At 42.3% G+C, this 144,179-nt stretch overlaps 1 protein-coding gene, 1 long non-coding RNA gene and 1 pseudogene across 7 annotated transcripts; 1 reads left to right on the forward strand and 2 right to left on the reverse strand.

Moving 5' to 3' along the window:
* Positions 1 to 5,895: 5,895 nt before the first annotated feature.
* LOC141584554 (uncharacterized) lies at positions 5,896 to 9,044 on the reverse strand. The gene is made up of 2 exons (XR_012517636.1): positions 8,766 to 9,044; positions 5,896 to 8,611 (listed from the first exon to the last, which is right to left on the reverse strand). It is a non-coding gene; the product is annotated as an uncharacterized LOC141584554 (long non-coding RNA).
* Positions 8,579 to 96,308, forward strand: INO80D (INO80 complex subunit D). 6 transcript variants are annotated; one of them, XM_010336408.2, is made up of 11 exons: positions 8,580 to 8,668; positions 32,022 to 32,115; positions 32,221 to 32,467; positions 39,534 to 40,279; positions 50,482 to 50,590; positions 66,986 to 67,210; positions 71,462 to 71,571; positions 73,518 to 73,651; positions 79,194 to 79,411; positions 81,550 to 81,707; positions 83,756 to 96,308. In XM_010336408.2, exons 3-11 carry the CDS (start codon positions 32,250 to 32,252, stop codon positions 84,919 to 84,921), a joined length of 3,084 nt encoding a protein of 1,027 aa, XP_010334710.1. In that variant the 5' UTR covers positions 8,580 to 8,668; positions 32,022 to 32,115; positions 32,221 to 32,249; the 3' UTR covers positions 84,922 to 96,308. The 6 variants fall into 6 exon arrangements, with proteins under 6 accessions (XP_074255289.1, XP_010334710.1, XP_074255287.1 ...); XM_074399186.1 differs by lacking the exon at positions 8,580 to 8,668 and adding an exon at positions 8,733 to 8,818; XM_074399185.1 differs by lacking the exon at positions 8,580 to 8,668 and adding an exon at positions 9,157 to 9,242.
* On the reverse strand, positions 56,640 to 57,138 carry LOC120364314 (large ribosomal subunit protein eL27-like; annotated as a pseudogene).
* Positions 96,309 to 144,179: the final 47,871 nt, after the last annotated feature.

Below are 144,179 nucleotides of genomic sequence, written 5' to 3' on the forward strand. Positions count from 1 at the left end.
TTTGTGGAGACATAGTCTCACTATGTTGGCCAAGCTACTCTCGAACTCCTGGCCTTAAGAGATCCTCCCACTTCAGCCTCCCAAAGTGCTGGGACTGCAACTGTGAGCCACTGTGCCTGGCTTGTGGTGTATTCTCTATATACTCTTTCTGTACCCCCTTTTATATTTTAAGACCTTGATTGAGTCTGAAGGTCACCAAAATCTCAGCTAAACTTAAAATTCTATAAATTAGCTGGATATTTAAGAATATCTGGGCTGGACGTGGTGGCTCATGCCTGTAATCCCAGGACTTTGGGAGGCTGAGGTGGGTGGATCACGTGAGGTCAAGAGTTTGAGACCATCCTGGCCAACCTGGCGAAACCCCATCTCTACTAAAAAAATGTGAAAATTAACCGGGTATGGTGGTGGGTGCCTGTAATCTCAGCTACTTGGGAGCCTGAAGCAGAAGAATCACTTGAACCCGGGAGGCAATTGCACCACTGCACTCCAGCCTGGGAGACAGAGTAAGACGCCATCTCAAAAAAACAAAAACAAAAACAAAATAAAACCAACACAGTACTTCCTGACCTTGAGTGGTGGTGTAGGTGTTTGTTGGCAAACAACCGAAAGGAGCAACTGACCTTTACTTAGCACTTATTATGTGCTGGAGTCTTGTGCTTTACCCACTATGCCATTTAATCCTCAGAACACCCCAGTGAGACAGATGCTATTATTATCTCTAGATTTACAAACAAGGAAATTGAGAGGGCAAGAAGTGCTGTTGTGTGAATGTGTCTCCCAAAGTTCATATGTTGGAAACTTAATCCCCAAAGCAACAAGGGTGAGAGGTGGGATCTTTATGAGGTGATCAGGTCATAAGAGTTCTGCTCTACTGAATGTATTCATGCTGTTATCACAGAAGTAGGTTAGTTTTTGTAGGAGTGGGTTCCTGATAAAAGGATGAGTTCTGCCCCCTTCCTCCCCGATATCCCCCCTCACACATGTGCTCTCTTGACCTTCTACCTTCTGCCACGGGATAACGCAACAAAACAACCTCATCAGATGTCAGTGCCATGCTCTTGGACCTCATCTCCAGAAGTGTAAGAAATAAATTTCTTTATAAATTTCTCTGTCTGTGGTATTCTGTTATAGCAGCATAAAACAAACTAGACAAGGAGCTTGCCCAGGGTTACACAGTAGGAAAATGGTAGAGCCAGCTTTCCAAATCATATGGCCTTGACTCCAGAGTTCAAACTATTAATGATTACAGCTCCTGTTGTGCATATAGAAAAAAACCCCAAAACTAAGAAAAGCTAGAAAACAACTCAAGGTATTAAAGGAATGTTAAGGTCACTATAGACTCAGCTTGGCATCAGAAGGCTTCAGGGACAAGAATGTGAGCAAGTCATCAAAGCAGAGTGGGATTTAATTGGCAGAGCTGAGAACAGAGCATCAAAACAAGAATAGAGAGGTCAGAACAAGAATGGCTATGGCTTGCTCCGTGGTGCAAAAAGGGCATTAGCCTAGTAGAAGGATGACATCTAGTAATTTTCAGTAGAATCTTACCTATTTTTTCTTTAATAGAACAAAATGCAAATACTAGGCTGGGCGTGGTGGCTCACACCTGTAATCCTAGCATTTTGGGAGGCCGAGATGGGAGGATCACTTGAGGTCAGGAGTTCAAAACCAGCCTGGCCAACATGGTGAAACCTGCCTCAAAAAAAAAAACAAAGAAAAAAGAAAAAATCCAAATACCTGTAATACTATCATATGGCACCCAGGTCTGCGTAAAACAAACTTCAATGTATACAGAGTAAATAGTACAATTTTCAGTTACTGAGGTTGTTTTTTTCCTTCCTGGTGTATTAGAACTGGCTTTACTATTTAATATCTTTGATAATCTTTCCCACCGGAGTTTAAGTCAAACTATTGCCGGGCACGGTGGCTCACGCCTGTAATCCTAGCACTTTGGAAGGCTGAGGTGGGTGGATCACCTGAGGTCAGGAGTTCAAGACCAGCCTGGCCATCATGGTGAAACCCCACCTTTGTAAATAAATAAATAAATAAATAAATAAATAAATAAAGGTCAAATTATTTAAGTTGTGTTCATAGTTACTCCATTTTTGTCTGACTGAGAGGATTTTCCCTGTATTTTCCCATTCTTACCATCGAACTCTGGCAGTCTATAACAACTACATGGCGAAGATGTTATAGCACAGGAAGTCCAAGCTTAATGGGCTGAGTTCCCCTGAATATCACTGTAAATTTGTTGTTTGGAACCTGGAATTTATTTTCCCATGGAAATAGTGGTAAATTCCCAGCAGGTCTACAAAAGCTTGCTTAGCCAGGAATGTAGCAGAAACGAACACGGTCACCTTTGTGTTAACCTCTACCTATTATTCTGAGGTCTCAATGGATTTCTCTCCTTACTTCAATGTTTTAGCTAACCACCACTTTTGGGACAGTTTTTTTCATTATATGGAAAAGGCTATTACTTCTGATTCCACCACCCAATTGTTCATACTGCTTTGGGGTGTTTCTTTTTACTAATAATTCCTGAAAACATGACTTAAGTTGGAGCGTTGTTTTCTTTTTTCCAAAATTAGGGATCAGTAAAATAGCCCAAGAACGCTATGGTAAACAGTGTCTACAGTGTCACATTTTCTGCCTGGAGCATGATGAAAAGGCAGCACAACACTGACTATCTGGTTCCTGGAAGGTATCTTCTGGCCCTTGTGGGAATTTGAAAACAACCAAAAACCCACTTCTTGGCTTCTGGTATGTAATCAAAGGTCTGACTGCCCCTGGTTAGATGTTAGCATTAGGGAGATTACCTGATCAACACAGTGTGTTTGTGTGTGTGTGTGTGTGTGTGTGTGTGTGTGTGTGTGTATATATATATATATATTTTTTTTTTTTTTTTTTTTTTTTTTCAGACGGGCTCACTTTGTTGCCCAGGCTGGAGTGCAGTAGTGTGATCACAGCTCATTGCGGCCTCCAACTCCTGGGCTCAAGTGATCCTCCCTCCTCAGCCTCCTAAAGTTTTGGGATTACAGGTGTGAGCCACCACACCCAGCCTTGAATCTTTATTACAGAAATTTCATAGTCAGTCTAAAACTATGATGTGTATGCCTGCCAAATATATTGTTTATCTCAGAAACACTTTCTTGTAACCACAATAAAACCAAAATCTTTGTTTAAGGTAGAAACATTACCAACAAATGTTTTCAAAACAGAAATGCTTTAAAGTGAAAAAAATTTGTGTCTATGGCCATCATAATAGTGTGGCTTTGAAAACTTTCAGGCTATGTACATACCCCGTTTCTACTCCCTCACCTCCCTTGGAGTTATTTTTTATTTTATTTTATTTTTTTAGACAGTCTTGCTCTGTTGCCTAGGCTAGAGTGCAGTGGCTTGGTCTTGGCTCACTGCAACTTCTGCCTCCCGGGTTCAAGCAATTCTCCTGCCTCAGCCTCCCTGTAGCTGGAAGGCTAATTTTTGCATTTTTAATAGAGATGGGGTTTCACCATGTTGGCCAGGCTGGTCTCAAACTCCTGATCTCAGGTGATCCACCCACCTTGGCCTCCCAAAGTGCTCAGATTACAGGCATGAGGCACTGTGTCCAGCTCATGCTTTCTTAATAACTTCTCTTTAGTATACATAGTAATGTGGTCAATTTTTAGAAAACTAAAATAATTAATACCAAAAGGCAGATCAATTAAATATTCTAATGATATTAAAGTTATTAAGGCTGTCAGGCGAAGTGGCTCACACCTGTAATCTCAGCATTTTGGGGAGGCTGAGGCAGGAGGATCACCTGAGCTCAGGAGTTTCAGACTAGCTTGGGCAAAAGAGCAAGACCCCATCTCTTTGTTAAAAACAACAACAATAATTTTTTTTTTTCTTTTTAAATATTGGCCAGGTGTGGTGGCTCACACCTGTAATCCCAGCACTTTGGGAGGCCGAGGTGGGCGGATCACCTGAGATCAGGAGTTTGAGACCAGCCTGGCCAACATGGTGAAACCCTGTCTCTATTAAAAATACAAAACTTAGCTGGGTGTGGTGGTGGGCGCCTGTAATCCCAGCACTTTGGGAGGCGGCAGGAGAATAGCTTGAACCTGGGAGGTGGAGGTTGCAGTGAGTTGAGATTGCACCACTGCATTCCAGCCTGGGCAGAGTAAGACTCTGTCTCAAAAAAAAAAAAAAAAAAAAAATTAAGGCAAGCATTTCCTACTTTAACTAAAGGCCAAACAGCTATTTGTGAAATTAAGGCATAACAGAATAAGTAAGTTCGTGCTTTATACCATATATTGCTCGTTTTCAGGATCAGGAACAAAGTCTTAATCATAATGCACTTATTACTTATTTATTTGTATTCCTCAAAACAACTGAGATTTAGATGCTAGACTTCACAAAAGTGAAATAAGCCACTAGTTGCCACCAATGAATGAAGGGGGCTCCAACAGCTGGCTACTCAAAGTTTGTTTTTAGCAAACAGCATAGAGCGGGAACCTAGTACTTCAGACATAGTGCACAGAATTGTGACAGGCACCTTGGACACTCTAAACAGAGGAGAATTGAGAATCTTATTGTAGAGCTTTTGGGCCAAGGTGGTATACGCTCCCTGACAGGAAAGGCAATTATCCCATCTGTTTTTTTCTTTTTTTTTTTTTTTTTAAGAGAAAAGAAAAATGTAATACTTTTGGAGCTAAAGGAATTAAATGAGAAAACATAGATAGGCCGGGCGCGGTGGCTCGAGCCTGTAATCCCAGCACTTTGGGAGGCCGAGGTGGGTGGATCACGAGGTCAAGAGATCGAGACCATCCTGGTCAACATGGTGAAACCCTGTCTCTACTAAAAATACAAAAAATTAGCTGGGCATGGTGGTGCATGCCTGTAATCCCAGCTACTCAGAAGGCTGAGGCAGGAGAATTGCCTGAACTCAGGAGGCAGAGGTTGCAATGAGCCGAGATCACGCCATTGCAGTCCAGCCTGGGTAACAAGAGCGAAACTCCGTCTCAAAAAAAAAAAAAAAAAAAGAGAAAACATAGATAAAAGTGTCCAGGCCAGGCGCGGTGGCTCAAGCCTGTAATCCCAGCACTTTGGGAGGCTGAGGCGGGTAGATCACAAGGTCAAGAGATCGAGACCATCCTGGTCAACATGGTGAAACCCCATCTCTACTAAAAATACAAAACATTAGCTGGGCATGGTGGTGTGTGCCTGTAATCCCAGCTACTCAGGAGGTTGAGGCAGGAGAATTGCCTGAACCCAGGAGGCAGAGGTTGCGGTGAGCCAAGATCGCACCATTGCACTCCAGCCTGGGTAACAAGACTGAAACTCCGTCTCAAAAAAAAAAAAAAAAAAAGGTTATCAAGATGCATTAAGTGCTCAATAACGTAGCCAAATTTGAGCAGCGGAAATTTTATTGGGAAAAAATAAGCTTCCTCAAATTATATCAGCAGTTTTAGGCCGCACGCAGTGGCTCACACCTGTAATCTCAGCACTTTGGAAGTCCCAGATGGATGAATCACCAAGTCAGGAGTTCAAGACCAGCCTGGCCAACATGGCAAAACCACATCTCTACTAAAATACAAGAATTAGCTGGGCATGGTGGCCCATGCCTGTAATCCCAGCTACTCCGGAGAATGAGACAAGAGAATCGCTTGAACCCGGGAGGTGAAGGTGGCAGTGAGCCGAGATCGTGCCTCTGCACGCCAGCTTGGGCAACAGAACAAGATTCCGTCTCAAAAAAAATTAATAAAAAATAAAATTATATCAGTAGTTTTGTTAGCATTTGCAGATTCTACAAATCAGACATAGCACTTTATTTTGAGACGGAATTCAACTGAAATAAACCGTCATCAATATCACAAATTTAGGAGATTTCCTTATTGACAGCTGTAATCCTCCAACTCGTTTTCTTTTTTTTTTTTGGAGTTTCACTCGTGTCGCCCAGGTTGGAGTACAAGGGCTCAATCTTGGCTCACTGCAATCTGCCTCCTAGTTCAAGTGATTCTCCTGCCTCAGCCTCCTAAGTAGCAGGGATTACAGGCACCCGCCACCATGGCCAGCTAATTTTTGTATTTTTAGTAAAGACAGGGTTTCATTATGTTGGCCACACTGGTCTCGAACCCCTGACCTCAGGTGATCCACCTGCCTGGGCCTCCCAAAGTGCTTGAATTACAGCCACCATGCCCAGCCTCAAGTCTTGAATATTTTGCTCAGTTGATGGATAAACATCATAGATTACAAGTCTGCACAAGTCAAACTTTATAAAGAGAAAAGCACTGAAATACTAAGCTGATGCAGCATAGCCCTATCCAGTGACAGACATCATGCAAACAAGTTTCTTTGGTCACAGGGGGCATTACAAAAAAGGATGCTGCCAGCTTAATGCAAAGAATTACATTTTATTTTACATTATTTTTATTTTTAGAGACGGTTTGCTATGTTGCCTAGGTTGGTCTCAAGTTCCTGGGCTTAAACAATACTCTCACCTAGGCCTTCCAAATTGCTGGGATTACAGGCATGAGCCATGGAATCTGGCCAAATACATTTTCATTTCTTGAAAAATTCAGAACAAATCCATAAAGTCATGTCATATATAAAGAAAAATCAGTTGTTAGAAAACATGTTTTTCAATTCCAGTAGAGGTCTAGTTAAGGGAAGTAATTTCCTTGTGGTAACTAATGTGTTTGATGTCCAAATGTTGAAAAAAAAGTATTGTAAATAGAACATAACATCACAACTGAGGTTTCCAAGATGATAAGAATTAGTTAATTTTACTTTACATAACTTTTTCCACCAAACAGAGAGGGAAAAAAAACCACAAAAGAGAATCCAGAATAGGAAAGTACTATATTCAAAGTTATATGATAAAGATGGGGTTCATCTAGAAACTAATAAATATCTGATACATGCATTACATGAACTCACTTTTTTTTTTGAACTCACTTTTAAGTTAGGACAATTTCTAAATTTGGAAGTTATTTCTAAATGCTTTATAATAAACTTTACAAAGAAATTAAATATTCTACAGATTCAGGACACTAATATAACAAATTCATTCCTGCGGGGTTAGCTAACGTGTCAGAAAAATAACTTTTAGTACAAGATTTAAATCATCATCCCCTTTGAACATACAAAGATAGTCGGTTCGTTTTCTGTTATTTTTCTTTTCACAAAAATAGAAAAATGTCTCTGGAATTCAATAAGAACTCCAGTCAGAGTTCTCTTTCAATTGATGCAAGTGAGTACCCTTCCTCCCTCTCACCACTGTGCTAACTCGGCATTGTTTAACACTGATCCCATTTATCTACTAAACTTTGCTCATTTAAAAAAGTAAATTCATGACATCCACTGCAATACACAAAAAGTCACTCATACAGGCTGGCAGCACGTTGGAAGTTCTGAACTAACATCACTCTAACAAAAATAACCACATTTCTCAATTCTGTGACACAAGAAGCAGACAGCAACCTGTGTAATGTACCAAAGATCTAGGTAGAGTTTAAATAATCTAAATAAATAAAAAATAAATGCCTGGATATAATTCTTAATAAACTATTTACTTAAAGCAAAATCTAAGGCTGTCTTCAAAATCTCTTTCCAGTTTTACTGTAATCTTTCTTCATGGGCAGATCATAACAGAATTTCCAGAAACGGGCTGTTTTTAAATCCCCAGTGATATCTGCCTTTATTTGCACTGTGGAAAATGACACACTGTATCATGACTTTCTGGACAGTCCATAGGTTTTATTTACATTGCTTTGAGAAAGAGACGAAAGACATCTTTTTTATAATCGTCTTACAGCAATCTGTTTTGAGAGTAACATATGACACAAATTTTTGTATGTAATATACGTAACATAAATATTTATATATACAATAACATAGCTAGACAAATAAATGAAGTCAGTATTAAGTCTCTTTAAGTATAAATTTATAAACTGACCACCAACCACAGAACTTAGCCCTGTAACGGAGAAAAATTATTATTGGCCTGAAAAAATATTAAAATATCACTGTCACTAACATGAAAAAAATTAAAAGTAGAAAATAGAAAATAATAATCACCGGAAAACCTGTGTCTTGTAAAGATTTCTTTCCATCAGAAGATGCAGAAACATTTTCCCCCCTGGAGCAAATGAAAACGTTTCTCATGCACCCCCAGTTTCTTCCCTGCTTTCTCCCCCAGGCGCCGGTGTGGACGGCCGGTGTGGACTTTCTTCCAGAGATGAGAAGTAAAAATTTGTACTTTATCGGGAGCGGGTGCACTTTTCCCCCTGGCCCCCCTTTGCTCTGCCTCCAAGATGGTAGGAAAGTTGTCGTTTCGGAGGGCAGAGGAGCAGCTCTCTGGTGTTATGTCCTCGCAGTGCCTGTAGTGGTGCTGTAGGAGGCTGCTGCCTCTTCTTGCACAGCCCCGGCAGCCCTGCCTTCTTGGCTGGAGAGTATATTCAGGGATTTCCCCTTAATAATCACCGACCCTGGGAGCACTTTTTAGTTTCCAAAATAAAAATATGATCCTCACCCCTCTTGCTTGACAGGGAAAGGCTCTCGCCGGAGCCCAGGGGGGAGCAGTAGCAGCGGCGGCCGAGCTTCCTAGTCCATTGCCAGCGCCTCTCACTCTGATCTGTCAGCCCAGCCGAGGGAAAAGGGGGGAAGGAGAAAAAAAAAAAGCAGCTGAAAGGTAAGCAGAGGCGGCCCCAGGCCCGGCCCACATCCCCGGGCTCCCGTAGGGCGGCGGGCTGGGCCGCGCGGGCTGGGCGGGCGGCGAGCGCGCTTACGTGAGGCCGGGGATTCGCCGGCCCACGCCAGGCCCCGGGCGGAGAATGAAAGGGTGAGTGGGGCCGGCGCCCGGGTGGTGGAGGCCGGGGGCCTGAGGGCCTCCGGGGCGCCCGCGGGCGGGGACGGCGGGTGGGCAGGGGTCCAGCCCGAGCCGGAGCGGGGCGAGCGGCGCGGCCTGCGCGGGCAGGGTGGGGGTGTGCGGCGGGAGGGGGAGCGCCGGTAGGCCTCGGGCCGGTAGGCCCCACAGCGGCCGCGCCCTGCCCCCGCGCCCCGGGCCTCCGCTCGCCCCCTCGAGTCCCCCGGGGCCTCCGGGCGGGACGGCGGCGCTGCGGGGCCGAATCCCGCGCCGGCCCGGAGGCTCTCCCGCGGGGCGGCAGGCCCGAGCGGCCGGGACAGGGGCGTCAGGGCCTAGGAGTGGGGAATGGGCGCCCGACCCCACTTCCCCCGGGTCTCTAGCAGACGCCCCCCGGATTCCGGTAAGAGTTGAATTTATTTATCCCCCTCCTCCGCGCTCCGGGCGGCCTGGCCGGGGCGGGGCGGGGCGGGCGGCCTGGCGGGCGTGGGGTCGGGTGGAGGGGCGGTGAGGAGTCAGGTGCAGCCGCGGCCCGGAAAGTTTCCTTTTAGGCCCGAATTGGGGGCCGCCGTTTCTCCGGGGAGCCTTGGTCCTAGCGCCTGGGACCCCCAGGGCGTGGGGGAGCGCACTCGGCTATTTTGAAACTCTTTGCCAGTTCCTGTCCATTGAAGAAGGTACTCCGCCCCTGCACCCCTCGCACGCGCCCCACCCAACTCCCCGCGAGCCCTTTCGGGGCTGCTAACTCCAGCCCGTTCCCCCCGGAGCCCCCCAGGTTGGGGAGAGGGCCTTCTCTTCCGGTTTGGAAAAGTTTGCAAGGGGCTTTCCTTAGCTTTATTAGTTAGTGACTGGGCTTTTTGGGGTGGGAAGGAGGTAAACTCAGGTGGTGTTCTGCCGGACTGTCTTTCCCTATTGCCTTTTTTAGCCCTTACCCTACCAACTGGGGGTGTTATTTTCAGCTTGAGTACCCACCCCCTTTCATCCCGACTCCTTTGGGTCCACAATCCCCCTTCTGGACAGCTCCGGCGCAGAGGAAGATGTAGGGAACACCGAGGAGACTGTCAAGAGGGGCAGGACCAGGCGGGGTTTCTGGAGCAGTCCCCAGATGTAGGAGTTTCCCCTCTTTTTTGGTAGCTGTCCGGTAAAACCAACACCGGAACAGATCCCAAGGGGGAGAAGTGGTTGTCAGATAGCTTGGAAGCCTCCGGGATTGGGAGGAGGGAGAGGAAGTGGGCAGGGCAACTCCTGAAACAAGGTCTACAGTTTCAGGATCAGTAGTTCGTTTATTCTGATCATCACTGTTTAGATTTGTGTGATATTCTTATATTCGATACTAGAAACAGAATAATGGAGATTTAAAGGAAACCTAAACTTGTTATTGCCACAACTCAGAAGGGTCTGTGGAAGAGCCCTGGGAAAACTACACTTTGGTTTTGGGGTATGTGTGTGTGTGTGTCTATAACATTTAAACCGGAAAAAAATATATATATATATGCGTATGTGTATATTTTATATGTATTTATACACACATATATATTCACACACACACACACGCACCCCTATGTTTTCTGTTTAAATGGATTCAATTTTAGCTATATTTTGGTGCCCTGAGCTCTGAACGCTAAAAAAGAGTGATAAACACAAATTTCCAAACTCGATTTCCCGCTTTTCAGGGACAGGATGTTTCCCGTGGCTGTTCTCACCTCCTTGTCGTTGTTCTTGAGTGTTGAAATTGAAATGTTAATGGACCCTGCCCCCACTGCCAACCCCCACTGTGGGTGTGTTTGGAGAGGTTATTTTCCGTCATTTATTTGTTGGGTTTTTTCCTTCTCTTTTTGGTGAGATTAGGGCAGAGTGTTGTGTGTCTGTGCGGTATCCTGCTTGGTAGCAGGCTGGAGTTTGCTGGCAGGAGATGTCCCACATTCTGCCCATTCAGTGCCCCCGGCACTGTTGGTGAAAAGCTGCCACTTGCAGAGCAATGGGTAACCTACGACTTTCAGTGCTGACTTCTGTGAGGCTTCTAAGTGAGACTCAAGTGATTCTTCTAGGTGTATGCCTTTCTTTTCCTTTGGTCTGCTTAACATCAAACTGTTTCTCCACAATGATAGATATCCGGTCATTCAGCACTGAGCTTAAGAAAGTCTTGATATTTGAGATTGTATGGATCTGATACAAAAATGCAAATTACATTTAGTGGTTGTTTTAACTTTATTAATTAATTGAAATTGCTTATTGACTTGGACATTTTCATAAATGTGTACCAAAAATCATTACTTCTATTATAGTTCTTATTTTTAGAGCATACTGGATGGAAAAAAATCATTCTTAGTCTTTTTTCTTAGACTTTTAAAGTTTGAAAAAAATTGTTATTGCCTCATAATTTGGTATTTTAAAGGTATATTCTTGACTTCACATTCCTAAGCTTTCCAAAACTGTATGTACAAATACTAAAAAAGTTTTGTGCTTTTTCCCACCCTATCTCAAATATACGTAAATTTCCTAAGTTAATCACCTAATGGGCTACTTTACTTCCTGGAGTAATGACAGGTTTGATGTTTTTAAAAGTTAGATTCCATTTGAAACTAATAAAAGATTTTCAGGGCAAATACTGAATTAACGTTAAATTACTAAGGGAATATGCTTTTTTAAAAATTATTAAATGCTAGTTTAAAATGTTTAGTATAATTACAAGTCTGAAGTAAGTTTTCTTTCCTCTGGAAGATTTTTAGGAGGAAATTTGTATACTTCATTCCAACTTTTTCTCAGCAAATCATGTTGCTACTGTTTTTAGAAAAATGAAAATTTTAGTTTAGGAGGAATTAAACATTTCTGAGAGCACTCAAAATTAATGTCATTTCAAGAAAAATGCTGAACTATTTATTCTACCTGAGATGTTCTCCAAGGGTTACCAGCTCTCACTATCTAGGTTTGGTACAATGGTTATGGCTAATGAAAGGTCACTTACGTTTGAATACAGTTAGAGCAGTATTCTCAGACACTTCTCTTTCCCCCTCCCCCACACCCGATAACTGGTAAAACAGTGGCTGAATAGGTGAAACTGGGTTGGAGGCAGCAAATTGTCCCCAAGGTTAAGTCAGTGTTAACACACACATGCAGTTCTGTGCTAGGCAAAACAAACAGCAGAAGAGTTTCCTTACTCTTTCATGCAAGAGTTTGTCCCAGAGGTCCTGACTGTAAAGGCTGATTTTTGACTCCTGGCTAGTTTGAGATACTGCAGAGATACTCAATTTAAAACCATAAGCCTCCCACTTTTCCCTCCTTGCACGTAAGGTGACAGACTACTTGGTTCTCATCCTTTCGCAGAATGTGATTTTTAAAAAATTTTGAGATGCAGTGTTGCTCTTGTCGTCCAGGCTGGAGTGCAGTAGCACGATCTCGGCTCACTGCAACCTCCACCTCCTGGGTTCAAGCAATCCTGCCTCAGCTTCCGGAGTAGCTGGGATTACAGGCACCTGCCACCATACCCGGCTAATTTTTGTATTTTTAGTAGAGACGGGGTTTTGCCATGTTGGCCAGGCTGGTCTCGAACTCCTGGCCTCATGATCTACCTGCCTCGGCCTCCCAAAGTGCTGGGATTATAGGCACGAGCCACTGTCCCCGGCTGTGATTTGTTTTGGTGCAATTTTATTTGTAGCAGCAGTGACACCTTTGGACTGGGCTTTGCGTTCTGATCCCAGTCCTTCTGCTGGGCAAGTTACTTAATCTGGTTTCTTTAACTGAAAATGGGAATAAAATTCTTTGATAGAAGGTTTAGATGAGATACCCATGTCTTGGGCCCATAATAGGTACTCATTAAATGTTAATTCCACTAGCTCACTTTTCTTTTCTTTTTTTTTTTTTTTTTTTTTTGTAACAGGGTCTCACTCTGTTGTCTAGCTTGGAGTACAGTGGCATGATTACAGCTCACTGCGGCCTCAACCTCCTGGGCACCAGTGATCCTCTCACCTCAGGTGTGCCTGTAGTCAGCCAGGACTACACGTGCGCACCACCATGGCCCAGCTAATTTTTGTATTTTTTGTAGAGATGGGGTTTTGCCATGTTACCCAGGCTGGTCTCAAACTCCTGGATGCAAGGGATCTGCTCACCTCAGTCTCCTCAAGTGCTGGGAGTACACGTGTGAGCCACCACGCCTGGCCTCCGCCTTTCTTTTCTAGGAGCAACATCTAAATACTATTTCTCTTGTTTGCTTTTTTAAATAATTGAAAGTAATACTGTGCTATATAGTAGTACTACTACTATATAGTAGGCTCGTACTATATTTGGAGAGTAGACTTGTTTTTCCCACTCCAGGGATGACCACTGTTAACGTTTTAGTGTGCTTTTTCTCTGTATGTGTCTGCATACAGCAGAAACAGAAAAAACCTAAGTGTAGGATTATCCACCTAACAGTAGTTGTATAGTTTTGTACTGATTAAAAGCTTGGGCTCTGGAGCAAATAGTCTTTGCATCCTAAATGTGTGACCTTGGATAATGAAAATTACTTAATCTGATTAAGTCTCAATTTTCTTCATCTGTAAAAGGGGTAATAATAGCACCTACTTCGTAGGGTTACTGTGAAGACTAAATGAGGAGTTGAACGTAAAGCTTTTAGAATGGATCCGAGTGCATAACCTTTTTATTTTTTTGGTGCATAACTTTTCCTGGTGCATAACTTTTCTATTTTTTTCTAAAGATTTTTAATATTCTTGATGTGAATTTTTAATGAGTTCTTGCCTCAGTATATATTAATAATATTAATAAGTATTTGAGTACAGAGACTATTATAATTACTTTAATGGGGCAAATAAATGTATTTTTGCCAGTAAAAAATTATGCAGTATATTCAGTTTCAGCAGTTTCATGTTAGTGTAGTCTCCACTGTTTGAATTTGGAACTGGCTAATATAAAGGTATGGTAAGTACGCCGAGGGCAAAGGAGTACAGGGTGGGCTCGCTTTACTCCTGGTTCCCCTCTCAGATTTTGAAGTGTTTTTGAGAGTCCCCAAGCACGGTAGTGTGTGGTTTTGAAGGCACTGAATAGTTTGTGGCCTTGGTAGGCTCACTTTAAGAGTCCTGAGGATGTTTACCTGACTTGATTGGTAGGAGTTGCTGCCAGCTCATTCATTTAACAGATTAGCTTCTTTGTTATAGCTCAGAGCTTTGCAATACAAAGACACATTCTCTGCCCTTGAGGAGGTTTTAGTCTATTGGAGAAGAGAAATAAGCCGACATTTACAATGTCAATGTGAATGTTAAGTGAAAGCTTAGTCTGGAGGAATATTATTCTGTTCTGGCCTAAGGGGCAAGCTTGGTTTTAAAGTTAGGGTTTTGCACGGGAGGTTTCTTTCCTAAGCAAATGGGAGGACTTAGGCATTCCAGAAGGTAGGACCTGTAAGTACAAATCAAAGTTTAGGGACAAAAGAGTATCTTGTGTTGCAGATGGTGGTACTGTTACTGCCGAGAAGTCGGAGGAGGAGGGGAATAAATAGTGAAAGGGAAAGGTCAGTCTGGCCGAGTCCTAAGGAGTTTCCGTGTTGGTTAAGGAGTTCGGATTTCTTTTACATTACAAGCAGACCCTGAAGGCCTTTGGCCAAATAAATTCTTTGAGATTTAAAGGATTTGAGTTGTACTGAGTAGCAAAAAGAAGGGCAGGACTGTGTAATTAGACCAGTGAGGCAGCTCCTGACAAGAGATTTGAAGAGGATTTGAACTAAGGCGTAGTGTCAATGGCAGTTGAGAAGAGGAGGTGGCAGTGGCAGAGGTGAGGTGATCGCATTAGTTGACCGGATGTAAATGTGGGACTCATCCTTACAGATGGCAGCGGAAATGGTAGGAGTAGATACATATGGGCTAGTCAGTGACTCTTAGTCTTGGATACTTCTCCAGAAAAATGCACATATGCATTTCTGTGCATTTGGTTTGAATCCTGGGGTAGGCTTGGCACCATTACTCGCAACTAGTCCCAGCACTTTGGGAGGCTGAGTTGTGGAGATCACTTGAGCTCAGGAGCTTGAGACTAGGCAACATGGTAAAACCCTGTTTCTACAAAAAGTACAAAAATTAGCCAGGTGTGGCAGTGCATTCCTGTAGTCCCAGCCACTCAAGAGGCAGAGGGTGGGAGGATCGCTTGAGCTCAGGAGGTCAAGGCTGCAGTGAACCTTGATCGCACAACTGCTCTTGAGCCTGGAAGAACTTGTCTCAAAAAAATTTTAAAAAGCCAGATAAAAGCAAGCCTATAGAAATGTTTTGTTTGACTCTCACTTTTTGTAATAGTCTGTGACTTTTCATTGGTGCTTTTTCATAGATGAGGAAAGAGATTTATAAAATAACTTGGTCAGGGTTACACTTCCCTCCCTCCCTCCTTTTCTCTTTCTCTCTCACTTTTTTTTTCTCTCTGTCTCTCTCTCTCTTTCTTTCCCTCCCTCCCTCCCTTCCTTCCTTTCTTTTCTTTCTTGTCTGTCAGTCTTGATCTGTTGCCCAGGCTGGAGTACAGTGGCATGGTCTTGGCTTACTGCAGCCTCCACCTCCCAGGTTCAAACAGTTCTCTGCCTCAGCCTCCCGAGTAGCTGGGATTACAGGAACCTGCCACCACACCCAGGTAATTTTTCTATTTTTAGTTGAGACAGGGTTTCACCGTCTTGGCCATGCTGGCCTTGAACTCCTGACCTTGTGATCCACCTACCTTGGCCTCCAAAAGTGATGGGATTACAGGTGTGAGCCACCACGCTCGGCCGTCTTTTTCGTTTTTTTTTTAATAAAATGGAGATAGGGTCTCACTATGTTGCCCAGGCAGGGCTCAAACTCACGGGCTCAAGTGATCCTTCTGCCTCAGCCTCCCATAATGTTGAGATTACAAGTGTGAGTCACTACCCCCGGCCTTCATATGTTCAAAGTTTAAAGGAGCTGCTAACATGGAAAAAGGAGATTTTGTGGTGAAATTTGGATTTTAATCTTCATTTATTGATTTATTGAGATGGAATCTTGCTCTGTTGCCCAGGCTGCAGTGCAGTGGCAGGATCTCTGCTCACTGCAGCCTCCACTTCCTGTGTTAAAGCAATTCTCCTGCCTCAGCCTCCCAAGTAGCTGGGATTACAGGCATTTGCCACCACACCTGGCTAATTTTATATTTTTAGTAGAGACAGGGTTTCACCATATTGGCCAGGCTGGTCTCGAACTCCTGATCTTGTGATCCGCCCGTGTTAGCCTCCCAAAGTACTGGGATTACAGGCGTGAGCCACTGCACTGGGTCTTCTTTTTTTTTTTTTTTTTGAGACAGAGTTTCGCTCTTGTTACCCAGGCTGGAGTGCAATGGCGCGATCTCGGCTCACCGCAACCTCCGCCTCCTGGGTTCAGGCAGTTCTCCTGCCTCAGCCTCCTGAGTAGCTGGGATTACAGGCACGCGCCACCATGCCCAGCTAATGTTTTTTTGTATTTTTAGTAGAGACGGGGTTTCACCATGTTGACCAGGATGGTCTCGATCTCTTGACCTCGTGATCCACCCGCCTCGGCCTCCCAAAGTGCTGGGATTACAGGTTTGAGCCACCGCGCCCGGCCTTGGGTCTTCTTTTAAAAACATGGAAGAGTTGGAAGTTCTGGGTCTACCTTAAATAAAAAAAAAAAAAAGGAAAAACAAAATACATTGCAACAACTTGCAGGAAATAATTGGAGCAAAGTGTGCCAAAGAATGCCCCTGGCCTACTCTTATGGCTCATATAGGCATTTCATCTTGCACCCCTGTAAAGTAAGATTAAGGGATATTGGCATGGAAGCAAGGGGGCCAGGAGAAAGGAAGCCACTCACTAGCCAGAAAGGAGAGAGTTTCAAGAAAGAGAAAGTGGTCAACAGTGTCACATGCTGCAGAGAGGTCAAGTTAGCTGAAGACAGAAAAGTATATGTGGAATTCAGTAACAAAGAGGCCATTAGTTTCAGATTTTTAGAACAAAAGAACTTTGAGGAGTAGAGCTACAACTTAGTTTTTCTTCTTTCCTCTTGTCCTGCAATGCAAGGTTTCTGTAACAACAGAGAGTGACTGTGACATGGATAGGAACTCAGAAAGCATTTGTTGTGAAGGATTATTAACTGGAGCTAATAAATACTGGACCCAAATCAGTCAAACAGAGCTCTTTCTGCTAGTGTTTTCTGTCACAAGAATATTAGTATATAAGTGCTCTATAGAATGTAGGGAATATTTTTGACACTAGATTTTTTTTTTTTTTTTTAAAGATGGGGTTTCACCATCTTGGTCAGGCTGGTCTTGAACTCCCGACCTCAGGTGATCCACCCACCTTGGCCTCCAAAGTGCTTGGATTACAGGCGTGAGCCACCGTGCTGGCCAACACTAGATTTTTAATGTGGATCATAGGAAACAATTCTCAGTGGATTCTGTAACCTACCTCTCAAGAAGGTGGGAGGACCTGAATGAATGGAGTATTACACTGTGCTATTCAGAAAACCACTAATAGCTCGAGAATGTATTTTAGTCCTACATATTCTAGATCAAAATGATAATACAAATAAACCCCCACTTACTGCTTCTAATGGTAGTTAATATTAAGTGATTACTATATGCTGGGGTTACAGTTCATGAAATACCTAATTTAATTATCCTAAGCAGCTCAATGAGGTACATACAATTATAATCTTCCCTTTACGGATATGAAAACTGAAGCCTAAATAACTTCCCCAAGGTCTTACACTTAGTAATTAGCAAAACCAGATGTGAGTCCCCTCTCTGATACCTACCAGAGCCAATTAATGATCTCTTCTGCTGCATAAACTATCCTTACCCTTCTAATATATCAGAGAAGGAACTAGTGTAAAGTTCTTTGAAATTCCTAATGCAAACTTATTTGTACAGTGCTGTCTGAGTACAGTATATGGCACATACTAGACAGTCAATAAGCATTATTTTAAAATATTCTGGTTTGAACGTGATTATAACAAATGTTTATATTTTTCAGTGATAAGCAGTTTTCTCACTGCTTCTTTCTCTTCCAGTCACATCAGCTGATAGATTTTCATCATTCCTCAGTCTGATTTTACTATTTTTACACTGATAATATGGATGTTAGATTCTTAAAATCAATATAGTCATCTGTTTAGTATCTTACGACTTTTTTTTTTTTTTTTGAGATGGAGTTTCGCTCTTGTTACCCAGGCTGGAGTGCAATGGCGCGATCTCGGCTCACCACAACCTCCACCTCCTGGATTCAGGCAATTCTCCTGCATCAGCCTCCTGAGTAGCTGGGATTACAGGCATGTGCCACCATGCCCGGCTAATTTTTTGTATTTTTAGTAGAGACGGGGTTTCACCATGTTGACCAGGATGGTCTCGGTCTCTCGATCTCGTGATCCACCCGCCTCGGCTTCCCAAAGTGCTGGAATTAAAGGCTTGAGCCACCGTGCCCGGCCTCTTATTACATTTTTATTCATCAAGTTGAATTAAAACTCATTTAAGAAAGATATAACATGGAAAAATGTTTTTAAGACTTTATGATACTCTGTGATTTTAACAGTAGCCACTCTTTCTTGGATAAGTAAATATTCTTTTCATTTGCATTAAGTATATGGGAAAACAATCATTCTGAGAATTTAGTAGGCTTATGTTAGTTTTATTTATTTTAGTTTATTCTTTTTTTTTTTTTTTTTTTTTTTTTTTTGAGACAGAGTTTCACTCTTGTTACCCAGGCTGGAGTGCAATGGCGCCATCTCGGCTCACTGCAACCTCTGCCTTCTGGATTCAAGTGATTTTCCTGCCTCAGCCTCCTGAGTAGCTGGGATTACAGGCACGCGCCACCATGCCCAGCTAATTTTTTGTATTTTTAGTAGAGACGGGGTTTCACTATGTTGACCAGGATGGTCTCGATCTCTTGACCTCGTGATCCACCCACCTCGGCCTCCCAAAGTGCTGGGATTACAGGCGTGAGCCACTGCGCCCGGCCTTATTCTTTGTAGAGACAAGGGTTTCATGATATTGCCCAGCTTGGTCTTGAACACCTGGGCTCAAGTAATCCTGCCTTGGCCTCCCAATGTGCTGGGATTGTGGTGTGATCCACTGTGCCCAGCCTCACACTAGGTTTTGTTTTTGTTTTTGTTTTACCTTTTTTAAAAAAAAATTATTTTTTGTTTCTTTCCGTATTCAAAACAATGTTTTTGTTTTTTTAGATGGAGTCTCACTCTTTCGCCCAGGCTGGAGTACAGTGGTGCAATCTTGGCTCACTTCAACCTCCACCTCCCAGGTTCAAGCAATTCTCCTGTCTCAGCCTCCAGAGTAGCTGGGATTACAGGTGTGTACCACCATGCCCAACTAATTTTTGTATTTTGTAGAGACGTGATTTCACTATGTTAGCCAGGCTGGTCTCAAACTCCTGACCTCGTGATCCGCCTGTCTTGGTCTCCCAAAGTGCTGAGATTACAGGCATGAGCCACAACACCTGGCATCTCACGCTAGTTTAAAAAAAAAATTGGCCAGGCGCGGTGGCTCAAGCCTGTAATCCCAGCACTTTGGGAGGCTGAGGCGGGTGGATCACGAGATCGAGAGATCGAGACCATCCTGGTCAACATGGTGAAACCCCGTCTCTACTAAAAATACAAAAAACTAGCTGGGCATGGTGGCGCATGCCTGTAATCCCAGCTACTCAGGAGGCTGAGGCAGGAGAATTGCCTGAGCCCAGGAGGCGGAGGTTGCAGTGAGCCGAGATCGCGCCATTGCACTCCAGCCTGGGTAACAAGAGCGAAACTCCATCTCAAAAAAAAAAAAAAAAAAAAAATTTATAAGATATGGACTGGGCACAGTGGTTCACGCCTGTAATCCTAGCACTTGGGGAGGCTGAGGTGGGCAGATCACTTGAGGTCAGGAGTTTGAGACCAGTCTGGCCATCATGGTAAAACCCTTGTATCTGCTAAGAATACAAAAGTTAGCCAGGCATGGTGCCACATGCCTGTAATCCCAGCTACTTGGGAGGCTGAGGCAGGAGAATTGCTTGAACATGGGCAGCAGAGGTTGCAGTGAGCCAAGATCATGCCACTCTAGCCTGGGCAACAGAGTGAGACTGTGTCTTAAAAAAAAAAAAAAATAGATATGTTGTAGATCTAGGCTCTTTAAAACTGGTAGGATATAAAATTACAGATGGCAATTAGAGAAAAATGGTGTGGCAGTGAAATGAACGTGCTTCTGAAACAGGAGATTCAAAAGAACAGCAGTGACATAGAAATTCCACATGGAGATGATAAACTGATAGTCCCAAAGAGAATAATGTTCATATTTTTGTTAAATTGTTTTGTGGTTGTCATTGGAAGACTGAAAGGGCTTCTGGCTGCTTTTGTTAAAAGTGTATTTTCCGGCCAGGCGCGGTGGCTCCAGCCTGTAATCCCAGCACTTTAGGAGGCCGAGGCGGGTGGATCACGAGGTCAAGAGATCGAGACCATCCTGGTCAACATGGTGAAACCCCGTCTCTACTAAAAATACAAAAAAACATTAGCTGGGCATGGTGGCATGTGCCTGTAATCCCAGCTACTCAGGAGGCTGAGGCAGGAGAATTGCCTGAACCCAGGAGGCGGAGGTTGCAGTGAGCTGAGATCGTGCCATTGCACTCCAGCCTGGGTAACAAGAGTGAAACTCCACCTCAAAAAAAAAAAAAAAAGGTCGGGCGCGGTGGCTCAAGCCTGTAATCCCAGCACTTTGGGAGGCCGAGGTGGGTGGATCACGAGGTCAAGAGATCGAGACCATCCTGGTCAGCATGGTGAAACCCCGTCTCTACTAAAAATACAAAAAATTAGCTGGGCATGGTGGCACGTGCCTGTAATCCCAGCTACTCAGGAGGCTGAGGCAGGAGAATTGCCTGAACCCAGGAGGCGGAGGTTGCGGTGAGCCGAGATCGCGCCATTGCACTCCAGCCTGGGTAACAAGAGCGGAACTCCGTCTCAAAAAAAAAAAAAAAAGAAACTATGGAAATGAATTGTTCAATTTTCCTGTTAAATTCAGTGTATAATATCAAGGAGGATTTTTTAAAAACCTAACTGTATTTTCTACTCTTGAACTCTCATATATGGATATGTTGGCTGTTGAAATATTTTTTTGTTTTGAGACAGAGTCTTGCTCTGTCACCAAGCTGGAGTGCAGTGGTGCAATCTCAGCTCACTGCAACCTCTACCTCACGGGTTCAAGTGATTCTCCTGTTTCAGCCTTCTGAATAGCTGAGACTACAGGTGCACACCACCATACCCAGCTAATTTTTGTATTTTCAGTAGAGATAGAGTTTTACCATGTTAGCCAGAATGTTCTCAATCTCTTGACCTTGTGATCTGCCCACCTCGGCCTCCCAAAGTGCTGAGATTACAGGTGTGAGCCACTGGGCCCTGAAATATTTTTTCTGTAAGACTTGAATATTGTCTATTCTCAGTAATGGTTATTTCCGTTTTTTGGTGTGTATATTCTGCTGCTGCTCTAAAGTGCTTAATTACCTGCATTCTCTCCTTTAAGGGAGCAAAGTTCTGCTTATATGCTAAGCAAGTTGTCTCCACAGCTGAAGATGATATTTGCTAGAACTGTTAAACTATTAATAAATTTAGTTTAGCTACCGTGTTTTTCCTTCCTTTTTAAAGTGATATTCATTATACATTAAAATGTAGAGTTTGGTTGGGCATGGTGGTTCATGCCTGTAATCCCAGCAGTTTGAGAGGCTGAGGCAGGAGCTCACTGAGGCCCAGAGTTTAAGACCAACCTGGGCAACATGGTGAAATTATCCCCCATTTCTAAAAACAAAAACAAAAACAGATAGTGCTTAATTTTAGCCTTTTGTTTGTCTGGATTAGGAAATGTGGTTTAGGCCTATAATCCCAGCAATTTGGGAGGCCGATGCTGGTGGATGGCTTGAGCCTAGAGGTTCGAGACCAGCCTGGACAACATGGTCTACTATAAATATGAAAAATTAGCTGGGTGTGGTGGTGTATGCCTATGGCCCCAGCTCCTTGGGAGGTTGAGGTGGGGGGATCACTTGAGCCTGGGAAGTCAAGGCTTCAGTGAGCCATAATCATACTGTACTCCAGCCTGGGTGACAGAGCAAGACCCTGTCTCAGAAAGAAGGAAAGGAAGAAAGAAAATGTGATAATATTTACATATTAGAGTCTAAAAGACATTTGATTAAGATTATGTGGGCTTTATATGTTGTATGTTTCCTTTCTTCTTTATATCTTGCACTGAATGCCAAAGAGTGAAAGTGATGTGAACTTCACCTTTAGTGAAATCGGGGTAAAAAATGCCAGCTCCGGAAGGCTATGGGTAAAGAGTGAAAAATATGTAGGCTTTTTTCTGAGAACTGCCTCAGTGCATTTGTCATAACTTCTTCTTTATTTAAAAAGGAGAAGCTTATTAATGTAGAGAAGACCAGATATTCATGTATTTCCAGTTTACGGAGAAGTGATTTTTTATTTTTTAAAATTATTTTCTTTTTTTTTTTTTATTTTATTTTTTATTTTTTATTTTTTGAGACGGAGTTTCGCTCTTGTTACCCAGGCTGGAGTGCAATGGCGCGATCTTAGCTCACCACAACCTCCGCCTCCTGGGTTCAGGCAATTCTCCTGCCTCAGCCTCCTGAGGAGCTGGGATTACAGGCACGCGCCACCACGCCCAGCTAGTTTTTTGTATTTTTAGTAGAGACGGGGTTTCACCATGTTGACCAGGATGGTCTCGATCTCTCGACCTCGTGATCCACCCGCCTCGGCCTCCCAAAGTGCTGGGATTACAGGCTTGAGCCACCGCGCCCGGCTTTTTTTTTTTTTAAATAAGATGGGGTTTCACCATGTTGTTCAGGCTGGTCTTGAACTCCTAACTTCAGGTGATCTGCCCACCTTGGCCTCCAAAGTGCTTGGATTACAGGCATGAACCACCACACCCGGCCACAGAGAAGTGATTTTGATACTGCAATAATACTCAATTAGAAGAAATTTAGGCTGGTTGTGGTGGCTCACGCCTGTAATACCAATACTTTGGGAAGTGAAGCAGGAGGATCACTTGAGGATCACTATGAGATCAGCCTGGGCAATGTAGTGAGACTTCATCTCTACAATAAATTTAAAAATTAGCTGGGCACAGTGATGCATACCTGTAGTCCTAGCTACTTGTGAGGCTAAGGTAAGAGAATCACTTGAGCCTAGGAGTTTGAGGTTGCAATTAGCTGTGATTGTGCCACTGCATACTCTGGCCTTGACAAGAGAACAAGAGTCTGTCTCTTTAAAAAAAAAAAAAAAAAAAAAAAAGCCAGGCGTGGTGGTTCATGCCTGTAATCCCAGCACTTTTGGAGGCTGAGGTGGGTGGATTACCTGAACGTCAGGAATTCAAGACCAGCCTGATCAACATGGAGAAACCCTGTCTCTACTAAAAATACAAAATTAGCCAGGCATGGTGTTGCATGCTTGTAATCCCAGCTACTCAGGAGGGTGAGGCAGGAGAATTGCTTCAACCTGAGAGGTGGAGGTTGCGGTGAGCCGTGATTACACCATTGCACTCCAACCTGGGCAACAAGAGCGAAACTCTCTCTCAAAAAAAAAAAAAAAAAAAAAAGAAGAAGAAAGTTAGATTTCAAAATTATTACAAAAATAATGCATTTGTTGTTAAAAAAAAAATTCTATAGTATATTTCCATAGTAAATTGCTTTATGGTTCTGTTATGATTATGGAGTATTTTACTATTCAAAATTTAAAAAGATATTTGTGGTTAATGATTGCAAGTACTGGCATCTCTATTCTTCCTTCCCCAAACCAACTTTAAAAATAGGGAGAATTAGAAACAAAATAAACGGAAAATTTGACAATTACTATAACCTTATAATCAAAATATATGTATTATGGTCAGTCGTGATAGCTCACACCTGTAATCCCAATACTTTGGGAGGCCGAGGTGGGTGGATCACCTGAGGTTAGGAGTTCAAGACCAGCCTGGACAACATGGCAAAACCCCATCTCTACTAAATATACAAAAAAGGTAGCCATGCGTGGTAGTGGGCGCCTATAATCCCAGCTACTTGGGAGGCTGAGGCAGGAGAATCGCTTGAACCCAGGAGGTGGTGGTTGCAGTGAGCCTAGATTGTGCCACTTCACTCTAGCCTGGGTGACAGAGCAAAACTCTGTCTCAAAAAAAAAAACAAACCCAACAATATAGGAATTAGTGCTGTTGAGTGCAGGGCAAGAGATGATGCCAAGAGAGGATGATTTCCTCTATAGAACCAGGCAAAGCAAAGGAAGCAGCTTTCTCCCAAGAAAGTGACATACCTGGAGGCCAAAACTGTTAACCCCCATGCATGGATGGCAAATTGGGTATGTATGTTGGGCTCCCTGAGTGGCAGGAGAGGTGGGGCTGAGTTACAAACTGTGCAGTCCCACCAATTTTGTAGGAAGTTCAGACGGGAGGAGAAACTGGCAGCAAGCAGCCTTTCAGCTGCTGATCTTGGTCATCTGAAGAGAAATAAAGACTGAATTATCATTCCATCTCCAGATCGATGGCATGTGGACTCCTGTGAGTTAAGGAATGTAGTTCAGCACTGGAGTCAAGCCTCAAGGGAAAGTGAAAAAATAGTTCCTGTCGTGGATGGTGGGGGTGAGACATAGCTCCCCTGAAACTAGAGTTTAAAGATGAGATATAAAAGCCCAAGAAATAGGACAACAGAAGGATCTAAGAGTGAGCTGATAGAATCAGGATACAAAATAAGAGAAAAGTAACATTGCAGAAACATTCAAAGCAGCAAATATCAACTGTAGCTGGGGGTAATGGAGGCAAGCTTGAGAAATTTGAGCTACCCAAAATGGAGCAAATAAAACTGAAGAAAGACTAGAGAGAGAGTGATAAATAGGGAATACAGCAAATCTAGCATGCCAATAATTGATATCCCTGAAGCTGTTGGCAGGATAAATCAAGCAGAAAGAAATGTCAACACATTAAGGAAGAGTTTCCCACAAAAAAAGAAGATTTGAAGGCATTAGAACTTTTGACTACTCAAGAACTTAACTGATAGCCTGCTGTTAACTAGAAGCCTTGCTGAAAACATAAAGATTGATTAACACATATTTGTTTATGTGTTGTCTATTATATTGTTACAATACAGTAAGCTACAGAAAAATTGTTATTAAGAAAATCATAAGGAGGAGAAAATATATTTAGTACTAAGTGGAAGTGGATCATCATAAAAGTCTTTACATTGAGTAGATGGAGGAAGAAGAGAAGGGATTGGTCTTACTGTCTCAGGGTAACAGGAGGAAAAAAAATCCATGTATAAGCGGAGCTACATGGTTCAAACTTCTCTACTGAATATAGTGAAATGTGTAATAAAAAGACAATTAAAGGCTAAAAGCAATACAAACTATAATAGGATTAAGATGAAATATTTCATAAAATTATAAATTAGATAAACTCATTTATTAAAAGAAAATGACTTGGGCCGGGCAGGATGACTCACCTCTGTAATCTCAGCACTTTGGGAGGCCCAGGCAGGAGGATCACTTGAGATCAGGAGTTCAAGACCAGCCTGAGCAACATAGTGAAACCTTGTCTCTACAAAAAAAATACAGAAAATTAGCTGTGTGTAGTGGTATGTGCCTGTAGTCCCAGCTACCCAGGAGGCTGAGGTGGGAGGATTGCTTGAGCCCTGAAAGTTGAGACTGCAGTGAGCGGTGATCATGCCCCTGGACTCCAGCCTGGGTGGCAGAGTGAGACACTGTCTGACTCAAAAAAAGAAAAGAAAAGAAAAAAAATTACTCAAAAGTAAAATGATTCAGATTGGAGCAAAAAGTCAACCCAACAAAAGTTGCATCTAAAAGGGATCAGCAAATAACATGTTAATAAGTATTTTTATCTTTGTGGCCATATAATATCTGTTGCGACTACTAAATTTTACCATTATAGGCCGGGCGCAGTGGCTCACACCTGTAAGCCCAGCACTTTCGGAGACTGAGGTGGGTGGATCACCTGAGGTTGGGAGTTCGAGACCAGCCTGACAAACATGGAGAAACACCGTCTCTAGTAAAAATACAAAATTAGTTGGGCATGGTGGCACATGCCTGTAATCCCAGCTACTCGGGAGGCTGAGGGAGGAGAATCACTTGAGCTTGGGAGGCGGAGGTTAAGGTAAGCTGAGATCATGCCATTGCACTCCAGCCTGGGCAATAAGAGTGAAACTCCCGTCTCAGAAAAAAAAAATATTACCATTATAGCACAAAAGCCATGGACAGTATGTAAATGAATGAGCACAGCTATGTTATTTACAAAAAACAAACAGTAGGCCACATTTGTCCTTTAAGAAATAGTTTAGTTAACTGACCTGTGATCTAAAACAGTGTAGCCAGGCACAGTGGCTCACGCTTGTAATCCTAGCGCTTTGGAAAGCCAATGTGGGAGGATCTCTTTCTCTCTCTCTCTCTCTTTTTTTGAGATGGAGTCTCACTCTCCCCAGGCTGGAGTGAAGTAGAATGATCTTGGGTCACTGCAACTTCCGCCTCCTGGGTTTAAGAAATTCACCTGCCTCAGCCTCCTGAGTAGCTGGGATTACAGGCCCCTGCCACCATGCCTGGCTAGTTTTTGTATTTTTAGTAGAGACGAGGTTTCACCATGTTGGTCAGGCTGGTCTCGAACTCCTGACCTTGTCATCCACCTGCCTCAGCCTCTCAAAGTGCTGGGATTACAGGTGTGAACCATTGTGCCCGGCCGAGGGAGGATCTCTTGAGCATAGGAGTTTGAGACTAACCTGGGCAAGCATGGTGAGACCCAGTCTCTACAAAAAATTTAAAAAATTAGCCAGATACGGTAGCAAGCACCTATAGTCCTAGCTATTTGGGAGGCTGAGGTGGGAGGATCTCTTGAGCCCAGAAGTTTGAGGTTGCAGTGAGTTATGACCATGCCACTGCAATTCCTTCTGGCAACAAAGTGAGACCCTGTCCTCAAAATATAAAATAAATAAAAATAGGCTGGGTGTGGTGGCTTATGCCTATAATCCCAACACTTTGGGAGACTGAGGCAAGCGGATCACCTGAGGTCGGGAGTTTGAGACCGGCCTGACCAACATGGAGAAACCCTGTCTCTACTAAAAATACAAAATTAGTTGGGTATGGTGGTGCGTGCCTGTAATCCCAGCTACTTGGGAGGCTGAGGCAGGAGAACTGCTTGAACCCAGGATGTGGAGGTTGCAGTGAGGCAAGATAGCCCCATTGCACTCCAGCCTGGGCAACAAGAGCAAAACTCCATCTCAAAATAAATAAATAAAATAATACATAAAATAAGATAAAACACAACACATGCCTCAAAAGTTGAGAACAAAAGTACGGGCAAAGACTCAGTTGATATTCAAACCAAAAAAGCATTAGTTCAGATATTTGTGTCAGACAAGCTTGAATTCATCACAGAATGCATCAATTGAGTTGCATTTGGTTACTTTTGTGTGTGTATGTGAAACAGATTTTCCTCTGTCACTCAGGCTGAAGTGTAGTGGCACAATCTCGGCGCACTTCAACCTCATATCCTTCCATCCCTGCCCTCAGACTTCTTTCTATGATTTGTGAAATACTCTCTTACATACAGACATGTAAATTTCATTTTTTTCTTGAAGTTCATATAGGTTTCCTTGAAATAATTTGTGAAAGATCCATGTGTGCGTTTGGCTGGTGGGTGAATAAAAATTCATCTTTGGTGAATTTTTCACCAAAGATGGTGAAAAATGAAAAATGGCATAGATTTGTTTTGAAACATCCAGGGGAAACATTTCCTGGATATTTCCAAACATCCAGGGAAACGAAATTTAAATGTTTATGTTTTATAATTTTTAAATCAGAAAATTTTAATGGACCCAAAATAATTGTACATATTTATGGGATATATAGTAATGTTTTGATTCATATAATATATAGTGATCAGCAGGATCATTAGCATATTCATCTCAAGCATTATTTTTTTGTGCATATTGGAAATGTTCAATATCCTCCTTCTAGCTAGTTGAAACTGTGTAATAATTATTGTTAACTATAGCCATCCTATAGTGCTATAGAACACTAGGGCTTATTCCTCCCTTCTAGCCATAATTTTGTGTCCTTTAGGAGATGTCTCCCTATTCACTTTTTCTCTCCCCCACCATTCCCAGTCCTTGCCTTTTAGCCTCTGTTCTACTTTTTACTTCCTTTTTTTTTTTTTTTTTTTTTTTTTTTGTGAGATGGAGTCTTGCTCTGTTTCCCAGTTGGAATGCAGTGGCATGATTTCAGTTCACTGCAGCCTCTTTCTTAGCCTCTCGAGTAGCTGAGATTACAGGCGCCTGCCACCACGTCTGGCTACTTTTTGTATTTTTAGTAGCAACGGGATTTCATCATGTTGGCCAGGCAGGTCTCGAACTCCTGACCTCAAATGATCCACCTGCTTGGCCTCCCAAAGTGTTGGGATTACAGGCGTGAGCCACCACACCCAGCCTACTTTTTACTTCTATGAAATCAATTTCTTTAGGGTCGACATGAGTGAGAACATGTGTGTTTAATTTTCCATAAATAAGTTTAATTTATTTCACTTAAGATAATGTCCTCTAGTTCTATCCATATTGCTGTGAATAAGGGAATTTCATCCGTGTGTGTGTGTGTGTGTGTGTGTGTGTGAGACGGAGTCTTGCTTTGTTGCCCAGGCTGGAGTGCAGTGGCACGATCTCAGCTCACTGCAACTGCCACCTCCCAGGTTCAAGCGATTCTCCTTCCTTAGTCTTCCAAGTAGGTGGTATTACAGGCGCCCACCAACACACCTGGCTACTTTTTATAATTTTAGCAGAGACGGGGTTTGGCCATGTTGGCCAGCTGGTCTTGAACTCCTGACCTCAGGTGATCCACTCACCTCGACTTCCCAGAGTGCTGGGATTACAGGTGTGAGCCACCACATCCAGCCCCCAAGAATTTCATTCTTTTTAATGACTGAATAATATTCCATTATGTATACACTCCACATTTTCTTTATCCATTCATCTGTTGTGAGACACCAAGTTTGATTCCATGTCTTGGCTGTTGTCAGTAGTGCTGCAGTAAACATGGGAGTGCAGATATCTCTTTGATGTATTGTTTCCTTTTCTTTGGATAAATGCCTAGTAGTGGATAGTTTTATTTGTAGTTCTTTGAAGAACCTTTATACTGTTCAGTTTTGTTTTTGTTTTTGTTTTTGTTTTTTAAATTTAATTTAATTTAATTTAATTTAATTTTTTTTGAGACGGAGTTTCGCTCTTGTTGCCCAGGCTGGAGTGCGATGGTGCGATCTCAGCTCACCGCAACCTCTGCCTCCTGTGTTCAGGCAATTCTCCTGCCTCAGCCTCCTGAGTAGCCGGGACTACAGGCATGCACCACCATGCCCAGCTAATTTTTTGTATTTTTAGTAGAGACGGGGTTTCACCATGTTGACCAGGATGGTCTCGATCTCTTGACCTCGTGATCCACCTGCCTCGACCTCCCAAAGTGCTGGGATTACAGGCTTGAGCCACCGCGCCCATCCTGTTTTGTTTTTTGTTTTGAGATAGTTTCGCTCTGTTACCCAAGGTGGAGTGCAGTGGCATGATCTTGGCTCACTGCAGTCTTGACCTCCTGGGTTCAGGCGATCCTCCTGCCTCAGCCATCTGAGTAGCTGGGACTTAAAGGCACATGCCACCATACCCAGCTAATTTTTGTAATTTTAGCAGAAACAGGGTTTCGCCATGTTGACCAGGCTAGTCTTGAACTCCTGACCTCAAGTGATCCACCAGCCTTGGCCTCCCAAAGTGCTGGGATTACGAGAGTGAGCCACTGCACCTGGCCCATACTGTTCTTTGTAGTGGCTGTACTGGTTCACATTTCCAAACAACATACAAGAGATCCCTTTTTGCTGCATCCTCGCCAGCATTTGTCATTTTTTGTCTGTTTGATAATAGCCATCTGAAGTGGGGTAGGAGGATACCTCACCCCAATTCTGATTTGCATTTCCTTGATGATTAGTGATGTTCAGCATCTTTTCATACGTTTGTTATCCATTTGTGTGTTGTCTTTTGAGAAATATCTGTTCAGATCATTTGCCCATTTTAAAATTGAATTGTTTGAATTTTTCTCTGTTGAGATGTTTGTTTCTTATATATTCTAGATGTTAATTCCTTGTTGGTTGAATAGTTTGCAGATACTTTCTCCCATTCCGTAGGTTGTATTTTTGTGCTCTTGGTTGTTCCTTTGCTGTGCAGAAGCTTTTTTGATATAATCCCATTTGTTTGTTAATTTTTACTTGTATTGTCTGTACTTTTCAGATCTTAACTCATAAAATCTTTCCCCACATTAGTGTCCCCTGTGTTTTCTTCTAGTAGTTTTATAGTTTCCAGTCTTAACAATTAGGTCTTTGATCTATTTTAAGTTAATTTTGTATGGGGTGAAAGGTAGGGATCTAGTTTCATTCTTCTGCCTGTGGATATCCAGTTTCTTAGCACCTAAACTGAAATTTCTAGTCCAACTTTTTTTCTTACATTTTCATAAGGTGAAAAGAGAAAGCTTTATTTTTTACATTAGTGTGTGATTAGATTTACTTAGTAATGAATGTGATTTTTTTCCTTCCAGAAGAGAGTATGATTTTTATTAACTAAGTTAATATTTCGAGTGTTTTTTTTTTTTTCTTCCTACAGTAAGTGAAGTATTTCTGGAGAAGAATACAAAATCTCTACTTTTATTACTGGCAGGTGGAATGTAGTCATGTATCATAATCATGTATTATAAAAATGAACACTTAGGAATAATAATTTGTTTCTCCAGTGCTTACCATATACTAAGAATGATACTTAGTATGTTGCATGCTTTGTATCATTTGATCCTTCCAGCATCCTGATGATAACATAGCTACTCTTATTATCCCTATTTTACAGACGAGAAAACTGAGATTCAAATAGGTTAAATGATTTGTTCAAGGTAACACATTAAGTGGCAGATTTTGGACTTGAACAACGTCTGACACCTCCAGCATTTATGTATCTTGTCATTCACTGGTAAAGGAGAGAGTATTTCTGGACTTTTTCAGTAGCTGATATCTGAGCTGTTCAGTCAGCCATCTTGGTTGCCGAAAGTGAGGAGGATGGGCGAGACTCCATCAGCTCGCTAGGATCCTCACTTGGCAAAATAGATTCAGTTTCATAATAGACTAGATGGTGTTGTAATGTATAAATCCTACCATTGGGCCTTTTGTTTATAGACTGTGAGTGAGTATTGTATAATTCCCTCCTTCCATTTTCTCACTGACTCTGAAAAGACCTGTAAGCCATAATTATTATAGTATTTAGTATGATTGGAAGCACCACGTCGTACAGAACACTGAACTGAATGATGTAAGTGTGGTCAGGTGACTAGTCTTTGTGTCTGAGAAGTTTATAAAGATTGGGATGGGATAGGTGTGGGGAAATATTATAACGGAAAGAACATTTTTAATGGCAGAAATTTGCTTTATTTTGTGTTTCATAGAAACATTTATAAATTGCCAAATATTTTACTATCATATAAAAAAAGAATTTCTGAGAGAAGCTTTAGGTCTACCATTCTGTTGGCATTGTAAAGGGATGTGGGTTCTGAAAATGAGTATAGCATGCAAACACCAGTAATGAAAAAGAGACCTGCTACCTGTGACATTCATTTGGTGGAAGAGTTCTGCTGCTTTGAGGTATTTATAAGACTTAACCAGAGCAAATGTTATTTAGTTCAATTTTGGGGGATAAGATAATTTAATTTAATTTTTCACAGAGTCTTGATCTCTCACTCAGGCTGGAGTGCAGGGGTGTGATCTTGGCTCACGGCAACCTCCGCCTCCTGGGTTCAAGTGATTCTCCTGCCTCAACCTCCCAAGTAGCTGGAATTACAGACGCCTGCCACCATGCCTGGCTAATTTTTGTATTTTTAGTAGAGACGGGGTTTCGGCATGCTGGCCAGGCTGGTCTCGAACTCCTGACCTTAGGTGATCCACCTGCCTTGACCTCCCAAAGTGTTGGGATTACAAGCATGACCCACAGTGCCCAGCCAACTTAATGTTTTATAATGTCTCTTATTTTCTTATTTAACCTCATTATCGGAATGTTGATTTACAGTGAAGAATCCATCGCATTAGGAAGGGTGATATTATAGTATTTTGCTTCCTGGGTGAACTAGCTTTGCTTATTTATGTTTGTTAACTAGGCCTTTTAATATTTTTATAGACAATCTGCTTCATCTTGATTCTGCGGCATTCCAAACTGTGGTATCCTTGGGGGTTCTCTTAACATTGCTATGGTGCAGAAGATTTAAAATCAGGTATGGCTGTGGGGCCAGAAGTCCCTCAGTGAAATTCTCAACCTAAATCTGCATTATACTCTCTGATTTATCATTTGGGTTTCTTTTTTTGTGGTGGCCTTTTAGCTGATGTTCACAAGGAATAGAGTCACGTGATGTATGAAGGGAAACATATACACTTCTCTGAGGTTGACAATAAGCCCTTGTGCTCATATAGCCCCAAACTGTGCAAGCAGAGGCGACTCAACGGCTACGCCTTCTGTATCAGACACGTTCTGGAGGACAAGACTGCCCCCTTCAAGCAATGTGAATATGTGGCCAAGTATAACAGCCAACGCTGCACCAACCCCATCCCCAAATCAGAGGATCGTAGGTAAGGGCTAATCATGAGAATCAATCCTTGATGTAATTAAGAGGCTTGGAATTTTTTCTTTTCTTGTTTTTTCTTCTCTTTTCTTCTCTCTTTTTCTCCTTCATTTCTCCCTCCCTCCCTCCCTCTCCATATTTAAATGTTGAATTCTGGGGGTAATCTAAGTAAACTATGGCATACTTTTAAAGATGAAATATGGCAATTTAAAAAAATAGAGTAGTAAATTGGGGGAGTTACTTGAAAAGTATGTTTGAGTATCTTCTTCTTTTTAGTTGATTTCATGAACTTCTAGAATTACTAAAAAACATTTGTTTCCCCTCAAAGTTGCTGCTTAAAGTCTTGAAATGGATTTCTTTGGTTTGTGGCCTTATAAAGAATTCCTGACTTTTCTACTTAGTTTTCTTATTTGCCTAAATGAGAGAAATTATAAGAACTAATTAGGTGTTGTAATTATGATAGTAATTTTGGAGTTTAAAATCTATGCCTACAAGTTAGTAAAGGATATGTACTTATTGAAAAAAAAAATACTACTTGAATCTTTTAGATATACTTTCTGTCACACTGCTCACCAGTGTTTGGTATGTTTTATAACCTTGCCTTTTTTGGTTAAAAAGTGTTCCAAACAGAATATGTTTACCATAATTTGGAAACAGTATTTCACATTAAGGATTGGTTTTACCACTGGAATGATGAATATATGCTTTGCTGAATTAAAAGAAAATGGAATTTTTTTTTTTTTTTGAGACGGATTTTCGCTCTTGTTACCCAGGCTGGAGTGCAATGGCACGATCTCGGCTCACCGCAACCTCCGCCTCCTGGGTTCAGGCAATTCTCCTGCCTCAGCCTCCTGAGTAGCTGGGATTACAGGCACGTGCCACCATGCCCAGCTAATTTTTTGTATTTTTAGTAGAGACGGGGTTTCACCATGTTGACCAGGATGGTCTCGATCTCTTGACCTTGTGATCCACCCGCCTCGGCCTCCCAAAGTGCTGGGATTACAGGCTTGAGCCACTGCGCCCGGCCTAAATGGAATTGTTTTTAAAGGAGTCTTACACTGGCTATTTGTCTTCCATATTGTTTGGAAAATTCACACTACTTTTCATATATGATCTTTTCTCCAGTTTCTTTTTCTTCTGTTCTCCAGAAACCATACAGATCATTGCGGGCCTTCATGGAGAGATACATGCTTGTTTTCTAAAAGTTTCTAGATAACTTGTTATCTCTAGGTAGAAAATTTGAACCTTTTACTTCTATCTTAAAACACACACACACAACTTTCATCCATGTTTCTATACGTTAGCAAATGTCACTTGCATAAATTGGTTGGAAAGAAATCAGATATTTTATGTGTTGAATACTTTTTATGCTTGTAGTATGAAATAAATAATTTGTATTGGTGGAGATCTCATCAAAATGAGTACAAATAGTTTAATGGGGATTTAGGAATACTCTCTTAGAATTTCTAATGAGCGCCTAAGTCTTCAAATTACAATACCTGAAAGTTAGTAACAGCTGCTTAGTGAGGCAAGGAATAAAATTTTAATCTCAGGTGAGAAAGGGACCTATGTATTAGGCTAAATATATCTGTCTGGTTTTTAGCAGACTGAAAATGATAATTTCTTGCCCTTTTTTAATTTGAAGAATGGATGTGCTTGGATTAGTATTTTTTACATCAAGCTCCATCATAAACACATTTCTAAAATTTTGTGTTAAATCAGTTTATTGTAGTTACAGTTGTCAGAACTGGATTTGTTTTCAGTTGAGCCAAAGCAAGAGTTATCTTAATAGTTAACTTTTTGGAGGTTGAGGCAGTGGATTGCTTGAGCCTAGGAGTTCAAGACCAGCCTGAACACCATGGCGAAAACCCATCTGTACAAAAAATACAAAAATGAGTCAGATGTGGTGGTGTGCACCTGGAGTCTCAGGTACTCTGGAGGCTGAGATGGGATCATGCCACTGTACTCCAGCTTGGGCAACTGAACAAGACCCACCTCTCATAAGTGAGAGTCCTTATGAATTTCTTTCTTTCTTTTTTTTTTGAGACGGAGTTTCGCTCTTGTTACCCAGACTGGAGTGCAATGGTGCAATCTCAGCTCACCGCAACCTCCGCCTCCTGGGTTCAAGCAATTCTCCTGCCTCAGCCTCCCGAGTAGCTGGAACTACAGGCGTGCGCCACCATGCCCAGCTAATTTTTGTATTTTTAGTAGAGACAGGGTTTCACCATGTTGACCAGAATGGTCTCGATCTCTTGACCTCATGATCCACCCGCCTCGGTCTCCCAAAGTGCTGGGATTACAGGCGTGAGCCACCACACCCAGCCTTGAATTTCTTTAAAATATTCTCTGAAGCATCTGTATTCAGTTTTATCTTTCAAATAGTTTGCTCTTCTGAGAACAAGATAAAGGAAAGGACTTTCATGTTATTATCTCTAGAGAAGCTGTGCTTAATAAGTACCTTTTTTTTTTTTTTTTTTTTTTTTTTTTTTTTTTTTTTTTTTAACAGAGTCTTGTTCTGTTGCCCAGGCTAGAGTGCAGTGGCACGATCTTGGTTCACTGCAACCTCTGGCTCCTAGGTATAAGTGATTCTCCTGCTGCAGCCTCTTCAGTAGCTGGGACTACAGGTGCACACTACCACACCTGGCTAATTTTTGTATTTTAGTAGAGATGGGGTTTCACCATGTTGGCCAGGCTGGTCTCGAACTTCTGACCTCAAGTAATTCGCCCACCTCTGCTTCCCAAAGTGCTGAGATTACAGGCGTGAGCCACTGCACCCAGCCATAAAAACTGAGTTATACATTGGTTTTTCTTTTCTTTTTTTCCCTTCAGATGGGGTCTTATTCTTTTGCCCAGGCTGGAGTGCAGTGGCATGATTGTAGCTCACGACAGCCTCGAACTTCTGGCCTCAAATGATCCTCTTGCCTCAGCCTCCCAAGTAGCTAGAACTACAGGCATGTGTCGTGTAGCTGGCTGATTTTTTAAAAAGTTTTTGTGGATATGGAGCTTTCATCTCCTTGCTGGGTTGCCCAGGCTTGTTTCGAATTCCTGGCTTCAAGCAATCCCTCTACCTTGGCCTCCCAAAATGTTGGGATTATAGACATGAGTCACCACACCAGGCCAAATTTATTCATTATTAAATTTTTTCATGCTCTTGAGAAACTTCTTGGTTAGTGCAGTTATCCTAGATGCCTCCTCTTTCTTTGCTGGCCATTGCTTTGTGAATCTGTTCTGTTTCAGATGTATATATGGTACCTAGCTCAAACCTGCTAGGCATTCACATGTGCATGCACACAGACACACACACACACTGTGTACATTCTCTTTGCTGGCTACAAAGCTTTTTCTTTTTTTCAGTGGCTGTACATGACAAAGAAAGCTTTTTCTTAAGAGGCCTATCTTAAATAAAAGAGGGCCTCTGATAGATTTATTTCCAAGACAATGCAACAAAACACACACACATACTCTGCGTATGAGATTTTCTGATTATTTGGTGAATCTGTATTTTTTTTTTTTTTTTTGGAGATGGGGTTTCACCGTGTTGGCCAGGCTGGTCTTGAAATCCTGGCTCCAAGTGATTCATCCACCTTGGCCTCTCAAAGTGCTGGGATTACAGGCATGAGCCACTACACCCAGCCAAGGATTGACATTTTTTACTTTAGTGTTTTTTTCCCCAAACTATGTTTTGTGGAGCTATTATCTATATGCTACAATAAAAATAGGTTCTCTTTTTTTTGTTTTTGTTTGTTTGTTTGTTTGTTTGTTTTTGAGGCGGAGTTTCACTCTTGTTACCCAGGCTGGAGTGCAGTGGCGTGATCTTGGCTCACCACAACCTCCGCCTCCTGGGTTCAGGCAATTCTCCTGCCTCAGCCTCCTGAGTAGCTGGGAGTACAGGCACGTGCCACCATGCCCAGCTAATTTTGTTGTTGTTGTATTTTTAGTAGAGACGGGATTTCACTATGTTGACCAGGATGGTCTCGATCTCTTGACCTTGTGATCCACCCGCCTCAGCCTCCCCAAGTGCTGGGATTACAGGTTTGAGCCACCGTGCCCGGCCCTGTTTGTTTTATTTTGTTTTGAGGCTGAATCTTGTTCTCTCACCCAGGCTGGAGTGTAGTGGCATAATCTCAGCTCACTGCAGCCTCAACCTCATGAGTTCAAGGGATTTTCCTGCCTCAGCCTCCCAAGTAGCTGGAATGACAGGCGCCCGCCACCACGCCTGGCTAATTTTTGTATTTTTAGTAGAGATGGGGTTTTACCATGTTGGCCAGGGTGGTCTCAAACTATTGACCTCAAGTGAACCACCTGCATTTCTCCAAAAGTGCTGGGATTACAAGCATGAGTCACTTGCCTGGCTGGTTCTGTTTTCATTGTTTTGTTGTTGTTTTTTTTTAATTGAGACAGGCTCTTGCTATGTTACTCAGGCTGATGTTGAACTCCTGGCCTCAAGGGGTCTCCTGCCTCAGCCTCCTGAAATGCTGGGATTACAGACATGAGCCACCACATTTGGCCCTGGGTTTCATTTTCAAATAACTTTGGGAAACACTCCCAGATGGGTACATTTTCCTCTTGGAACTTCATGACGCACATTGTACAAAATGCTTTGAGTAATTGCACAGTAGTAACAGAATAAACAACAAAGTCATTCTTTAATTGCGTTTAATCCAGCATTTTCCAAATTTATTTATTTATTTGTTTTTTGAGGTGGAAACTCACTCTCTTCGATGCTGGAGTGCAGTGGTATGATCTTGGCTTGCTGCAACCTCTGTCCCCTGGGTTCAAGCAATTCTTGTACCTCAGCCTCCCAAGTAGCTGGGATTACAGGCACCTACCCCACATCTGGCTGATTTTTGTATTTTTTAGTAGATACGGGGTTTTGCTGTGTTGGCCAGGCTGTTCTCGAACTTCTGGCTTCAGGTGATCCACCTGCCTTGACTTCCCAAAGTGCTGGGATTACAGGTGTGAGCCACCCCGCCTCACTGGAGTACAGTTCTTACATGAAGAATATCAGCTTAAAAACACTGTTCTTTTGGTTAAAAGCCTTCATAGGTTTTCAGTGTGGTTAATTGGCATGACATGTGTTCTGTTTTCTCATTATGTGAAGGGACTTTATTCTTTTATAGGCTTTTGTTTTTAAGAACATCTCACTTTTTCACCCAGTCTGGAGTGTAGTGGCATGATCTTGGCTCACTGCAGCCTCAACCTCTGGCGCTCAAGTGATCCTCCTACTTCAGCCCCCCAAGTAACTGGGACTACAGGTGGGCGCCACTACAGGTGGGCGCCACCCCACCTGGTTGATTTTTGTATTTTATTTTTGTAGATTTGGGGTTTTGCCATGTTGCCCAGGCTGGTCTGGAACTCCTGAGCTCAAGCTATTTGCAGGCCTCGGCCTTTTAAAGTCCTGGGATTACAGCCGTGAGCCACCACGACCAGACCTTTTATAGGTTTTTAAAATAGCATTTTAATTACAGAAGTAACTTGCTCTTTTTATTTATTTATTTATTTAAACTTTCCACAGGAAAAGTCCATGTCAAGATGTCATCACTGGTGAATTCTATCAAGCATTTTTTTTTTTTTTTTTTTTGAGACGGAGTTTTTGCTCTTGTTACCCAGGCTGGAGTGCAATGGCGCGATCTCAGCTCACCACAACCTCCGCCTCCTGGGTTCAGGCAATTCTCCTGCCTCAGCCTCCTGAGTAGCTGGGATTATAGGCACGTGCCACCATTCCCAGCTAATTTTTTGTATTTTTTTTTAGTAGAGACAGGGTTTCACCATGTTGACCAGGTTGGTCTCGATCTCTTGACCTCGTGATCCACCCGCCTCGGCCTCCCAAAGTGCTGGGATTACAGGCTTGAGCCACCGTACCCAGCTCTATCAAGCATTTTTTTAAGTTATTATTTTATTTTTCCATAAGTTATTGGGGTACAGGTGGTATTTGGTTACATGAGTAACATGAGTAAGTTCTTTAGTGGTGATTTGTGAGATTCTGGTGCACCCATCACCCAAGCAGTATACTTGTTCATTGTTGAAGACTAATGAGAGTCTTCCTGAGCTGTGATTTTAGTTGGTCTTAACTCTTGACTCTTTCCAGCTGGAAAGAGTCTCAGGCAAGTTAATCAGTTTCTGTAAAGCTTAGTTTCCTTGTCTACATTAAGGGCATGATTTTAGTGCCTATTGCAGCTAGGTACTATAGGAATAATTCATGTACGTAACATCTAGCTATTGAAAAAGGCATTTCAGGCCAGGCGCGGTGGCTCAAGCCTGTAATCCCAGCACTTTGGGAGGCTGAGGCGGGTGGATCACGAGGTCAAGAAATCGAGACCATCCTGGTAAACATGGTGAAACCCCGTCTCTACTAAAGATACAAAAAAAAAAATTAGCTGGGCATGGTGGCACGTGCCTGTAATCCCAGCTACTCAGGAGGCTGAGGCAGGAGAATTGCCTGAACCCAGGAGGCGGAGGTTGCGGTGAGCCGAGATCGTGCCATTGCACTCCAGCCTGGGTAACAAGAGCGAAACTCCGTCTCAAAAAAAAAAAAAGAAGGCATTTCACCTATAACCCCACTAGCCATCTTTTACTTTCTCGTTCCATTCTCTCTCTCTCTCTCTCTCTCTCTTTCTCTGTGTGTGTGTGTGTGTGTGTGTGTGTGTGTGTCTTGAGGGTTTTGTGTCATACGTGCTTTGTGAATCTCCAAATACTTTAATGCATTAGAAAATATATTTTTTTCTCTATAAAAGAATTTTAAGTAATCTTTCAGACTCCAGATGAGTTACTTTATATGTTATGAATAGAGAAGCAGTAGATGAGCAGTTATCCAGGGCCACGCAGTAACTGAATAACTTGCTTCTGTCTGGCCACCTCTGTGCATGTACAGTTCACATATTTGCCTCATCAAAATTCCACTGACTTTGAGGATGGCTTGAAAGTAGTAGCGGTTTGCATGTTAAGGCACCGACTTTCAAGACTCACTAGAGTGATGCAGTTTTTAACATGTTAGGATTCACATGTAGTTTTTTGTTCTACTTTAAAAAATATGTATCATGAATATTTTCTCATGTATGTGTGTGTTTTTAAAGGTACTGCAACAGCCACTTGCAGGTACTTGGCTTTATCCCGAAAAAAGAGAGGAAGAAAAAGAATGATCCGATAGATGAGGTGAAGGTCAGGCACCAGATGGATACCATGGCCTTTAGCCTGACGGTGCCCACGCTGGCCTTGAAGATGCCCAACGGACTGGATGGAATGTCCCTCTCTCCACCTGGGGCAAGGGTCCCTCTCCACTACCTGGAAACTGAGTTGGAAGACCCATTTGCTTTCAACGAGGAAGATGACGACCTAAAGAAAGGGGCAACTGTGAGAAAGAAGTTACAGAGCAAGTTGGCCCAGAATCGGCAGCGCCAGAGAGAGACAGAGATTTTAAAAGTTCGACAAGAGCACTTTAGCCCCCCTCCTGCACCTCCACAGCAGCAGCCTCCACAGCAGCACTCCCACCTGTCACCTTTATCCACTTCTTTAAAACCTCCAGCGCCACCGCAGGGTTCAGTCTGCAAGTCACCTCAACCTCAGAACACCAGCCTACCAATGCAGGGAGTGGCACCCACCACACACGCTATAGCACAAGCACGGCAGTTGTCTCACAAGAGGCCTCTGCCCCTCCTGCCATCCAGTAGGGCTCCCCCCGTGGACCCACCCAGGACTGACCGGATCCTCATGAAAGCCACAGCCTTCTCTCCACACTTCTCATGCATAAGTCGACTGCAGAGACTGGTGAAACTGTGCACCCAGAAACATCAGTTGGACACTGATCTGTTTCCCCATTTAGGTGAGTTATCTATTTTATCATCTCATAGATACATAATATGACAAAATGTGTTCTGTTGTGTGGGGCTTCCCTTTCATAATTACTCCATATGTGATGGGGGTGGAGTAACAATTGGGCAGAGTGGTACAGTGAAAGATTCTGTATTTAGGTAGATTACCTTAAAGTAAACACAGTCTTCCCTCTACATGTGTGGTGGATTGGTTCCAGGTACCAAAATTTGAGGATGCTCAAACTCCTGATATAAACAGTGTAGTATTTGCACATAACCTATGCACATCCTCTCATATTCTTTAAATCATCTCTAGATTACTTTTTTTTTTTTTTTTGAGACGGAGTTTCACTCTTGTTACCCAGGCTGGAGTACAATGGCGCGATCTCGGCTCACCGCAACCTCCGCCTCCTGGGTTCAGGCAATTCTCCTGCCTCAGCCTCCTGAGTAGCTGGGATTACAGGCATATGCCACCATGCCCAGCTACTTTTTTGTATTTTTAGTAGAGACGGGGTTTCACCATGTTGACCAGGATGGTCTCGATCTCTTGACCTTGTGATCCACCCGCCTCGGCCTCCCAAAGTGCTGGGATTACAGGCTTGAGCCACCGCGCCCGGCCATCTCTAGATTACTTATAATACCTAATAAAATGTAAATGCTATGAAAACAGTTGTTATACTGTATTTAGGGAAAAATGACAAGAAAAAAAGTCTGTGTATGTTCAGTACAAATGTAATCTTTTTTTTTTTTCAGGCTAGTCTAGTCAAGTGAGGCAGTGGGAATGGAGAAGAAACAAAGACATCTGTAACTGGTTGTGATCAATTAGTTGTGAACACCACTGCACTCGGACCAGCCTTTTATTTTTATTATTATTTTTTAATTTATTTTTTTAAAGTAATCTTTTTTCTCAAATATCTTTGTCAGTGAGTAGCTGAATCCACAGATGTGGATCCCATAGATACAGAGGGCCAACACTGGAGGGAGTAATACTTACTGAATAGGATACAGAAATAGGAGTTGGGAATTTAGAATTCCACTCATAGCTTTTATTTGTAGTGATGGCAGCATGAAAAGGCAGTTGTGTTTGGTTGTATGCCTTTATGAGTTTAGCCCCTGTGCATCTAATGAAGTTCTTTGCATGTCTTATTCTAGGAATGATCATACTATTGTTAATTATCTGCTTACAGTTTTATTTTTATTTTATTTTTATTTTTATTTTTATTTTTTTTTGAGACGGAGTTTCGCTCTTGTTACCCAGGCTGGAGTGCAATGGCGCGATCTTGGCTCACCGCCACCTCCGCCTCCTGGGTTCAGGCAATTCTCCTGCCTCAGCCTCCTGAGTAGCTGGGATTACAGGCACGCACCACCATGCCCAGCTAATTTTTTGTATTTTTAGTAGAGACAGGGTTTCACCATGTTGACCAGGATGGTCTCGATCTCTTGACCTTGTGATCCACCCGCCTCGGCCTCCCAAAGTGCTGGGATTACAGGCTTGAGCCACCGCGCCCGGCCTGCTTACAGTTTTAAAACATTTTTTCCTGTTTAAAAAATTCTCAAGGCAATACCTGTTTATGATTTAAAAGTGAGAAAATACATGTAAAGCTTGTAATTTAATGTAGTCACATGTCTGTTTCTCTTTTGTTGCCTCTGAATTTTCTGTTTTGCTTGAGAAAAATTCCTCAATCCCAAGTTTATACAGATATTCTATTTTCTATTAATAGTTTGATTGGTTTTGATCATATAAACCTTTCATTCAGTTGAAGTTTATTCTTGAATTTGATGTGAGTTATGATTCTCACTTCAGGAAAAATTATTTGCGTAGTATGGCAGCAATAGAAATATGAGCAAAGATAGAACATGAAGAGATATGAATAGTCAATAAGCAAATGAATACCTCAGTCTCTCAGCAGGCAGGAAATACAAATTAAAGCAACAGTTAATTACCAGATTGGCAAAATAATAGCCATGGTTGGTCAGGGTCAGGGTATGATATCTCATACATTTCTGGTGAGTGATTTAGCAACATCTAATTAAAGATATATGTATAGCCTGGGCTTAGTGGTTTATGCCTGTAATCCCAGCACTTTGGGAGGCTGATGCAGGAGGATTACTTGAAGCCAAGGGTTTGAGACCAACCTAGGCAACATAGTAAGATCCTGTCTCTAAAAAAAAACAAAATAAGGCCATGCATGGTGACTCATGCCTGTAATCCCAGCACTTTGGAAGGCTGAGGCAGGCGGATCATGAGGTCAGGAGTTCGAGACCAGCCTGACCAACATGGTGAAACCCTGTATCTACTAAAAATACAAAAAAATTAGGTGAGTGTGGTGCTGAGCACCTGTAATCCCAGCTACTCGGGAGGCTGAGGCAGGAGAATCGTTTGAACCCATGAGACAGAGGTTGCGGTGAGCTGAGAGTGCACCATTGCACTCCAGCCTGGGTGACAGAGTGAGACTCCATCTCATTAAATAAATAAATATAAATAAAAAATAAAATATATTTGTAGCCAGTGGACTCACTTTCAAGACACTATCGTGAGGATTTAAAAAATCAAAATGTAAGGGTATATGTGCAAGGATGTTCATTGAAACATTGTTTGTAGCATTAAAAACTTTCAAAGAAACAATTACTGCTAGGAAACATTGACTAAATTATGGTTCATGTATATTTTAAGAAATATTATGTAGCAGGCTGGGTGCAGTGGCTCACACCTGTGATCTTAGCACTCTGGGAGACTGAAATGGGAGGATCACTTGAGCCCAGGAGATCAAGACCAATCTGGGTGACATAGTAAGACCTTGTCTCTATTATTAAAAAACAAAGAAAGAAATACTATATAGCTATTAAAAAGAATGATTGAGGCAAGGTGTGGTGGCCCGTGCCTGTGATCCCAGCATTTTAGGAGGCTGAGGTGGGTGGATCACTTGAGGTCAGGAGTTTGAGACCAGCCTGGCCAGCATGGCGATACCCCATCTCTACTAAAAATACAAAAATTAGCCAGGCATGGTGGTACGCACCTGTAATCCCAGCTCATCAGGAGATTGAGGCAAGAGAATTGCTTGAACCCGGGAGGCGGAGGTTGCAGTGAGCCGAAATCATGCTATTGAACTTCAGTTTGAGTAACAAGAGTGAAACTCCATCTCAAAAAAAAAAAAAGAAATTTTTATCTTTTGATTGGGATGTATCCGTGGTATATTAAAAAGTGGAAAAAAACAAGAGGTAATTATTATTCCATTTTGGCAAAAACAAACAAGGTGAATAAATAGGAGATATCAGTACATTAAGTATATGGCTGTTTGCCTGATTGGTATGAAGATAGGTAAAAGTATAAAAGGATATATACTTCCAGGCTGTTAACATCAGCTACCCTAGGGAGGATGGAATTGGACAGGGTGTATTTTATAAGAGAAGAGAGTGGTGGCTTTTCTTACAGCTTTTTATCGTTTAACCTGTTGTTAAACCACCTTTGACTTTTTTGTGATTAAAAAGCAAAACTTAAAAACTATATAGACAAAAATAATAAATTAAAACACTCCAAGCTATATTAATACCCTTTTGTTAATACCTTGGTATATTCTTTTTTTTTTTTCTGTTTTTTAATTCTTTTTTAAAAATTATTTAACTTGCTTTACCCACATGCCAAATTCTTTCCAATATATAAAATTTGGTTCTTACTATACATACTGTTTTGTAACCTGTTTTTGTTTTGTTTTTTTTTGTGACGGAGGTTCGCTCTTGTTACCCAGGCTGGAGTGCAATGGCGCGATCTCGGCTCACCGCAACCTCCGCCTCCTGGGTTCAGGCAATTCTCCTGCCTCAGCCTCCTGAGTAGCTGGGATTACAGGCACGCACCACCATGCCCAGCTAATTTTTGTATTTTTAATAGAGACAAGGTTTCGCCGTGTTGACCAGGATGGTCTCGATCTCTTGACCTTGTGATCCACCTGCCTCAGCCTCCCAAAGTGCTGGGATTACAGGCTTGCGCCACCGCGCCTGGCCAAAACATGAGCTGCAGAACCTTGCTCTTTTTTTTTTTTTTTTTTTTTTAAAAAAAAGATGGGGTTTCACCATGATGGCCAGGCTGGTCTTGAACCCCTGACCTCAGGTGATCCACCCACCTTGGCCTCCCAAAGTGCTGGGATTACAGGCGTGAGCCACCACGCCTGGCCCTGTAACCTGTTTTAAAATTTTTCATATACAGTATAATTTGTCATGGCTGAATTTTGTCTTCCATTTAAGTCGTATCCAGTTTATGTCTTTATAAACTGTTGTAGATGTATATAGCCTTGCAGTAAAACAATTATTGCCACATCTTTAATTTTGTCTTCGAATAGATTGTTAATTCTGTATCCTAAAAGTGGAATTGCTGATTCTAAGCTTTAGCTTTCCTTTAAAAAAAAAAAAAAAAAAAAGTTTTGATAAATGTTGCCAAATTTTTCTTTGGAATTATTTTGTCAGCTTATCTTCTTTAAGCAATGTGTGAGAATAAGTTTCTCCAAATCTTTATCATCCTGGTTAGTATTATTACTGTTATTACTGCCTTTGCAAATTAGATAGAAAATCTGCTTAAATTTACATAGATTAGTGTTTATCATATATTTGGTTTTAGGATCCTTTACACTTAAAAATTATTAAGGACACCATAGAACCCTTGTGTATGAGTTGGATCTATTTCTAGTGTATTAGAAGCTAAAACTGAGAAATTTAAAATATAATTTTTTTATTTTTTAGACAGGGTCTTGCTCTGTTGCCCAGGCTGGAGTGCAGGGGCATGATCATGACTTGTTGCTGCGTTGACCTGCTGGGCTCAAGTGATCCTCCCACTTCAGCTTCCCCAGTAGCTGGGACCACAGGCACACACCACCACAACTGGCTAATTTTTAAAAAAAATTTTTTTTGATAGAGATGAGGGTCTCACTATGTTGCCCAGGCTGATCTTGAACTCCTGGGCTCAAGTGATCCTCCTGCTTCTGCCTCCCAAAGTGCTGGGATTACAGGCATAAGCCACTGTGCCTGGCCTATCACACACTCTTTCAAATAAAAATGATGAATGAGAAAAAGCAGTTGGTCAGGTTGCCGTTAAAACGGTTGTGCAAGTCCTCTTCCTCAGGGTAACTGGCGTACTGTCTTCCTCTGAAGCAGAGGTGTTTTACGTATGCTTCACATTTACTCAGAATAGTATAAAGAGTATAAAGACATATACTCGGGATGGTTTCATAAAATAAATAATCTTTAATAAACAAAAACAATATTAAATAAAACTTGGAGGCATGGTGTGAGGAATACAGTGACTCTTAGTAAGTTTGATGCCACTGTTTTAATTCATGCTAATTAAGGAGCCTGTTTACCTGTCATTACTTTTATACCATCAGTGTAAGTGTCAACACAGTGAAAAACGCAAATAAGGTCTTAATATTATTTTGTTGGAAATAGTTTTGAGGCCAGGTGAGGTGGCTCATGCTGGTAATCCCAGCACTTCGGAAGGCCAAGACAGGAGGATCACGTGAGTCTAGGAGTTTGCGACCAGCCTGAGCAACATAGTGAGATTCTGTCTGTTTTTTAAAATTTAAATTAAAAAAATAAATAAATAAAACTTAAAAAAAAATAGTGTTGACCTATATACCTTGAGAGTATTTCAAGGACTTCTGGGGATCTGTGGACCATACTTTGAGAACTGCTATTTTGGATTCATAATATAGCTGAGTATTTGTTCATATGATTTTTTGGACATTTTATTTATTTTGCCTTTCACTTCTTCCATCCATCCATTTATTTATTTTCTATTGATTTGTAAGAGCTTTTTATATGTATATTTGTTGCAAAGTCTCTCCCTCCTCTCCTTTGTTTTTTGTTTCCAGGTATCTGTTATAGCCAGGTAAACTGGTACACTTGTAATCTCTCTGCTATTTGGGAGGCTGGGGCCGGAGGATCACTTACGCCCAAGAGTTTACAGCTGCAGTGAGCTAAAATCATGTCACTGTGACAGAGCTGAGACCTTGTCTTTTTTTTTTTTTCCGATAGAGTTTTGCTCTTGTTGCCCAGGCTGGAGTGCAGTGGCACAATCTCAGCTCACTGCAACTTCTGCCTCCCAGGTTCAAGCCATTTTCCTGCCTCAGCCTCCTGAGTAGCTGGGGTTACAGGCATGCGCCACCACACCTGGCTAATTTTGTATTTTTAGTAGAGACAGGGTTTCTCCATGTTGGTCAGGCTGGTCTTGAACTTCTGACCTCAGGTGATTCACCTGCCTGGGCCTCCCAAAGTGTTGGGATTACAGGCGTGAGCCACCATGCCCTTTGATTTTTTTAAAATCATTTTTAAACAGAATGAAAACATACAGAAAAAGTTTTCAGCCTTTACAATTTTTTTTTCTCTTTTTTGAGATGGAATCTTACTCCATTGCCCAGGCTGGAGTACAGTGACATGATCTTGGCTCACATGATCTCAGCTCACATGATCTCGGCTCTGTAACCTCCGCCTCTCAGGTTCAAGCGATTCTTCTTCCTCCTGAGTAGCTGGGATTATAGGCGCATACCACTACATCTGGCTAATTTTTTGTATTTTTAGTAGAAATGGGGTTTCACCAGGTTGGCCAGGCTGGTCTCAAACTTTTTTTTTGAGACGGAGTTTTGCTCTTGTTACCCAGGCTGGAATGCAATGGCACGATCTCGGCTCACCGCAACCTCCGCCTCCTGGGTTCAGGCAATTCTCCTGCCTCAGCCTCCTGAGTAGCTGGGATTACAGGCATGCGCCACCATGCCCAGCTAATGTTTTGTATTTTTTTAGTTGAGACGGGGTTTCACCATGTTGACCAGTATGGTCTCAATCTCTTGACCTTGTGATCCACCCGCCTCGGCCTCCCAAAGTGCTGGGATTACAGGCTTGAGCCACCGTGCCCGGCCTGTCTCGAACTTTTGACCTCGGGTGATCTACCTGCCTTGGCCTCTCAGAGTGCTGGGTTTATAGACATGAGCCAGCACACACAGCGACCCTTTTAAGTTTTTAAAAATGCAAACATTTTAGAAGCTTAAGCTTTCAAAACAGGTTATTTTGGAGAAACCAAAAATTGTAATGCACTTTTAGACAAAGTATTGTCTGTATTCATGTCAGCAAAGAGTACTTAAATAAAAGCTCAGTCTTATTAGCTTTTATAGCCCTGTCTAGGCTAGTTATATCAGTTAATATATCAGTTAGTTACATTAAAACTAGGGATAATGAAGCCAAGATCAAAGGTTTGCTTTATTGGACAGTTAGTTTCACAGCAGGAAAAACACTTCCATCTAGGTTGTGCGTTTTTTTGTTTTTTTTTTTTGGTTTTTTTTGAGACGGAGTTTCGCTCTTGTTACCCAGGCTGGAGTGCAATGGCGCGATCTCGGCTCACCGCAACCTCCGCCTCCTGGGCTCAGGCAATTCTCCTGCCTCAGCCTCCTGAGTAGCTGGGATTACAGGCATGCGCCACCATGCCCAGCTAATTTTTTGTATTTTTAGTAGAGACAGCGTTTCACTATATTGACCAGGATGGTCTGGATCTCTTGACCTCGTGATCCACCCACCTCGGCCTCCCAAAGTGCTGAGATTACAGGTTTGAGCCATCGCGCCCGGCACTAGGCTGTGTGTTTTTTTGTTTTTGTTTTTTTTAGTGAGATGGGGTCTTATTCTGTCACCCAGGTTGGAGTACAGTGGCACAATCTTGGCTCACTACAACCTCTGTGTCCTGGGTTCAAGCTGTTCTCCCATCTCAGCCTCCCGAGTAGCTGGGATTGCAGGTACCCACTTGGCTAATTTTGGTATTTTTGTGGAGATCGGGTTTCACAATGTTGGCCAGGCTGATCTTGAACTCCTGACCTCAGGTGATCCTCCCACCGCGGCCTCCCAAAGTGCTGGGATTATAAGCATGAGCCACCATGCCCAGCCCCATCTTAGTTTTTATAACTTAGATCTTGACTTCCTCAGACAAAGTATAGGTGCCTGAGTAGAAATTATTCTATTGAAACAAATAAAAGATAACTCATGCTCTGTTTTTTAGTGGTGACTTAAATGTCACTTAGAAGGACCTTACCTTTAAACACACTGAAGTTGATGCTGTTGTCATCACTTAATTGCTTTTTTACCTTTCCCCCTACAAATTATTATTTCAGTTGAGAAAAAGTAACTCATTTTTAAAGGTGACCTGACATTTTAGATAGTCATCTTGGAACTAAATTTGAAGTTTCTTTATGCCAATGGCAATGTGTTATTTAATCTTAAACATTTATAATTTGCATTTCAATTAACCTTTTCTTAATTTCCCTATTTGGCACTTATAAACTCATTTAAACTATGGAAGCAATCCGTGAAGTCCTTTTTAATGTAACTGTCTAATACTCTTGATTTTTGAGGTTCTCAAGAAGTAAGACATAAATAAAATAGTTATCAAGATGTCTTGTAAGTTTCATAGAGGTATGAATGTATTAAACTTATATAGTCCCACATACTGTTATACTTTAGGCTGTCTGTGCAACATCAGTCTTTATCAAGACCTCTTCAAGATATAAAACTTTAAAACAATTTTTTTTTTTTTAACTTTTAGACATAGGCTGAAGGGCAGTGGCATGATCATGGCTCACTTCGGCCTCAACCTCCTGGGCTCAAGGGTCAATTGATCCTCCTGCTTCAGTCTCCTGAGTAGTTGGGACTGCAGGCATGTACCGCTCTGGCTGGCTAATTTTTAAGTTTTTTTGTAGAGTCGGGGTCTTGGCTTTGTTACCCAGTCTGATCTCTTAACTCCTTGCCTCAAGCAATTCTCCCGCCTCAGCCTCCCAAACTGCTGGGATTACAAGCATGAGCCAGTGTACCTGGCCAAGATACAAGACTTTTAAAAAGGGTAAAGCTTTTGTGTCAGGAGTTAAAAATTATTTAATCGTTAAAAATTATAGCATTTGACTGAGCACAGTGGCTCATGCCTGTAATTGCAGCACTTTGGGAGGCTAAGGCAGGTAGATCACTTGAGCTCAGGAGTTTGAGAGCAGCCTGGTCAACATGGTGAAACCTCATCTCTACAAAAAACACAAAGTTTAGCTGGGCGTAGTGGTGCTGCCTGTAGTGCCATCTACCCTGAAGGCTGAGGTGGGAGGATCACTTGAGCCCGGGAGGTCAAGGCTGTAGTGAGCCGAGATTGTACCACTACACTCCAACCTGGGCAACAGAGCGAGCCCCTCTAACTGCATTTATCCACTTTTCCTTCTAACTTTGTTTTATATAGTAGAGCACAAAATCTGACAGCTTTTGTTTAAAATAATTGAAAGAAATCCCAAATCTCATTAGTAATAGAACATTACCATCCCACCTTTCTTTAGGTAAGAACTAAAGAATGGTTTGGGAGTGGGGGATGGAGTGTTTCTGCCTTCGATACTTTATCATAGGGCCCTCCTTTGTTGAAATGTAGAGTGACTCTGTCTCCACTTTTTGACCTTTTTCTTTCTTTTTTTTTTTTTATAAAACCATTCAGAAGCAGGTATTGACCTTTTTCTTACCTCAACATATGTTGAGCTGCTTTTTTCACCCTCTTGAATATATTTTATGTTTTTCTGACATCATTTTAGTGTATGAAGTTTTGAAACTTAAAGAAATTCTGGCCCGAAGCAGTGGCTCACACCTGTAATCCCAGCGCTTTGGGAGGCCAAGGCAAGTGGATCATTGAAGGTCAGAAGTTCGAGACCAGCCTGGCCAACATGGAAAAACCCCGTCTCTACTAAAAATACAAAAATTAGCTGGGTATGGTGGCAGACACCTGTAATCCCAGCTACTCGAGAGGATGAGGCAGGAGAATCACTTAAACCCAGGAGGCAGAGGTTGCAGTGAGCTGAGACTGTGCCACTCACTCCAGTCTAGGTAACAGGGCAAAACCCCAGTGAAAAAAAGAAAGAAGTTCTACCGTTTTTGTGACCTGAACTCTCTCTTTGCTTTTATTTCTACCCTATTAGTGAAATGTCTGACAAAAGAAGTTCATCATTAGCCTTTTTGTTGTCATGTCATTTAAAAAACCCTATTGTGCATCATACATTCATTGTTAATATCTTTGTATGAACAGAAATGAGATTTCATCAGGCATTTATTCACACCATGATGGTACTTGCTATAGGTGTGTTGAGTTTATGTCATTTTGTGTAGCTTTTTAATTTAAATTTTGAATAACAGTAAATTTTCTCTAACTTGCAATATCTCCTGTCTACCCCAGGGTTGGACTGGTCTGAAGAGAGCGGAGAGGAACTGGAGGACTCAGAGCAGGCTTCACCCTACCAGGTTGCATGGTCCATCCGGGAAACCCTCAGATACGAAAGACATGCGTAAGTCTTCTGTTCTATTTTTATTCTTTTTTTCTTTTTTTGAGATAGAGTCTCACTCTGTTGCCTAGGCTGGAGTGCAGTGGTGTGATCTCAGCTCACTGCAACCTCTGCCTCCCAGGTTCAAGCAATTCTCCTTTTAAGCTGGGATTACAGGCGCCCACCACCGAGTAGCTGGGATTACAGGCGCCCACCACCGTGCCTGGCTAATATTTTTATATTTTTAGTACAGATCGGGTTTCACCATGTTGGCCAGGCTGGTTTCAAACTCCTGACCTCAAGTGATCTGTCCGCCAAGGCCTCCCAAAAGTGCTGGGATTATAGGCATGAGCTACTACTCCTGGCCCAATTTTTATTCTTGAATGACTGCTGTAGCAGGTTGATATTTCCCCCTATATATGCTGAATTTTTTATGTTATTAGATCTAGTTTTATTGCAAAATAAAGGTTCAAAAAGTTGGAAGTGAAATAGACTTCACTTCAGGAAATTGGAGGTAAAATAGATTCCACTTGGGAAGAAATGTACTATATTGTTTGAGCAAAGCTACTCTTAAAGTTTCTTGGTAAATTTGTTTCTGTGCCTGTCCCATTCATCATTAAAGGAATGAATTATTATAGAACTTAGAATTGAAAAGAACCTTAGAGATTAATTGATCCAATTTCCTCATTTTACAGAAGAGGAAAGCAAGATCCACTAGGTTGAGAAACTTGCACATGGTCTCTTGGAGGGCTGCGTGGAGTCCTACTGTCTTGCTTCTCCGTATCTCCTTGGCTGTGTCTGTACAGTAGCTAAAGTAGTGCTTTTTTGCTTCACCTCTGTCTTCTGCAACATTGATCCATTCTTTGTTTCTACTATGACACAGTGTTTCTTGTTTTTTAAGGATAAATCTCCTGAGGGGCTTTCTTTGTACCTTCCTAATTGGAAATCTATTTGGGTATACTGACAGCTCTCTTTAGTTTTTTTCCACATGTATGTCTTACTAAAAGAAACATTTGTCTAAGATCTGTAGAAGTTGAATGCATATCCCCTTCAACGATAGTAAGAAAACAAACTTTTTTAGGAGACTGCTTTTAGCATTGTACAGATTCACTTCGTGCAGTTTGACCATACCAAGATAGATCCTTGTCTTTGGGGCCAAAAAATGACTCACTGACTCAGCTAATTATTTATTTAAAATGTTGTGGTTTGAATAGATATTCAGCAATATAGAGGGAGACCATCTGTCTGTGATGGTTTTTGAATTTATAGGATTAAAAATGTGATTTGTTAGTATACCCAGAGGTGATTAGGCTTAGGGAACTGATTCCCTAGAGTCTAATCTGTACTCTAAAATGTACATATAATGAGAAGTATAATCATGAAGTAGTACAAATGGTCACTGAACAGAATAACACAGGAAACAAATTATCATCAGAAGCTTATTTGGACATGGAATTAGAGCAAGTAGGTTAGTTGGATTTATTAATGGTCAGTGTCTTAAATTATAACAGCATGATGCATCTCACTCTTGGAATTTATTTCCCATCTAGTTGTTCCTGCCTCAATTACCCCTTAGATAGTATTGGAGAATGTTACACCTTTTTTTCTTACTCTGAGGTTCCATTTTATATGTCATTCAAGACTATTTCCTTACCATTAACAGATTCTTTCAGATACAGTACAATAGAGTCAGTTGAGCTTAAGCTTTTTAGCTATAGATACCATCAGTCATACTTCCTAACGGTAATTCATATCAGCTTAATTTGACTTGTGATATTTTGGGTTAATTTTACAAATCCAGCAAAAACCTGGCACATGGGAAATTATTAATAAAGTGTTATTATCATTTTAAATTTAATTCTCAAGGTAACCTTGACATCAGTATTGAGAGTATATGCTATTGATTGGGAAAATTTTTTTTTTTTTTTTTTTTTTGAGACGGAGTTTCGCTCTTGTTACCCAGGCTGGAGTGCAATGGCGCGATCTTGGCTCACCGCAACCTCCGCCTCCTGGGTTCAGGCAATTCTCCTGCCTCAGCCTCCTGAGTAGCTGGGATTACAGGCAAGCGCCACCATGCCCAGCTACTTTTTTGTGTTTTTAGTAGAGACGGGGTTTCACCATGTTGACCAGGATGGTCTCGATCTCTCGACCTCGTGATCCACCCGCCTCGGCCTCCCAAAGCCCTGGGATTACAGGCTTGAGCCACCGCGCCCGGCCTTGACTGGGAAAAATTTATAGTCTATTCTGCCTTCTATTCTTGCAGAGTTATCAAAATAATTCTTTTGTTGTTTTAGCTTTGCAGCCCTCCTCATTTTTATCTCCGTAGCATGTTACTTTCTTGGCTACTCTTGTAGCTTGCTTCCTCTTTGACTACCACGATAATCCCCTCTCCTGGTTCTTCTCGTTTACTCTGTCTTCCTCCCCCACCCCTCTTTTTTGAAACAGATATTTATCCTTACTTCTTGCCCAGCTGTTGTTGTTTTCATCTTTTCCCCTTCATTCTTTTCCTTCACTTGGTTATTCATTTTTCATACATTTGTCGTTTACTTATTCAGCACATTCTTGTTGGGCTCTTGCAATGCTCCAGTCATGGAGCACTCTATGTTTTTAATGTTGGGTAAAACAGAGATCGAATCGGTTTACCCACCTGTCTGTGCCTATAATTCCACATTTGTATCTGCCACTCTGCCCTCTAAGAGGAATCTCTGTCCTATATTTTAATTAATTAATTAATTAAATTTTTGAAACAGGAGTTTTGCTCTGTTGCCCATGGTAGAGTGCAGTGACTTGATCACAGCTCACTGCAGTCTTGAACTCCCAGGCTCAAGCCATCCTCCCACCATAGCCTCCCAAGTAGCTGGAACTACTATACCACCACGTTTGGCTAATTTGAAATTTTTCGTAGAGATGGACTCTTGCTAGGTTGGTCTTAAACTCCTGGTCTCTAGGGATCCTCCTGCTTAGGCCTCCCAAAATGTTGGGATTATAAGCATGAGCCACCATACCTGATCTGTACTGTATTTTAAACTTCCATCTTTATTCCAATTTCTTGTTGAAGCTACCTGTCATTTATTGTACCTTGCTGTGTTTAAGTGTAGTAGAAAATGGCAAGCTGTAGAAAACTGGCCCTACCTGGCTGGGCGCAGTGGCTCACACCTATCATCTCAGCACTTGGGGAGGCCAAGGCAGGTGGATCACGAGGTAAGGAGTTCGAGACCAGCATGACCAATAAGGTGAAATCCCGCCTCTACTAAAAATACAAAAATTAGCCAGGTGTGGTGGTGGCACACCTATAATTTGAGCTACTCAGGAGGCTGAGGCAGGAGAATTGCCTGAACCCAGGAGGTGGAGGTTGCAATGAGCCGAGATTGCACCACTGCATTCCAGCCTGGGTGACAGAGCAAGACTCCATTTCAAAAAAAAAAAAAAAAGAAGAAGAAAAGAAAAGAAAAAAAGAGAAGAAGAAGAAGAAAAGAAAAGAAAAAAGAGGAAGAAGAAGAAAAGAAGAGAAAAAAAAAAGAAAATTGGCCCTACCTAGGCTATTCATTATATTTTCAAGAGGATATTGCCATTTCAAATGCTTCAATGAGGTCATTGAGTTTTTGAAAGAAAAAGTCACAGTGATCTGGCCACCAAGTTTGTGCCTAAAGAACCTCTTTGTGAGTTTTCTTGCCAATCCAGGATTTTACCTTAAGGAATTTTTTTGTTTGTTTGTTTTGAGTCAGGGTCTTACCCTATCCCCCAGGCTGGAGCACAGTGGCTAGATCATAGCTCACGGCAGCCTCGACTTCCTGGGCTCAAGTGATCCTCTTGCCTCAGCCTTCTGAGTAGCTGGGACTACAAGTGCAGGCCACCATTTTAAAATTTTTATAGAGATAGGGTCTTAACTGTGTTGCCAAGGCTGGTCTCAAACTTCTTGCTTCAAGGAGTCCTCCTGCCTTGACCTTCCAAAGTATAGGGATTACAGGCATGAGCCACTATACCTGTCGCTAAAGGATTTTTTTTTTTTTTTTTTGAAATGGAGTCTCACTCTGTCATCCAGGCTGGAGTGCAATGGCATGATCTTGGCTCACTGCAATCTCCCCTCCCTACCAAGTTCAAGTGATTCCCCTGCCTCAGCCTCCCAAGTAGCTGGGAGTACAGGCACCCACCACCATGCCCAGCTAATTTTTGTATTTTTAGTAGAGATGGGGTTTCACCGTGTTGGCCAGGCTGGTCTTGAACTCCTGACTTCAGGGGATCCACCTGCCTCAGCCTCCCAAAGTGCTAGGATTGCAGATGTGAGCCACCTTTTAATCTTGCTTTTGGTTTCTTTGATTCTCTTTATTTTTATATTTTTAATTTCATTGCTTTGTGTTATAATTTCTGTTATTTCCTTCTGCTTGTTTTGGATTTAATTTGCTTGTCTTTTTGTAGTTTTTTTTTTGAGACGCAGTTTCGCTCTTGTTACCCAGGCTGGAGTGCAATGGCGCGATCTCGGCTCACCGCAACCTCCACCTCCTGGATTCAAGCAATTCTCCTGCCTCAGCCTGTAGCTGGGATTACAGGCACGCGCCACCATGCCCAGCTAATTTTTGTATTTTTAGTAGAGACGGGGTTTCACCATGTTGACGAGGACGGTCTCGATCTCTTGACCTTGTGATCCACTCACCTCGGCCTCCCAAAGTGTTGGGATTATAGGCGTGAGCCACCGCGCCCGGCCGTCTTTTTGTAGTTTTTAAGGTGACAGTTTAAATCAGTTGTCTGAGATCTTTCTTGTTTTCTAAATATTGACTCCTTGTTTTACATTTCCTCTAAGCACTGGTTATAGCTGTGTCCCACAGATTTTGATAAGACATTTTCATTGTTATTCAGTTCAAAATACTTTTTTTTGAGACAAGGTTTCACTCTGTCACCGAGGCTGGAGTTCAGTGGCATGATTATGGCTCACCGCATCCTTGACCTCCTGGCTTAAGAGACCCTCCTGTGTCAGCCTCCTGAGTGACTGAGATCACAGACATGTGCTACCACCCATGGCTGATTTTTTTTTTTTTTTTTTTTTCTTGTCAAGATGAGATCTCAAACTCCTGGGCTCAAGTGATCCTTCCATCTTGACCTCCCTAAATGCTAAGATTACAAGCATGAGCCACTGTGCCCAGCCCCAAAATACTTTGTAATATCCCTTTTGATTTCTTGTTTGACCTATGGGCTATTTGGAACTGATATTTACTTTTTGAGTATTTAGGTCTTTCCCACATACTGATTTCTAGTTCAATTCTGTGATCAGAAACCACATTTGAATATAGTATTCTATAAATGTAAATTAGGTCAAGTTAGTTAATAGTGTTGTTCATGTCTTCTACATCTGTGGTGATGTTTGTCAACTTGTTATATCAATTACTGAGAAAAGGATCTTGAAATCTCTCTTAGTGAATTTGATTATTTCTCCTTCTGGGTCTGTCGTTTATTTCTCACATTATGTATTTCTGTTATTAGATGCATAATTGTTTAAGATTGTTTTGTCCTCTTGATGAAGTGACCTCTTTATTGTTATAAAATAGCCCTTTATATCCCAGTAACAGTGTTTGCTCTGAGATCTTTCCTTATGTGGCATTAACACAGCCACTTCATCTTTCCTTTGATTAGTGAAAGCTTGGTATCTTTTTCAGTCCTTTTGCTTTTAACCTGTTGTGTCTTTATATTTAAAGTGAGTTTATTATTGGCAGTGTATTGCTGGGTCTTGCTTTTCTATCTCCTCTGACAGTTTCTACTTTTAATTCAGAGTATTTAGACAAATTTAATATGATATTGATATTATTGGATTTAAATTTACTGTCTTTTGTATTTGTCTCATCTATTCTTTGTTTTTTCACTTTTCAAATTATTTTTTATGATTGTATTTTATCTCTTTTCATAGCTGATTAGCTGTATTCATATGCTTTGTTTTTGTAGTGGTTGTTGTAGGGTTTATATTACACATCTTTAATTACTACAGTCTGCCTTCAAATGTTAAACCGCTTCACATGTAAGAACCTATAACAGTGTCTTTTCATTGCTACTCATTTAATTTATCTACTCTGACAGTGTCTGCTTTTTATTTGGAGTGTTTAGACCAATTGAATTTAATGTTATCATTTGTATTACTACATTTATTTAATTTTTGAGACAAACAAAACATTGAAAACTGTAGCTTCTGGAAGAACTGCTTGTTCTTGCCCGTCTTGTATCTCTCTTTGAACTTGACCTTGGCCTCCCATTGGGCCTTGTGTTGAAGAGCAGGATCTCTAAAGATCCTTGTCATACTTGTCGATGACAGTTTTGTGTAAGGGACTATCCACAGAGTACGTCGTAGGCATAAGATGATTGTAGTTATAAACCTTCACAAAAGACTCGATCTTTGACCTCTTGGTAATCTTCTTTTTGCCCATGGCAGCTGTCACTTTGTGGGGATAGCCATCAATTTCAGCCACCAGAGCCTGGATATAGGGCCAGCCTGAGGTATTGTTAACGATGACAGCTTTGTGTCCAGCCAGAATAGTGCTGGCCAGCACCAGCACCAGCACCACTTTCCCACGTTTCATGCACTTGCCCATTTTGACAGCTACCACTGAGGGCTGCATCAGAAAGGAAGGAAGGCTGTTACTGCATTTACATCTAACATATGAATTCTTATTTAAATGTTTTAGTATAATTCACTAGTGAAGCCCTCTAGTCCTGGGCTTTTTTTTTTTTTTGAGACAAGAGTCTTACTCTGTCATCCAGGCTGGAGTGCAGTGGCTTGATTTAGGCTCACTAAACCACCTGAGTTCAAGGGATTCTCCTGCCTCAGCTTCCTGAGTAGCCGGTATTATGGCCATTCTTGCAGGATTAAGATGGTATAGTATTGTGGTTTTGATTTGCATTTCTCTGCAAATCAGTTTTGCAATTAGTGATGTTGAGCATTTTTTCATGTTTGCTGTCCATTTGTTTATCTTCTTTTGAGAATTGTGTATTCATGTCCTTAGCCCACTTTTTAATGGGATTGTTTGTTTTTCCTTAGTGATTTGTTTGAGATCATTGTGGATTCTGGATATTAGTTCTTTGTCAGATGTATAGATTGTGAGGTGTTTCTCCAACTCTGTGGGTTGTCTATTTACTCTGCCGACTGTTCTTTTTGCTGTGCAAAAGCACTTTAATTATGTCTCAGCTGTTTATCTTTTTTTTTTTTTTTTTTTTTTTTTTTTTTGAGACGGAGTTTCGCTCTTGTTACCCAGGCTGGAGTGCAATGGTGCGGTCTCGGCTCACCGCAACCTTCGCCTCCTGGGTTCAGGCAATTCTCCTGCCTCAGCTTCCTGAGTAGCTCGGATTACAGGCACGCGCCACCATGCCCAGCTAATTTTTTGTATTTTTAGTAGAGACAGGGTTTCACCATGTTGACCAGGATGGTCTCGATCTCTCGACCTCGTGATCCACCCGCCTCGGCCTCCCAAAGTGCTGGGATTACAGGCTTGAGCCACCACGCCCGGCCTATCTTTGTTTTTATTGCATTTGCTTTTGGGTTCTTGGTCATGAACTCATTGCCTAAGCCACTGTCTAGAAGGCTTTTTCCAATGTTATCTTCTATAGTTTTAATAGTTTCAGATGTTAGATGTAAGTCCTTAATCAATCTTGAGTTGATTTTTGTATAACGCGAGAGATGAGGATCCAGTTTCATTCTCCTACATGTGGCTAGCCGATTATCCCAGCACCATTTGTTGAAAAGGGTATTCTTTCCCCACTGTATGTTTCTGTTTGCTTTGTCAAAGATTACTTGGCTGTGAGTATTTGAGTTTATTTATGGGTTCTGTATTCTTTTCCATTGGTCTATTTGCCTATTTTTATACCAGTACCATGCTGTTTTGGTTACTATGGCCTTATGGTATAGTTTGAAATTGGGTAATGTGCTGCCTCCAGATTTGTTGTTTTTGCTTAGTCTTGTGTTGGCTATGTGGGCTCTTTTTTGATTTCATATGAATTTTAGAATTGTTTTTTTCTAATTCTGTGAAGAATGATGGTGGTATTTTGGTGGGGATTGTGTTGAATTTGTAGATTGCTTCTGGCAGTGTGGTCATTTTCCTCTTCTTTTTTTTTTGAGTTGGAGTTTCGCTCTGTCACTTAGGCTAGAGTGCAAGTGGCACGATCTTGGCTCACTGCAACCTCTGCCTCCCAGGTTCAGGAGATTTTTCTCCCTCAGCCTCCCGAGTAGCTGGGACTACAGGCACCTGCCACCATGTTTCGCTACTTTTTGTATTTTAAGTAGAGACAGGTTTTCAATATGTTGACCAGGCTGGTCTCAAACTTCTGACCTTATGATCTGCCTGCCTCAGCCTCCCAAAGTACTGCGATTACAGACATGAGCCATGGTGCCTGGCATTTATTTGTTTATTTACTTATCTTTTTGGACAGTATGGTCATTTTCACAATATTGATTCTACCCATCCATGAGCATGGGATATATTTCCATTTGTTTGTGTCATCCATGGTTTCTTTTAGCAGTGTTTTGTAGTTTTCCTTGTAAAGGTCTTTTGCCTTTTTTGTTAGGTATATTCCTAATTTTTGTTGTTGTTGTTGTTGTTGTTGTTGCAGCTATAGTAAATGGGGTTTAGGCCAGGCGCAGTGGCTCACGCTTATAATCCCAGCACTTTGGGATGCCAAGGCAGGCAGATCACAAGGTCAGGAGATCAAGATCATCCTGGTCAACACGGTGAAACCTTGTCTCTACTAAAATACAAAAAGTTAGCTTGGCATGGTGATACTTGTCTGTATTTCCAGCTACTTGGGAGGCTGAGGCAGGGGAATTGCTTGAACCCAGGAGGTGGAGTGAGCTGAGATTGCACTACTGCACTCCAGCCTGGCAACAGAGCAAGACTCCATCTCAAAAACAAAAACAAAAAGAGGTGGGGTTTAAGTTCTTGATTTGATTCTCCGCTTGGTTGCTGTTGGTACAGAGAAGAGCTACTAACTGATTGGTGTATATTAATCTTGTATCCTGATACTTTGCTGAATTCTTTTATCAGTTCTAGGAACTTTTTGGAGTCTTAATGGTTTTTGAGGGTAAATGATCAAATCATCAGCAAACAGTGACAGTTTCACTTCCTCTTTACTGATTTGGGTGCCCTTAATTTCTTTCTCTTATCTGATTGCTCTGGCTAGGACTTCCAGTATTATGCTATAGAGGAGTGTGAGAGTGGGCATCCTTGTCTTCTTCCAGTTCTCAGAGGGAATGCTTTCAACTTTTCCCCATTCAGTATTATGTTGGCTGTGGGTTTTTCATAGATGGCTTTTATTACATTGAGGTATGTCTCTTGTATATTGATTTTGCTGAGGGTTTTAATCATAAAGTGATGCTAGATTTTGTCAAATGCTTTTTCTGCATCTATTGAGATGATCATGTGATTTTTGTTTTTAATTCTGTTTATGTGGTGTGTCACATTTATTGACTTGTGGATGTTAAACCATCCCTGCATCCCTGGTGTGAAACCTGCTTGATCATGGTGAATTATCTTTTTGATATGTTGTTGAATTTGGTTAGCTAGTATTTTCTTAAAAATGTTAGCATCTATGTTCATCAGGGATATTGGTCTGTAGTTTTCTTTTTCGGTTATGTCCTAGTTTTGGTATTAAGGTGATGCTGGCTTCATAGAATGAGTTAGGGAGGGTTCCTTCTTTCTCTATCTTGTGAGATAGTGTCAAAAAGATTGGTACCAATTCTTCTTTGAATGTCTGGTAGAAGTCTGCTGTGAATCCGTCTGGTCCTGGACTGTTTCTTGTTGGTAATTTAAAAATTACCACTTCAGCCTCGCTGCTTGTATTGGTCTGTTCAGGGTATCTAATTCTTCTTGATTTAGACTAGGAGGGTTGTATTTTTCCAGGAATTTATCCATCTCTTCTAGGTTTTCTAGTTTATGTATGTAAAGGTGTTCATAGTAGCCTTGAATGATCTTTTGTATTTCATTGGTGTCAGTTGTAATATCTCCCGTTTTGTTTTTTAGTGAGGTTATTTGGATTTTCTCTCTTCTTTTCTTGGCCAATCTTACTAATATTCTATCAATTTTATGTATCTTTTCAAAGAACCAGCTTTTTGTTTCATCTATCTTTTGTATTTTTTTTGGTTGTTGTTTCAATTTCATTTATTTCTGCTCTGATATTGGTTATTTCCTTTCTTCTGCTGGGTTTGGGTTTAGTTTGTTCTTGTTTCTCTAGTTCCTTGAGGTGTGACCTTAGAATGTCAGTTTGTGCTTTTTCAGTCTTTTTGATGTAGGTGTTTAGGGCTATAAACTTTTCTCTTAGCACTGCCTTTACTGTATTTGCGAGGTTGTGTCATTATTATCATTCAATTTGAAGAAAATTTAAATGTCCATCTTATTTAGTTTTTGACCCAATGCTCTTTCAGGAGCAGGTTATTTAATTTCCATGTACTTGCATGGTTTTGAAGGTTCCTTTTGGAGTTCATTTCCAGTTTTATTCCACTGTAGTCTGAGAGAGTGCTTGATATAATTTCGATTTTCTTAAACTTATTGAGGCTCATTTTGTGACGTAGCATGTGGTCTATCATGGAGGAGGTTCTCTGCGCTGTTTAATAGAATGCGTATTCTGTGGTTGTTGGACAAGGCCTTTTACCATTATATAATGCCCCTCTTTGTCTCTTTTAACTACTGTTGCTTTAAAGTTTGTTTTGTCTGATATAAGAATAGCTACCTCTGCTTGCTTTTGGTGTCCATTTGCACGAAATGTCTTTTTACTTTAAGTTTATATGAGTCCTTATATGTTAGGTGAGTCTCCCCAAGACAGCAGATAGTTGGTGGGTGAGTTCTTATCCATTCTGTGGTTCTGAATCTTTTAAGTAGAGCATTTAGGCCATTTGCATTCAATGTTGGTATTGAAATGTGAGGTACCATTGCCTTTATTGTGCTCTTTGTTGCCTATGTACTTTGGTTTTTGGTTTTTGCTTTCTAACTTGTATTTTTATTTTATAGGTCCTGTGTGATTTATGCTTTAAAGAGGTTCTGTTCTGATGTGTTTCCAGGATTTGTTTCAAGATTTAGAGCTTCTTTTAACAGTTCTTGTAGTAGTGGTAGTTTGGTAATGGCAAATTCTCTTGGCATTTGTTTGTCTGAAAAGACTATCATTCCTTCATATATGATGCTTAGTTTTGCTGGATAAAAAATTCTTGGCTGATAATTGTTTTGATTAAGGAGGTTGAAGAAAGGGCCCTAGTCCCTTCTGGCTTGTAGGGTTTCTCCTGAGAAATCTGCCGTTAATCTTGGGTTCAAAGATCCCTGTGATATTAGGCAGGTACCTAGAGCTTCTGTCTGACAGCTCTTTTTTTTTTTTTTTTTTTTTTGAGACGGAGTTTCGCTCTTGTTACCCAGGCTGGAGTGCAATGGCGCGATCTCAGCTCACCGGAACCTCTGCATCCTGGGTTCAGGCAATTCTCCTGCCTCAGCCTCCTGAGTAGCAGGGATTACAGGCACGCACCACCATGCCCAGCTAATTTTTGTATTTTTAGTAGAGACGGGGTTTCGCCATGTTGACCAGGATGGTCTTGATCTCTTGACCGCGTGATCCACCCGTCTCAGCCTCCCAAAGTGTTGGGATTACAGGCGTGAGCCACCGTGCCCGGCTATGTCTGACAGCTCTTAAAATTCTTTCCTTTGTCTTAACTTTGGATAACCTGATGACAGTGTGTATAGGCACAGGTTCGCAGGTCAGTGGAGTTGTATACCTAGGAGTATTATGGCTGCCTCTGCTGAATCATGCAGGTTGTCAGGGAAGTGGAGGAAAGCTGGCAGTCATAGGCCTCACCCAGCTCCCATCCAATCCGAAGAGCCAGCCTCACTCCCACCATGCCCTGCCTAACAGCCCCATGTCTGTTTCCAGGCAGTGGGCAAGCAGGGCTTGAGAACTTGCCCCAGGCTACCTGCCTCCTAGCTGCAAAAGAAAAGGGCTTTGGTTCTTTCCTCACCTGTGGAGTCTGCACGTGGGATTTGCGCCCTTCCCCAAGTTCTGGCCATGAGGGTTCTTGCCAGGTTCAAATTGTTACAAAGTTCAGCTGGAGATTTTCTTCTCTCTGTGGCATTTTCCCCATGCCTCTGGCTGCCCTCCTGAAAGATCCCTGTGATGCTAGGTAGGAATGGCCTACTAAGGGACCCAGTGAGCTCTTAGAGCCTTTCCTTCTTCTTCCTCTACCCTTGTAATTCACTCAGCTCTCTAAATTGACTCAGCTCCGGGTAAGATTGGAAACTCCTACAAACTAGACCTTCAGTTTCCCCAGCGCGGGTGTGTGTTTGGGAATGGAGGATTTCCCTTTCCCAGGTCCCAAATACTTTGGGCACTCACAGTATTTGGGATGTCTCTCAGGTCTTGCAGGAGCAGTCTACTTCCTTCAGAGGGTCTGTGGGTCCTCTTGGGATTCCTGTTTGTTTTTGCAAGTGTTTTGGAGCTAAAATTCATGATGCAAGCCTCTGCACTCTGCTCTGTCCGTCCAAGTCAGAGGTGCAATCCAGTCCTGCATCGCATTGCCATGGTGATCACCAGTATCTTCTCTATTTTAAGCCAGTCCTAGCAGTAAAGCGCCATCTGGGCCTAGTGCAAGAGGGGCGTGCAGCACAGGAGGCAGGCAGGGCTAGGCAGTGGTCACGGTGCTGTCCTAAGAGTGGGATTGGAGCCAGGAGACACTGAGGTGGCAATAGTGGTGATGGGGGTACGCATTTTGGCAACTGACTATTCACCCAAGCTTTACCTTCCCTTTAAGACCTGCCCGTCCTCTCCATTTGCTTTTTCTATGAATGAGACATCCAGTTTTCTAGTTATGTAGATTTAAAGCCATTGAGTCATTGACTTTCTAATCCTTCATATTGAGTCACCAAAGTGAGTTACTTCTCTTATGATAATGACCCTTATATGTCTTGCTTTGTTTGTTTTTTGAGACAGGAGTCTGTTGCCCAGGCTGGAGTGCAGTGGCATGATCTTGGCTCACTGCAACCTTCACCTCCTGGGTTCAGGCAATTCTCCTGCCTCAGCCTCCCAAGTAGCTGGGACTACAGGCATGGCTAATTTTTTTTTATTTTTAGTTCTTTGCTTTATACATGATGCTACTGTCCTTCTCCAGTCTTCCTTAGTGGAAACTGCTGCCTGTTTATTGTCCCTTCCCTGGTCCTTGCTAGCTGACAAAACTTGTTTTTTATACATGCAGATTGCTTCACGCTCTCCGGTCCTGCTCCTTCCATCCTAGCATGGATCCTTGTTATCTCTTACCTGGAATTTCACAGTAATTTTTTAACCATCTTCCCCTCTCTCTTCTTCTGTTTATTTTTATCTGTTGCTGACTGTAATCATTGTCATGGCACACCTCTGTTACTGTATTTTCTTAACAATTACAAAGCTTAGCAGTTAGGATTGCAAAATTTAAAAAATTACGAGGCTTCTGCCTTGCCTGTGGAATAAAGGTTAAACTCTTTAATTTGACATTTATTTTGTTTTTGTTTTTGTTTTTGAGACGGAGTTTCGCTCTTGTTACCCAGGCTAGAGTGCAATGGCGCGATCTCGGCTCAGCGCAACCTCCGCCTCCTGGGTTCAGGCAATTCTCCTGCCTCAGCCTCCTGAGTAGCTGGGATTACAGGCACGCGCCACCATGCCCAGCTAATTTTTTGTATTTTTAGTAGAGGCGGGGTTTCACCATGTTGACCAGGATGGTCTTGATCTCTTGACCTCGTGATCCACCCGCCTCGGCCTCCCAAAGTGCTGGGATTACAGGCTTGAGCCACCGCGCCCGGCTAATTTGGCATTTAGGTTTAGAAAGCTGAACTTAGCTATCATTATTCCCTTACAGACCCAATACCTTAGCCAAACCAAGTTAACTTACATTCTTGCTGTTCACTGTCCTGTCTCTTTATCTTGAATTACGTGTTCTATTTGTGTGTGGTCCTCTTTCTTCAGGTCTCATTTCTGCTGTTACCTCCTCTGCAAAGCCTTTCTTTCCTTCCAGCAGATTCTTTTTTTTTTTTTCCGAGACAAAGTTTTGCTCTGTCACCCAGGATGGAGTGTACTGCTGCGATCTCAGCTTACTGCAACCTCTGCCTCCCAGGTTCAAATGATTCTCCTGCCTCAGCCTCCCCAGTAGCTGGGATTACAGTAATGCACCATCACACATGGGTGCTTTTTGTATTTTTAGTAGAGACAGGATTTTGCCATGTTGGTCGAACTCTTGACCTCAAGTGATCTTCCCACCTTGGTCTCCCGAAGTGCTGGGATTATAGGTGTGAGCCACCATGCCTGGCCCTTCCAGCTGTCTTTCCAGTGAACTTCAGTAACACCATACCTAGACCTCTGTTGTGGTACTTCACTATTCTCTATCTTGTCTGAAAGATATTTATCACACTTGCTAGCTCTGTGAGAACTTCCAAGTGTAGACCTACTGTCAGAGGTCAGGGAAAAATTCAAAATGAAGAATCCTGAGCCCTATACCATTGAGATTCTGGTTCAGTAGACTTGGCGTAGGTCCTAGGAATCTGAAACTTTTAAATGTTCCCAGATTTTTCTTATTTGTGGTCAGATATTTGAATCATTGGCCCACCTGCCCCACGAATTAACTTATAAAAGTAGTTACTGATTTTATTCTTTTTGTTTGTTTGTTTTTTGAGACAGAGTCCCACTGTCTTGGCCAGGCTGGGGTGCAGTGACGCGAACTCAGCTCACTGCAACCTCTGTCTCCTGGGCTCGAGCAATTGTTTTGCCTCAGCCTCCCAAGTAGCTGGGATTATAGGCGTGTGCCACCATGCCCAGCTAATTTTTGTATTTTTAGTAGACACAGGGTTTTACCATGTTGGCCTAGCTGGTATTGAACTCCTGATCTCAGGTAATCCTCCTGCTTTGGCCTCCTAAAGTGCTAGGATTACAGGCATGAGCCACATTCCCAGCCACTGATTTTATTCTTTCTTGGATTGTTTTAGCTTCTGGGAAGTGTCTTGTCTAAATTGCATTATAAACTCTGAAACATTGGTCTCTCTTCTGTAGTGCTGAGCATAATAGATACACAGTAAATGTTGAATGTTGAATAAATGAAAAGATTGAAGTAAAATCCTTCCGTTTGTAGATGTGTAGTAAAAAGTATACTGCTGAGAATATGCTTCTTAGGAGAGGTACTAAATAGAAGTTTAGCTGGGCATGGTGGCTCACACCTGTAATCCCATCTCTTTGGGAGGCTAAGGCAGGCGGATTACCTGAGGTTGGGAGTTTGAGACCAGCCTAACATGGAGAAACCCTGTCTCTACTAAAAATACAAAATTAGCCAGTCATAGTAGTGCATGCCTGTAATGACAGCTACTTGGGAGGCTGAGGTAGGAGAATTGCTTGAACCCAGGAGGCGGAGGTTGTGGTGAACCAAGATCACGCCATTGCACTCCAGCCTGGGCAACAAGAGTGAAACTTCATCTCAAAAAATAAAATAATAAATAAAAAATTCGAAGTTTATACAGTAGCCTATTGTAGGCTATGCTGAAGAAAAGAATAATAATACCACTTAAGAGAAACCAAGCAATGAATAGCAGATTATTAAGAATATATAGTCTATGGTGTCACGTGTGTGGTATTTACTGAAGATAGACGAGAAAGAAGCTAAAATAACAGGTCAGTTTTCAAGTTCAGTATGCAGTATTCCTAATGGTAAAAAGTAAGATCACATTTGTTCCATGGAAAAGTGGCCTTTTAAACCTCGCTTGTGGTAGGTATTGCTAACTAAGCTCAGCACCCTTTCTTGTTGAGCTTAGATGTTCCCTCAGCATCATTTCCACATAGCCTCTCAGCCAGGACACCAATCAATCACATTATTAGCATGTGATGGAAAATCCTGTATGTAATCCCTGATTTAGTAAATGCTGTTTAGGATAATTCCATAGTTTAAAAAAAATACATGGTAGAATTAATGTGATCCCTACAACCAAAATTCTCTAGGCATTTAGCAAGAAAAAGGTAGTTAAAAACCAGAATGTTTAAAAGGGCAACTCTTAGATAGTAAACCGTTAGGATTCACTACTTGATTTCTGGTAGGACCTTCTTTTATGAAATTATGCTGTGTGTTTCTTCATAACTGTCATGTCATTTACTCAGACTTTTTGTAAGTAAAGGGAAAGAAATTAATTTTTTTCTCAAGAGTCTCTAGTCACTTAAAATTTAGAAGACACTCATATATTAAGTGTCTAATGATACTAAGCTGTTTCTGAAAACACTGGATTAACTCTATCCTTATTGTTGAAATACTGCACTCATTTTTAGCTCTACTGGAATTCTCTTACTCTAATTGTGTTACCTGCTTACATGCCACAAAAGTTTTAAACCTGTGCATTCAGCCACACTTTGCAATTCTCTGCCTAAAACGAACTTAATGTGTAATCAGTTTTTTATTTCTCTCCCTGCGCTTTCCAGGTCAGATGATGATGATGCGGAGAGTAGGAGCTCCAGGGTGACCCAACTTTGCACTTACTTTCAGCAGAAATATAAGCACCTCTGCCGCCTGGAGCGGGCAGAAGCTCGTCAAAAGAAATGCCGGCATACATTTAGGAAAGCTTTGCTGCAGGCGGCCAGTAAAGAACCAGAATGCACTGGTCAGTTAATACAAGAACTGCGGAGAGCTGCATGCAGCGGAACCAGGTTAGAGCCGTGCACGGCTACCTATTCCTAAGGGGCTCATCTCAGTTTGTTTTCTTTAGTTTGTGAGAGGATAGTTGGAGCACAAGGGGAGATAGCCACTAAGTCCCAAATATTTAAGCATTGTGTTTTGGTTTTCTTGCTTTGTTAAAGTGCTACAGGTGACAAAATAATATTACCATGACCTAACAGTGAAAGTAAAGCATTACTGATATTTCGCTGAAATTTGATTAGCATTTATTCATTGAAGATTTGGAAAGGTTATCTGGCTTAAAAGAAAACTACGGTGCTTAGAAATTTCCTGTTATTTAAAAGTAACAGTTATAGTTTGTTAACTACAAAAGTAGTATTTCATGTTTATTTACTTGTGTTATTTTAGTTTCTTTTCTGTGTTGGTTTTTTGTTTTTAGAGACAAGGTCTTGCTCTGTTGCCCAGGCTGGAGTGCAGCTGTGTGATCATAGCTCACTGCAGCCTCAAACTCCTGGGCTCAAATGACCCTCCCAGCTTGGACTCCTGAGTAGCTGGGACTATAGGCATGTGAAACTTTACCCAGCTAATTAAAACAAAAAAAATTTTTTTTTTTTTTTGTAGAGATGAGGATGACAGAGGGAGATTCCCTCAAAAAATAAAATCAAATAAAATCTGAATAATGTTAGTCTTTCCTAAAAAATAACTTTGTCATATTTATTGATGAGTAAGTGGAATAAGCCATTGAGCCCAAATTAAGTATCTTGCAGCCCACAGTCCTACAGTGACTATGTTGTTTGTGTGGAAACATCATCGTTTATGGGGGATGCTATAGGGCATATCAAAGGGAATCCTGTAGTAGATTTTTTTAAATATTAAAGACATGACAAAGTTTTGGTAATTTCCTTTGTTTTGTTGGGCTTATTTGGATAATAAAAGATATCTAAATTACATCAAGCATTTTTACCTTTTCTTTTTTTTCTTTTTTCTTTTGAGACCAAGTCTTGCACTGTCACTTGGGCTGGAGTGCAGTGGTGTGATCTTGGCTCACTGCAACCTCCACCTCCCAGGTTCAAGCAATTCTTCTGCCTCAGTCTCCCAAGTAGCTGGGATTACAGGTGCCTGCCACCACACCTGGCTGGTTTTTTGTATTTTTGGTAGATACAGGGTTTCACTACGTTGGCCAGGCTGGTCTAGAATTCCTGACCTAGTGATCTGCCCACCTCAGCCTCTCAAAGTGCTGGGATTACAGGTGTGAGCCACCATGTCCAGCCATTTTTACCTTAATTTATCCATGGGGTTATTGAAATTCTGACTTTGGATTTATTTTGAGAGGTAATTGGTAAGTTGGAACATAAGGCAATTTTAAAAAATGAAACCAATAGTTATTTTGCAAGTTTAGATAAGGCAATTTTAAAAAATGAAACAAATAGTTATTTTGCAAGTTTAGAATAAAGAAAATGAGGGAATGTATTGTACGCTAGGCTTGTTACATAACTGAGCAGTTTATTAGAGTATTTAATGAAAATTATTGATTCAGGCCAGGTGTGGTGGTACACACCTGTAGTCTTAGCACTTTGGGAGGCTGAGGCAGGTGGATTACCTGAAGGCCAGAGTTTGAGAACAGCCTGGCCAACATAGTGAAACCCCGTCTCTACTAAAAAATACAAAAAGTTAACCTGGCATGGTGGCAGGCACTTGTAATCCCAGCTATTTGGGAGGCTGAGACAGGACAATCACTTGAACCTGAGAGGCGGGGGTTGCAGTGAGCCGAGATCATGCCTTTGCACTCCAGCCTGGGCAACAGAGCAAAACTCCATCTCAAAAAAAAAAAAAAGAAAAGAAAGAAAGAAAGTAAGAAAAAAAGGTTATTCCGTTAATATAGAGAGCCTTCTATTTAAATCTAGACCAAGAGAACTTGGGCTTAGCTGCCAGAATAGTAAAGGTTTATTTATTTGAAATTGTATATTATTTTTATGGGACTAAATTTAATGCAAATGACTTATTAAAGAAACGATGGATAAACTAGTAGGAATTAACTGTTTAGTTCTATGATGATCCACTTCCCTACTCTTATAATCCTGACGAATCTTGCAGAAATCTTAGTTAAGGCACATTCTAAGGCAGCACCATGGACATATAAATGGTCTTTACAGTTTATATGAAATTGATAACTAAGGTTGAAGTATTATTTATATTTTGTGTAAATTCATATGTAATTTATATTTTGTGTAAATTCATATGTAATTTAGATTTTGTGTGTCGTTACCTAATGCATGTAAATCATTTCATTGAAACCCTGAGAAAGATATAAGAAACAAACAACTCAAAATATTTTTTGTTCATGATATCTGGCTTGAACTTAGTATGTTAAGTAGATTTTTTTCCTCATACTCAGACTTGTAAAGACCTAATAGTTTGCAATGCTTTATAGAGTCATGTAAATAGGATAGGTTTTGTTATTTCTAAGAATTGTCTTTTTTTTTTTTTCAATAGAGATGGGGGTCTCCCTCTGTTGCCCTGGCTTGTCTCAAACTCCTGGGCTTAAGCGATCCTGTTTGATTAGGGGAGCCCTCCTCTGCCTCCCAAAGTGCTGGGATTACTGGTGTGAGCCACTGCACCTGACCCCCTGCTAAGAATTTAAATGTTACTTATTTGTGTTTTTGTATGTTTGGGTAAAGAAACTGGAAGGATCTGCAAACTAATAACGTGAATACATTATAGAGTGAGTGGAAGGCTGGCAAATTAGGGGGCAAGGGGGAGAAGTCGATTCTTCACTGCCTAGCATTCTGTTCTTTCATTTTTTTATGGATCCATGTGAATGCATCGCTTATTCATAAGATTTTGAATAAGTTAAAATATTTAAACATTAAGTATACAAATGGACATAAGATTTAAATAATGAAACATGGATTGCACATATAATAGAAACTTGAAAAAAATTGATCTAAAGTGAGTACATTTTGGAGGATAAAAGCTACTCAGCCCTTTCTGCATATCAGTATCCTCTTCCCATGTATGAGATGATTTTTTTTTTTTTTTGGCAGATTTATGGGTTTAGCAGCATGAGGCAGTCAATTCCTAATGATGGTGATAATTATAGTCATGACTAACAACCGCTGACTGTTTACTATTTAACACTATATACTGTATATAAGTGGTTTAGATGTGCTTAATCTTTTTATGCTCCCAACAACCCTGTCAGCTCAAGGAACCTTATTGTCTCTGCTCTACGGGTGAGGAAATTAGGCTTAAATCAGGCCAGGTAACATGCCCGTGGTCACACAGCTAGTAAGAGGGAGAGCTGAGATTCAGAACCAGGTCTGTCTGATTCTGTCTATTGTCTTCATCGGTAAAGTTCTTCATCACTTTACTGCCTCTTTGTGAAGAAAAAGGAAACAAGACATCACTTAAAGATAGACATATTTGAAACATATTTGATACAACTATTTGCTTTGAATGTCAGAAAATTAGGGAAATAACACAGTTGGTAATTGTAATGCCTTCTTTCCTTAACTCACATTTGCATTTTATTTAGTGACCAGAGATGCTATAGATATTTTTTTTTTTTTTTTGAGACGGAGTTTCGCTCTTGTTACCCAGGCTGGAGTGCAATGGCGCGATCTCGGCTCACCGCAACCTCTGCCTCCTGGGTTCAGGCAATTCTCCTGCCTCAGCCTCCTGAGTAGCTGGGATTACAGGCACGCGCCACCATGCCCAGTGGATTTTTTGTATTTTTAGTAGAGACGGGGTTTCACCGTGTTGACCAGGATGGTCTCGATCTCTCGACCTCGTGATCCACCCGCCTCAGCCTCCCAAAGTGCTGGGATTACAGGCTTGAGCCACCGCGCCCGGCTAGTTTTTTTTTGTTTGTTTGTTTTGTTTTTTTTTTGAGACGGAGTTTTTGCTCTCGTAACCCAGGCTGGAGTGCAATGGCGCGATCTCGGCTCACCGCAACCTCCGCCTCCTGGGTTCAGGCAATTCTCCTGCCTCAGCTTCCTGAGTAGCTCGGATTACAGGCACGCGCCACCATGCCCAGCTAATTTTTTGTATTTTTAGTACAGACGGGGTTTCACCATGTTGACCGGGATGGTCTCGATCTCTCGACCTCGTGATCCACCCGCCTCGGCCTCCCAAAGTGCTGGGATTACAGGCTTGAGCCACCGCGCCCGGCCGCTATAGATATTATAATGAGGGTGTTACAGAGTTGTGACATCATGTTGAAAAATTACCCTGGATTTTTAAAGCATTTTAAAAAACTTAATTTTGTTGTTTTGTTTCCTTAGCATAAGCCGAACCAAGTTGAGGGAGGTGGAACCAGCAGCATGCAATGGAACCGTGAAGGGTGAACAGTGCACTAACAAAGCCCTTCCATTCACCAGACATTGTTTCCAACGTATCCTTTCAACTCAATGGAATGTGCATTGAAAAAGTACTACCTAATTTGGGGCCATATATTTCATTTTTAAATCAAGTGAATGACTTTTAAAACCATAACTGTTTAATGTTTAAAATAATTTTATATAACTTATAATTTTCATGATGTTCTCTGAATAATTTTTCCTGCTTTATTCAAACATCGCAACAAAACAAGCAAAATTGATAGCAAATGGCAAGTTCCTCTAGTGTCTGTCACTTAATTATATTTTGTTAATAGAATTCTGGTCCCTCAGGTGATTCCTGGTAGCTTGTGAGAAGGAACTATAACATTCATAGATGGAAAAAATCAAATCACATTTTTAAAAACTGTTTTTAGTCTTCTAAGACAGTTACACAGTTTTACTCTTACAGTACTTTTTCCTGTAAGAATAGTTTACTCTTTTTAGTGAGTACAGTGCTGATTTCAAATGAATGAAAGGTAATACACATCATTGACTAGGAAAGAAGATCTCTTTTTAAACAGTATACTTGAGGAAACCTATGTTAAGGAGCTTTAGGTTGGTGAAGAAATATTGTTGCTGTGACTTTTATTGAATATTTTAAAATTAGATAGCATTTAAAAATAGCAATTACTTTACCATCTATTTAATTTTTGCCCTCCTTTCTGTTCTTAGAACAACTTTTTCAGCACCGTTTCTAGGTAATAAAGGCTTTATAAATAGTTTTACCTAAAAACCATAAAGGAAAAGCACAAAGGTCCTTAACAGATATAAGATAAGTCTTAAGGAAACGTAGTAGCTAAAAGTATGAGTGGTTAAAAATATCAATGATGTAAAACCCATGTTTGTTTGTTTGTTTGTTTGTTTAGAGACAGGGTCTCACTCTATCACCCAGGCTGGAGTACAGTGGTACAACCTCTGCTCACTGCAGCCTTGACGTGCCTGGGCCCTGGTGATCTTCCCATCACAGCTTCCTCAGTACCTGGGACTACAGGCATGCACTACCATGCCTGACTGATTTTTGTACCTTTTTGTAGAGGTAGTGTTTCGCCATGTTGCCCAGGCTGATCTTGAACCCCTGACGCTCAATCCACTTTGGCCTCCCAGAGTGCTGTGAGTATAGGTGTGAGACACTGTGCCTGACCAACAGTAAAGTTTTGATTTAAAAGTAATTTTTTGTAAGTTGTGAGTTTGGTGCTGGAAATGTGAAGCAAAATAGTCAACTCTGGAAAGATGGGTTTTTAATAATTATATCTTTAAATTTTTAATCTTGATAAGTACCATAGGCAGAAAATTTTCCTTTTAAGAGCTGTTAAAACATAAAAACAAAAACCATTGGCCAGGCATGGTGGTTTGTACCTGTAATCTCAGTACTTTGGGAGGCTGAGGCGGGTGGATCACTTGAGGTCAGGAGTCCAAGACCAGCCTGGCCAACATGGCGAAACCCCATTTCTAATAAAATACAAAAAATTAGCCAGGTGTGATGGCACACATCTGCAATCCCAGCTACACGGGAGGCTGAGACAGGAGAATTGCTTGCTTGAACCTGGGAGTCGGGGAGGTTGCAGTGAGCCGAGATGGTGCCATTGCACTCCATCCTGGGCAACACAGCGAGACTTTATCTCAAAACAAAAAAACAGAAACCATTAAGTGGAACTTTAAATGAAGTTTACATGTTAAGAAGGAAATGACCCTGCTTTTTCAAATAACACAGTTTGATTCAGAATGGTCATTAAGGAGACTGGTGCCAGGATCCCATTAGCAAAATGGAGTCCTTCAGAGTTGCCATCTGATAAATGCTACTATTATTTTCGCAAATCAGTAGTTGAGCTAGTACTTTGTAACTTTTATGGATAGTAAAGTTTGTACTTATTAAATGTAAGTAGGGGAACAAGCAAATTTTATATAGAAATTGAAAATTAGAGTTTCAGTGTATTTTATTCCTAACTTACAAAAAACCCAGATATCCTCTTGAACCACTCTCAGCAGCTCTTCTCAAGTTGCACAGCCAAGTTTGCAGATGGACAGCAGTGCTCTGTGCCAGTTTTTGACATTACACATCAGACACCTCTGTGTGAAGAACATGCCAAAAAAATGGTAAGTTCTGCAACAGAGGCTTTCAAACTTTTGATAGTTATCCACTGTAGGAAATACTTTATGACTTAGCACAAATTATATATGTATATAAATCACTGAAACAAGTTTTGAGACAGGATTTTTATTGCCTTAAGATACATTTTATTACCTTAAGATACATATCTTATACATAGGACATTTTCTAAATACTCTCTTTGTTCCTATGTCTCTAGGTTTTTGCTTTCTTATATGTAATTCTACAAACGTCTTGAATAGTTGATAAAATTTCGGTCAAACGTCTAGTCTTTCTATAAATCTGTAATTATTCCTTTTGTTAATGCTAATATTATACATCCTAATTAATTCAGAATAATTTAGAGGAGAGACAAATTTGAATTTGTGGAATATCTAAATTATATAATCATTTAAAGGAAGTTCTTTTTTATTGTTTTATCCATCAAGCAGTTGTTGCAAGATACTCTCCTAGGTACCTTGTGTACTAGAAAGTGAGATACTTCCTGCTCTCTGTAAGCATATTATAGTTATCAGGGATCCTTAGGGAATGGGTATTAGACCAGGACTTAATAGTTGGAACTTGTGATCCTTGCTTTGCCACCAGCTCAGTGTATAACTAGGGACTAAAGATTCAGCATTTTTTGGACCTCAGCCTCAATGTGTGTGATTCACTGGTGTATACCCTGCTGATAAAGACATCTGAGACTGGGCAGTTTACAAAAGAAAAAGAGTTAATTGGACTCACAGTTCCACATGGCTGGTGAGGTCTCAGAATCATGGTGGAAGGCAAGGAAGAGCAAGTCACATCTTACATGGTTGTTGGCAGGCAGAAAAAGAGCTTGTGGAGGGCAAATCCCATTTGTAAAACCATCAGATCACATTGATACCCATTCATTATTATGAGAACAACACGGGAAAGACCTGCTCCCATAATTCAGTCATCTCCCACTAGGTCCCTCCCACAGCACATGGGAATTGTGGGAGCTACAAGATGAGATTTGGATGGGGACACAGAGCTAAATCATATCATTCTGCCCTGGCACCTCCCAAATCTCATATCTTCACATTTCAAGATGAATCTTGCCTTCCCAACAGTACCCCAAAGTCTCAGCTCATTTCAGCATTACCTCAAGGCAAGTCCTTTCTGCCTATAAGCCTGTAAAATCAAAAACAAGTTAGTTACTTCCTAGATACAATGGGGGTGCAGCCATTGGTTAAATTCAGCCATTCCAAATGGGAGAAATTGGCCAAAACAAAAGGACTACAGGCCCCATGCAAGTCTAAAATTCAACAGATAGTCAAATCTTAAAGCTCCAAAATGATCTCCTTTCACTCCTTGTCATAGCTAAGGAATAATTTTATTTTTTTATTTTTATTTTTTTTTTTGAGGTGGAGTTTCGCTCTTGTTACCCAGGCTGGAGTGCAATGGCACGATCTCGGCTCACCGCAACCTCCACCTCCTGGGTTCAGGCAATTCTCCTGCCTCCGCCTCCTGAGTAGCTGGGATTACAGGCACGCGCCACCATGCCCAGCTAATTTTTTGTATTTTTAGTAGAGACGGGGTTTCACCATGTTGACCAGGATGGTCTTGATCTCTTGACCTCGTGATCCACCCACCTCGGCCTCCCAAAGTGCTGGGATTACAGGCTTGAGCCACCGCGCCCGGCCTTAGGAATAATTTTAATAGGCTTTTTGAACCACTTTCGTGGACCTTCACTGATAATTTCTTTTTTTTTTTTTTTTTTTTTTGAGACGGAGTTTCGCTCTTGTTACACAGACCCTTGGTGTTGGCCCTGTAGCTTTCGAATCACGAAAGTAAATGATCCCAGCTGCATATTTTTATTTTAAAGTTCTGCCATTCCAGCATACTTCAAAGACCAGGAAGATATTGTTAAGTAGAAAAACTGGACTTCAGTGTCTGCTTTAGGAATTTCATATGAATGAATTTTTGGTTCCTATAACAATTATTGTGTGAATGCTTTTAGAGAAATTGAAAGCAGCTTTATTCTTTTCAGCTGGTTAAACATTCCTACTTAGGTGAATTAATGAGGCAGACCTAAGACTGAATTAGTATAATGTAAATTAGTCATAAAATAATATACATTTTATATAACAATCATAATTATACTAATTAATTTTTTAAGTATTTACAATACAAATTTTTGAAAATGGTTTTCTCTGAAGTTAGTTAAAGAATCTGACACTAGTTTGAGCTATTTTGGTTTTAGGTCAAAAATTATTTAAGAGACTATAAGAAGCATTGTACCCCATCAGCGCTCCTGTGAGAGACTGACACTGGGAGATGAAAACTCTGTTCAAATCTCTTGGCTCTGCTTTCTTTTTTTGTTGAGACAGAGTCTAGCTCTGTTACCCAGTTTGAGTGCAGTGGTGCAGTCTCGGCTTCTGCCACCTCTGTCTCCTAAGTTCAAGCAGCTCTCCCATAGTAGCCTCCCAAGTAGCTGGGACTACAGGCATGCACCACCACACCCAGCTAATTTTTGTATTTTTTTGTAGAGACAGGGTTTCACCATGTTGGCCCGGTTGGTTTTGAACTCCTGACCTCAAGTGATCCGCCCACCTTGGCCTCCCAAAGTGCTGAGATTACAGACCTGAGCCACTGTGCCCAGCCTCTATTTTCATATTATATTCTGAATCCAAACACATTTTATCAATTTCACTGCTACCATTCTAGTCGAAGCTACCATTATCTTTGCCTGGATTGTAATAATAATCTAATCGATCTCCCTTCTTGCCATATGCCCCTGCAGATATATTTGTTGTTGTTGTTGTTGAGTCAGAGTCTCACTCTGTCACCCAGGCTGGAGTGCAATGGCGTGATCTTGGCTCACTGCAACTTCCAACTCCCGGGTTCAAGCACATCTCCTGTCTCAGCCTCCTGAGTAGCTGGGAGGCACTTGCCACCGTACCCGGCTACACAGGAGGTATATTGTTTACATAGCAGCCAGAGTAGGCTGGGTATGTGTATGTTCTACTTTCTTTGAATTGAATTCACTTTTGAGTTACACTTTTAGGAGTTTTGCAGATGCATGCAGTTGTATAACCACCACCTAAATCAAGATACAGAACAGTTCCCTCAGTTCCCCAGATCTCTTATACTACCACTTTGTGGTTATCCCTTTACTCCATCTCCACTGATCTATTTTCTGCCCCTATAATTTTGCATTTTCCAGAATGTCATATAAATGGTATTCCGTAATAAGTAGCCTTTAGAACAAGCCCTTTAGACTATATATCTGTTCATATTAGCTCCATAATCAAAACCTGCTAATGGCTTCCCATCACATCCTCCTGGCACTGTCTCCCAAAGTGTTGGGATTATAGACATGTGCCACCACATCTGGCCTTTTCCCAAGTTTCTGCATGGCTTGCTCCTTCCTTTCATTCAGCTTTCTTATCACATGTCACCTCATCAAGTAAGTCTTCCACCTGCCTGTTACCCTGTAAGTTTTTATCCTCATACTCGATCTAATTTTTCTTCCTGACATTTTTCTGCCTAACATTCAGTTATTCATTAATTTGTTTATTTTCTGTATCCTCCTTCTAGAATGTCAACTTCACAAAGGCAGGAGCATTTTTTTGTTCACTACTGTATCCCTAGTGTTTAGAACAGAGATGCTCAGTAAGTAAGTGTTGAATAAATTAATGGTTAGGCACATGGATGGAATGGGTTAAGATTCAGAAATAGGATGTGACAGCCATTGGTAAGAGACTCTAGCTGCAAGAAGTCCAGGCTATCAGGCAGAACACGGTATTCCAACAAAGGTAAGATCCTGTGACAGATGGTGAAAGCATTGCCTTGACATAGAGGTAGAATGAGACAAAAGTTGGGAGTGAATAGTATTTCACTATGCACTGAAGCTAGGTAAAAGAACAGCCGGCATTAGGGAAGCCTCAGGGAGTGGGGGCTCTAGCTCTCTGGAGGCGAGTGAGGCAGGTATCAATCACGGGCTGTTCTGGGGGCTGTTCTGTGTAAAGTGTCTGGCACAGTACCGAGAGTCCCGCAGGGCCCCTGCACACAAGTGTAAGGGAATCAGGGAGGAACCTAAAACCTGACCCAGGTAATTACTGAGAGTCTTACAAGTAGGACTTGTTTCCTCTTGGGTGAGAGCTCCCTAACTTCCTCCTGAGATCAGCACTGGTGCTAGAGGGCAAGCCTGGAATAGATGCTGAGCACAATGTTCGGGTACTGGTCATTGCACGTTCACCATTTGTTGAGTTAAATAGTGGACATAATACAAGTAGACCTCAAGCATTGAGACAAAATAACTACAAAGTCTGAGAAGTAGCCTCTTTATTTTATTTTATTTTTTTGAAACGGAGTTTCGCTGTTGTCGCCCAGGCTGGAATGCAATGGCATAATCTCAGCTCACTACAACCACTGTCTCCTGGGTTCAAGCGACTCCCCTGCCTCAGCGTCCTGAGTAGCAAAGATAACATGCACACGCCACCACACCTGGCTAATTTTTGTATTTTTAGTAGAGACGGAGTTTTGCCATGTTGGCCAGTCTGGTCTTGAACTCCTGACCTCAGGTGATCTGCCTGCCTCAGCCTCCCAAAGTACTGGGATTACAGGTGTGAGCCACTGTGCCTAGCCAGAACTAGCCGCTTTTTTTGGTTTGTTTGTTTTAAATGTGTGTATTTGTGACTTAATCTGAATTATGTTTATATTCAAGTATTTGAGTAGGATTAAACCTGTGTTAGATTTTCTGAATTTCTGCTTTAATTTTATTCCTTCTTGTTTTCAGTTTTTTGATGCTAGAGTTAAGGAATTAATTAAAGGTGACATCAATTGCAAACCCCACTGTTTTGTGTGCCACTAAGAAAAAATGTTGCCAGTGATGCAGTACTTTATTATCACTTAGAATTTTTGTTTTATACTTATTAAAGAGCTCTTAAAAGACTTATTTAGACTGGATTTTTATCTTATATACTGTTCCTGGTTTTGGCTGTACTGCTTGACATGTGAAAGGCAGTATTTTCTACATACTTCAGTAGAACAACTTCATCTACTTTGTGGGTACTTTCCTATCTCACTTGGTTGTTGCCTTACAGGAAAAAAAAAAAAGAAAAAAGAACTGTGGTCAATTCTTCAGTAATGAATGTATGCTTCACTAATATTATATTAATTTTATGTTCTACTGCTCTTTGTACCTTTCTGCATTCACAAAAAATTTTCCTCCACATGTAGTACCAACAATGTACACACTTTAATTCAGACAATGCCAGTACAAAGAACTGGAACTGAGTGTGTATGTGTGTGTGTGTGTGTGTGTGTGTGTGTGTGTGTGTGTGTGTGTCAGTGTCAGCAATTATAAGATGCCAAGAATTTAAAATCCTTCCCAATCGCAGAGATATTAAAATATAGATCTTAGAATTCACGTAGTTTGGTGTCTTCATCATTGTTAAACATAGTTTTGGGCATCCAGTATGTTTTAGGCATCATATAGAATATTAAGTATTTTTTTAGGTAACTGTCAGGTTTCTCCAAGATAATCTCAGTTTAAAAACCCATGTATTCATTCCAAAGGATAATTTCTTGAGAGGAGATAACTCCCGTAAAGTTCAGCACCAGCAGCAGAGGAAACCCAGGAAAAAAACCAAGCCTCCTGCACTAACCAAAAAACACAAGAAGAAGAGAAGGCGCGGACCTCGTCGACCCCAAAAACCCATTCCCCCTGCAGTCCCCCAGGGGAACCTCAGCATGCCCGCCAGCGTCTCACTGCCAGTGGAGGCCTCTCAGATCCGGTCAGTGGTGGTACTAGGACTTAATTTTTCTTACGTATTTTCAGATTCTTCTCAGAACATCTAGCTTCAAGTGGTTATTGTAAAGTTGTCACTAGGCTACAGAAGCCATTTAGTATATCAGCCTAGATTTTTAAAATAGTTTTTGGTATGAATTTTACCTGTATCTGACTGTATTTTATCTAAAATTAATCTTTTGCTCATACTAAAGAAAATAGATGCCAAAATTGAGTTTAATTGTATACTCTCAAAAAACATTTTTTTTCTTTTTTTTTTGGACACCAAGTCTTGCTCTGTCATCCAGGCAAAGTGCAGTGGTGTGATTGCAGCTCACCATATCCTCTGCCTCCAGGGTTCAAACAATTCTCCTGCCTCAGCCACCCCAATCTGGGGTCACTGGCATGCGCCATCATGTCAAGCTAATTTTTGTATTTTTGGTAGAGATGGGGTTTCGTCATGGCCAGGCTAGTCTCGAACTCTTGATCTCAAGTGATCTACCCTCCTCGGCCTCCTAAAGTGCTGGGATTACAGGCATGAGCCACCGCACCTGGCCTGTAGCTTTTAAGAATGTTAGCAGAGGCCGGGCGTGGTGGCTCAAGCCTGTAATCCCAGCACTTTGGGAGGCCGAGGCAGGTGGATCAAGAGGTCGAGAGATCGAGACCATCCTGGTCAACACGGTGAAACCCCGTCTCTACTAAAAATACAAAAAACTAGCTGGGCGTGGTGGCGCATGCCTGTAATCCCAGCTACTCAGGAGGCTGAGGCAGGAGAATTGCCTGAGCCCAGGAGGCGGAGGTTGCGGTGAGCCGAGATTGCGCCATTGCACTCCAGCCTGGGTAACAAGAGCGAAACTCCGTCTCAAAAAAAAAAAGAATGTTAGCAGAAATTCCATATATGTTCCAAGAGAAGTATTCCATCAGAAATATGAGGCGTTATTATTTTGGCAGGGTTAAACATTTTGACCAGAAGAATGAAGCTTTTGTTTTAGCTAAGCATTTCAGTTTTACCTGTTGTTAATTTCATTTTAAAAATTATTACTTTGACCAGATTTGAAATTCTAAAAAGCATCAACACACATTTGATACACCAAATTGTGATTCGTTTTACTAATTTGAAGTAAAAATATTACCTAATAGTCGTTGTTGCCTCTTAATACATACATGGGTCAAGGTTGCAGAAATATGTGACTGCATATGGTGAGGCCTTTATTTTTGCAGTGATTCTACTTTCGTATTTCCTTATTTTAAAGTAGGGGAGGAGATACTGTAAGTTAGGATTTCTCATGTTTCTGTTGAATATAAAAAACCTAGGGCCAGGTCCAGTGGCTCACACCTGTAATCCCAGCACTTTGGTAGGCTGAACAGGTGAATCACAAGGCCAGGAGTTTGAGACCAGCCTGGTCAAGATGGTGAAACCCCATCTCTACTAAAAATACAAAAATTAGCCAGGCGTGGTGGCTGGTGCCTGTAATACCAGCTACTTGAGAGGCTTAGGCAGGAGAATCGCTTGAACCCAAGAGACAGAGGTTGCAGTGAGCTAAGATTGCACCTCTGTACTCTAGCCTGGGCAACAGAGCAAGACTTCGTCTCAAACAAATCTAGAAGACATTAGGATTGGCTTTAGCTCAAGTAATTACTTCCTTACTTTCCATCTTTCTAATCCCTTTGCTGGAGTTCAAGACCTGCTGGGGCTTTCTGACCTTTTTTTTTTAAACAAACAAACAAACAAACCAACCTAAAAGAAATTAGCTAGTTTTGTTTTGTTTGAGACAGAGTCTTGCTCTGTTGCCAGGGCTGGAGTGCAGTGGCATGAGGTCAGCTCACTGCAACCTCTGCCTCCGAGGTTCAAGCAATTCTCATGCCTCAGCTCCTGAGTAGCTGGGATTACAGGTGTGTACCAGCATGCCCAGCTAATTTTTGTATTTTTAGTACAGACAAGGTTTTGCCATGTTAACAGGCTGATCTTGAACTCCTGGCCTCAAGTGATCCACTCACCTTGGCCTCCCAAAGTGCTGGGATTACAGGTGTGAACCACTGCCCAGCCTGACGTTAGCTTCTTTTCTTGTTGAATGAACTTGGCTTGGAGGTATTAGTATGAAGATAAAGTGGGAGTTACAGAACCAACTGTGTCCTCTTTCCCAGGAGCCCATCCACGCCAGAGCTGAGTGCTGATGAGTTGCCGGATGACATTGCCAATGAGATCACTGACATTCCACATGACTTGGAATTGAACCAGGAGGACTTTTCAGACGTCCTGCCACGGCTACCTGATGACTTACAAGATTTTGATTTTTTTGAAGGTATAGTCAGTATTATGACTCAAGGAAACTGGTTTTAAAAATGAGTTTATAAGAAAGGAAATCTTGTTTTGAAATGTATTTGTCATATTTCTCCTCACATACAATGTCTTTCACTGTGGATAGGAAATATAATACCATTGCAGCTATTTTACCCCTTGCAGAAGATAAGGAATGTACAGTTTGTTTAGCCATCTCATAATTTGGTGACTAGGTTTATAACTTTGTTTCTTTGTTTCTTTTTTTTTGGGGGGAGACGGAGTCTCACTCTGTTGCTCGGCTCACCACAACTTATGCCTCCTGGGTTCAAGCGATTCTTCCGCCTCAGCCTCCCTAGTAGCTGGGATTACAGGCATGTGCCACCATGCCCGTCTAATTTTTGTACTTTTAATAGAGGTGGGGTTTCACCATGTCAGCAAGGCTGGTCTCGAACTCCTGGCCTCAAGTGATTCACCCATCTTGTCCTCCCAAAGTGCTGGGGTTACAGGCGTGAGCCACTGTGCTTGGCCCAACTTTCTTTAAAGTGAATATTTTTACTTTATTTTTGGACAAGGGTATCTTGAACACGAGTTTTGTTTTTTGGGGGGAATGGAGTCTCACTCTGTTGCCCAGGCTGGAGTGCAATGGTGCCATCTTGGCTCACGGCAACCTCTGCCTCCTGGGTTCAAGCAATTCTCCTTCCTCAGCCTTGTGAGTAGCTGGGATTGCAGACGTCTGCCACCATGCCCAACTAAGTTTTGTATTTTTAGTAGAGACAGGGTTTCACCATGTTGGTCAGGCTGGTCTTGAACTCTTGACTTCAAATGATCCACCTGCCTCAGCCTCCCAAAGTGCTGGGACTACAGGAGTGAGCCACTGCACCTGGCAGAATATGAGTTTTGAAGTCTTTTAGAACTTGCTGGGCCGGGCGCGGTGGCTCAAGCCTGTAATCCCAGCACTTTGGGAGGCCGAGGCGGGTGGATCACGAGGTCGAGAGATCGAGACCATCCTGGTCAACATGGTGAAACCCCGTCTCTACTAAAAATACAAAAAACTAGCTGGGCGTGGTGGCGCGTGCCTGTAATCCCAGATACTTAGGAGGCTGAGGCAGGAGAATTGCCTAAGTCCGGGAGGCGGAGGTTACAGTGAGCCGAGATCACGCCATTGCACTCCAGCCTGGGGCCTGGGTAACAAGAACGAAACTCCGTCTCAAAAAAAAAAAAAAAAAAAAAAGAACTTGCCGTAGTTTGATGCTCCGCCTTGTACTTCAACAGAAGTACAGTTTTCCAAAATGAAGTTTGTTTAATCCTACCAATTCTCCCATACTTTCCGGGGAAATCTTTTATACTCTTAGAATGTTTCTTTCACCGTTAAAAATTGAATATTTTCATGGTGATTAATCAAGGTCCTAACAGTAGATTTTTTTAAATATTAGAAATGAAATCAAAGTAGATCCATTGGTTTGCATTTTATGAAAATTAGTAAGAAATGGTAAAAGAATGAGAGAGAAGGATGAGAGAGTAAAGCAAAAGCATTTTGAAAGATAACCCATGGAATGAACTGGGTGCTTAGTGTTGTGCTAAAATAGATGTATGAACGTCTGTATTTTAACCTTCCACAGCTGCCCTCTAGCTGGGAGAGTCAGGAGTAGAACAGGCAAGGTGGACCTGTTCTACACAGCCTTTTGTCTCAAATCCAAGTTGATATTACATGTTTTCTATTTTAATGATGGTAATATAATATTAGGCAAAAACATGTATAATCACAGAGTCACCATGAGTTTTAAATTTGTAATCCGTAGTTTCTAAGAATTCAGTACTTTGATAAGATGGATTTTGAGATGTTTTTCAGTAAATAAACTGAAGATGGTGATTCAGGTTCCAGGACAGCTGACATTTCAGACCTGTCCTGCAGATTATTTCACTTTTTCCTTCCAGTCCAAATCTGGAAACTTATCTTTTCAAGAGAGACTCTTTTAATAGAAAATTGTTTAAAATAATTCAAATGCGTGATTTTTGTGATACGGAACTGATAAAAGCTCTACTGATTCTTGATGGCTTTTGTTGACTCAGGGAAGAATGGAGACCTCCTTCCAACTACCGAAGAGGCTGAGGAGCTTGAGCGGGCCTTGCAGGCTGTAACTTCTCTCGAGTGCCTGAGTACCATTGGGGTCCTTGCCCAGTCAGATGGTGTGCCAGTCCAGGAGTTGTCAGATAGAGGAATAGGGGTGTTCTCCACAGGTACTGGAGCTTCAGGAATACCATCCTTGAGCCGAGAAGTGAACACAGACCTAGGGGAGCTATTGAATGGGCGTATAGTACATGATAATTTTTCTAGTCTAGAGCTGGATGAGAACCTGCTCCGTTCTGCTACCTTGTCAAACCCACCTACACCCCTGGCAGGGCAGATCCAGGGGCAGTTCTCTGCCCCAGCCAACGTTGGCCTTACTTCTGCCACTCTGATCAGCCAGAGTGCACTTGGGGAGAGAGCCTTCCCAGGACAGTTTCATGGACTTCATGACGGCAGCCATGCCTCCCAGAGGCCACATCCTGCCCAGCTGCTGAGCAAGGCAGATGACCTAATCACCTCACGACAGCAATACAGCAGTGATCACTCCCACTCCTCGCCCCATGGAAGCCATTATGATAGTGAGCATGTGCCGTCTCCCTACAGTGACCATATCACCTCTCCCCACACAACATCATACTCTGGTGATAATATGGCAGCTACCTTTTCAGCAGAGATGCCCATCATGGCGCAGCACTTGCTCCCAACCCAACTTGAGGTGCCACTTGGAGGAGTGGTAAACCCCAGAACTCACTGGGGCAGTCTCCCCGTCAACCTCGGAGATGCCTCTCCATTTAGCAACCTTCTCGGCGCAGATGGACATCTTCTTTCCACTTCCCTATCCACGCCACCCACCACTTCGAACTCAGAGACCACACAGCCTGCCTTCGCCACCGTGACCCCCAGCAGTTCCAGTGTGCTTCCGGGGTTACCGCAGACCAGCTTCAGTGGCATGGGGCCTTCTGCTGAACTAATGGCCTCCACCTCTCCCAAGCAGCAACTCCCTCAGTTCAGCGCAGCCTTTGGCCACCAGCTGAGTTCTCACAGTGGCATTCCTAAGGACCTGCAGCCCAGCCACAGCTCTATAGCCCCTCCTACAGGCTTCACAGTAACAGGTGCCACAGCTACAAGTACCAATAATGCATCTTCTCCCTTTCCCTCCCCTAACTGAGGGTGTCTGTGTGTTTGCAGGCAGGTGGGGAACCCAGTGTTTTCTATCTTTGTTTCCTCTTTAGCACCCCTCTCCCCTTTTCCTAAAGAAGATTTAAAAAATAACAGATGGGGATTAGAGGGTCACCCCCCTTCCCAGTTCAATAAGTGGCCCTGCAGTGGACCTCGCTACAGTGTTCACATGTGCTCCTTAGCACTGGTGCTCATTCCCTCCTGGCAGGCCCACTCCGCCCCAGTGGTTTCCTTAGTGGTTCAGCACAGTGACTGGATAGGATTGATTTTTAGCAGCAAGTCCTAGAAGTGGAAGATACCTCAGAATACCAGTGCCCTTTACTCTTTCCTAGTATTCAGATCAATGCTTTCCATTCTATTGCCAGGTTTTTACATAGGGTTCTAGATAGAATGATCATATTAATTCAGTTCCAGTATAAGAGACAGCAAATGGTGTGTGGCAGGTCAAGACTCTGACTTAGCACCAACTGCTAAACATCACAGTGAGGCCAGGATTTCATTCCTAATTGTGATCATGTTTAACTAAAAGAAAACAATGTGTCTTTTGACTGCCTGTGAGTATGTGTGTGCCCACGCGTGTGTTTTTGTGCAGTGCAGGAAGCAGCAGTCTCATTAGTGTGTTTTTCGCTTTGTTTTTTTTTTACCCTCTAATGAGTATAAGGCTCTTACTTTTCTCCTCTCCTACGTCTCACAATCCTAATAAGGTTGGTCCTTCTTTTCCTCAAGTTTCCTGAATAGGGAGGGTGGTGGGCTGGTCGTGTGAATAGCACAACCTTTTTCTGCTTAAAACCCAAGAAGAAACAGAACATAGAAAGCTTGGATTCCTGTCAGTGAGGTAGGGATGTCGTGAAAAGCTTGTCTGGGGTGACTGCAGGCCGCTGGGGTTCTGGGGCTTGATGGCCCCTTTGCCTTTTCGGGCATATGTTTGTTTGTAAATCCCTCTCTCATGGCATACATTTGCAAGATGTAATTAAAGAAAATATTTTGATGTGAAAAAGCAGGATAGGTCAGATAGATTTGAAAAGATGGGATCTGTGAACTCCTCGATCCATCTTTTGCTTTTGAATTTTTCATGTTTACAGTAGTGATTCTTTGGTAAGATTTGTAAAATGTTGAAGACACTTGTAGAATCAGTGTACCAGTTGTGAAGTGATGTGTAATATCTGAAGGATACACATTTTAAAGTTTCTTTCAAAGCAGAATATGGAAATTAGACATAAATTTTATCCACCCTTTGGTACTTTTAAAATAATTTAAGTACTTGGGTTTAAGTAAATTTGAAAATAGTTTTGGGAAATGTTTTTTAAATGCCAGAATTTTAGGGTTAAAAATCATATTGGGTAGTTTAGGAAGTTCGTGACTATGAAATGAATTTGTGAGGTTTTTTGCCTGCCTTTTTTTTCCCCCCAGAGAAGGGTGGACTAGATTTGAAAGGCATCTCTACTCTGCTTTTGCTGAGTAGTTTCACTGTCCCTTGAGATACCATTGGCTATTTATACCTGAGTCTAGTCTAATTTACATATATATATATATATATATATATATATATATAAAGTTAAGTAGAGAGAACATATCTATTGATGTGGTTCAATAATTCATTTGTCAGGGAATATTTGATCTTAATTCCTTTCTGATAGGTAATGATTGGATGTATTTTCCTACTTCCTATATATAATCTCTTTATGCCATGCTAGTTCTAACCAGTCCCTTCTTTTGAAAGCTTTTCTTTTTCTGCTTTTTAAAGGAATGATGGTGATCAGCAGGCATTATGCAGATACCACGTGCCTGAGGTTATGGAGGGGAAATGTCACATGACTGTATGAAATCATTATATGCCCTATTTTGTATTTATTGATATTTCTTTTTGTGGGCCAAAAATATGTTTGTAATATATTTAGTTTTTTTTTTTTTACATCATGGTAATTGATTGGAAGATTTATTTTTAATAGCTTTGCCTTTTTTGCAGAGTGCAAAATTTCTAAATTATAACTTAAGTCATAAAGCAAAATTATATTTGGTATCACCATAAATTTCTATTCTGAATGGTGGGAGCAGATAATTTTAATATTTCTCACCTGTGAATCTATATTAGTAAGCTTTTTTATTTTAATGTACTGTAATGAAGTGGTCATGAGTAGTTACCTCTGCTCAAAAATGTCATTTAGTTTGTTAAACTATCTTCACAACCCATCATAAGCATCACTAGATAACTGTCCATCCCCAGCAATTTGGCTTAGTTTCCATTGTGTATTAATTAAAGGATGTCGCAGAGCAGCACATTGACTTCCTCATCAGCCCTTTGACAGCGAAGGGAAAGTTGTGGGTAGTCGATTTGAACTTTTTCTGACTATTTCTCCCTCTGTTAGCTGCTTAAAATTCTTCAGTTATGATACAAAGCTGAGTTTGCAGTAAGTTGCACATTTTATTGTTTGCAATTTTCTGTTTTATGTGCATTTGAAAGCCCTTCTCTGCTTTCTAGTAAGGAGGCGTGAAATAATCAGGAATGTTGCTAGTTACAGCTTCACACCAAAAACTTTGAGTAAATACATTTTCGTTTGGTTGCCCATGATGAAAGCTGAGGAAAGGGCACTTTTAGAAGTACCAGTATAGAGTTGAGGAATTATCAGCAACAACTTTTCCTTTTTTTATTTTATCTAGTTCAAAACAGATACCCAAGTTTGCAATTTGCTTTGCTTTTGCTGTTTCTTGTGAGTCCCTTTTTTGGAAGAGAGAAGAACATCTATAAGCCCAGAGATATCTGTGTGTGTTTTCCGTTAGTTAATAGAGCCATTCTTGTCTATTAGTCGTTACTTTGCTATTAATATGTATAGAAAGGAATGAAGTGTCTTTGACTCCAGAAATATGAAAATTAATATCTTTTAAACTAGCACTTAGGCTGTCATAAGACAATACTGGAATCAAAAACAAATCTTGTATAAGGTCCTAGTGAGGTAGGAACTAGCTTTTATTCTAGTGGCAAAGAAGTTTGACTCTGTTTCTGCAGTTCTTTGGGACTATTTATAAAGGCCAGTTAGATTGTGTTACTGTGATTTAATTTACAAAGTTCCTGCAGTTAATGGATGCATTCTGTGCTCTGAGAATCTGAATTCCATTGTAATGTGTGATATTCACTGGCTGTAATCAGAAGAAAAGATGGGCTTTCTCTCCTTTACTGTCTCTACATAATTATTATTATTTTAATTAAAGTACTTAAGACTTTGTTTTTTTTTTTTTTTTCTGTAAAAATGGCTTAGCAATTTGCACATCTGGGTAGGTAATGTAGCTAGTAAACAACTCATAGTAGTAAGTAGCAATTATACTTAACCCACCAAGTGACAGACTATGCAATGGAAAAATTTCTAATTATCGTCAGATAGCTTAGACAGCAAAGGATTATTTTCTCTAGTAACCTACCATGTGTGATTTAACTGCTTTATAAATGACTTCCTGAGCAATTTCATGTTGGCAGGCAGTGTGGTGTGTCTAGCGTCCCTCTATGAGAAGACTATAATTTAATCAGAAGCAAATAGTAGGCATGGGGAGCAAATTTGGAAAGTGAGGTTATTATTTTTTTTTTTCTTAAAGTTGGTGTTACTGTCTTTAGTGGCTTAAGGCTAAAGAAAGTTAATACTTTATCTTTGCCAAATAATTATTTATAAGATTTATTTTTAAAATAAGCCCAATCTCTGACCCGAAAGTTAGGAATCATCATCTTCTCTGACTGACACTAAAGCTCCTCCTTATCAGAGCTTGTTCTCAATCCGTGATCACAGTCCACAGTGGCAAAGACAGAGGTGCCCTGTCCATACAGTTTTCTTCTTACATGAAAGAATTGACCTTTCTGTTGACCTGTACTATTCTGTTTTTATAAAGTGGGATTAGAATTTGAGCATATCTAGTAAATGCTGTGTTGTCAGTCCGCCAGTGCTTGCCTGCCGTCTTTCCTGTGCCTTGGCATCCTAGGGGTGCTGGTGATGGTTGATGGGCATCGTCAGTCAGCAGTGCACATAAGAGGCAATCGTCTTTCCTCCAGGTTAGTTCAGAAGGTCGCTGTGGGTTGGTATTGCAAAAAGATGAGGATATTAACACTAAACTAATTAAGAGGTTTAAAATTCATTAAAAAATGTTTTTGGGTGTCTAGTTTTCAGTTTCTTCATCTTTCTTTTTAGACTTCTTTTAAAGTTCTCTTCTTAATCTGGTATATATATAGAAATCTAATATAATGGTCTTCTAAATGGTCAACAGAACTCTTTAGTTTAGTGAGGCAATTTAGAGGATTCCTTGAAAGAAAATTTAGTCATACTGAACAGTCTTCATTTGTATCTTATCACCAGTATTTACATTGTTCCAAAGATTTTTTTTTCCTGACAAAAAATATATTTCTTGGGGGTGGAGATCATATATATATATGTATGTATGTATATGTGTGTGTGTGTGTATATATATATATATGTATATGTATGTATGTGTATGTTCTTTCATATCTAAAGGAACATATCAAAATCTATGTTCTTTCACATATATATGAAAGAACATAGATTTCCCCCCCCAATAAATTAAAAATAACTAAATCTTCACTGGCATTCTGTAGAAAAGTTAAACCGTTTAATAATGTCTTAACATCTTTATAAACTTTCCTGTATTCTAGAGGGAACCAAAAGCACGTTTAGTAGATTAAAGTAACATTTTAAATACTACCTTTCCAATAATTTGTAATGAAATACCAGCGAAGGACATATTTGGATATCTGTTAAACATTTTTCCCTGACTAATGAATTAGGAAAGAAAACATAAATGGTTATGTCTCTTCTAATAAACAGTGTCATTGTGTCATTGTGTCATTAATGCTGCAGCTGTGGGTCAAACTTAGGAAGCCTTATTTCTTTTCTTCTCTTTTCTTTTTTTTGAGATGAAATCTTGCTCTGTCACCCAGGCTGGAGTGCAATGGCGTGATCTCAGCTCACTGCAATCTCCGCCTCCCGGGTTCAGGCAATTCTGCCTCAGCCTCCTGAGTAGCTGGGATTACAGGCACCCACCACCATGCTCAGCTGATTTTTGTATTTTTTAGTAGAGACAGAGTTTCACCATCTTGGCCAGGCTGTCTTGAATTCCTGACCTTGTCATCCATCTGCCTTGGCCTCCCAAAGTGCTGGGATTACAGGTGTGAGCCACCATGCCCAGCCAAGAGCCTTATTTCTAAATAGCAAAAATTCGGTTTTCACTTCAGCCCTTATTTTTTTGTTAGTTTTTCTTTCTGCACTGTGATACAGAGCTAATTAAAGGAAATGTAACATTTCAGAGAGAGAGCCAGCAAATTTGATATCAATTTTTTTTAACCTTATGTTCCTCAGTACTGGGGATGTTTGGCTACTTTGAACAGCAGAGTTTTTAGTGATCTAAAGTTTAGAATGATAATCTTATAAGAAAAAAAATCTCTCTAACTCTCAGTGAGCTGTATAGGGCAGCACAACTTTCCATCTTCTCTTCCGCCTGCTTGCCTCTGCCCACCACAGTCCTGAAGTATGCACGTGTACATATGATCTGTACCAGTCCCAGCCGAAGAGTAATAGAATCCTATTCTTTCACTTGTTTTTTTTTCCTTTTTTTTTTTTCTTTGTTTGTTCATTTTTGTTTGTTTTTTAAGCTGGGGACCACTGAAGTAAGCTCTGTATGCACCCAAAGTTCCCCCTTGGAAAAATTTTCGGCATGCAGTACAGAAGGCTCCAGTGCAGCTAAATGCCACACCATTGCTTTTACTTGGGGGAGTAGACTGATTTGCCCTGAAATGACTCCAGCCTGCCTCATTAAGGTACAGTTGGCTCCAATGGATTAGTGCTGAAATGATGGGAAGTTTGACACTTGTTGACATTGTCTTCATCTCTTTGGAAGGGTTAAATCTGTTCCTCTCAACAGTGATAGTTCTTTTCACTGTATAGTATTGAGTATGTCTCAGGGATTCCTTGTGGAAATTAGGGCAGTTTTTAAAAATAAGAAAATAGTTTTAAAAGAAACTAAAGGTGACTCATCATTGAAGAGAGCGGAAGAAAGAGGAAACATTTGGTGTTGTAGCCCACAGTGTCTTGCATAGGACTTTTTCCTTTCTCCTCCACTCTCTCATCTCAGCTTCAGAATACAGAATCCTTTCCCATCACGCACAGCTTTAAAACTTTTATTTAAAAATTTCCTTCCCCAATGAGCTTTCAGAATACTTATTGTAGATTTTAAGAGAAAAGGTATATTAATTTATGCTATTAACATCACCTCATAAATTATAAGTTTTATACTAAAGCTGTATTGACTATAATGAATTATGTTGCCTACGTGTTTAATAGCTAAATATATATGAGCTTTTTTTTTTTTTTTTTTTTTTTTTTTTTTGACAAACTAGTGAAGCACCTTTTTACACTGGATCTCTGCCGTGTCAAGGTGTATAGCTATCCTTTGCTACCTTGCAGATATATGAAATAAAAGGATATCCTGGGGCCTCAAAATGTAGAACACCTTTAGACCATTTATAACTGTTCCTAGAACTGTTGAGAATCATGTTCTTTAGTAAATGATCTGTGGTTTACACTTAAGATGGCTAGAAGCTTAGTTACAGGGTACATAGAAATACATAGATCAAGTAAAACTCCAACTACTGTAGCTGGAATTTGTAAACTAAGTTTTTAAGACCTCTTTTATTTCCTATGGATTTATTCTTTAATTTACAGTTTATTCTGTAAGTTGGGAAGTAAAATAGAGAAAATAATTAATCTAGATGTTCTCAGCGTCTTATTCAGGAACTTTTTACCCTCCTCACTAAGGAATTCCCACTGTGACTTTAAAATAGAATTAAATTACTCGTGTGCATGTATATGTCTGTATTTTTTACACACATGCAAAAATATACATTGGGGGCACGTGTGTGAGAGATATGAATGTGTGCTTATATAAAAATAGATAAAGGTAACCGAATGTATTGTAGAAACATGATTTATTTAGTTAAGGGTATTGGAGTTACTTTCTCATTGTCTCTGTTGTATAAATACACCAAATTCATCATTGTGTTATCTTATGTTAAAAGGCTAGCTCTGATATCATGTGCATTTTATGTTAACCTTTGGATTAACTTACATTATGCTGTGTTCATAAAATGACATGAGAAACAGGAGGTTCTGAGATCAGCCTCTCACTTTTGAGCATAAAAATAAGAGAGGGAGACAGACAGACCCAGACATGAGCTGTGTTTATCTATTGTGGTGATGGGACCAGAGATCTGTTGAACTTTTTTTACGTTAATAATAGATTTCTTCATATTCTGAGTAAGAAAATATTGTTGATCATCTTTTCTTGGTGAAGTTAAGAAAAAGTATATGCCTTTCATGAAGAATTTTTGGAAGGGGCTACTTTGTTTAAGGAGTTGGTGGCATCATTTCACCGTGCATATCTCAAAGCTGGGGTGATTTCATTGATTTCCAAAATTTTTCAAAAAACTTGTATTCAGTTGTGCTGTTAATTTATTAGGTTAAGAGTGCTCCCATCCCCATATGTTAGCTATAGGAAAAATTGTACTACCCTGATTCATATGGATTAAAAATAATACATCCCTATATTTTGAATTTTAAGTTGTCATTTTCCTATACATTCATTACCGGAGTATCTGGTGGTCTGAAATAGTCAAAATTAGAGTTGTTATTAAATACTCCAATTACATTTATTTTTAATATTTAAAAAATCATGTACTTTGAAATATGTCAAAACAACTTCTGATAATATACCTGAATTTGTAGTTGTCTCTTATGCGTCATTTACTTCCTCTTAGATAGAGTGAAGACCTAGGAAAGCTCTATATGCTGTTCTTTTTACAGTTGTATTTTTGCAGCATCTCCCAGTTTCATTCACTCTTGTTTTGGGATTTTTTTTTAATCTGCATATTTCTTGTACATATGCATGCAAATGAAAGAAGGGAGTTTGTACTGGTGCCATTTCTCCCTTCAGTTGCTGGTTAATGGGATTTGCTAGAATAAATTCTCCCGATTGAAGGGTGAAAACAGACCCTTATGTGTATATCTGTACAGAGATGTGTATATGGGATGTGGTGGCACTTTGCTGAATGTGAACTTGCCTTGTCAATGGAAAGATTGAAAAGTATTATGTTTATTTATACATTTGTATAAATCTATATATACACGTATGTATATGTGTGTGTATAGATAAAGCTATATACATATATTTCCCTTAAAAATGTGTGTGTATAATAGGTAAACAGCCTTTGTTAAGCAAGATTAACGTGTATGGAAAGTTCTGGATTATTCTGTAAGCCAGAGGAGGTAACAGTCTAGAGTACATCATCAGAACATACTAAAATGGAAGTCCTTTGGATTATAGTCTTGTTTATGGATATTACACAATGAATGCCTGTCTGAACAATTCTTACTTGCCAGTTCCACTCTTCTTCATCTTCACCACCTTCTACTAGTCAGTCTCTCATCACTTTAAAAAGAAAAGTCACACATCATTGTGTTTTTCCCTCTTCTTTCTGTCTTTTCTAGCCAGAAGCATTTGGCTTAAGTGTATTTCATCAACTTCTCTGTTGTTTCTTTTAAAGACCTTAATTTCTGAAATTTTCCCAGAAGATATATGTTTTGGTAATATTATCAATAGTAATTTTGAGAATTGGGCATTCATCTTTGTCTCAAAAACAAACAGAAAGCCAACCTTCAAATAAAATGAATTTGAAAGTTTTATCTCAATAATTTGGGGACATTTTACTTAAAAAAGAACATAATTATGATTTATGATTGATATTAGTGTTAGGTTTATTTCCACACTGTCATTAATTTGTCATTTACATATTTTTATTTGCTTTGTAGTTTAATCATAACTTCACCATTTACTTTTTAATGGAAAGCATCCAAGGTCACATGTAAGCCTCTTAAATTCTGTAACTAGCTAACTCATTTTTCTCATGATGAAACTGCTTTGATGAATTTCTGTGTGATGAATTCTGCTATATTTCCTTTTGACTTTTCTCAGTTTGTGACATTCTGTATTAACTTTGCTGCAGCTCTCTAGAAAACTTGCATCCCTATATATTGTGCCTTTAAAGCTCTTATGCACACACAGACAAAAGTGTATATATACATGTCAGAGCATGTGTACATATGCTTTCGTATGTACTCACACAGTATGTCTCCAGTATATATTGTGGGAGTAGATATATAGATATTCAAAGGCAATGAAATATTGCTCTCTAGATATATATGTATATAAATAGTGTTGACATAACTGTATATACACATGTATATGTATGAGTTTTAAATGGCAATCTTTTACATTTAGCAAAATGCTGCCCCTACTGGAATATTGTCACTGCAGTGGCAGTTGTATGTAATGATTTAAAATACATTATCAAAAGTTATTTAAAGAACATTTAAAAGTCTCATCTAAAGACATCACACACTATTTATTTATCTTCCTTTTCCTTTTATTGTTGTATGTTTTTTTTTAACTGAAAGGGAGACTGTCATTTATAAAATACCATCTGTCCCATGAGAGTAAGAAAGAGCTGGAGATTCACTTGAGGAACTTTGTCATTTTTCCTCTCTCTGAAGTGGAGGTGTACCACAGACCAGACTGTTTATTTCACATATAAAGCGATCCTAATATTTCCATTCATGTATGTCATCGTCATCCGCCGTCTCCTAGATCAACTTAATTCACCAATATGCCTCCTCCTATCATTAATAAATAATGATTATTGAGATCATTTTGCCTGGGGGAAGTTGACTACTCTCATGCTGCAGGGAAACAAATCACCTAACTGTTACTTCGCCTTGTTCAAAATTCAAATCTGAAAGAAGGCAGTTCTCTCATGAAGCTGTCTTAAGCACATTTTAGTTAAGGGCCTTCACAAACTTTTTTTTTTTTTTTTTTTTTTTTGAGAGTTCCAAGTTGCATGTGCTTGAAATAGATTTAATTCTTATTCCCCACTGTTTCAGGTATTTTTCATTAGTACATCAGTTTGACACATTGAATGCAAGGCTATTAAGGAAGAACTATTAAATATTATTTTATTTTGTGAAGAGTTGGCAGCAGATTACATCTCAACTGCTTGCAGAGAGAGGAAGGCAGATAGACAATCCTACATTGTAAGATGTTACGGAAAACAGTGAAGTAAGAATATTCCTGAAGACTAAAATAGAGAGGTTGGGATTTGAGTGATTTTACTGAGTAGCTTAGCTGGAACCTGATATCAGAAGTAGCCTTTAACAAAAAGCCTGTTGGCAATTGTATGGTACTAACAACTAGAGTACTGAAGTGTAAGTTGAAACCAAGTTGCAGTGGGAAATCAAAGGTGAGGTAGCTTATTTGAAACCGGTAAATGAGACAGGTTGGACAGTTTTTAAATCTCTTCTAACAAAGAAACTGCACGGTAGCAAGGACTAGCAGTTCTCAAAGCCCTTCTTTTTCAGTGTTCTCATTCACCTTGGCACACAAGTATGTTTAACAGGCCATGCATTAAAAAATAATTACAAAAACATAAAAGCTGCTTAAAGGGAACTTACAAACTGAGAATCTCTCCTCTGTATTTGTATTCATAGTGGCTGCGAGTTTAATTATATGCACAAAAGCCAGGAGCCACTTGTCTGCACAGACTGTAGCAGCAAGATGAGGAGATGGGCAGGTTTTGATAAGAGCCCCCAGTTCTGATGGAAAGGCATATCTGTGGCATTGGGTGCAGCACTGCTGGGGGAGACCACATTTTGGGAAGTGATTGGCTTTTGGTTTGTAATTTCCCTTTAAACAAGAAGAGATGGTTCATATTTTCCATATATATCTCAATGAATGTACTGTATTACTGTTCTAAAAATTTGATGAAATAATAATGAATTGGTCTCCTTTTGTTATCTGGTCCTTGTTTAATTTGTTTAAGGGTTTTTGTATACAAAAGTTTACATTTTTATGTATATTTTTCTTGTGTAAAAACCGATGTAATATGTGTATGAAACACTGTATGTATTATCTGTATATAGTGTGACAAAATCATTTTTCTTTCTTTCTTTTGGATGTATTAATAAATCTTGCTGTGAAGTAGCCTTGTTTTTAGTATAATTTTCTTTGCTGGGATATTGATGGAAGCTGCTAATCCAGGGTAAGTATTTTCCACCTTTATTTGAATACAGTTTTTTTTTTAAAAAATATATTGTGTTTTGGGCCGGGCGCGGTGGCTCAAGCCTGTAATCCCAGCACTTTGGGAGGCCGAGACGGGTGGATCACGAGGTCAAGAGATCGAGACCATCCTGGTCAACATGGTGAAACCCCGTCTCTATTAAAAATACAAAAAAATTAGTTGGGCATGGTGGCACGTGCCTGTAATTCCAGCTACTCAGGAGGCTGAGGCAGGAGAATTGCCTGAACCCAGGAGGCGGAGGTTGCGGTGAGCCGAGATCGCGCCATTGCACTCCAGCCTGGGTAACAAGAGCGAAACTCCGTCTCAAAATAAAAAAAAATATATATATATATATATATATATATATATATATATATATATATAGTGTTTTACTGATAACTCTAGGCAGATATATTCATTATCTTTATGGTTGAACTAACAATAATTAATATTTGTAATAGCTGTGGATCAATCCAATTCTATCCAAAGTGATTTTTGATATGGTATCCAGCCTTGAAGTCCAACCAGAAGTTGCATTTGAAATTGTTATTTGCTATAAAGGAAGTCTTACAAGCCAGTTTATATTTCCTTAAATCAGAAATAGATTTCTCTTTTCATTTTCATAGCTTCACAAATAACTTCATGTTTTATAACCAAAATTTAAGAACAATGCAAAACTTGAAGAAACTTTTTTTATTTGTTTTGAGACAGAGTCTTGCTTAGTTACCCAGGCTAGAGTGCAGTTGGTGTGATCTTGTCTCACTGCAACCTCCTCCTCCTGGGTTCAAGCAATTCTCCTGCCTTAGCCTCCCGAGTAGCTGGGACTACAGGTGTGGGCCACCATGCCTGGCTAATTTTTTTGTATTTTTTAGTAGAGATGGGGTGTTGCCATGTTGACCAGGCTGGTCTTGAGCTCCTGACTTCGTCATCCTCCCAAAGTGCTGGGATTACAGGCGTGACCCACCGTGTCCAGCCTAACAGTGATTCTTTAAAAAGCCTGTATTGTCTGGGCATGGTGGCTCACTCCCATAATCCCAGCACCTTTGGGAGGCTGAGGCAGGAGAATCGCTTGAGCACAGGAATTCAAGACCATCCTGGGCAACAAAGTGAAACCTGTCTCTCTTTATTTATTTATTTTTTTAAAAGCCTGTATTTTTTTAAAAAACTTTATTTGCATTAATTTGTAATGCAATATGTGGGTCTAAACATTAAGGTGATTTTCTTAGCCTGTTTTGTGCTGTTACAACAATACCAGAGTAATTTATAAAGAACCAAAATTTATTTCTGACAGTTACAGAGGCTAGGAAGTCCAAGATCAAGGCATCAGCATCTGGTGAGGGCTGTTCCTGAGGATGTCTTGGATGTTGTGTCCTCCATAGGGGAGTAATACTGTGTTCTCACATGGCAGAGGACAGAAGGGCAAAGAGGGACAAACTTCCTCATCAAACCCTTTTACAGTGGCATTAATCCATTCAGCAGGGCACAGCCCTCATGACCTAAACATCTCCCAAAAGGCCCCACCGCTCAACACTTCCATTGGGGATTAAGTTTCCAGCACGTGAATTTGAGACATATCCAGACCATACCAGTGATGTTACTTTGTTCCTTTCACAGAAATGTCTTCTTGGAAAAGTCATCTTTAACATGTTGTGACTACAGTCACTTATTCTTCCTACTGCAAATCCCTGTGATGGAAAGATGATGCTCATCACCTGGCACCCTGAAATTTCAGTCAGCCTCATGGTAGTATGCTATTGCTGTTTCTAGTCTCTCATCCTTCCAGTTTTCGGTCTTTCTGACCATTCATTTTTATACACTTAGTTATGTTTTTGGGCATTTTGTGTTAGGGACAGTGAGACACATGAAAATGAGCCGGGCGTGGTGGCTCATGCCTGTAATCCCAGCACTTTGGGAGGCCGAGGCTAGTGGATCACGAGGTCGAGAGATCAAGACCATCCTGGCCAACATGGTGAAACCCCGTCTCTACTAAAAATATAAAAAATTAGCTGGGCATGGTGGCGCGTGCCTGTAATCCCAGCTACTCAGGAGGCAGAGGTAGGAGAATTGCCTGAACCCAGGAGGCGGAGGTTGCAGTGAGCCGAGACTGCGCCATTGCACTCCAGCCTGGGTAACAGGAGTGAAACTCCGTCTCAAAAAAAAAAAAAAAAAAAAAAAAGAATCACAACTGGATTATACACTTGAAGGATTTTGCCATCTATTAGGGGTGTGTCGCATAACCATCTGTGCAAACAAGAAAGATGCTGTCAACTGCCTAGTAGAACGGTAAAGTGCCGTGTGAGCTCAAGTCAGGAAGATCATTTCCAACCAAAGGATAGGGCAAATTTTCTAGAGGAGAGTGATCTGCCCTTCTCAGCCTCCAAAGTGCTGGGATTACAGGTGTGAGCCACTGTGCCCAGCAGGATAGAGCAAATTTTCTAGAGACAGTGATCCTCGAACTCTTGATGTCAAGTGGTCCACCCTCCTCAGCCTCCAAAGTGCTGGGATTACAGGTGTGAGCCACTGTGCCCGGCCCTGGGTAGAGTGATCTGAACAGAGCCTCCGTAGAGGGGCAGTGTTTGGACATTCAGAAATGGAGAAGGTGTTGCAGGTGGAGAGAGCCGCATGAGCAGTTGGGATGCCTCAGTGTTTGTGTGAGGACACTGAGCAGTTGAGCTTGTCTGGAGTCTAACGTGAGGGGGAAGTGGTGAGGAGCAGAGAAGCTAATGGGTGACTGAGCACAAGGAGCCTGGAAGGCTGGAGTGGGAGTGATGATCAGCGGGGACTCAGGAAATCTGATCCTTCCTCACGATCGAGGTGAGACTGCAGTGAGATGATTTGAGGGGAGGGGACTACTGCAATATTCAGGCTAGACAATCAAGTTGCACCTACTTGTGGAAGTAAAAAATGTGAAGGAAGGAGGAAATCAAAATGACTTGGAAACAGAGCGATAAAGATGTAAGGGGCAGAGGAGAGGAGAAAGCCAAAGATGCTTCCTCCCTGGGTTTCTGGAAGAGTGGTGGCGCCAGTGACAGAAGTCGGCAGCATGGTTGTGAACACGCTACAATTTGGAGAGAGCCAGTGGGTTCTGAGCACACATTGTTTGAACTGGGAGCAGGGGCCAGGGGGAGATGGCCGGCTTCTCTTCTGCTAGCACTCAGAAGAGAGGCCCAAGCCGAAGAAGATACAGATGGGGAGGCTGTGGGCATAAAATTGAATGTTGAAGCCAGCTGTAAACAATCAAGGAAGAAAGCTAAGAACATATTTGGGAATGGCTCTGTTATCTATTATTTATTATTATTTTATTTTATTTTATTTATAGGCCTATAAAGAGACCTTAAATGATGTTTCCAGCGTCTCCCAGCTAGCAAATAATGGAACTGGTGTTCCAGTGCTATCAAGCTGGCTCTCCTCCCTGATGCTCTCAGAGGGGGAAAGTCAGCCCCTTCCCCAGCCCTGGCATTGTGAGGACCTGAGCCTGTGCACCTGCCTCCCTCTCGCTCCCACTGTAGTGACTTCTTGTTTGCGTCCCATTCTAGGAGGTATGTTCCAGTGTCTACTTTGTTAACTACAAAATGCTCAGTCCCTAGCACTGCCTGCTTCCCAGAATCAGCACAAAGTAAGTATCACTAAATGAAGTTAGTACTCTGAAGAGACTGAGGGGAACTAGTGAGAGGCAGTATAGCAATTGGTTAAGGCTGTGACCTTGGGAACCAGGCCTCCTAGGTTCTCATCTTGACTCCAAGCTGTGTGATTTCAGGCAGGTCATTTATTCTCTCTCTTCTTCCATTTCCTCATCTGTAAAATGCATTTTGCGTTGAGAGGATTACGTAACAGAACCTATGTAAAGCACTTAGAATAGACCTTGGCATATACTATGTATTTGATAAATTTTGCTTATGCTTATTTTACGACTAGAAGACTGAAGATAAACAGCATAGGCTAATTCCAGAAGGAAATGTCCGGGGAAAATGAACAAGGGAAGAGATGTTAGCTGTGAAAGAGGAAGATGGAGATAGGCTGAGAGCTTGGGAAGAAATTTCTGATCATAAGGGAAGTCTGCTGCTGATTTTTTAAATACAAAAGAATATAGGTAACCAGCAAATGTGGTTACTCTTGACCAAGTTTCCAGAGATTCTGGGATGCATTCAATTATGGGAATCTTGTTAGTCGAAAATATAAATTTGCTGTTGCTTTATAACTTTAAAGAATTCTCCTACATTTTATCTTACATCCTACAAAGTATCATTTAATGAAAAAAAAAATAGATAATAGTATCCTGATTTAAAGAAGATACTTTGGGTTAGAAACTACTTAAGAAAATAAAATATAGGCCAGGCTCGGTGGCTCTTACCTGTAATCCCAGCACTTTGGGAGGCTGGGGCAGGTGGATCACCTGAGGTCAGGAGTTTAAGACCAGTCTGACTAAAACAGTGAAACCCCATCTCTACCACATACAAAAAATTAGGCGAGCGTGGTGGCACATGCCTGTAATCCCAGCTACTTGGGAGGCTGAGGCAGGAGAATCGCTTGAACCCGGGAGGCAGAGGTTGCCGAGATTGTGCCATTGCACTCAAGCCTGGGCAACTCCATCTCAAGGAAAAAAAAAAAAAGAATGAATGAAAGTGTGGAGCTGGGTGCAGTGGTGCACACCTATAGCTGCAGATACTCAGAGGCAGAAGCAGAAGGACACTTGGAGCCCAGAAGTTTGAGGCCAACGTGGGCAACATAGCAAGACCCCATGTCTAAAAGAAAAGAAAAAAGAAAATATGACTATAAATATAAAGAATTAGTAGATGGTCCGTTATCAAAAGATATGCATGTTCCGCTGTAGTCCCAGCTACTCGGGGGGCTGAGGCAAGAGAATTGCTTGAACCTAGGAGGCAGAGGTTGCAGTGAGCCAAAATGGCACCACTGCACTCCAGCCTGAGTGACACAGTGAGACTCTGTCTCAAATAAATAAATAAATAAATAAAAGTAAAAAATATAAACTATTTTTCAACATAAGCTCCATCAAATTCAAGATACTTTTGCTAAATTAAAAACTAGAGGATGGGTGCATTGGCTTACACCTGTAATCCCAGCACTTTGAGAGGCCAAGGCAGGCAGATCACTTGAGGTCATGAGTTTGAGACCAGCCTGGCCAACATGGTGAAACCCCATCTCTGCTAAAATTACAAAAATTAGCCGGAAGTGGTGGCGGGTGCCTGTAATTCCAGCTACTCCAGAGGCTGAAGCATGAGAATTGCTTGAACACAGGAGGCAGAGGTTATAGAGAGCTGACATCATGCCCCTGCACTCCAGCCTGGATGACGGAGTGAGATTGTCTCAAAAAACACTAAATAAATACAAAGTAGCAATCTAAGAAGCCAGACCATATGTCACCTCCACAGTACATAGAAGCCAATTATAGTATCCCACAATGCTTATTACTCTCAGTACCAATGTCTATTCTTTTTTTTTTTTTTTTTTGTTTGAGACGGAGTTTCGCTCTTGTTACCCAGGCTGGAGTGCAATGGCACGATCTCGGCTCACCGCAACCTCCGCCTCCTGGGTTCAAGCAATTCTCCTGCCCCAGCCTCCTGAGTAGCTGGGATTACAGGCATGCACCACCATGCCCAGCTAATTTTTTGTATTTTTAGTAGAGACGGGGTTTCACCATGTTGACCAGGATGGTCTCGATCTCTCGACCTTGTGATCCACCCGCCTCGGCCTCCCAAAGTGCTGGGATTACAGGCTTGAGCCACCGCGCCCGGCCTTTTTTTTTTTTTTGAGACGGAGTTTCGCTCTTGTTACCCAGGCTGGAGTGCAATGGCGCAATCTCGGCTCACCGCAACCTCCGCCTCCTGGGTTCAGGCAATTCTCCTGCCTCAGCCTCCTGAGTAGCTGGGATTACAGGCACGCGCCACCATGCCCAGCTATTTTTTTTTTTTTTTTTGAAATGGAGTTTCACTCTTGTTACCCAGGCTGGAGTGCAATGGCACGATCTCGGCTCACCGCAACCTCCACCTCCTGGGTTCAGGCAATTCTCCTGCCTCAGCCTCCTCAGTAGCTGGGATTATAGGCACGCGCCACAATGCCCAGCTAATTTTTTTGTATTTTTAGTAGAGACGGGGTTTCACCATGTTGACCAGGATGGTCTCGATCTCTTGACCTCGTGATCCACCAGCCTCGGTCTCCCAAAGTGCTGGGATTACAGGCTTGAGCCACTGCGCCCGGCCTTATTCTTGAAGACTAAAATCTTCCCTCCCCTTTTAAGAAAGGGTAAGTCCTTTTATTTGCAGACCTTTTTCATACTGGTCAACATTATACCTGCTCTTTCCCTGACTATCCCTCCTTAACCCATTGCAGTTTAGCTTTCAACTTGTGATTTTCCCACAACTATTCTTTCTGAGCCCATCCATGCCCTTTGATGTCATTCTCTTGAGCCTCTCTTGAACCAGTAGGACTGATGACATTGCATTGTTTCTTTTCTCCGCTTTATTCCCATATTGTGCCTTTCCTGGGCTCTTTGTCAGTTCCAATTCCTCATCATCATTCCTCAGCCTTCTCTGTTGTTCTCACTCTGTACATGAGCTCCTGGTTAGAATCCTTCTATGCCCTAGCTTAAACATTGACCTCCCAGGAGATTAACTTGAAACCTGTACCTACTGCTCTGGTTACTCTCAGACTTGAGCCTCACATCTCTTACTGCTTCCCGAGGATTCCCACCTTGATATCCAGCCATCATTATAAATTTAGCTTGTCTAAACCCAAAATTAACATCTTTTCCTTTTTGACCAGCTCTCACTGTGAACTTCTGCTTTTATTCACTTGCTCTTTTATTCGTTCATTCATTGAACAAATATAAAAACTCCCAGCTCACACCAGTATCTGTAATCGCCTTGATTTCTCCCAGTGTTGCAGGTTTTCCTCACTTGCCGACCAAATTACCGCAATCGTTTCCTAACAGATATCCCTCCCCCAATTGCTCCTCCCTCAAAACCTTTACAAACACTCCTCTCCTACTGATCTACACAAGGCACACTAGAGTTGGGCAGGAGTAATTTATAATTTGTGATCTGAGCCTCCGACATTCAATCTCCTTTCCCTCTCCTGTGAGAAGGTCCCAAGATAGGAAGGGACTTCAAAAAGTTCTTGGAAGAAAAAAACAAAAACAGAATTGCAAGGTGCAGTGGCTCACGCCTGTAATCCCAGCACTTTGGGAGGCCGAGGCAGGCAGATCACAAGGTCAGGAGTTCGAGACCAGCCTGACCAACATGGTGAAACCCCGTCTCTACTAAAAAAAAACCTACAAGGCCGGGCGCGGTGGCTCAAGCCTGTAATCCCAGCACTTTGGGAGGCTGAGGCGGGTGGATCACAAGGTCAAGAGATCGAGACCATCCTGGTCAACATGGTGAAACCCCGTCTCTACTAAAAAATACAAAAAAATTAGCTGGGCATGGTGGTGCGTGCCTGTAATCCCAGCTACTCAGGAGGCTGAGGCAGGAGAATTGCCTGAACCCAGGAGGCGGAGGTTGCGGTGAGCCGAGATCGTGCCATTGCACTCCAGCCTGGGTAACAAGAGCGAAACTCTGTCTCAAAAAAAAAAAAAAAAAAAAACCTACAAAAATTAGCTGGGTGTGGTGGCATGCACCTGTAATCCCAGCTACTCAAGAGGCTGAGGTAGGAGAATCACTTGAACCCGGGAGTCGGAGGTTGCAGTGAGTCAAGATCATGCCACCGCACTCGTCTGGGTGACAGAGCTAGACTCTGTTCCATCTCAAAAACAAAAAACAAAACAAAAAAAGAAATGGAATTAAAAGATAAAAAATATAAACTATTTTTCAACCTAAGCGCCATCAAATTCAAGACACTCTTGCAAGTAATACCAGCCATTTGGTCCATTCCTAACCATCGTGAGTGTCCTGGGAATTTAATCTCATCAATACAGTCTTTTTTACATTATTAGCTGAAGAAAACTGGATGCCCTTTGAAGATTTTTTTAAGGTTAGGAAATAAAAAGAAGTCAGAAGAAGCCAGGACAGGACTGCCTACTGATTTCCCGTCGAAACTCTTGCAAAATTGTCGTTATTATAATGATGAGAGGAATGAGCAGGAGCATTACTGTGGTGGAGAAGGACTCTCTGGTGATGTTTTCCTGCTAAAGCTCTGGCTAACTTTCTCAAAACACTCTCATGATAAGCAGATGTTATCGTTCTTTAGCCCTCCAGAAAGTCAACAAGCAAAATACCTGGAGCATCCCAAAAACTGTTGCCATGACCTTTGCTCGTGATGGGTCCACTTTTGTTTATCTGCACCACTTCCGCCTCTTGGCAGCCATTGCTTTGTGCTGTCTTCAGCGTCATACTGGCAAAGCCATGTTTCATCTTCCGTTATAATTTGAAGAAACACTTGAAAATCTTGATTCTACTTGTTTACATTTTCCATTGAAAGCCTCTGCTCTTGTCTGCAGTTCACCTGGGCACCATGGTTTGGCCGTCCATTGAGTGGAAAGTTTGCTCAACTTAAATTTTTCAGTCAGAATTGTGTAAGTTGAACCAGTTGAGATGTCTATGGTGCTGGCTGTTGTTTCTGCTGTTAATCATTGGTCCTCTTCAATTAGGGCACCAACAAGATGATTATTTTTTCTCACAAATTGACATAAATGGTCTGCCACTGAGGGCTTCATCTTCAACATCATCTCGTCTCTTCTTAAAACAAGCTGTCGATTGCCAGACTTGGTGGTGGGCACCTGTAATCTTAATCCAAGCTACTCAGGAGGCTGAGGCACAGGAATCTCTTGAACCCAGGAGGCAGAGGCTGCATTGACCCGAGATCACATCGCTGCACTTCAGCCTGGGCAACAGCACAAGATTCTGTCTCAAAAAAAAACCCCGTGAAAAACAAAACAAGCTGTCCATATATAAACTGCTGATTTCTCTCTCTCTCTCTCTCTCTCTCTCTCTCTCTCTCTCTCTCTCTTTCTCTCTCTCCCCCCCCCCCCCCGTCCCTCTCTCTCTCTCTCTCTCTTTTTCTTTTTTGAGACAGCCCAAGCTGCAGTGCAGTGGTGGGATCTCGGCTCATTGCAACCTCCACCTCCCGGATTCAAGCAATTCTCCTGCCTCAGCCACCCAAGTGGCCAGGATTACAGGCATCCACCACCACACTCGGATAGTTTTTATATTTTTAGTAGAGACGGGGTTTCATCATGACCGGTCTTAAACTCCTGACCTCAAGTGATCCGCCCTCCTCGGCTAGGATTACAGGTGTGAGCCATTGCGCCCAGTCTAAACTGCTGATTTCTTTGGGGGCGTTGTCCCCATAAACTTTTCATAAAACATCAGTGATCTCGCTATTCTTTCACCCACACTTCACCATCAATTTGATATTTGTTCTCTTGCTCAAATTTTAGCAGAATTCCAGTTGCTCTGATATGGGCTCTTTTCAAGCTGGTGTCTTATCCTTCTTAATTCCTCAAACTAGATCTTGTTCAGACATGCTATAACAAATGAGTATGATTTTATTTTGGTGCAAAAAAAAAAAAAAAAAAAGGAAACCCATGCATAGTATTTCATGATATGCATTTTTTTTTTTTTTTTTTTTTGAGACAGAGTTTCGCTCTTGTTACCCAGGCTGGAGTGCAATGGTGCAATCTTGGCTCACCGCAACCTCTGCCTCCTGGGCTCAGGCAATTCTCCTGCCTCAGCCTCCTGAGTAGCTGGGATTACAGGCACGCGCCACCATGCCCAGCTAATTTTTTTTGTATTTTTTTAGTAGAGACGGGGTTTCACTATGTTGACCAGGATGGTCTCGATCTCTTGACCTTGTGATCCACCCGCCTCGGCCTCCCAAAGTGCTGGGATTACAGGCTTGAGCCACCGCGCCCGGCCCGATATGCATTTTTTATACAAGACCCCTGGAGTTTGGTTTTCAAATAATATCTCATTGATGATCACACAATGAAATCTTGTTCAAACAGGTAATAAGAGATTATTTTTGGATAATCACCCAATTGCATCTGGTTAATCTAGGATAATATCTAGAGCTATTCCTAGATAATATCTCTTATTACTTGTTTGAACCAGATTGTATTGGGTGATTGTCATCAACAAGTTGTCTTGCCTTCACAACCCCCATCTTGCAGCCACACTTGACTCCACACGCTTCTGCATGCATACACCTGTAGTTCTGTCTGGACTTGGAGTAGTGCATACTGTGAACAAGTTCCCTTTGCTCATTGAAGAACTATCTTTGGGCCTACTTTCAAGTCATTCTACCCTTAAGATTTCCCTCTCCAGAGAAAACCTTAGTTCTCTGGCAGCACTCTTTGCCCACAGCACTAATTTGATACAGAATATGCTACACTGACTTTAATTTATCCATGTCCTGTGACTCCTCAAAAAGACCAAGCAACATCGGGATAGGAACATGTCTTTAAAAATCCTCATTGGTGGCCTGGCGTGGTAGCTCATCCCTATAATCCCAGCACTTTGGGAGGCTGAGGCGGGTGGATCACTTGAGGTCAGGAATTCAAGACCACCCTGGCCAACATGGTGAAAGCCCATCTCTACTAAAAATCCAAAAACTAGCATCTGCCTATAATTCCAGCTACTCAGGAGGCTGAGGCAGGAGAATCACTTGAACCTGGGAGGTGGAGGTTACAGTGAGCCGAGATTGTGCCACTGCACTCCAGCCTGGGAGACAGAGCGAGACCCTGTCTCAAAGAAAATAAAAATAATAAAAATAAAAATTCTTATTGTTGGAGATAATGGTTCAATGCATATAGCAGAACCTGGATAAATTTTTATTCATTATGATGCTAGCAGAAGCCAAATAATATATTTGATTTTTTTGAGTGAGGGGAAACAAGGAACCTTCAAATATATCTTGATATTCAAAATTGGCAGTCTTTTCTCTAACTCCAGTTTGTCACAGCATATGTTAGATTGTCAGCATTTCATTAATCTGTGTTCTGTCTCCCCTAAAAATTGTGTGCAGAAAAAAATAATGCACAGAATATTAATCATTAAGAACATGCATCTAGTGGCTTTTTGTTTTATTTAATTTTTCCATACAGCTAGAATAGCAATGCCAAAACCGTATTTGAATTTTGGTATCAAAAGTATAATGTGATGTTCTGTTTGTGGGTATTACCTACATTTCCCTCTGAAAATGATAATGAAGCTTGGAACTCTATTTACTTGTATTATTATCACTTGTTGGGCGACTTGACAAAATAAATGTATTCCTGAAAAGTTGGCAGTAAATCTGATTTATATTAATTAGTCATATTTTCTTATTGACATAAATAACCAAATTAGAGATGCTCTCTTTTGGAAAGTGTTTTGGTTGTAAGACTAAAATAAAACCTTGCTACAAAATGCAATGAAATAATGAAATATTAAATCACATCTTCTTATCTGGATAAACAATGCTTTAAAAATATTACTAAGAATGTAGCAATTCTTGATGGCATTGAACTAGTCTGGTAAAAAAGAAATGTTTTTTTAAAGGCATAATTTCAGTTTCAGTAGTAGCATTCTCAGCAGAAGTTTCAGTTTTGCTTTGGGACAGTTTCTAACTGCTGCAGTTTTGTTTTGGGAAGCAAAAACCTGCGTTGCAATTTAGAAGTGAGTAGTCCAGTGGAAGCAGCCTTGGACTGTGAGGAATGGTCGTTCAAGCAGTTTCTCCGAAGTAGAATTGTAACCTTGGAAAATCATCTTACCTTTCTGGACTTTGGATTTCTCATCTGTAAACTAAGAGAATTAGGCCAGATTAGTAGTTTTTTTAAAGATGGCGTTTCGCTGTTATTGTCCAGGCTCACTACAACCTCCACCTCCTGGGTTCAAGCGATTCTCCTGCCTCAGCCTCCCGAGTAGCTGGTAGCTGGGATTACAGGTGCGCACCACTGCGTCTGGCTAATTTTTGGTATTTTTAGTAGAGACAGGGTTTCACCATGTTGGTCAGGCTGGTCTTGAGCTCCCGACCTCAGGTGATCAGCCCGCCTCGGCCTCCCAAAGTGCTGGGATTACAAGCGTGAGCCACCTCCCCCAGCCCGGCCCTCAGATTGGTAATTTCTAAACTGCTCTGTGAGTGTCCTCAAGGCCCGTGAGGGCGGTAGGCAGGATGAGCACTCTGTGAGGTGGTGCAGACTGGGAGGCCCTATGCATCCTCTTCCCTTTTCATGGACTTTTTGTTTTAACAGTGAGATTGTGTAGCCAAAAGTTAAAAATATTTGAAAAATTATCAGGCCAGGTGCGGTGGCTCAAGCCTGTAATCCCAGCACTTTGGGAGGCCGAGGCGGGTGGATCATGAGGTCAAGAAATCGAGACCATCCCGGTCAACATAGTGAAACCCCGTCTCTACTAAAAATACAAAAAATTAGCTGGGCATGGTGGCGCATGCCTGTAATCCCAGCTACTCAGGAGGCTGAGGCAGGAGAATTGCCTGAACCCAGGAGGCGGAGGTTGCGGTGAGCCGAGATCGTGCCATTGCACTCCAGCCTGGGTAACAAGAGCGAAACTCTGTCTCAAAAAAAAAAAAAAAAAAAAGAAAGAAAGAAAAGAAAAATTATCAGATCGTATAATCTCCAAGATTCCTTTTAAATCTACAATTTGGATTCTGACAACTTTTATTTTTGTTTTGAAAACGGTTTATAGATCATGAAGTTTAGACTGCTTAGCAAACAACTGTTTTGAATCCCACTTTTTTTTTCTTCTAATTATACTTTCCACCCTCTCTTTCCACCAGGTTCTAACTTTGTAGAGTTTTAGAGTTTAGGAAGGTCCAAGCTCTAGCAGTAGTTGGGTGTGGTGGCTCACCCCTGTAATCCTAGCACTTCAGGAGGCTGAGGCAGGAAGACGGCTTGAGGCCAGCAGTTCAAGACCAGCCTGGGCAACACAGCAAGATCTCATCTCTAGAAAATATATTAAAACAAAACAAAGAAAAGAGAAAAAAAATTCCAACAAGGTCTGTCAGGTACAGTAATTAGGGATTGCCATGCTACAATAGAAATGCACATTTATCTAACCTAACATAGTTGTTTCTTAAGAGAAATTTTTGATTTGGTTTATTTGTTAGTCTTTAAAAATTCTTTATTTTGAAAAGCTTAAACCCTTCTGTGTGTGGGATTTTTTTGGTTTGGTTTTTGATACAGAATCTTGCTCTGTCACCCAGGCTGGAGTGTGGTGGTGCCATCTCGGCTCACTGCGACCTCTGCCTCCAAGGTTTAAGCCATTCTCCTGCCTCAGCCCCCTGAGTAGCAGGGACTGCAGGCACGTACCACCACGCCCGGCTAATTTTTTTTGTATTTTTAGTAGAGATGGGGTTTCACCACGTTGTCTGGGCTTATGTCAAACTCCTGACCTCAAGTGATCCACCCACCTTGGCCTTCCAAAGTGCTGGGATTACAGGCGTGAACCACTGTGCCCAGCCCATGTGGGTTTTTTTGCTGTTGAAGGAAATAATGTATACAGTGGTCTATTTCTAAGACAAAGTGCCCTGAATTGTCTTAGGTCAGCAAAGTACAGAATAAACAGGATATACTAGGCCCCTGCTTGGATAGCCAACACCAGCTTGTTGGCCCCCTGCCCCCAACCCCCTTAGTTGCCTTCACCCGAACCAAAGTTTAGTCTAAGATGAAAGTTTACTGGTCTGCAAAATAGCTTGCTTTGTCTGTTCTTATAAGCCTGCCTGGCTACTTAGGTCATAAGTCAAATACTTGAAGAGCCCCTGAGCTAACTAGGATTAAAATGCATGTGGGCTACAAAAAAAAAAAAAAAATGCAGTGTGATAACCCTAAAGAAACCATCTAAATCCCCTACCCAGCAATGAATAGGTGATATCTGGGAAAATGGTGACCCCATAGTAACTGGCCTATGATGAACAGGGAAAGGGAGCTGCGCACTAGGGGACAAATTGCTTGTTGAAACCGTGCTGGGTGTGCCTGCTCATTAGACACCCGATCTGGCAAGATCATCATTAAAAGTCTCACTTTTGGCCGGGCGCGGTGGCTCAAGCCTGTAATCCCAGCACTTTGGGAGGCCGAGGCGGGTGGATCACGAGGTCGAGAGATCGAGACCAACCTGGTCAACATGGTGAAACCCCATCTCTACTAAAAATACAAAAAATTAGCTGGGCATGGAGGTGCGTGCCTATAATCCCAGCTACTCAGGAGGCTGAGGCAGGAGAATTGCCTGAACCCAGGAGGCGGAGGTTGCGGTGAGCCGAGATCGCGCCATTGCACTCCAGCCTGGGTAACAAGAGCGAAACTCTACCTCAAAAAAAAAAAAAAAAAAAAAAAAAAAAAAGTCTCACTTTTGCCGTTCTCTGGGTCTCTGAGTCCATTTTTTGGGTGTGGATGGGTGAGTTTGTTTCTTACAATGTCAAGTGGTGTTTCCAGATCCCTATGGTAGGAATGCTCTGGAGTGTCCTGTTATGCTGCGTCCAATGGACTTTCACCAGCCCTTTGCCTTTCTCAAGGAACATATACTGCCTGTGTGACCTCTTTCCCTTGTAGACAACTAGTGACTCCACTTGCTAATCAGAGCCCTTTTGGCTATTTTTTACAGACCTCTGCATATCATTCTTCCCTCTCTTTCATAATCTTTCCCAAGAGACTCTTTAATTCCACCATTGCCTAGTGGAATGACTCCACCATGATGTCCTCATCATCTATGCAAGTCGCCATATAGGCCACATAGGCACAACTTAACCATGATGGATCTAAGTCTTGCAGGAATGTCCTGTGATTGTACCAGAACATGAGGAAGTGGTGAGGAGATGCTCTAAGGCCATTTCCTACTCCCCTCCCAATCTTCCTTGGAGGCCAGCATGAGACCCTCTCATTGCTTCTTGGATTCTGATGAGGTATGAGGCCTTATCTCCACCTGTAGGGCGTAGCTGCAGGCCATAAAATTGCTTAGTTGCAGGATGCCACAGGCTTCTCAACTAGAGTGTGCTATCATCCATGTTGTCATCTGCTCACTTAGGTTTCAGTGTTGCCTTATGGGACAAAGAACATGAGGAACTGGCCTCTTTGTCTTTTTGTTTTTTTGAGTTGTTGTTGTTTGCTGTCTAGCTAAGTAATAAACCCAAGTTAAACAGGGTACAAGGCTTGTTGTTTCTCCACTGGACAAAAATCTGTCAGCCTTGCTCGACACACGGCAGTTATCAATGGTCATGTCATATCTGTCCCTGCTATTCTTCCCATTTTTTTTTTCAAGTAGACAGCAGAAAAATTTTAAAAGTACTAACATGCTATGAAACAAATTAGATTGGAGAGTACTTTCCTAGATTGGATTTTAAAGGCATCTTCTCAGCTGTGGCCATTCCTCTTTATTGGAAGCAACTTAACCTTTCTGGAGAGTGTTTCCTCCAGAGCAAACTTGTAACCCACTCACTGGTTGGCATCAGGAAAATGTTTGGATTCGTTTTAGTACCATTAAGAATGTTTGTAGAATAATAGTCTTGGAGCCTAAGCTCATCAGTTATTCAAGGACTAATTATCTGCTCTGTTTATTACCCTAGCTTCTCTGCTGCTGCTCCACTGACTGCTTGTCTTATAGACATTTCATGCTATGTAAGCACATGTACCACAGTGAGTAGGGGAAATAGGAACTTCAGTCAGTACTGATGCTTCCAAAGTTGTAACTGAAGAATTTAGTGGAAAGAGCCTTTTTATTTTATTTTATTTTATTTTATTTTATTTTATTTTATTTTTGAGACGGAGTTTCGCTCTTGTTACCCAGGCTGGAGTGCAATGGCGCGATCTCGGCTCACTGCAACCTCCGTCTCCTGGGTTCAAGCAATTCTCTTGCCTCAGCCTCCTGAGTAGCTGGGACTACAGGCATGTGCCACCATGCCCAGCTAATTTTTGTATTTTTAGTAGAGACGGGGTTTCACCATGTTGACCAGGATGGTCTCGATCTCTTGACCTCGTGATCCACCCGTCTCGGCCTCCCAAAGTGCTGGGATTACAGGTGTGAGCCACCACGCCCGGCCTGAACCTTTTTATTTAAAAAAAAAAATTTTTTTTTTTTTTACATCCCCACCCCCTGGGAGGAGGCTTTAAAAATAACCTATGGGATTTAGTTATCCTAGTAGTCCTAACACTGCCTTGGTATTATGAATAAACATTGCACAATATTCTCGAACGCATTTATCTCTATTTGAAATGTAGAATATCAGAGCTGGAAGTGCTGATAATTTAGACTTATTCCCGTAACGCAAGAACCGTCCTTCACAATGTGTGAAGTTTTCTGTCTTTACTCCTCTCATGCAGCCCATCCCATTATTAGACATCACTATTAAGAAAGTCTTATACTTAACTGAAATCTAGAAATTCCAGCCATTTGTGTGTATTCTGCATTTGGGAGTCACACACATCAAGTATTAATTTTCTTCCCCCCAATAAAGATCTGGGTTCTGCCACACATTTGTTTAGCAAATGTCTTAACTTTCTGGTCTTCCATTTCTTTCTCTGTGAACGAAAGAAGTTGAATAATAGTATTTAAAGTCTCTTCTAGTTCTTTTTTTTTTTTTTTTTTTTTTTTGAGATGGTGTTTCACTGTTGTCACCCAGGCTGGAATACAATGGTGTGATCTTGGTTCACCGCAACCTCCACCATCTGGGTTCAAGCAGTTCTCCTGCCTCAGCCTCCTGAGTAGCTGGGATTACAGACATGTGCCACCACACCCAGCCTAATTTTTGTATTTTTAGTAGAGATGGGGTTTCACCATGTTGGCCAGGCTGGTCTCAAACTCCTGACCTCAGGTGATCCACCCGCCTTGGCCTCCTAAAGTGCTGGGATTACAAGCGTGAGCCATGGCACCTGGTCCAGTGTCTTCTAGTTCTAACAGTCTAGAGTCCTTAGATTTTAGTATAGTCAAGTCAATGTCAGATTATTTGGTAAAAATTGAATTATAGGCTGAATGTGGTGGCTCATGGCTGTAATTTCAACATTTTGGGAGTCTAAGGCAGGAGGATTGCTTGAGTCCCAAGTTTGAGACCAGCCAGGGCAACATGGTGAAACCTCATCTCTACAAAAAGTACAAAAATTAGCCAGGCTTGGTGACATGCACCTTGTAGTCCCAGCTACTCAGGAAGCTGAGGTGGGAGGATTGCTTGAGCCTGGAAGACTGAAGTTGCAGTGACTTGAGAGTGCTAGTGCAATCCAGCCTAGGCAACAGAGCAATAACCTGTCTCAAAAAAAAAAAAATTGTGAAGGATCTGAGATATGATCTGAGATATGATTTTGTCACTAAATTCAAGTATACCCTTAATGCTGTCCAGCAAAGTGTCCATTCACTCCTCTCCCTCTGCTAGATGATACATTCATATGTCCTCCTCTTTTCTCAGACCTCAACTCATGCCTTGTCCTCACCTTTAGCAGCTACCATTGCTTCCTATTTCACTCTGAAAATTTAAGCAAGCAAAGAAAAGTTCTACATTCTCCCACCACATTTCCCTCCCTGGAAGAGGCATCTCTTCCTGTTCACTCCACCTTCTTGTTTTCGTGCATGACACGTCTGTGCTCCTAGCCAGGGCCTGCCCTTCCACTTGTACATGGATCCCACACCCTTTCATTCATCAAAGACACTTTGCTATGGTCTGAATGTTTATGTCCTCCCCAGACTCCTACGTTGAAATCCTAACCCCCAGGTGGTGATATTAGGAGCTGGGGCTTTGGGGAGGTGATTAGGTCATGAGGGTGAAGACTTCATGATGGGATAGGTGCCCTTAGGGAAGAGGTGCAAGGGAGCTCCTGTACTCCTTCCACCAGGTAGGGCTAGGGCAAGCAGGTACCATCTATGAACCAGAAAATGGGTCCTTACCAGGCTGGATTTCCAGCCTCCTGATCTTGGACTTTTAGCCTCCAGAATTGTGAGAAATAAACTTACTTTGTTTATAAGCCCCCAGTTTATGGAATTAGTTATAATAGCCCAAATGGACTAAGACATGCTGCGCTAGGAATTCTCCCTTCTCTCCTCTATTGTAAATGTTTCCCTATCTAAATGATTATTTCCATTTACATATAAACATGCTATTATGAGGTTTCACATTTTAAAACCAAAACCAATAACACAACACCCTGCTGATTCTTCATCTCTCTCTCTTTTCTTTTCTACATCCCTTTAGAGCAGAGCTCCTTGAAAGAGTTGATTGTGCTTTCTGTCTCTGGTTTCTCAGCTCCCATTCTCTCTTAAACACACTCTTAGGAGGCTTTCACTCCCCACTGCTCCACCAGCACTGCTCTTGCCAAAATGCTGATATAGTTAGGATATGTGTCCCCACCAAATCTCATGTTAAATCGAAATCCCCAGTATTGGAGGTGGGGCTTGGAGGGAAATGAATGGATCATGGGGATGGTTTCTCACGAATAGTTTAGCCCCATCCTCTTGGTACTGTCCTCACAATAGTGAGTGACTTCTCATGAGATCTGGCGGTTTAAAAGTGTGGCACCTTGCTCTTTCTCTCTTGCCCCTGCTCTGACCATGTGACACGCCTGCTCCCCCTTCACTTTCTGCCATTATTTTGAGTTTCCTGAGGCCTCCCTAGAAGCTGAGCAGATTCCAGCATCATGCTTCCTCTACAGCCTGCAGAACTGTAAGCCAATTAAACCTCTTTTCTTTATAAATTATCCAGTGTCAGGTATTTTGTCTAGCAGTGCAAGAATGGACTAATACAACCCCCTAAACCTCTGTGTTGCCAAATCCCAAGGTTGACCCTTGGTCTTCACTTTAATTGAAATAGTCAACCACACTTTGCATCTCGAAACTCCTTCTTCACTTATCTTTTAGAATGCTACATTCTCTTGGTCTTCTCCCCTACCTCACTGACTGCTTTGCAGTCTCTCTTTCTGGAGCTTCCTCCTCTCCTTGATTTATAACCTTAAGTGCTTAGGCTTTGCAGCTCTTCTCTCTACCATCACTGCTTGGTAACCTCCTGGAGTCTCATGGCTTTAAGTTCCATCAACTGACAGTGTCAATGGAAGAATGACAAAGTTCATTAATTTGGAAAGGAGGCTGGGTGTAGTGGCTCATGCCTGTAATCACAGCACTTTGGGAGGCTGAGACAGGTGGATCACTTGAGATCAGGAGTTCTGGAACAGTCTGGTCAACATGGTGAAACCCCATCTCTAATAATACAAAAAAATTAGCTAGGCGTGGTTGGTCTGCACCTGTAGTCAAATTTACCAGGAGGCTGAGGCAGGAGAATCATTTGAACCTGGGATATGGAAGTTGCAGTGAGCCAAGATCACCACCACTGCACTCCAGACTGGGTGACAGAGCAAGGCTCCATTTCAAAACAAAACAAAACAAAAACAAGACAAAAGTGAAAAGGAGAGCATACATCTCGTAAAGTGTTGCAGCCTGCAAGGTGGCCATTCTGACAGGCTGGGAAGTGTAGCCTCTGTCCAGAGGCTAGAAACAGACACTTAGAGGGAGAGGAGAAGGGAATAGGAATTTATGCTGAGCAGGGGGGCCAAATATACATACTTAATAAGCTACAGGAGGAGTCATGAATATTTATGAAAGGAGAGATGTGCACATGTACCGTTAAGATTCATGCCCCATTGTGCATCCCCTGTACAAAAAATATGGTGATATTAGCATGATTTGAGGGTGAAGTTTTGGGCCTTTTGATATCAAAAGGTGAAGCAGAAGATGTGAAAACCCTTACTGTCCATTGTCTATAGACTGGCAAGAACCATTACATGGTTGGTGGTCTCTTATCAGGAAGAAATGTTGGTCTCCTATTTTGTTGAAACTGCAAAAAGGCGGGGCAGCAGGTTGGTTGATATCAGTGGTAGAGTCTTTAGCAAGGCCTGGTTTCTGTTTATCCCTTAGAGAAGAAAGCCTAGTGGCAGTTAGTTAGCAAGGGAGTGGGTATAATAGGGATGACCCCATCCTCTCATGGCTGAGAACTCAGTTTTCAAGGTTTCTCTGAGGTCTCCTTAGCCAAGAGAGGGTCCATTCAGTTGGTACCTTTGCGCTCATCTCTAGATACATATATCTGTCTTCTCAACATCTCCACTTGGTTTCACCGTATTGGCCAGGCTGGTCTTGAACTCCTGACCTCAAGTGACCCTCTTGGCCTCCCAAAGTGCTGGGATTAAAGGTATGAGCCACTGTGCCTGGTCCTACTACATGTTCTTATAGAAGAATTAGAAAATACAGTTAAACAAAAAGACAAAAGCACCTATAATGTTTTCAACCACAGGAAACCTCTGTGACATTTTAGTGTATATTCTTCTAGACTTTTCTTTCTATATCTCTATGCTTAAATATTTTTTGAAAGTAGAGTTCTATGATACATACAGGTTTCTAGTTTGCCTTTTAATCATTTAACATATCATGAAAATCTTTCTATGTCAATGAAACTACATGTCCATCATCATTTTTTTTTTTTTTTTTTGAGACGGAGTCTCGCTCTTGTTACCCAGGCTGGAGTGCAATGGCGCGATCTCGGCTCACAGCAACCTCCGCCTCCTGGGTTCAGGCAATTCTCCTGCCTCAGCCTCCTGAGTAGCTGGGATTACAGGCACGAGCCACCATGCCCAGCTAATTTTTTGTATTTTTAGTAGAGATGGGGTTTCACCATATTGACCAGGATGGTCTCGATCTCTCGACCTCGTGATTCACCCGCCTCGGCCTCCCAAAGTGCTGGGATTACAGGCTTGAGCCACCGCGCCAGGCCCATCATCATTTTTTTTAATGTTTGCATAATGATCCAATTGTTGGAGGTACTGCAATTTATTTAACTAATATATTTTCTGGACAACCCAGATGCCCTGGGGTTTCAGGTGCAATGCAAGTCTGAGAAGTGCTTCTGCTGCCATAGAGGCCTTTCTGTAGGTTTAGCATCTCCATCTACTACCAGGAAAGCGTTCTAGAATGGCCACTGCGCTGTGGCATGCTAAGCAGCATGTACAAGGTTTTCAAAATATTGCTGCTGAAACTGTTGTTGTTTTCCTGTCTCCCATTACGGACTGTGTGGGTCAAGTTGAACTTTCAGAGAGAGACTTGTGTCTGAGAACACTGAACACATTGGGTTGAGAGATGGGGGTGGGGGAAACAGGGTGTGTCACAGGAGACAGGGAAGTACAGAGAGCAAGACAAAGTCCTTGTTTGTGCACTCCAGTTAATGTGTAACTTTACCTTGGAGAAAGAAGTGGTTGAGACGGTGGACTTTAGCTCCTGGTTCTTTTTCTGAAAAAATATGTGGACTTCGTTTGATTATCCTCCTGTCTTGAAGAATTGCAGCTGTTGGGAATAGGTTGGGCCATTTTATACCCAAGTCTCGTGAACTAGGGGACTGAGCCAAGTAGAGAAATGTCTGGGCTTTTCATTTGTGTTCTGGTTTTCTGCTCTGCTCTGGATAAATAAAGTCATTTAGCCACATGAAACCTCAGTGAGATATCTCACCTCTAAATTAGGAATTTGCGTTTTTGAGAACAGTAATGAATAAATGACTCAAGTAGGATGTTTAATATAGCATTATTGAGCTATAGTTTACATGCCATAAAATTTACTCATTTAAGTGCACAATTTATAACAGAATTTTTACTATAAACAAGTAGAAAAGTAATGACACTTTTCTCAGTTCTCTTGGATCAGATTGAATCATACGAAAGCGTGGATGTTTAACTGTTTTTGACCTACAGTGTGATTCAATCATAACTGAAATACCATTTTTCAAATTTCTTGCAGAGCAAGAAAGTTTCCCAGAGAATTTTCCAGCTAATGAATTGTCCTTCCACATTCCATATCTCTATTTGAAGTAATCTGAAGTAGAAGATGTGTTGCTGTAGATAATTGATTCCTTTATACCTTCATTTTGAAACAAACTTTAACCTCTCAACTGGACAAAATTACCTTTCCTTTAGCAGAAACCACATCTTTATGTCTTTTCGATAAAGTTTTCTTTAAACAAAAACACATTCTATTTTTTGTTGTTGTTTTTTCGAGACGTGATTCTGCTCCTTCGCCCAGGCTGGTCTGGAACTCCTGGACTCAAGTGCTTCTCCCAACTCAGCCTCCTGAATAGCTGGGACAACAGGTGTGTGCCGTCATGCCCAGCTACTTAAAAACTTTTTTTTTTTTTTTGTACAGACAAGGTTTCCCCATGTTACCCAGTCTGGTCTCAAACTCCTGGGCTCAAGCAATTCTCCTACCTCGGCCACCCAAAGTGCTGGGATTATAGGTATAAGCCACCGAGCCCAGCCTTCTCACACATTCTGTATGTAGAATTGTGTCTTTTATATCTAGTAGTTTTAATTTCATATACTAATTACATTTTAACTCTTAGTAACCTTAACTTTTTTTTTTTTTTTTTGAGACGGAGTTTCGCTCTTGTTACCCAGGCTGGAGTGCAATGGCGCGATCTCGGCTCAACGCAACCTCCGCCTCCCGGGTTCAGGCAATTCTCCTGCCTCAGCCTCCTGAGTAGCTGGGATTACAGGCACATGCCACCATGCCCAGCTAATTTTTTTGTATTTTTAGTAGAGACGGGGTTTCACCATGTTGACCAGGATGGTCTCGATCTCTCGACCTCGTGATCCACCCGCCTCGGCCTCCCAAAGTGCTGGGATTACAGGTTTGAGCCACCGCACCCGGCCAGTAACCTTAACTTTCAATAAAAACATAGAAATAAGCAATTTTAGTGGGGCACAGTGGCTCATGCCTGTAATCCCAACAATTTGGGAGGCTGAGGTGGGAGGATTGCTTGAGCCTTGGAGTCTTGAGACCAGCTTAGGCCAAGTAGTGAGAGCTTGTCTCTACAAAATATTTAGAAGTTAGCCAAGTGTGGTGGCACGCATCAGTAGTCCCAGCTGCTTAGGAGGCAGAGGTGGGAGGATTGCTTGAGCCCTGGAGGTGGAGGTTGTGGTGAGCCAAGATTATTCCGCTGCATTCCAGCCTAGGTAACAGAGCAAGACCCTGTCTCAAAAAAAAAAAAAAAAAAAAAAAAAAAAGAGAGAGAAAAAAGAAAAAAGGGCGATTTTATTTTATTTTATTTTTATTTTTGAGACACAGTCTCAATCTCACCCAGGCTGGAGTGTAAGTGGCATGATCTCTGCTCACTGCAACCTCCACCTCCTGGGTTCAAGCGATTCTCCTGCCTCAGCTTCCCAAGCATCTGGGTCTATAGGCACAAGCCACCATGTCCAGCTGATTTTTTTGTATTTTTAGTAGCAACGGGGTTTCACCATGTTGGCCAGGCTTGTCTCAAACACCTGGCCTCAGCTGATCCACCCACCTCAGCCTCCCAAACTGCTGGGATTACAGATGTGAATCACCGTGCCCAGCCTATTTTGTTTTATTTTGAGACAGGGCCTCACTCTGTTGCCCAGCCTGGGGAGCAGGGATGTGATCAAAGTTCATTGTAGCCTCAACCGCCTGAGCTAAAGGCGGAGCACCTGGGACCACAGGCACATGCCACAACATTTGACTAATTTTTTTAAAGTTATTATTTGTAGGGCCAGGTGCCGTGGCTCACACCTATAATCCCAGAACTTTGGGAAGCTGAAGTGGGTAGATCACCTTACCAGCCTGGCCAGCATGGTGAAACCCCATCTCTACTAATAATACAAACATTAGCTGGGTGTGGTGGTGGGTGCCTATAGTCCCAGCTGCTTAGGAGGCTGAGGCAGGAGACTCACTTGAACCTCTGAGAGGCAGAGGTTGCAGTGAGCTGAGATCACGCCATTGTGCTCTAGCTTGGGCAACAGAGTGAGATCCCATCTCAAAAAAAAAAAAATGCATTTGTAGAGATGGGGTCATACTATATTGCTCAGGCTAGTGTTGAACTCCTGGGCTCAAGCGATCCTCCTGCCTTGGCCTCTCAAATTGCTGGGAGTTATAGACATGAGCCACTATACATGGCTGAAGTAAGCAATTTTATTTTATTTTGTCTTGTAATTTTATTTTTTATTTTGTGTATATACATATACATGTATATAATTTTTATTTATTTTTATTTTTTTGAGATGTAGTATTGCTCTTTTTGCCCAGGCTGGAGTGCAATGGTGTGATCTCGGCTCACTGCGACCTCCGCCTCACGGTTTCAAGCGATTTTCCTGGCTCAGCCTCCCGAGTTGCTGGGATTACAGGAATGTGCCACCACGCCTGGCTCATTTTGTATTTTTAGTAGAGACGGGATTTCTCCATGTTGGTCAGGTGGGTCTTGAACTCCTGACCTCAGTTAATCCGCCTGTCTTGGCCTCCTGAAGTGCTGGGATTAGAGGTGTGAGCCACCACCCCCAGCTTCTTTTAATTTTAAAATAATTTTTAAAAATATAGAGATGGGATCTTGCTATGTTGACCGGGCTCATCTGAAGCTCCTGGCCTCAAGTGATCCACCCACCTTGGCCTCCCAAAGTGCTGGGATTACAAGCATAAGCAATTTTAATTGTTATGTACCCAGGTGCAGAGCCCAGGACAAGGATAGAGCTGTAAAGACCATAGCTCGAGGATCTGATCCTTCACAGCATGGCTAAGAGGCAAGCTAAGCCAGAGAGAATGAGGCCATATTGGGCTTGGTTCTTCCCTGCAGCTGGTGGCCCAGGTACTGTGGACACACATATGTCTCCAGGCTTCACCATGGCCACCTGTCTAGACTACAGAATCCAAAGCTCGAAAGCAAAGACATAAACCCCACAGCAGGAAGTTTGCAAGGCTTTGGTGGAATGCAGCCAGCTTGCAGTGTTAGCTCACAGACAAGTTCAGCAAGTATCAAAAGTATCACAGAAGCAACAGTTTTACGACCTTAAAACATCTAGCAGAGACAGCATAAATTTGTTTAATCCCAGGCAAAAATGTCTACATTAAACTTTGAAGACATTCTTATTTTACCCCAAAATTTAAAGCTAGCTTTTTACATGTGAGCATGGAAAGCATTTTGGCTAGTTATTTATGAGTACTCATTTATGTATATGTCAGTTTTGTATCCTGTAGACAACACACAAAAACATGTATAGACATATGCATACATGTAGCTACAACATACAACACACACATACACATGTATGTATCCAAAAGCCAGAGAGATTAGGGAGTTTAATACAAAAGAGAGCAGGGCTTTAGACCTCAAGGGAACCCATTCACAACCAACAGAGGGAGACTCTGTCTCAAAAAAAAAAAAAAAAAAAAATAGCTGGGCATGTTGGCACACGCTTGTAATGTTAGCTGCTACTCTGGAGGTTGAGACATGAGAATTGCTTGAACCTGGGAAGCACAGGTTGCAGTGAGTTGCAGTCATGCCACTGTACTCCAGGCTGGGTGACAGAGACTCTGTCTCAAAAATAAATAAATAAAAGCAAAAAACAAACCCTGCTTATAACAAAGGCCACACAGATACCATGTTGAAGGTTACCTAGGTCTGTTTTCCAAGCAGCTGTCCTCACTTTGGCTCTAGCACACTCTTTAAATTATTTTTTGTGTCTCAGCCTCTTCCTTTTAGGTCGACATAAACAAATATATTCAACTTTTCCTAATAAATATATTTTTCAATATTCAGAAAAAAGAATTAAGAAAGCTGAAGGAATACTAAACATGGATATTTTGCTGTGTAACATTTCCAATTTTCATAAGGAAATAAAAATGCATGTGTCAACTAAAGAAAAAGTCAAGCTTTTAAGAATTAAGGTTAGTTTTATTTGAAGTCTTACTGAAGACTATCAACTACAACCTATATTCTGGGAACAGTTCTGAGGACTGCTTCAACACAAAATTTCAGTTCACTCTGTATACACAGGCGATGAAGATTCTTACATGCAAAATCACAGCTAAGTTTGGGTACAAGAGCACATCTGGTTATAGTTTACAGAAGCATAATCACTAACCCCGTCAGACATGATCTTCACTGTAGCAAAAGGACTAGGGTCATTTATCTTTCAAGGAATATAGTGCTTCAGGCAAGAGACATGGGGGGCTGGGTGCACTATACTTTTGTTTTTTTTTGGAGATGAAGTTTCCCTCTTGTCACCCAGGCTTCAGTGTAGTGGCACGATCTCGGCTCACTGCAACCTCTGCTTCCCAGGTTCAAGTGATTCTCCTGCCTCAGCCTCCTCAGTAGTTGGGATTACAGGTGCCCACCACCACACCCAGTTATTTTTTGTGTTTTTAGTAGACATGGAATTTTGCCATGTTGGTCAGGGTGGTCTTGAACTGCTGACCTCAAGTGATCTGCCCTCTTCAGCCTCCCAGAGTGCTAAGATTATGGGCATGAGCCACAGTGCGTGGCTTGCTGTTTCATCTTCAAAGCATCTTTCCAGAGAGCTGCACATCATCACAGAGTCAGGGACTTTGTGAAATTGTGCTGGCAAGCAGACATGAGCAGACATGGCTTCTTACATTTGCTACTTTGTCTCACATGTGTGATAAAAACCAGAAATGTAAATGGAGAAATGAATAACAAAGTAGCAGACCCACACTCGCACATGCCCAACAAGCTCCTCAAACTGACAGTGAAATGCGACTAACACTGTTTTATCTCCTACTCTGAATTTCTTCATAACACAATTGAGAAACACATGTTTGACGGATGCAAATGCTCATTTCATTTTTATTTGTGAGTGCATTCTCTTCTTTGCTTAGAAAATATTTCCTGTTCTGCCCTTCCATTGTTTCTCAACAGGACTTTTAGCCTCTTTCATAAGCCAGTTGTCAACAAGAAAAGAGAATCGAGGTCAGTAAGATGGGGGTTCCTCTGACTCAGCGTGGGTCACATGTCTGGACTGCAGATGCCAGGAGTCCTGTGAGGTTCCACATCCCTGGTCTTGCACATGCTGGCCCCTTTCCTTCAAAATCCATCGCTCTTTGTGCCTTCTTTATTGCTTGTTGTGGCTAAGTATGTTTGGGCAGGTTCATAGCTCAGCACCCAGCACCTGTGTCAGGTACTGAACAGGTGCACCACGGAGGTGTTTGGAAGATGAACTGAATGAACTTTTTGACTCAAGCACACAGTGTATAGGAAAAAAGAAAAAAAAAATCAGCTGGGAGTGGTGGCTCACATCTGTAATCCCAGCACTTTGGGAGGTCAAAGAGCTACAATCACTTGATCTCAGAAGTACGAGACCAGCCTGGGCAACATGGCAAGACTCTATCTCTACAAAAAATTTTGAAAGGTAGCCGGGTATGGTTGTATGTGCCTGTAGTCTCAGCAGCTATTTGGGAGACTGAAGTGGGAGAATTGCTTGAGCACAGGAGGTTGAGGCTGCAGTGAGCCATGACTGTGTCACTGCACTTCAGCTTGGATGACAGAGCGAGACACTGACTCAAAAAAAGAGAGAAAGAAAGAAAGAAGAAAAAGAAAAAAGAAACTCTTTATAAATAGATACCATGTTGAAAAAAAGTTTCAATTAAGGCCTGGTGACAGAGTAAGGCTCTGTCTCAAAAAAAAAGAAAAAAAAGTTTCGGCTGGGCGCGGTGGCTCAAGCCTGTAATCCCAGCACTTAGGGAGGCCGAGGCGGGTGGATCACAAGGTCGAGAGATCGAGACCATCCTGGTCAACATGGTGAAACCCCGTCTCTACTAAAAATACAAAACATTAGCTGGGCATGGTGGCACGTGGCTGTAATCCCAGCTACTCAGGAGGCTGAGGCAGGAGAATTGCTTGAACCCAGGAGGCGGAGGTTGCGGTGAGCCGAGATCGTGCCATTGCACTCCAGCCTGGGTAACAGGAGCGAAACTCCGTCTCAAAAAAAAAAAAAAAAAAGTTTCAATTAAGTGAGACAAAAGAACACCCCCTTGAAATCTTAGAGGCCAACTATGCATCTCTGTGCCTGACCTTAGCAAAGAAAGCTCTGGAACAGTGGCCTTGGGGCTGCCAGTGGATAGGTTTTTCATCTGAGCCAAATGCTCCATTCCTTCTTACCCCCCAACCTCTCCCCTCCAGAGACCTGCCCTGAGCAAAGGATTGTTGGTTTTTAAATTTCCTACAGCTCAGTCTTTGGAGCTGATCATTTGTGGAAGGGAGGGAAACCTGTAGATGACTGTGGAGTCTTTGCAGATTTTTCGGTCTCGACTTTCATAAATACTGAAGATTGATTTATTTTCCATTTTATTTCCCATGAATCAAGCAGAGAAAGCCCCTTACTACCTGATGTTTACCAGACTGAGTCAAAGAGATTTGCTGTGTGGCTTTTGTGAATCTTCCCCAAGAACCCCTCAGAGCATCATTTTCATTGAAATCACTAAGGGCGTGTATAATTATTGTAAAGGTTTGACAAGGACAAGGCTTTCATGGGCAAATTCACACCTAATAAGGCAGATCCTGCTTCGTCTTTAGCCTTAATGGCTCTATACCATGCATCTAAATGGCTTTCCCCTTGATTCTTAAAAAGAATATACATTTTCAATTAAAAAAAAAAAGTCTTAAGATGAAACCGAAGAATAGCTGAGTCATTCAGTAGCTGGATGGCTTTGGCTAAAATAAATGTAATTGAAAGGTCACACTTGAATCTAACTATCCCTCCATTTTCCTTTCTCTTAACACTCCCTTTTTTACTCTTCTCTCCACTGTTCCCCCACCACAGCAGCAGCCACAGACACCTGCACGCACACGTGCACTCACACGCACGCACTCAGTGGAAGCGTGCCTGTGTTTGCCATCTCACCTTCTGCCTTGGCACGCAAGGTCAGGGAAATCTGCGAGACTTGCAAGGCCCCAGGGTTCTCTCTGGAGAGCAAGGGAGGCTGTTGGAAATGCCCTTTACTTTGACATATGCAAATCTTCACCTGTGGCGCCCTGCAGGGCAGAGCATGACTTCTGGGTGCTTTAATATGCCTGGAGGAGGTTTCAATTATTGATCCAAAGAAATTGTGACTGGTAGGAAGGGCTCAAGGTGGAGAGTCCAGGATTCAGCGTCACATTTCAGATTGATTTGGGGCAAGTTGGTGTTTTTCTTTAATTGGTAACAAATTTTCATTTTATTATTTGAAGCCATTCCTGTGTCCTGATCCATTAGAATTTAATATCAGCAGTTAGGGTGGCTCCAAGTATTTTTGCCTTTTTTTTTTTTTTTTTTTTTTTTTTTTTTTTTTGAGACGGAGTTTCGCTCTTGTTACCCAGGCTGGAGTGCAATGGCACGATCTCGGCTCACCGCAACCTCCGCCTCCTGGGTTCAGGCAATTCTCCTGCCTCAGCCTCCTGAGTAGCTGGGATTATAGGCACGCGCCACCATGCCCAGCTAATTTTTTGTATTTTTAGTAGAGACGGGGTTTCACCATGTTGACCAGGTTGGTCTCGATCTCTCGACCTTGTGATCCACCCGCCTCGGCCTCCCAAAGTGCTGGGATTACAGGCTTGAGCCACCGCGCCCGGCCCTTGTATTTTTGCCTTTTTCTATTTTCTGGCTGCTTTTGGTGCCAAAGCTTTAGTATTTTAAATCTTTTAAATCTTGCCAATTCCTCTGGCCACTCCTCAGAGGTCAGTGCATATGTGTTTTGACTTTCCTAATCATTAAAAAAAAAAAATTCTTCTGCTAGAACGTCTTATCCCTAGATTACTGGCCTTCCCTGTTTGTGCCTTCCCAGCTTCCATTCTTCTTCTTTCCAGAACTTTCACCTCCATAGCCTGAATAATTTCTTGTTTTTCCTACTCAGCAGTTCCAGAAGCTCAACTTGGGAATCTGACAGTTGAAGCTTTGAACCCAGGTACAGTGCAGTGTCTCATGCCTATAATCCTAGCATATTGGGAGGCCTGGGCAGGAGGATCACTAGAGCCCAGGAGTTAAAGACCAGCCTGAATAGCATAGCAAGATCCCTGTCTGTACAAAAAATACAAAAATTAGCCAGGTGTGGTGGCACACACCTGTAGTTTCAGTTACTCAGGAGGCTGAGGTGGGAGGATCACTTGAGCCCAGGAGGTAGAGGCTGCAGCCAGCTGAGATCATGCCACTGCACTCCTGCCTAAGCAACAGAGCAAGGTGCTTTCTCAAAAAAAAAAAAAAAAAAAAAAAAGTCAGGCATGCTGGCTCACGCCTGTAATCCCAGCACTTTGGGAGGCTGAAGCGGGTGGATCATGATGTCAGGAGTTTGAGACCAGCCTGACTAACATGGTGAAACCCCTGTTTCTACTAAAAATACAAAAATCAGCCAGGTGTCGTGACAGGTGCCTGTATCCCGGCTACTTGGGAGGCTGAGGCAGTAGAAACACTTGAACCCAGGAGGTGGAAGTTGCAGTGAGCCGAGATCGCGCCATTGCACTCCAGCCTGGGTGACAGAGTGAGACTCCATCTAAAAACAAACAACAAAGGATTTAAACCCAGCCTCTCTACCTAATCTTGGCCTTGTGTAAGTTACTTATCCTTTCTCTCTCCAATACATATATGTGTGTATATATACACATTTATATGTGTGTGTGTATATATTTGTGTGTGTATATATTTGTGTGTGTATATGTATATATTTCTAGCTTCTCTGAAAAAATCTCTGGGATCTGGCTTCTGTGACTTTCCTGTGAAGCAACAATCAAGCCAAGCTGAACAGTGCTGTTCCCTTTAGATGACGTGCTCTTTGACACCACCCGTGACCCGTGCCAGTATGATCATTTCCAATTGTTGACTTACCTAAATTGTTCTGATGGCTCTTCGAGTCCACCTGTTTCCTGACTCTCCTCTGAGCTGTGTGTTTGAGTTCCCGGGTCTAGGATGAATGAGATGGCGCTGGAAGTGGTATGACTGGGGAGTACTACACTTGTTAAGGGTCTGGCGCTTTGATGCTCTGGACTTTTGCCCTTTGCTCACTCTGTACACTCAGCCTGGACTGTCCTTCCTCAGTTATCACTTGAGAAGTCACTCTTCCTTCAAGGCCCAGGGTAAATGGGGCACATGACTCTTTGGGGTCCTTTCCTGCTCTTACATAGCACTCAGGGAAATCCCTTCTTTGCTTGAGGCCCGTGCCTCTGCTGAGTGCTGATATCAGTCATTTACACGTCTGCCTTCCCTGGTTTATTGCACTTTTTTTTTTTTTTTTTTGAGACGGAGTTTCGCTCTTGTTACCCAGGCTGGAGTGCAATGGCACGAGCCGCAACCTCCGTCTCCTGGGTTCAGGCAATTCTCCTGCCTCAGCCTCCTGAGTAGCTCGGATTACAGGCATGTGCCACCATGCCCAGCTACTTTTTTGTATTTTTAGTAGAGACGGGGTTTCACCATATTGACCAGGATGGTCTCGATCTCTTTTTTTTTTTTTTTTTTTTTTGAGACGGAGTTTCACTCTTGTTACCCAGGCTGGAGTGCAATGGCGCGATCTCGGCTCACCGCAACCTCCGCCTCCTGGGTTCAAGCAATTCTCCTGCCTCAGCCTCCTGAGTAGCTGGGATTACAGGCACGTGCCACCATGCCCAGCTAATTTTTTGTATTTTTAGTAGAGACGGGGTTTCACCATGTTGACCAGGATGGTCTCGATCTCTCGACCTCGTGATCCACCCGCCTCGGCCTCCCAAAGTGCTGGGATTACAGGCTTGAGCCACCGCACCCGGCCTTCGATCTCTTGACCTCGTGATCCACCCGCCTCGGCCTCCCAAAGTGCTGGGATTACAGGCTTGAGCCACCGCACCCGGCCGCACTTTTTTTTTTTTTAGACGGACTCTCGGTCTGTTGCCCAGCTGAAGTGCAGTGGTGCGATCTCAGCTCACTGCAGCCTCCACCTCCAAGCGATTCTCTTGCCTCAGTCACCTGAAGAGCTGGGACTACAGGCACCAGCCACCACACCCAGCTAATTTTTTGTATTTTTAGTATAGACGAGGATGTTAGCCAGAATGGTCTTGATCTCCTGACTTCATGATCCACCCACCTTGGCCTCCCAAAGTGCTGGAATTACAGGCCTGAGCCACCGTGCCCGGCCACTGTACTTTTTCTAAGGTAGGGGTCCCATCCCATTCACCATTAGATTCCCTTTTTCTCTCCAGCTATCTAGCCTCAAGCACACTGGCTGGCATCAGGCTAAGGGCTGGATAAAAAAGTTTTCTGTTTTCATATTACTGACCAAGAAACAAACACATAAAGAAGAGCACTTGTTTCAGGCCACGGGGCTCCATGAAGAGAGGGGCATGGCAAATCTGACTTCCTGACTCAATGGCCTTCCCAAAACTCATCACAAGAGTCCAACAGACAGTGAATAAAAGAAAGAATGAATGAGATATTTACAACTAAGGCAGAAGTCCAAGTCTTTTTATTATCCCCTTGCTAAACAAGTATGATTATCCATTACACCAAATTGAAATCTGCATTGGATGTGAACTGGCCTTCTCAAGGACATCCTCACTGTTCCCTCAAGCTAATTAGGACACTGAATTCTACACTCAAAGAAAGGTTCTTCCCATCCCTCTGAGGTAAGTCCTGAGATTCAGATACTGCATCTTTCTCCATTTGGTCCATCCCACACTGAGTGACGGAGAGAAGTGGACTAATCTGTAGTCATGAAATCAGTAGTCTATTTCCCAGGAACTTTGATACAGAACACCAGCTCCCTTTACTTCCTAGACCTTTGTTCAGAGTAATCTTCACATCCGTCTTCTCTCATTCGACCTTGTGCTCCAAAAATGAGCAGAGCTTTTATTCAAACGCTGTTCAAAGGGGAGAGGTTCACATGCTGGTTAGTGGCAGGTAGCAAGGCCGTCTCCCCCCGACCAGCTGCGCTTGTGTTTTATAACACAAGGGGTAGGTGAATCTGAAAAAGAAACATTAAAGTCGAAGAGAAGTGTTAGGGGAAAGAGTTCTCATCATAACAACTTTCTTAACATATTCCTACTTTTCCATGATTGATTCAACATCCCAGGTGACGGCATCTAAAACTCTAAATGAAAATGGAACTTCTTATTTAGTGTATACAATGAGGTGGGTGAGCCCTGCTCAGGGAAGTATTTTTGTTTTTCATTTTAATTTTTTTAGAGACAGGGTCTTGCTCTGTCATCCAGGTTGAGTGCAGTGGCGCGATGATAGCTCAGAGTAACCTTGAACTCCTGGGTTCCACGGTCCTCCTGCCTTAGCCTCACAAGTACCTAGGAATTCAGGCATGCACTGCCATACCCAGGGAAGTACACCTAATGTCTTTAGCATCCAGGCATTTGAAGTTAGTTCCAAGAAGATTTTTTCTTCTTGTTACAGGTTAAATGGTGTCTCCTTTGCCCCACCTCCCTACCTAATACCCACCAAATTCATATGTTGAAATCTTAACCCCCAGTACCTCAGAATGTGACCTTAGCTGGATATAGAGTCACTGAAAATGTAATGAGTTAAGCTGAAGTCATACTGAAGAAGAGTGGTCCCTAATCCAATAGACTGATGCCCCTATAAAAAGGAGAAACTTGGGCCAGGTGTGGTGGCTCATGCCTGTAATCCCAGCACTTTGGGAGGTTGAGGTGGGTGGGTCACCTTGAGGTGGGGAGTTCGAGACCATCCTGACCAACATGGAGAAACCCCATCTCTACTAAAAATATAAAATTAGCTGAGTGTGGTGGCGCATGCCTGTAATCCCAGCTACTCGGGAGGCTGAGGAAGGAAAATTGCTTGAACCCAGGAGGCGGAGGTTGCAGTGAGCCAAGATCGCACCGTTGCACTCTATCCTGAGCAACAAGAGCAAAACTCCGTCTTAAAAAAAAAAAAACGGGCCGGGCGCGGTGGCTCAAGCTTGTAATCCCAGCACTTTGGGAGGCCGAGGTGGGTGGATCACAAGGTCGAGAGATCGAGACCAACCTGGTCAACATGGTGAAACCCCGTCTCTACTAAAAATACAAAAAATTAGCTGGGCATGGTGGTGCGTGCCTGTAATCCCAGCTACTCAGGAGGCTGAGGCAGGAGAATTGCCTGAACCCAGGAGGCAGAGGTTGTGGTGAGCCGAGATCGCGCCATTGCACTCCAGCCTGGGTAACAAGAGCGAAACTCCGTCTCAAAAAAAAAAAAAAAAAAAAAAAAAAAAAAACGGAGAAATTTGGACATGGAGCAGATATATACAGGTGATGTTAAAGAAAAAATTATTTTTATTTATTTTTTTTTTTGAGACGGAGTTTTGCTCTTGTTACCCAGGCTGGAGTGCAATGGCATGATCTCGGCTCACCGCAACCTCCGCCTCCTGGGTTCAGGCAATTCTCCTGCCTCAGCCTCCTGAGTAGCTGGGATTACAGGCACGTGCCACCATGCCCAGCTAATTTTTTGTATTTTTAGTAGAGACGGGGTTTCACCATGTTGACCAGGATGGTCTTGATCTCTCGACCTCGTGATCCACCCGCCTCGGCCTCCCAAAGTGCTGGGATTACAAGCTTGAGCCACCGCGCCCGGCCAAAGAAAAAATTATTAATCCAGGTGCAGTGGTTCACACCTGTAATCCCAGCACTCTGGAAGGCTAAAGTGGGCGGATCACTTGAGGCCATGGAGATTGAGATCAGCCTGGCCACCATGGTGAAATCCGTACAAAAATTAGCCGGATGTGGTGGTGTGCAACTGTGGTCCCAGCCACTCAGGAGGCTGAAGCATGAGAATCGCTGAAACCCGGGAGACAGAGGTTGCAGTGATCTGAGATTGTGCCACCGCACTCCAGCCTGGGCAACAGTTTGAGACTCTGTCTCAAAAAAGAAAAAATTATTCAGTGACACTTGGTAAAGCGTGGTAAGGAAGACTGTATTCAGGACTATGGTGACAGGTACAGGGACCACTGCAGTGGGGTCTTGTGGTAAGAGAGACTGGGTTCAACTCCAAATGCAGCATGGGCAAGTGGGAATTTACAGCAGGAACAGGTAGGTGCTCAGTGGATGGAAAATTACTAAGAGGAGACAGCAGGGGTGAGGAGGATTCTGGTTAAATTGACCTAATAGGATTCTTGCTGAAAACAGGTCATGCTGATGAGACATCACCTGGGGGTCGGTGGAGAAGGAGGAGCTCAATCAGATACCTACTGTGATCAGATGTTGAGAGTGGGAGGTTCTTGCTAAACTAGCTTAGTTGTGTTCATTGCTGAAGCTGAATTTTACAAGTGTGTGCACCGACGGGCCTAGGAGAAGGATTGGGAGCCTGTCTTAAGTTTGGCCAAGCAAACTTGGCGTTTGTCGGAGAATGCCCCATGAACGTGAAAGGAGAGATTGGGGTGATGTGTCCCCAAGCCCAGAAATGCCGTTAGCCAGCAAACCACCAGAAGCTTCGAGAGGCATGGAGCAGATTCTCCCTCACAGCCAATGAATGAACCGTGCAGGAGGAATGAACCGTGCAGGTACCGTGGTCTTGAACTTCCGGCCTCCAGCACTGCGAAATAATTTCTGTGGTGTAAGCCCATCAGTTTGTGGTACTTGGTTATGCCAGCCCTAGCAGACGAGCACGCTTCCCTTTCCCCTCCTTCTTTCCCACACAGACTAGCTTGCAAAATGGAGGTGCTTACCTGAAGGCCTGGCTGGAGGATTCAGGAGGGGAAGAAAGTTCTCGTTTGTTCCTGGTTTGGCTTCCTCTGCCAGCAGCAGGGCACAGCAGTTAATGATGTAGGCACCTGAGCTAGACTTGCATCTTGGCACCAACTAGTTCTCGTCCCCAGGCTGCTGTTTCCCTACTAATAGGAGCTGGGGGTGCTAACAATACAAACTCCGTAGGTTTATTGCGCGGCTTAAATGAAATAAATCTTGGAGCACTTAGAGGGGGCTCCACATACTATAAGTGCCCAGTCCATAAATGCTAGCAGCTATTCTTCTACTACCCGTGTTTTCCTGTGGAATCTCTTTCCACATTTCTCTACTAGGCAGGAGTCTCTGCTTGATCCTGAGCCCTTCCTTTCGGACTGTTTTCTGTGTGTATTCTTCACGGGACCCATCTGCTCAGGCCACCTGGGAAACAGGTGGAATAGTTTAGGTGAGCGTTCTAAGAATCTGGCTGCCTGACTGGCAGCATCTGCGTCGGTATCACCTGGGAGCCTGTTAGAAGGGCAGGTATCAGCCTCCACCCTGACTCACTGACTGGGTGGCAGTGCTGGTGGTCCCCCATGATTCTGTTGCGTGCTCAAGTTTGAGAACTGCTGGTATAGGATGACTTTCCTACTTTTCCATCCAGCAGCTTCCCCACACCTGTCTGTCTTCTCCTGTCCTGCATCCCATTTCCCCAGGGCTGCCCAATACATCTCACAAAACAGGGGTGAGTGACCATCTTTATGCCCTGCCCTCCCAGGCTCTCTGCTGTCTCTGAATTAATGCTGCCTAACTGAGTCTAAAAGGAGAATGTTTCTCTTGGCAGGGACCTAGAACCTCCTGAGGATGAAGGTCTCCTGCGTTCTTTCTGATTCTAATGTAATTACCCCCCCACCCCCATATCATTCAAGGACCAAGTCTTCATCTCCTCACAAGCTCAGTATTCAGTATAGGGCCTGTGTCGGGTCTCATTCTGTCTGTTGCCCAGGCTGGAGTGCAGTGGTGTGATCTGGGCTCATTGCAGCCTCGAGCTCCCCGGGCTCGGGTGATCCTCCTACCTGAGCCTCCTGAGTAGCTGAGACTACAGACATGCGCCACCATGCCCGGGTAATTTTTGTATTTTTTGTAGAGACAAGGTTTCTCCATGTTGCCCAGGCTGGTCTCAAACTTCTGAGCTCAAGTGATCTGCCTGCCTTGGTCTCCCAAAGCGCTGCAATTACAGGCATGAGCCACTATATCTGGACACTCAGTAAGGTTTCTTGACACAAGAAAGGAATGGCAATTCATGCCTCGTGAACACGTGGCTTAGTGCAAACTCCATCTACTGAGGCAAGTGAAGGCTGGCCACAGTATTTACATCCTTTGTGTTCAGTTTGTGTAGAACCAAGGTGAGGAGAGGCTCTGCTCATCACTTTTTTTCCTGGTCCTTAGTGCCATCTCCCTGTGAGGTGTGTGGGCCACCTGGGCCCTTACTTGCCTCTTGGCCTGTAATGCTTGCCTGCGAAGTTCTTTCACATCACATCGTGTCCTGCTCTGTTTTTACCTTAAACTTCTTGAGATCTTTTCCTGATCTGTGTGCTGGTCCTATCCTGACACGGGTGGCTGCACTGTCACATGAGGGAGTGCAGCATGAGGAAGAGAGCCTGGGGACCTCAGCTCGGGGTGTGCAAGCCCGTCTCTGCCACTCTATTTTCACCTCCAGTGCCTGCAGAAGAACCCTCTCCATTCCCTACTTTCACATCCTCCTCTCGCCTGTCCTCCGTCTTCCGCCAGCTCCCAGCTGCTATCTGGACCCCTTTGGCCTCTGGCATCTCACATGCACATAAGCACGCAAGGCTGATGGCTGAGCTGGGTCTCATCATGGTTTTTACAAGAACCGCTCTAATATTTGAATGCATAGGGCCGGCATTTGCTTCTTCTGTGAGGTTTCCAGGAGAGATTTCTATTTCATAACTCTCCCAGCTGTATTCGGATGTTAATAGGGAACACGTGATTGGTTTAAGTATTTTTGGTTTTTTAAATTACAGCTTTATTGCGATATAATTCACATGCCATAAAGTTCACTCTTTTAAGGTACACAATTCAGCAGGTCTTTAAAAAGTATATTCAGGCTGGGTGTGGTGGCTTATGCCTGTAATCTCAGCACTTTGGGAGGCCAAGACCGCTTGAGGTCAGGAACTTGAGACCAGCCCAGCCAACATGGCAAAACGTCATCTCTACTAAAAATATAAAAATTAGCCGGGCATGGTGGTGTGTGCCTTAATTCCAGCTACTTGGGTGGCTGAGGGAGGATACTGCTTAAACCTGGGAGGTGGAGGTTGCAGTGAGCCGAGATCATGCTACTGTACTCCAGCCTGGGAGATAGAGCAAGACTCTGTTTCCAGAAAAAAAAAAAAAAAAAAATTCATAGTTTGCAGCTACCACCACTAATTTTAGAACATTTTCATCACCTCAAAAGGAAACTCATTACCAGTCACTCCCCAGTCCTTCTTCCCCTCGGCCCCTGGCAACACTAATCTACTTTCTGTCTCTATGAGTTTGCCTGTTCTGGACATTTAACATCAATGGAATCATACAGTATGTGATGACTCTTTGCCTTTTTCCACATAGCATGATGTTTTCAAGGGTCTGTGTTGTAGCATGTATCAGTACTCCACTCCTTTTTATTGCTGAATAATATTCCATTGTATGAGTAGATTACGTTTTCATTCATCTGCCGAGGGACATTCGGGTGTGTGATTTTATGCGTTTTTTTTTTGTTTTTTTTTTTTGTTTTTTTTTTTTGTTTTTTTTTGACCTAGACATTTGTCTGATTATTTTTTGTGGGGTTGAGGGGATTTGAAAATTCTTCGTATTCTCTTACCTTCCTTTGTTGAAGAAATATTTTCTGTCCCCATGATTGATTTGCCTTTGAGATTCCTGTTCTCTGAAGTTGACCCAGCCATTTAAACAAAACCTAATCTACAAAGGGAAAAAGAGATGACCCTGCCAGGCACCATTCACCTTGTATGCATATCGCCTTTTCATGGACCTATGCACACACAGTAGCATCAGCTTACTATGTCACATACTTTGTTGTTTATACATTCCCCTTGTGTATTAACCATGTCTTTTTTTTCTGTATTTTAACGCTTTGATGTCTGATCCTTGCTGACCTTGAAGGACTGCCTCTCCTAGGTTAGCCAATTCCTAGAAGCAGGAAACAGCTTTTCAAATGCAAACCAACCAACCCAGAGCTGGCTACACCACCACTTCCTCTGAAGGCTCTCACACTCTGGGCTGCTGTCTGCCCTCCTCAGTCATCCCAGATTCAGACAATGAGAGAGAGCCCCTAGGCCCCAGAACTCACCCAAATTATTCAGACTCACCAGTCTCAAGACCATGTACTCTCCATTGCCCATTCCTTCCTTTGGAAATCATGATAAAGGGTTTTGTCCCCCACCCCCATTTTCCCTCTCCCATGGCCTCCTAAAGCACCCTGGGCTTCCCCGTATGTCCCTTTCATGGTGTAGCTTGCCCTGTCCTCTTGGGGCTGTGAATAATCAACTATCTTCTTTTTTTTTTTTTTTTTGGAGATGGAGAGTCATGCTCTGTCTCCAGGCTGAAGTGCAGTGGCGCAATCTCAGCTCACTGCAACCTCCGCCTCCACAGTTCAGGAGATTCCCCTGCCTTAGCCTCCAGAGTAGCTGGGACTACAGGCGCACACTACCACACCCAGCTAATTTCTTGTGTTTTAGTAGAGATGGGTTTCACCATGCTGACCAGGATGGTCTGGATCTCCTGACCTTGTGATTCACCACCTCAGCCTCCCAAAGTGCTGGGATTACAAGTGTGAACCATCACATCCAGCCCCAACTATCTTTTCAGTGACAACCCTCTCCTGATCCAGTGGCCTTAGCACACCCAAACAACAACTAATAACACAACTAACCCTAGCACACTGCCAGAGCTTTGATTTCTGGTGTGACGTCACAGTTGTACATTCACTCATCCCAACGTATATCGTGCTGATATCTTTTATTTTTGGGGTTGTGTTTTTCTCTCCTTTTAAAAAAAATGCTCCTAAATTCTATGGCTTCAAGGGAGCATCAGAGAAAGGTAATTGTGATTTCTGTATACTTGGTAAAGCAAAAACTAGACTCACACAGTCACTTCCCAGGCACGGCCTCAAGCTGCTCTTCTGTGCCTGGTGGCCTTCAGGGGACCCCACTGGGATACCCACTCCATGGTTAGTGGCTCCTCCCCTCACACATACCTGCAGGGCTGAGCTGGGGGCCTTAAGGGGTTTTCTTGTCTCCTGCTGCTTGCCAGGTGGTGGATGGAGCACAGAGGCCAGAAGCCCGGTGCCCTGTGCTGATATCTGGAACTTGCCTTACAGTAGCTTATATTTTCCTTAATACTAGGAAACTAACACTTCTTTATTTTTAGCATTGGATATCACTTGTCAAATTGTTTTTCTCACTAGCTTTGTATACGGATTTTTTTTTTTACCATCTTCAATTTCCATTGGGAACTAAGACTTAAAAAAATTATAAGCAAAGCATCTTTTATGAGACTACATCTGTGTCTTCTAAGGAGAGGTGGCAATGGTGTGTATTTTGATTTAATTTGAGAAGGATTGACTGGTGTGCTTGCAAATGCACCTGGCTATAAACTATCCCAGCTTCTGCACATAGCCTGGAACTCATTCCATTGAGTTGAGTGTTTATAAATAATAGAGCTTTGTTGTGGTAAAAGAAGAGAGCAGCTAATATTTTTATCTTATTTGAATAATTGTGTCACAGGCTCTAGCACACATCAGCCTTGGGACTATTAACATTTTGGGTCTGATAATATTTTGTTGCAGTTGGGGGATGAGGAAAGCTGTCTTGAGAATGTGGGATTTTTTTGTAACTTAAAAAAAATTTGGCCGGGCGCGGTGGCTCAAGCCTGTAATCCCAGCACTTTGGGAGGCCGAGGCGGGTGGATCACGAGGTCAAGAGATCGAGACCATCCTGGTCAACATGGTGAAACCCCGTCTCTACTAAAAATACAAAAAATTAGCTGGGCATGGTGGCACGTGCCTGTAATCCCAGCTACTCGGGAGGCTGAGGCAGGAGAATTGCCTGAGCCCAGGAGGCGGAGGTTGCGGTGAGCCGAGATCGCGCCATTGCACTCCAGCCTGGGTAACAAGAGCGAAACTCTGTCTCAAAAAAAAAAAAAAAAAAAAAATTTATTGTACTTTAAGTTCTGGGGTACATGTGCTGAACATGCAGGTTTGATACATAGGTATACATGTGCCATGGTGGTTGGCTATATCCATCACCCTGTCATCTATTTTGGCTTTTGTTGTCACTTTGGGGTTTTAGTTATGAAGTCTTTGCCTGCAAATGTGGGATTTTTAGTAGCATTCCTGGCCTCTGATTACTAGATACCAGTGGCACCCCACTCCCTCAGTTTAAATAAAAATGTCTCTAAACATTGCTAAATTCCCTGGGGGGTGAGGGGGAAATGGTGGTTGTGGTGGCAATCTTTCTGGGCAACCAGAATTTCTAGGGTTATAGGAACCTTGAAATCCAGCCATCTCCTGGGTATGGGAAGCCCCCTCCCCAGCAGCCCCTTGGTGGTCGTGATGGGGCATTAATAAATGATGTGTGGACACCTCTGCAGGAGCTCTGACTCCCTCTCCTGGGGGAACTTGTTTCATTGTAACTTTTCAGCAGTTGAGTTTATTATTATTATTATTATTTGAGACAGAGTCTTGCTCTTGTTGCCCAGGGTGGAGTGCAGTGGCATGATTTTGGCTCACTGCAACTTCCCTCTCCTGGGTTCAAGTGATTCTCCTGCCTAGCCTCCCGAGTAGCTGGGATTAAAGGCACGCACCACCACGCCCCGCTAATTTTTTGTATTTTTAGTAGAGACAGGGTTTCTTCATGTTGGCCAGACTGGTCTCGAACTCCAGACCTTAGGTGATTTGCCCGCCTTGGACCCCCAAAGTGCTGGAATTACAGGCATGAGCCCCCGCACCCAGCCTTTGAATTTACTGTTAATAGCTGCTGCAGCCCCTAGGATCTCTCTTGCCCCTGTGGTTGCCGTGGCCCCGGGGTTGTGAGCAGGGGAAGGAACTGGATCTAGCCTGCACTGAAAGATACGGGATTAAACTGAGAGAGCTCTGTCCTGTGGGACAGAGTCCTGGAGCTGGGTTTCCACCATCCCCGGGGGATCCAGTTACAATCTCAGTCCCCCAGCTCTGACCAGGGCTGGATGAGCTACTAGGCAGGCCTGGCACCTGCTTGAAGCATTAGTAGTGCAGAGGCACGTGTGGGCATGCATATGCACACACTCTAGAAAATGGTCCACTGTGGAAGGACAGCTATTCAAACTCCATTTCCACTGTATGCATATCGTGTATTGAATAACTTAGGAAATTAAAAAAATCATTTCTTCACCAGTGTGGTGGCTCATGCCTGTAATCTCAACACTTTGAGGGGCTGAGGTGGGCAGATTACTTGAGGTCAGGAGTTCAAGACCAGCCTGGGCAACATAGTGAGACCAAAAATACAGAAAAAGCCAGGCATGGTGACACACATCTGTAATCCCAGCTACTTGGGAGGCTGAGGCATGAGAATCACTTGAACCTGAGAGGCAGAGGTTGCAGTGAGCCGAGATCATGCCACTGTACCCCAGCATGGGCATTAGAGAGAGATTCTGTCTCAAAAACAAAAAATAAAAAATCATTACCTGGTTTGGTATTGCTTTACATTTTGAATTATAGGAGAATACTGTGGCATTTGTGGTATATGTAGGGCTTCTAAAAGGTCTACATCTCCGAGGCAGGGCCCGGGGTTCTGCATTTTCAGTAACTCTTTAGGTGATTTCTTTTTTCTTTCTTTTCTTTCTTTCTTTTTTTTTTGAGATGGAGTCTCACTATATTGCTGCCTAGGTTGGAGTGCAGTGACATGCTCTGAGCTCACTGCAACCTCCGGCTCCAGGGTTCCAGCAATTCTCCTGCCTCAGCCTCCCCAGTAGCTATCAAGCCTGGCTAATTTTGTATTTTTAGTAGAGACAGGGTTTTACCATGTTGGCCAGGCTGGTCTCAAACTCCTGACCTCAAGTGATCCACCCGCCTCAGCCTCCCAAAATGGGATTGCTTGTAGGCGTGAGCCACTACTCCTGGATCTTTTTCTTTTTTTTTTTGAGACCTGTTTTCACTGTTGCCCAGGCTGGAATACAGTGGCACAATCATAGCTCCACTGCAGGCACACTGCAGCCTCAACCTCCTGGGCTCAAGCCATTCTCTCACCTTAGCCTCCTGAGTAGCTAGGACTGCAGGCATGCACCACCAAGACTAATTTTTAAAAAATTTTTAGTAGAGATGAGGTTTTGCTTTGTTGCCCAGGCTGGTCTTAAACTCCTGGCTTAAAAGCAATCCTCGCACCTCAGCCTCCTGTGTAGCTCGGACTACAGGCTCACACCACCGTGCCTGGCTAATTATAAAAAACTTTTTGTAGAGACAGGGGTCTCACAATGTCACCTAGGTTGGTCTTGAACTCCTGGATTCAGGCGATGCTTGTATGTCAGCCTCCCAAAGTCCTGGGGTTAAAGGCATGAGCTACTGTGCTGATCACCACATGATTCCTCCTCCCACCCCCCTCCACCACCCCTATAAATGAGCTAACAAAGGAACCAGGTGATTCTGATGCATATCAACATTTTGGGCTGATGGCTTCAATTGCAGGAAACTTACAGTGGGGCTTCCCTGAGACTCCCAGGCCCCACCCTCTGTGTTCTGTCCTAGCTGGGCGGGGTTCTCTATGGGTGAACACACAGCTTCCTGGGATTTCACTTCGCTGCCATCTGTGTTCCATTTTTTTCTGTTTTTGTTTTCTGTAACTTGCATTAGACAGGAGACCTTCTAGATTGATCCCCTATCTCCCCCTCCCCACATTTTCCAACTCACCTTCTCTTGGTTTAAGTATTTGTAAGCATGTTTGTTAAAAATGTTTATTGGAAACTTTTCTTTTTTTTTTTTTTTTTAAGACGGGGTTTCACCATGTTGGTCAGGCTGTTCTTGAACTCCCGACCTCAGGTGAGCTGCCTGCCTTGGCCTCCAAAGTGCTTGGATTACAGGCATGAGCCACCACGCCCAGCCTATTGGAAACTTTTCTAGTACAAATATATTACATCCTTATTACAGAAAATTTGGAAAACATAAAAAAGGAAAAGTTAGGCAAAACAAAGCCCAGGATCTCACTACCCAAGACCGCCACAATGTCTTTTCATGTGTCTCTTTCATTCTAGTCTATTTCCTTTTCCTTTTAGGTTTCTGTGTGTGTGTGTGTGTGTGTGTGTGTGTGTGTGTGTGTGTGTGTGTGTTAAATCTAAGACATACATGCACAAGGTTGAAAAAAAATTGATGAATACCAAAAGGCTTAAAGAAAAACATGAGGCCAGGTGTGGTGGCTCATGCCTGTAATCCCAGCACTTTGGGAGGCTGAGTTGGGCAGATTGCCTGAGGTCAGGAGTTCGAGACCAACCTGGTCAACATGGTGAAACCCTGTGTCTACTGAAAATACAAAAATTAGCCAGGCATGATGACGGATGCCTGTAATCCCAGTTACTTGGGAGGTTGAGGCAGGAGAATTGCTTGAACCCAGGAGGTGGAGGTTGCATTGAGTTGAGATTGTGCCACTGCACTCCAGCCTGGGTGACAAAAGCAAGACTTTGTCTCAAACAACAAAAACAAACACAAAAAACAAAAAACAAACGGAAAACATTAATCTCCTTTCCCATTTCTCTCTTCATTCTGCTCCCCAGAAGGCTCCTTTCTAGAACGCTGTGGTTGTTTCTTCCGTATGCAGTCCATATTTCTAAATGATAAGCTTATATTATTATGTACTTTGTTATTCATGTCGGGTGCAATGTTTTGGGTTTTTGTGCTCCGTTGTACCACTCCCTTCTCCTCTCTACCCTTCTCCACCCACTGCGTCCTTCCAACATGGTGATATCGCAGCGGAGGGTTACAGGATAGTCATGCCTCACTGCTGCCTGGCCAAATTGTATAATATTTTACTTTTCCTGCAGGTGATGATTATATCATTTTTTTTTTCCTTTTGTAGTTTTCCATGGATCTACCACTGCAAAAGGATTTTTTTGTTTCTAAATACTTCAGCTGATCTTTCCAACAAAAATATCTTGTGGTGGTTTTTCCAAATACTCAAACAGATCACACAACCTTCAGTCTTAGGCTTCCCTGAGACTCCCAGGCCCCACCCTCTGTGTTCCTTCCCAGCAGAGGTGGGGGTTCTTTGTGTGTGTGGCTTCCTGGGATTCCACTTCACTGCTCATCTATGTTCCATTTTTTTCTGTTCTTGTTTTCTGTAACTTGCATTAGACAGGAGGCCTCCTGGATTGATCCCCCTCCCTCTCCCCGCATTTTCCAACTCACCTTCTCTTGGCACAGCTTTCTGGAAGATTATTATTTTTTAAACATTTCTTCCTTGTGATACAATCTGGAAGATTTTGTCAGCCTTATCTGACAAGCATTCCATTAAATTTTTAAATTTCAGCTGCCACATTTTTTCTTTGTAAGAGGTCTTTCATTTACCTTGTTTATTCTTATTTGTCTTTCTCCTTCAATGGTTCCTCCCATCTCTCTCTCTCTCTCTCTCCCCCTACACACACACACGTGTGGGTATATACATCTATGTGTATGTATATATGTACACATATATGTACGTACACACATATGTGTGTATATAGGTTAATACCTTGTGGACGCTTTGTTCTGTGCATTGATTGTATTTTTCTCTTTTTTTTCTTATTGCTTTATTAATTTACTTATCAAATATTTATTGAATTTCTTTTATGTGCCAGGTATTGTTTTAGTTGTTGGGGATATAAGAGTAAGATAAAGTTCTCTGTCCTTATGAAGGTTATATTCTAGTGGGGGAAAATAAAAAGCAAATGAATGATATATTATGGCTAAGAATAAAAATTAGGCAGGCAAAAGTGTTTTGTTTTGTTTTTTTGACCACTGTCAGAAAATGTTGTTTTCAATAAAGTGTTCAGAGAAGATATCTCTCTCTGAGGCTTCTTTACTCCCTGGGCTTGGAGGATTCATGTGCCTTGGGCTTCCTCACAGCGTGGCAGGTGGGATCTAAGAAGGAATGTTCTGAGAGCAAGGTTTCTGCAGAACTAACTACAAGGCCTCTATGGGTTATAGGAGAGTCATTAAGGCTAACCCAGATTTAAGGGGAGGGGAATCAGTCTGTTCTTTTTGATGGAAGAGTGGTAAAGTCACATTGCAGAAAAATGTAGGTGGGAGGAAGTGTCTTGAATGTCTTTGAGAAACACAATGTGCCCCACATTGTAACACCCTCTATTCTGTTCAGCTGGTTGCTATTTCTCCACCCACTCTGTCTTCAAACATTTATTTTGAATATCTTTGAGTGCTGCTTTTGTTGTTGTTGTCCATATGAGTGAATAAATGAGTAGCCTTTTATTATCCATTCACTGCCTAGTTGGGTTTGAAAAGAAGGGGATAGGTGGGTGTCACCAGTTGGCTACTTTTGAGTAGTAGTCCAGATGATCTGCAGGGCAAGGTTGTTGAAAATTGGTATGAGAAAACAAGGACAGAGCTTAGAAATGGCTCAAGTAAAACATTTTCTCTCTTTACCTTTTTACTGCTCTTGATTTATATTGGAAGAAATAAAGGCACACGGAGGTTAGGTAACTTTCCAAAACATTGCTCAGCTAGCTGCAGAGCTGAGACTGCATTTGTATTTCAACTTGTGTTTTACAAATTATTTAGGATATGTTGAAAGAAATCCAACAGAGCCCTGTGTGGTTGCTCAAGCCTATAATCCCAGCCACTCGGGAGGCTGAGGGGAGAGGATTGCTTGAGCCCAGGAGTTCAAGACCAGTTTGAGTAACATAGGGAGATTCCATTTCTAAAAACAAAACAAAAAAGAAAACAATCCAACAAACAACAATTTAAAAGACAAAATATCTAAAAAACAGCAACCCATTTGGAGGTCAAAGAGATTTGGGAAGCTGAGTTAAACAAAGTTAAACAACTTACTCTTTTTTTTTTTTTTGAGACGGAGTTTCGCTCTTGTTACCCAGGCTGGAGTGCAATGGCGCGATCTCAGCTCACCGCAACCTCCGCCTCCTGGGCTCAGGCAATTCTCCTGCCTCAGCCTCCTGAGTAGCTGGGATTACAGGCACGTGCCACCACGCCCAGCTAGTTTTTTGTATTTTTAGTAGAGACGGGGTTTCACCATGTTGACCAGGATGGTCTTGATCTCTTGACCTCGTGATCCACCCGCCTCGGCCTCCCAAAGTGCTGGGATTACAAGCTTGAGCCACCGCGCCCGGCCCTCTTTTTTTTTTCTTTTTTTTTGAGATGAGGTCTCACTCTGTTGCCCAGGATAGGGTGCAGTGGCACAGTCTTGGCTCACTGCAACATCTGCCTCCTGGATTCAAGCAGTCCTCCCACGTTGGCCTCACGATATGAGGCACATGGGACTAGAGGCACATGCCACCTCGCCCAGCTAATTTTTGTATTTTTAGTAGAGATAGTGTTTCACCATGTTGCCCAGGCTGGTCTTGAACTCCTGGGCTTAAGTGATCCGCCTCAGCCTCCCAAAGTGCTGGGATTATAAGCGCGAGCCTCCAGGTCTGGCCAACAACTCTTTCTTTCCTTTTTTTTTTTGAGATGGAGTTTTGCTGCTTTGCCAGGCTGGAGTGCAGTGGCGTGATCTCGGCTCACTGTAACCTTGGCATCCTGGGTTCAAGCAATTCTCCTGCCTATTTAGTTTTTATTTCATAATTTTACTTTTTTTTTTTTGAGACGGAGTTTCGCTCTTGTTACCCAGGCTGGAGTGCAATGGCACGATCTCGGCTCACCGCAACCTCCGCCTCCTCGGTTCAAGCAATTCTCCTGCCTCAGCCTCCTGAGTAGCTGGGATTACAGGCACGTGCCACCATGCCCGGCTAATGTTTTGTATTTTTAGTAGAGACGGGGTTTCACCATGTTCACCAGGATGGTCTCGATCTCTTGACCTCGTGATCCACCCGCCTCGGCCTCCCAAAGTGCTGGGATTACAGGCTTGAGCCACTGCGCCCGGCCTATTTCATAATTTTAAATTGAACTCTGCAATCCAGCTAGGCATGGAAGGGAACAAGGAAAATATGGAACCCAAAGAGAACTGTAGTGAGAGCACAAAGACTCTAGGATACTGCGAGCAAATGGGGTGGAGGGTGCTCTCCTGAGCTGCAGAAGGAATAGTTTGGTGGTTAAGATAAAACACAAGTGAAACTTACTAGAGTTGTCCACAGTCAGCAGTGGTGATCTTCTTGTTGGTCTCGAATTCCTGGATCCAAAGCGTCCATGGCCTCCACAATATTCATGCCTTCTCTCACCTTGCTAAAGACCACATGCTTGCCATCCAACCACTCAGTCTTTGTTTTGAGACAGAGTCTTGCTCTGTCACCCAGGCTGGAGTGCAGTGGTGTGATCTCAGCTCACTGCAACCTCCACCTCCTGGGCTCCCTTGTTGGGCACCCCCCACAGAGTAAGGACTGCTCCCTGTGCCAGGCTTCCCTGGGAGGCCCCCCCGCCTCCCGAGCTCAGTCAGCTGGGCTCTCAGGCCCTGCGCCTTCCTCAGGTCTTTCTTGCTGCAGCCTGCTCCAGCTAGGCCCCCACCCCAGGGGCAGGCGGCCCCTCCTGGCTTCTCCTGTAGGGCACC

This window comes from Saimiri boliviensis, chromosome 5, assembly GCF_048565385.1.
Source record: "Saimiri boliviensis isolate mSaiBol1 chromosome 5, mSaiBol1.pri, whole genome shotgun sequence".
NCBI lineage: Eukaryota > Metazoa > Chordata > Mammalia > Primates > Cebidae > Saimiri > Saimiri boliviensis.

What these genes read in the sequence shown, in the direction of transcription:
- INO80D (XM_074399188.1), top strand. Translation starts at nt 32,250, where the DNA reads ATGTATGAAGGGAAACATATACACTTCTCTGAGGTTGACAATAAGCCC. An exon ending in TGATCTGTTTCCCCATTTAG is followed by an intron (nt 40,280 to 50,481) that starts GTGAGTTATCTA and finishes TGTCTACCCCAG; the next exon opens with GGTTGGACTGGTCTGAAGAG. An exon ending in GCTGCATGCAGCGGAACCAG is followed by an intron (nt 67,211 to 71,461) that starts GTTAGAGCCGTG and finishes TTGTTTCCTTAG; the next exon opens with CATAAGCCGAACCAAGTTGA.